This window comes from Phyllostomus discolor, chromosome 1, assembly GCF_004126475.2.
Source record: "Phyllostomus discolor isolate MPI-MPIP mPhyDis1 chromosome 1, mPhyDis1.pri.v3, whole genome shotgun sequence".
NCBI classification, from domain to species: Eukaryota; Metazoa; Chordata; class Mammalia; order Chiroptera; family Phyllostomidae; genus Phyllostomus; species Phyllostomus discolor.
Genome location: NC_040903.2, coordinates 30829577 through 30951472, shown reverse-complemented (window position 1 = coordinate 30951472; position 121896 = coordinate 30829577). Strand labels below are relative to the sequence as shown.

The following is a 121896-nucleotide window of genomic DNA, read 5'->3' as shown; positions in this document are numbered from 1 at the left end:
CCGGCGTCTGTGCCGGGGGCCCGGGAGCCGGCCACGCTGCCCGCTGGCTGCCCGAGGCGCGGCCCTTCCGCCGGGCGGAGCCCCACGCCCGCCGCTGTCCCTGGTTCCCCCGGGGCCCCACGGGCCCCCGAGGAGGCCGCCGCGGTCGCCTCGGGGTCGGCCGGGGGAATCCGGCGGCGCGGTCGCCGCAGCCGCGCGGGCGAGGGCCTCGCCCCGCATTTCGGCCCAAATGTAGTGAAGCAGGAAATGGAAAGAAAAAGGCTGAGCACGCTGGCCCGGGCGCGCGGGCGACGGCGAGGAGGAGCCGCGGGGCCGGAGCCGAGGCCCGGCGCACGGCGGGGGCGCGGGGCGCAGGCAGCACGCGGCGCGCTCGGGCCGCCCTTCCTCTCCGCGCCGCCGGCCGCGGCCCGGGCTCCGCGGCTCCGCCAATCCCCGCCCTCCGCTCTCCCTCCCGCTCTCCCCGCCCTCCCCGCCTCCGCCTCCTCCCTCCCGGCCTCCAATCTCCCAGCCAAACTGAAAGCCGGACCCCAGGCCGCCTCCCGCCGCCTCCCCGCCGCCGCCCGGCCTCCCTGCGAGCGCTCCACCATGGACAGTCCTGTTTTCACCTTATAAAGATGGCGGTGCGGGATCGCTGCAACCTTTAGACTAATGACTGTCCGAAATATCGCCTCCATCTGTAATATGGTGAGTGGCCACCGCGGCCGCCTCGGGGGTCGCGCCCGAGGCGCGGTGAGGCAAAGAAAGGGAAACCCGAGCCGCACCGACGCCGGGCTGCAGGGTGGGGGCGGGGGCGACGGGCGAGGGACGAGGGGCGACGGGGTCCGCGGGGCGCAGCCAGAAGTTCCCGGCCGCAGGCTGGCGGGCCGGCCGCAGCCCCTAGAGCCCCTGGGGGAGGGGCCCCGAACCCTCCGCCCCGCTCTCTGCCCCGGGACCTGGGAGCCCGCCCGCCAGTCCCCCGCCCGCGCCGCGTGCCACCGCCCTCAGGTTGCAGTGCAAGCGTCCTGGGGAGGCCGAACCTGGACGTCCCGGGGGAGGGGGGTTAAGGGAGAAGCTGGAAATGGGGGGCGCCCATACTGTCCTTGCGGTAGAAGAAGCCCTGCGGGTCTCCCTGACCTCCCTCATCTCATTTTGAGTTCGCTCCTTAAACTGTATGTAAAATGCACTTTGCAAAGGCAATCGGTGTATCTGGAGACATATGAAATGTCATAAAGCTGTAAAAAAGTGCAAAATCGTGCTTGGAGAAGTAAACTTCACCTGGTTTGAGAAAGCACAGTAATTTGTTTTAGTTGCCTCAGTTTCCCCAGCTGTGAAGGAAGGACAAGGTTACGTGCAGTAACAGTTGAAGGCCCATGGGTGGTAGAGCTGGCCGTGGGAGTGGAGGAGGTCTCAGGGTTATTCTGTCTGATGCACTGTAGACCCAGTGCTGGGGTCTCAGGGTTATTCCACGCCCACAGCAGGCTGGTGGGCGTGGACACAGTGAGGGGCCATCACTAGGCTCTGGATCTGATGGGGACTGCTGGTTCCATGGTGTGGTGGTGACTTTAATTTGGGTTTCTCCCATTGCTTTCCCTTGCTTTCAGTTCCTGCAGGAGCAGTTTCTACCCTTGGGTCCTCAGGGTGCACCCTGCTGGCACCCCCGCTGGCTTGTCAGAGTCTTGGCATGCACCGTTTGCCCCCTGGAGTAAGACATTGCCCTCCTGTGTAGGGCGAGAGAGTGTGTGCTTTGCCTTGGTTCTCCAGGGTCTTCCCTCCCACTCCCCATCAGAACTCCCCTATCGCTAGTTGGAACACGTGCTCTTTTAGTGCCAGTTTGGGGGAAATCTGCCTTGTAGCTAATAGTACAGGCCCCTAAAGGGAATCTGAGGAGGCTTGATTAAGAAAGCCTGGAAGAAAGGTGATCCGGCTTCCCTTCCCCCATCACACAGCCTTTTAAATCTTCTGTCCCACATTTTGTTGCAAGATTAACACATGGCAAAGGAGCATTGAGGAGTCATGTGTTAGCACAGGAGTGGAATTGAGACCCACTGGTGCTGGCTTCAGTTTTCAGCACTGTCGGATGTGGTCACAAATGCTGGGGCTTCCAAGAGTGATCTGGCACAGGACCATCTAGATGGAGCGGGTGGCTCCTAGAGCCTATCAGTTTCCTCTCTTTTCCTTCCTTCTCCACGCAGAGACTGGTCTCCTGCTCCTTCCTGTCAAGTGGCATTAGTGTTGCTTGGTGCAGTGAAAAGGTGATGCCTTTCTGCTGGGTTTCTCTCTACCTAAGATCAGTTCCTGAAGGGACCTTTGAAACCAGAGCCACTTGAGTACTCTTCTTTCCTGCCTGCTGGGGTGGCCTCAGGCTCATAGGTAGGCCAGTGAGGGGCAGTCCCAGCCTTTGGTGGTATTCCTGTCCTCTTGTGTGTGTGACACCTCTCTACTAAAGCGATTGGAAATTTGAGAGCCAGTGTGTCCCAAGAGGAAGCCAACCTCCAGCTTTTGTTTTGTTCTTTGTTTTCGTGTTTTCCCCTCCGTGCAGCCCCATCTTAGCGTGCCAGGTCAGGATGGCACTACCTGTTTCCAGTGAAACCCAGCCAGGGAGGCCAACTGCAGGGAGGGCAGGAGAGGGGAGCGGGTTGGTGCTGTGTCTGGGGAGTTGACAACCTCATGTGGAGTCTTTAAAAAGGTTCCACATTGAGGATTGTCACCCAGGTGAGTTGAGGAACCAATACTTTGTAAGTAGGGCATTTTATGTTCCTATTTGGACCCTGTGTTTTGAGCAAGTCACGAAGAGTTTGGGCTCTGAAGTTACACTTCCTGAGTTCAAGTCCTGGACCTAATATATATTAGCTTTTTAAAAAAGATTTTATTTATTTATTTTTAGAAAGGGAAGGAAGGGAGAAAGAGAGAGAGAGAAACATCAATGTGCAGTTGCTGAGGGTCATGGCCTGCAACCCAGGCATGTACCCTGACTGGGAATCGAATCTGTAGCACTTTGGTTTGCAGCCCACGCTCAATTAGCTTTTTGTCTTTGAATGGGTTGTGTGCGCTTTGTCTCTCCTTATCTATAAAAATGGGATGATAGTGGTCCCTGTCTCCTAGGACTGTTGCATGAAGTGAGCTACAAGGCCTAGTGCATGGCAGGTACTCAGTGAATGTTAGCTGTTACCAATAGCACCTCCCGTCACCTTCAGTTGTTTAAAGGACAGTGGAGACTAGGATGCCTTCTTGGACCTGATGGCAGCAGCCACTAATACACACAACTCACACGTTCATTTACATAAACCACACCGACAGGCAGCAGACAAAGGCTGGGATGGGAATCCTTCACCCCGCCCCTTATCAAAGGCCACTGAAGTCACCCCTGTCCCTCCCAGTCTCATTTCCCACACGAGAAGGCTCGGTGATGTGGAGAGTGCTGTCATCAGACGTAAATTATCATTGGACTTCTCTTTAGATTCCTCACACAATGATGAATTGTTTCCAGGTAGGTCTTCTGAGGGTCTTTCCTCACTGTCCAGCTTCTCCCGGGGGCTCTTATTGATCCTTCCCTCTCCTGACTCCCGCTGGTCTTACCTGGCTTAAGTAGTTGTCATATGAGCAAGTAGCAACTGCTTTTTTTTTTTAATGCAAGTCATTTGGCATATTTTAAACGTGGATGGGCATGTGTCCAGAAAGGTGTTAAACGACATCCTCCTTCTAGGTAGGACTTGAACAAACCAAGACCTGGTGTTGAACGTGGGCTCGTTTTGTCCACCAGACAAGAAAGGACCCAGCAGAGCAGAACCAAAACTTGTAGCAAATCCTTCATGTGATGGAGAAATAAATACTTTTTTCTTTCCCTCAAACTTCTTGTGCCAATTTTAGATAGAGGGGACTTGGCAAACATTTACGTTCCTCCGCTGGTCCCATTCCCCACTGAAGTTTTGTTGTCTGCTGATAATGTAAGGCTCGTTCCCATTTGTCTTAATTTTACATCGTGTGAATTCCTGCCCTGACTCTTGATCAGTTTGCTCTGGGCTCGTCCGTCAGCTTAGCCCCGCAGCGTGTTCGACTGGATCCCAGATACCAAAGCTCGTTTGGCTGGTGTGTTGTAATTTTTAAAATGCACAGGCTGCCACCAAGAATGAGGAAATGTCCCTGGTTGCTAATCCTCTGATTTTTGTCCAGACCAATGGACTTAACTTGCTTTGTATTTTGATGGCCTTTACAAATGGAAGGTTTTTGTTTTGGGTTAAGTTTCTGTTTGAAGAGCTTGAGTTATTTTCTAAAGAGGAAGGATTTGTTAGGAGAAGCCAAATGTGCCTGCCCTCTGGAAATGTGACTTGGACTGATGCAAATTGGTCTAAGCCATCTAATCTTAATTTTACTTGTTGATAGTTCTGTGAGATGCACCATGGAGGAGGTGCGATGTGTCGTGCAGATTTCATTTTTGTTTGCATAAGTGGCCATTTGTTGAGGATCTGCTGTGTCAGTGCTGTCACATACTATGTGCAGGTGCTAAAGAAATGAATGAGGTGAATCCCTATCTCCAAGGAGTTCAGCAGTTTCTTATCTTGTGGACATAACATTGATAAAGGTGAAAATTTCAGTGTAGTGTGATATCCACACAGATAATGGTTGAACGAGCCTGGCTGGGTGTAGCTCAGTTGGGTAGAGCACTGTCCCCATAGGCCAAGGTTGCAGGGTCCATCCCCAGTCAGGGCACGAGTCAGCCAAAGAACACGTAAATCAGTGGAAACACAAATGGATGTTTCTCTCTCTCCCCCCACTCTCTAAAATCAAGAAATAAAATTAAAAAAAAAACTTTAGGAAAAAACCAAGATTAAACCAAACCTCAGAAGCGATACAGTAGAAATACCGATGAACACAGCAGGATGTTTCTTTAATGCATTTGACCAAAGCTTGACTGTTTTTTACGTGAGGATGCAATGATAGTCAGTGTAACTTCAGACTGAAATCTGTGCTATTGGGTGTCTCTCCAGTTAAGCAGGAGTCTAATGATGCCTTTGAAAAAGTATTTCGCGGAAACTTCGTTTTTCTCAACTTATAAAAGTGATTTTTGTTGTTGTCAAAAGTTCCTTAGCGAGTAGAGTCTTTATATAAATCTACATCTCTTAATTGGTTGGTAACTACTCATGTACCTAACTACCTTATTTTAAACTGTATTGAACTTACCAGATACTAGCATTTTGAAAATATTTTACTATTAATTTTCAGAGAGAGAGGAAAGGAAGGAGAAAGAGAGAAAGAGACACATCAATGTGTGGTTGCCTCTCACATGCCCCCTAATGGGAACCTGGCCTGCAACCCAGGCATGTGCCTTGACTGGAAATCGAACCGGCGACTCTTTGGTTCGCAGGCCTGCACTCAGTCCACTGAACCAGAGCCAGATACCAGCACTTTAGGATCCACTGAACAACCCCAGGATGTTACTGGACACTGTCTCGAGTGTCGGATTTGAATTCTTTAAAAGAAATGAATTCACCTTGATATAGAGGGAAAGTAAAATTAGGAAAAATTTGAAACAAAGCTAGATGATTTTTATAGAGATGATTTTATTTTGATAGTCAGTTACCTGAGGCACATTTTTTTGAGAATTGTTGGAAAAACTTTTTTTAAATGTTAAAAAATACATAATTTGGGAGAAGAGGTAACTTGCCTTTTCCTCTCTTACTCCTGCCTCCCATTCTCAGAGATAATAGGAGACTGTAAGTTTGGTTTAATGTATCAACTGGGAGTTGTTACAATCACATGTGAGGTCTACTCTGATAGTGGTGAGTTTTCAGAAATTGGTGGGTGGGGTGAGTTAATGTTTAAAGAAAAATTCCGTTCTGGCCTCTGGGGTTTGATGTAGGTGTTTGTGTAGGGTCAGGTCCTAACAATCAAGTCTACATATTTTTGTTTTTTCTTGGAATCCTAGGGTGAAAACAAAATCGAATGTCAATATTTAGTTAGAATCAGAGATTGTCATGTCATTTACTGGATCTCAACTTGATGTTTTCCAGTACATCCATACAATAAAACCCTTTTATTTTCTTACTAATCTGTAACTTTGCTATATTGGGGTTGTAATTGAAAGTAATTTTCAATTTTGATTGTCTTAGCAATTAAGAGAAAATTTTCTCATATGTGTCTTTTTTCCCAGCCTGGTCTGTCTAACTAGTTTGAATGAGTTGAGGTTTTAGATGGTGTTTAATTCTGTGATGTCATCAGAAAGGTATCTCTTGGTGGTTTTAGCTCTAGCCTACCAATGGACCAGCCCAAAGCAAACCGACAGAAAGAGCTATAAAAGGTGGTGTCTTTTAATTTCATTAATTCTCCTGGCCTAAATATTTTAATGAAACTTCATATAAAATTTTTCAGTTGTGGCAAAAACAAATGCTTGTCTAAGGGTTTGAAAGGCCTTGCTGATCTTTGAAGAGAAAAGGTCACCCAAAAATGAACCAGCAAAGACTTCCTTGAGGCAAATAAATTCTTTATTAGCAACCAACCTCAGCACTAAACATTTTGGAGTGTTTCTGTTCTGGGATGCGCTGCTTAGGATTTGGGGGGGTGTCGTAAGTCCTCTGCATGGAGTGTTATCATAGTTCTAAGGCTGATTATTTGCTGTGGATGGAGCGTGTGTGGGGGAAACCTTATTGATGTTCCTAAAGCTTCATGTTCTTCTTGTAGGTCCAACCTTCCCCCATCACAATCTGATGTCACTTTTAGAATCTGCAAATGTTTTGTAGTAGCTCACACTTGGGGCTCTTTTCCTGGATGCTGGTAAATATCAGGCATACAGAAAAATATGGAGGGTAATAAAAGTGAGTGCCCATGAACCTCCCTCCACGTGAAGAAATAAAACATTACAAGTACAAATGAACCTTTTTCGTCCTCTTTCCCCTTCTCTTCAGTGACCACTGTTCTGAATTTGGTATTTATTAAGTGTTTTTGTACTTTTACTAGATACGTGTGTATTCATAAACCAGATGTAGTATTGTTTTCTCGTGGTTTCAACATGCTGTGTAATGCTGAACAATTCAGTTTGCTTTTGTGTAAATTACGATTTTAAGGTTTATCCAATAAGATACATGCAACTCTAGATTAACTGCTGTGTAATAGCCCGTTTCATGAATATGCTGCAATATGTTTATTCTTTTTACCGTCGATCAGCCCTTGGGTTTGCAGTTTTTCATGTGTGCCCTTTAGAGTGAGGAACGGTTTTGAACTTGTCCCTCTGCGCGTGCGTTCCAAGTCTCTCTGTGGTGCCTACCCAGAGGGGAAGTGCCAGGTCAAAGGAAGTGGGCGTCTTCGACCCTGGCATCTTGCCGGATGGATCTAGAGCAGTGGTGCCAGGGTGCGCTCCGTCCAGCAGCGCTCGGGAGTTCCGGTTGCTCCGCAGGCTTCCGGGCGGCGGGAGTTCCGGTTGCTCCGCAGGCTTCCGGGCGGCCGACGTCATCAGGGTCGAGGCTTTGCCAGCCTGATGGGTGTGATGTGATATCGTCACGGTGTAAAATTTGCACTTTACTAGTGAGGCTGAACATCTTTTTATGTGTTTATTGTGCTGGGTGGTTTCTAGTTGAGACTTGGGAGCAGCTTTCCAGGGCTTGTACGTCAGGATTACAGTGGTGGTGTTGTGTGAAAATAGGGAAGAGGACAGTGAAGGGGAAAATCAGGGAGACCAAAAAAATAAAATAAAGTCAAGAAAGATAGGGAAGGAACAAAAGATACAGGTTGAGGGAGTGATGATAACATGAAACAAGGGAACTCCTGTAGCAAAAAGACTATAGACTAGAAGATTTCTGGAGTGTCGGGAGTACATTCTGGGAACATTTCTGTGCTGGCCAGGCCCCTCTGGACTTGCGGAGTTTTCCTGTTTTTTACCCAGTTGCTTTTTGAAGTCTTTGTAGAAAAACAATGTGACATTATGTTCTTCTTCCTACGACACACCGTTACATCCTTCAGGTCAGGTACACCTCAGGAAACCAGCTTTTAGCAGGGTCTGCTGACAGGTACTTGTGGAATCACCATCCAGATATTTAGAAAACATTCCCTCCACTTTATTTTGATTATCAGTGTGATATGTGTCATCTTATTGAATACAGACACATATAGTTTTACAAATATGATTGACAGTACCTTTAAAAATACCTCATACTTCAGTGGCTCTTTGGTGTGCCCAAGAACTGTGCCCACACATGCATTCTCTTGTTAAAAATTCCAACCCTGGGTTTCTAGCCGCAGAGGTTTTGAGCCAGTGGGCCTGAGGCAGGGCCCTGGAATCTGCATTCTAAAATAAGTATTTCCTTCTCTCCTCTCCTCATCCTGTTACAGGTGAGCTGACATCCACATTTTGAGAAATAGTGCTTTCCTTGGGTAATATAACCTTGGCCTCCTAAAAAATATTGCTTATAGAAATTATTTGCCATGTGAAAGTTTTTAAAAAAATTATGTAAAAATTTTGAGGTAATAATTTAACTTCAAGAGCTATAGATTATTACTATTCTGTAGATGTATTTCTTGATATTACATAGCCAGGTTTTTATTACTTTGTGCTTCTAACTGTTTATCATGTCACATGAGAAGCTTTTAAAAGAAATTTTTTAAAAAGACTTTATTTATTTTTAGACAGGGGAAAGGAGGAAAAAAGAGAGGGAGAGAAACATCAATGTGTGGTTGTTTCTCATGTGCCCCCTACTGGGGACCTGGCGTACAACCTGGGCATGTGCCCTGACTGGGAATCAAACTGGCGACACTTTGGTTCTCAGGCCAGTGCTCAGTCCACTGAGCCACACTAGCCAGGGCTAAAAGAAATTTTTTTTTAAATTGCAAAATATTAACACCCAAAAGAGTATGGAAAAATGTTTTTTAATATATTTATACCCAAATATCCTTCAGATTTAGCATATATTAAAATTTAGCCATACTTGGTTTAGATTTTTTTTAGAAATAAAACGTTTTAAAAAATCTCTAATCATTTCTTTTTCTTCTCCCTCCCAGAACTAGTCATTTTTCCAAAGCTGGGATGGCATTTACTATGCATGTCTTTATTCTTCATATTCATGAATCCATAAGCAGTATATCAGTGTTTGTGTGTACAAATATGTAGCCTTTTGCCGCTTTTTTTACTCAACAATTATATTTGAGATTATGTTGACATGTAATAATAGTTCTGGTTTATTCATTCTAACTGCTTGATCACTGTATTCTTTACCTTAATGGTGGTTTACTCATTCATTACCTTACTTAGGGATAATTGGACAGTTTCCGTAACATTCTGTTTGGAAACGGTGCCACAGTGAATGTCCCCGTTTCTGTCTTCTTTGCACACATGCCTTCCTTTCTGCAGGACACAGCCCTGGAAGCGGAAGTGCTGTGTTCAGGCTGCGTCCATCTGCAGCTCTGTTAGGCATCATCAAACTGCTCTCTCAGGTGGTCACCCCATTGGCTGCTCTTTTGATAGGAAACTTCTAGAGCACAGGTGGCGAACACAAGCCTGCAGGCTCAAACCAGCCCGGCACCTTGTTTCTACCCGGCGGTAGCACTGAGCTCCTTGCCCCTCATTAAGCAGTAGTTACATTTACACAGTCCTAAAATTACATGCAACCCTTTGAAGGCAACCGTAAGGCTGATGTGGCCCCCGGTGAAAACGAGTTTGACACCCCTGCTCTAGGGCCTCAGTCTCAGAGTTTCCAATTGGACACAAGTGCTGGTGTAGGTTGCTCGGGGGTGGATTTTAGACACGTGCATTGTTTTAAATCGCTGCAGCTTATTCTGATGAGCAGCCAAGGCTGAGAAAGCCCTGCATTAGATCGGCTGCCCCACGAGGGCAGGAGCTGTGTTGACCTTATTTGCTGTCGATTTCCCAGCATTCAGCGCGGTGCCTGGCACACGTGTGGTGGGTGCTCAGGGAAGAATTCTCAGATAAGTGAATGAGGAGGTGCAGCTTGCAGAATGGAAGACTTGCCTTGCAGGGAAGCAGTGCTTCTAAAGTCTTACTGTCACAGCCATGACCTGGAGATCTGGTCAAAATGCAGATCCTGATTCAGTAGGTCTGGAGTGAGATTTTGCATTTCTAGCATCCTCCCTGGTGACCAGATGCTCCTGGGCTTGGGGGGCACATTTGCAGCAGCACAGCCCTAGGAAGAAAAGGAAAATGGTTTCTTTCTTCCACCAGGCCTTAGCGAGGAGGACTTTGGGATTTGGAATTTCAGAGCTTGATAAATCTCAAGTCTGTTTCCTCATCCCTTTACAACACAAAAATGTAGAGGATGAAATACCTTCTTCACAGCTTTTCTGGGGGAGTCAGGAGATCCTGCCTTCTGAAGCGTTTTGTGAGCTGAGATGCCCTCACACATGTTACTTTTCACAATTACTCTCATTCTTTCTGTGAGTGATGTTTTCCTTCAGTTTGCTCAGAGCACAGAGCCATTGATATGGCAGTACCTGGTAGAATTCTGCCTTAGTTTTGACCCACTGTGCGCATTCAGTGGGCGTTTGGGGAGGAGTGGGGTGGGGGAGGATGCTGGGTAAGAGCAGAGGCAACATTCACCAGATGGTGGTGTTCTGACCTGGTGCTGGCATGGGGGGGTCCCTTCTCCCTAAGTCTGGTGTGGGGAGGAGCAGGGCTAGAGAGGGGCCCCCAGCTCTGTCCCAGGGAGCAGGTCACACAGCACAGCAGGAAGATGCTCTGATTTATTCCGCAAGTCAGACCCTTCTTAAAGTGAGAGGGGGGGTGCTCCAGATAATGATTTGGTGCTCACTGATCTGCTATAGGTGTGATCCGAACTATTCTGGGCAAACCAGGGTCGACCCAGGTGAAGCCAGTACAGGACACCGCCTTTTCAACGCGGGGCTTCATTTGGGGTGCTTTGGTGACTGGGACGCTGTCTCACGCATCTGAGAGACGCAGTGTGGTGTGGAGCAAGGAGGGCGGATGAAAACAAAATAAAAATAAAGTGGCATTCAGAGCTAGTGTGCATTGTATGCTGGGGCGGGGGGCACCTTTTATTCCCAAGTCTCCTCGTCTGAAGAAAAACTACAGAAATGGATCTGGTTCCTTAGACCAGCGATTCTCAAGTGTCATTTTGTTATCTTCCTGGTTTTCATTATATCTGTGAACCACCTGAACTTACTTCTTCAGTAATTTTCCTCCATTCTGTTCACTTTTTATTAATTTGACCTCATTGTGTGCTAAGACATCTGCGAGGTAATGGATTGGACAAGCTGGTCCTATGTTTTTGAAATACGTATCAAAAACATAATTATTTGAAAACGTTCATCCTTGTGCTAAGATTATTCACCTGTCCTGCACTCATGGTCTGGAGCTGCGGAGGCACTGGCTCGGACGAGAGGGTCTTCATGGTGGTCTGAAGAGCTGGCCGTTGGAGGAGCCCTGTGAACCCTGTTTGCAGGGGATGGGCTGGTGAGCCTCCTCGGGAGGCAGGTTGGCACATGGGCGAGATCCACTGGGTGGCTGTGAGAGCCACCCTTACTTACCCGTTCAGAGACTCTGCTTCTCGTCCACAGTGTCTGGGCAGTGAGAGAACATCCCTCCCCGGGGCCCAGCAGGACTGAAGTGGAATCGTTTAGGTCTGATGCTCAGCTCAGTCCCCGGCCATTGTACTACAACGTTTTTATTCTAGGGCTCCGCTTTTTCCCGCCGGCAGGAGAGTCCAAATGCTGTAGTTGGAAAGAACTTCATCCGGAGTTCCAGTCCTGACCTTGACCCTTGGTGGCTTTCAGGAGGGCAAGTGACTCAGGTCTCTCTGGGCCTGTCAGATGTTAAGAACTGCTCCTGCTGGTGAGCAGTGCTGAGATGAGCAAGCATGTTGTGATCTGGCTTCCAGTCAAAGGCAGGACCAGGGAGGGAAAGTGCTCAGAGCGGACAAAAGGAGGAAGAAGCTGTGATTTCCAACTGAGCTGTCTCGCAGATGCGGCGCTGATGGTGGGTGGCGGAGCCTTTGTATTCATCCGTCAGGGCGCAGTGTTTTTCCTTTCCCAGAGAACGAGGGCACATCACATAGTGAAAGATTTTTAGTCTTCTAATAAGAGTATAACATATCCTTTTGCTGTATTTGATTTATACAGTTAGGTATTCCTCACTGAGAAATACACAAAGTAGCTAAGCTCTATTTCTTTCTTTCTATTCTTTATTTTTCAATTGTAGTTACATCCACTATTATTTTGTATTAGTTTCAGGTGTGTAGCGTAGTGGTTAGACAATCATGTGCTTTACAAAGAGGTCCCCTTAGTATTCCCAGTATCCACCCGGCACCACACACAGTTCTTACAATGTTATTGACTCTGTTCCCTGTGCTGTGCTTTATATCCCTGGGACCGTTCTGTGACGACCAATTTGTACTACATCCCTTCACCTTTTTCTCCCAGCCCCCCACCCCCTCCCCACATCTGTCAATCTTTTGTGTGTGTGAGTCTGTTTCATTTTCGTTTGCTTGTTTGTTTATATTGTCTTTTAGATTCCACATATAAATTAAATCATATGGTATTTGTCTTTCTCTGACAGACTTATTTTACTTAGCATAATACCCACTAGGTCTATCCACACTGTCACAAATGTTTCATTTTTTAAAAAATAAAAATTTAAAAGTTTTTGAAATGGCCATATGAGTTCATATGATAAATCTAAAATTGTACAAAAGGACGCGTGTTGGAAGTCTGCCCACCATCCAGCTCTCGTCTCCAGCATCAGTCACTATTTGTGGTGCCCTCTGCTTGCATTCAGAGGCCTCCTCCGCCTATACCAGCATATTTGTTTATATTTCTCTTTTGGTTTTGAAAACACAAATACTGCGTACAGCACATGCTGATCTGTCGGGGTCTTGCCCTTGGTTTCGCTGTCCTGGAGGTGGGTGTGTCTGTGCTGGCACGTGAAGAGCCTCCTCATTCTTTGTTTATGGCTGCAGAGCATTCAGTTGCTTTAACGTATTGAGTTCCCTTAACCAGCCCCCAGCTGATGGCACAAGGGGAGTTTCCCAGTCCTTGGTTTTCATAAACAAGGCTGCAGGGAACATCTTCGTCCCTGCGTCACTTCACATATGTGGGAGCATGTCTGTTGGCCGCCTCCCTAGAAATGGATTTCCATTTGTAACTCTAGTGGGTTTTGCCAAACTGCCCTGACTCCTGTTGCCCGTAGCCTTGCCAAAACAGTACGCTGTCCAGAAACCTTTTGCTCTTTGCCAGTTGGGGGGAAAATGGTGTCTCAGTGTATTTTTAGTTTGCGTTTCTCTTCCTAGGAGTGAGTTGGGGCAGCTATTCACACGTGTAAGAAAAGAAGCTCAATTTCATTTAACTGCTTTGCTGTTGGCAATTATTTTCAAAGTCTGTAGGGAAGGGCCCGTTTTATTTTTATTTTCAATCTGTTGTAGCCTGATATTTTTGTAAACTACAATAAAAAGCATTATGAGCAAAGTGGAATAAAAACCCCGAAGATACATAAAACACAAACCCCGATTTTTTTTTTATTACTAAACTTGGCAGATACAGAATTACTCATTCATTGTACATGCTTTTAGATTCTGAACTTCGCCCATGGTGGAGTGTTAACCCCGAGGAAGGTTGCTGTTCCCCAGTGCCACCCTGTTTGGGGACAGGAGCAGAGCACAGCATTCTCTGTTTTATACCTCGCCATCCGTGCACGACAGGATGCTTCCGTTACGTGAGAGCAAACTCGCACTGCTGGTGCAGTACTGATGCACGCACACTCAGGCAGTTCTTCTGCACTGTGCAACAGGGATGCTGGTGTCCTGGGTTTTCACTGATGAAGACCTTGAACTTGAGCGAGAGCGAGAGGGGTTTGGGAGGAACCCTCGAAGTCACCCTATTAGGCTACTCTGCAGAGTTGGCCTCTGGGACCTGGGGCTCTGCCAGGAACCCATGCCATCCATGCTGTGTTTCTGGGAAGTGACAGGAAGGGTACTTCTGGGTGAAGAGACCCAGAGTCAAGGAGGCGCCAGGGTGGCTTTGCAGAACCCTGGTTTGGGAATGAGGTTGGAGGCTTCTTGCCTGGAGCTCACACCAAGTTCAGTGACCAGCCATGAACATTTCCTCTTCCTCCACGTTCAGCTGGAAGGCAGGCACAGGCCCTGTGCTGTTTGTCCTGCTTTTGAGTGGAAGTTTTATCTTTGCACGGGAGCTTTGTTCTGCTGCCTCTGGGCACGTGGAGAGCTGTTGTACAGGCCAGAGTCTGGCTGCTCTGCACTGCCCCTTCCTTGGTGACTCGGGATCCCTGCGTACCCCAGGGTCGTCTTTCTTCAGTAGCAGATGTTTTTGCTTCTGTGTTAGGATCACCAAGGGAAGTCATGTTGAGGCCTTTTTCAGGGTTATTTCTCCCCACCCAATATCATATCAGGCACGGAAATGACATGCTTTTGTGGTGCAGAGTGATAAATTGCTCCTTAACTGCCTTCTCGTGGGTGCCCGGCTCCCTGAGAAAGATGGAAAAGGAGCAGAGGGCCGATGAGCGCCGTGGAAGCAGGAAATGGGCTGCAGTGTGATGGTAGTGAGAGTGCGGCCCACAGCTGACCTCTGCTTCTTACTCACACTTGACCTTGGCAAGTGACTTAACCTGGACTAACCTTTCCCTCACTTGTGAGCCAGAGATAGTGAGTGCCCGTCAGTAACTTACCTGGAGGGAGAGTGTTGCTCAGTGTCGCTCAGTGGGACCCGGTGATGCATCTGCGGTCTCCGCGAGACGGCGTTCACAGACACTCTGAGTGTGGCGCTCCTGGCGGCGAGCTAACAGGCATCAGCCAGCAACCCAGGAGGACATGCTCGAGACAGCCCTGGCTTTGTGCCCAGCCCCTACACCTGCAGCTGAGGAATTACTAAAAATATGAATGGAAAGATCATCTTCCCTGGCTTTTGTTGTCAGGAGCTCAGACTCTGGGACAGAATGGCCTGGGTTTGAGACCTGGCCCTGCCGTCATGGGCCGAGGGGGCTTTGGCAGGTCCCCCTCCATTTCTTCACGAACAGAATGGGGATGATAAGTGTAATCAGCCTCGGGTTTGCGGGCAAGATTAAATGAATATCTAGACAGTGAAGGTCTCTTGAACAAGTAGCACACACTACTTATCCTTCCCATTTCCCAAGTTTGTTCAGTCGACAAATTTATTAAATGCCTTTTATTTGCCAGATGCACTGCTTGGTCCTGGCAGACCGTAGGATGGAGTCCTTGTCCTCGTCAAGCTTTTAGTCTCATGTGGGGGTCGGCAAGCTTTTTACTACATGGCTAGATTGTGACTATTTTAGGCTTTGGAGGCCATAGTATCTCTGTGGCAACCACTCCCACTGTGGTACTGTGAAAGTAGCTACAATAAGTAAGTGGACGATAGTGGTCGTGTTGGAATAAATCTCGATACACAGAGACAGTTGGTGGGCCGCATTCGGCTCCTGGACTGCCATTCGCCAGCCCGTGTTCCAGTGTGAAGACAGGTGTTAAATAATCACAAATAAGTGTGTTGTTACCCATTGTGATAAGTGCCGCGAAGCTGCCTGTGGGATTCTGTGCGAGGGAAGGGTCAAGGAAGGTAGCTTGGAAGAAGTGACATGGAAGCCAATTGATGAGGAGGAGGTGGGAGCCAGAGGAGACTGGAGGGGGTGGGAGTGGGGGCGGGGAGCAGTCTGTGAGGCCAGCGACCCAGCCACACTAGTTCTAAGCCTGGAGGCTCAGCATTGAGGTCAGCATTGGGTCTGTCTTTGACAGGCTCAACAGGTATTTCACAGCTTTCTGTGGACAAAAACATAATGGTAGTTTTTTCCTGATATACAGTGTATTCTGATTATCTCCCGCCCCTGCCCCCCAGTAATCCCCGCACCGAGAGATGAGCTGTATTGATACATGAGCACGTTTGTTCAGCACACTGCGGATGGGCTCTGCTCCTGCCCCACTGGCTCTGCGGTGCTCCCCTGCACACGGCCTCTGGAGTCGGGGCGGTTGGACTGCACTCCATTCCATTCTGGGGTGTAGACTGGCTCTCTCTTCAGAACTCAGCTGTACTTGTTGGTGCTGTTTTTCTCTTTCTGCTTTTTAAAACTTCACGTTATTTTCTTTTTCTACTAAGCTAGACAAAGCTCCGTAGTTCTCAAAACCGTTTTGAAAGAAAAATTCGTTTTCCCTGTGACAAGTCGTGTTTCTCCTGACTTCCAACCTCAGTCTGACATTTCCTTTAAACAGGTTGCGGTATTGCGAGGAGATTCTACAGAAAAGGGCATGTGCGTGTTTCATTCTAGAATGTTTTAAGGGGTGTCTCAGAGGTAGGAGTTCGCCTGTACAGTGGTGAGCCCCTCAATTTCTTTATTTCTTCAGCCCCTGCGATTCCCCCACCGCAAGAGTCAGCATGGTGCAGTGGTTGGGAGCACGCACTCTGGGGGTGGATGGTGTGAGTTCACACCCACGCCCCCCCCCCACTTGCTGTGTGAGTTTGGGTGAAGTTGCTTGCCCTCTCTGTCTCAGTTTTCTTATCTTTAAAATAGGGGGGCAGCACCCACCTCATAGGGTTATTCTGAGGATGAACGTGAGTAAAACACACATCAAGTCTGAGAGCAGAGACTGGACACAGTAAATGCTGTTTATGGATTATCTATTATTATTATTATTATTTTTGTATATATTGTCTTCCCTATTTAGCTTGCCTTCCTTTTAAAAAAAAAGATTCTATTTATTTTTAGAGAGGGAAGGGAGGGAGAGAGAGAGAAACATCAATGTGCGGTTGCTGGGGGTTATGGCCTGCAACCCCAGCATGTACCCTGGCTGGGAATCGAACCTGCGACACTTTGGTTTGCAGCCCGTGCTCAATCCACTGAGCTATGCCAGCCAGGGCTGATTATCTATTATTATTATTATTGCTAATCACATCTCGGAAACCAGAGTCCATCATTCCTCCTCAACCATCCTGAGTTCTGGCACATGGCCCCTGACTTGCCCTGAGTCCATGGCTGACCAATTCCTTTTTGCTTTACCTTCTCGCTAAGGCAGTAGGAATGGCCTTTTGTCTCCAGAAGCCTGGGAATGCTGTTCCTTTTGAAAACTAGTCTTTTAGACAGGAACAAATTTAAAGGACACATGGACAAAAACTAGGGGGAGGGTGGTAATGGGAGGGAAGAGGGGAGGGCGGGGTGGGGTGGGAGTAAAAGGGAGAAAACTGTACTTGAACAATGATTAAAATTTAAAAAAAGAAAACTAGTCTTTTAGGTACTTTTGTGCTTTGAAAACATAAATGATAAGTAGATATCCTTTGGGACATAAATCTAAAAATGTGGTTTTAGCAGCAGTATTCACCTTTCCTATCATATCTTTTAATTAATGGCACTCTTTGTGTACTTAGAAATCCTTACATGTTATTTTTGCCTTTTCCTGTGCCTCTACTTTGTACAAACTTACAGGGGAGGCTGCCCTTGTGGGATGGGGGAAATGGGCTGCCTTGGAGGGATCTTGGGTCAGTAGGCTTACTCCTCTGAGCCTTGGCTTTTTCCCATGTGACGTGGTCTAGCAGGTCCCCAAGGATCCTTCCTGGTCTCTGTGTGTGGTGTGGGGTCCCCATGGGATGCCAGTGTCGTCCCCGGTTTTTACAGGCCTTGCAGCACCCTTGTCCTAATCACATCCTCCCCGTGGGCCAGGGTCTGTCTCCCTTTCTCGCCCCCACGGAAGGTATTCTCACGTGTTTTTCTCATAAATTGCTTTTAAAAGAAAGGCCTTTCTATACCCATCTCATGCATTTGTGATTCATCCTTCCTGAGCTGCTGCTGCTGCTGTTTGTTTGGTGTTTTTGTAGCGCCCCTTGGCAGTTGTGGAATTGCTTTCAGAAGTGCTTTGAAGAGCCAACATTACCGTCTTCTCGTTGGAACTTGTCCCAGCCCAGATTCTATTTTTAATAAACTGCGGTGCATTGTTTTTCAAAGGTTGCCGGATTTTTTACTGATGGAAATAAGAACTCTATATTTCCTATACTGCCAGACCCTGTGATTTACTGCCGTAGATAAGTTTTTTTGTTCAGCATCTGGTCAGAGAACAGCTATTTTCAGTGCCTCCCCATTTGCCTTTTGTGCTACAGTGCTGCTGGGTGCGTGCAGTGGAAGTCCAGGTTCTTGGGTCCATAATGCATCTTACAACTTACATAGTGCTGATAACATTCCCTGCTTTGTCGGAATTGCTCTGCCACACTGAGCAGTAAGTAGGTCGGCTGGATGTCAACAACCTCACCTCTCAGCCAGGAAACTCAGGATGAGAGAGGAAGTGGCTGAAATCAAAGGCAAATTCATGCTGGGGAGAGAAAAAAGTGGCCAGTCCAGCTCTGAGGTGTGCGCTGTGGGCCTCTGATAACTGGTCTGCAGGATATTGCCAACTTTATGAAAATTTTCATGAGAATAATCTACGCTCATAGTAAAAAATGCAAAGAGTTGGAAAAACAGAAAGCCCCTTGGTGACCTCCTCCTCTTGCAGCCCCTCCCCCAGACATGCACCCGGTCTTCGGTGTTCACCTGTGCCCCGCAGACGTGGAGTGGTGCCAGGCCCCAAGCAGGGCTCAGAGTCTGTAGATGGAATGGTGGCACTCCCAGTGTTGTCCTGGGCATGTTGTTACCTGCTAACATGTTTTGACTTATCACTGGGTCTTGGACAAGTGTTCATAGCAGTTATCTATAAAGCAACATTACTTTTTAAATATAGCTACATCGTATTCCATCCTATGGATTACTGTAATTATTTAACCAGTTCAAGATATTGGTAGCTTCTCTTCTGATAACAAACTTTGCTGCAAGGACCTTCTGCGACCTTGACTGTTGGCGGTTCCCTTGATCTCCATTTTCCACTTCTAATTTTAGCTGGTTGTGGCTGCTCAGGTGAAGACCCCCCCAGCTGCAAGGGAGCTAGGTGCAACTAGATTAGATTCTGGCCAATGGACTCACCAGCAGAAGCGATAGGAACAGGCAAGGAGCATCCTTGAAAGGAGAGGAGCAGTGTCTCCAGTACAGCTTCTTGTCTGCCCCACCCCGCCCCCCAGAGGATGTCAGGCGGCGGGAGCTGGAGTGGCCATCTGGGTTCCAGAGATAGAAGCTGACTCTTGAGGATGACGGAGCAACAAGATAAAAAGAGCCCGAGTCCCCAGCACTGCAATGCCACCAAGTCAGGCCTGCACCACTTCCTGTTGAACATTTGCATGAGAGAGAGAAATAAATTTCCATCTTGTGTAAGCCATGCTTACGTGATTCGGCTGTTACAGTCTCTGCCTTTTTGCACCCCGGTGAGTGTGTAGGTAGAATGCATCGCTTAGAGTGGTGTTGCGGGGACGGAGGATGATGTGCACCTTTACAGTGTGGACGCCCTGGCCGGTGTGGTGCAGTCAGTTGGATTGGTGTTCTCTCTGACATCGATGTTTCTCTCTCAGTCCCTCCCTCCCTCCCCCTTCCTCTCTCTCTAAAAGCAGTGGGGAAAATGTCTTTGGCACAGGATTAAAAAATAAAAATAAAATAAAAATGTGACTGGTACCGCCTAATTGGCCTTTAAGCGGTTGCCACCGGCCTCATCTCAGAAACATCCGCCATCGAGCCGCGTCCTTTTGTCACGCAGGGATTTGCATTTACTGTGTTGAATCCCCAAATCTGTTAAAGATGCACAGAAATTCACGTTACCAACGGGAAATGCTAGCATGTGAAGCCTGAGTTTGGTTCCAGCTGTGACTGCCAGTGAGGGTTCTATACCCAGGGGAGGCAGCCGCTTCTAGAGAGTGTTTACAAACGGGAAGGGGGCGTGGGGGAGGGGTGGAGGGCACTATTAGGCCTCCTTGGACAGTTAGGTGGGGAGAGCTCCCAGGTAGAAGCTATTCAGACAGCCGCACTCAACCCCCTTCAGCTAGCCAGCTGGTATTGTGGACCTACTATGTGCTAGCCACTGAGAGTATAGTATTGAATAGGTCAGACACAGTCCTTGCTCCCTTGAGGTATATGCTGTATTTTGCCGTATATAACGTGCACCCACGGTTTGTGTGCATTACACACGGGATCATTATAACCACAGCATGTAATCATTATACCCGTGTATCATGCACACCCTTATTTTTCCCTCAAAAATTTGGGCAAAAAATGTGCATTATACACACCAAAATATGGTAATTCAGGGGCTAGGATGGATGTTAATAATTACATGAACATCATTTGGAATAACTACTATCAGGGAGACACACAGGATGCTACGAGTGGGGACTAGAAGGTGTGTGTGGGGGCTATATTAGTTTCTTATTGATGCAGTAAAAAATTAACCACAAACTTGGTAACTTCAAATAGCACAAGTCAGTTTTCTCTGCTCTGGAGGTCAGCAGGGTTGCACGCCTTCCTGCGGCTCTGCTCGGGGAGAGAAGGTGTTTCCCTGTCTTTCCTGGTTTCTCAAGGCTGCCTGCACTCCTTGGCCCTCAGCCCCTTCCTCCATCCTCAGGGCCGGAGCACAGGGCCCCCAAATCTCTCTGAGCTCTGCTTCTGTCCCCACTTCTCTTGCTGCTGCTCCGCCTCCCTCTCCTGAGGACTCCTGTTATCACATGGGCCCACCCAGATAATCTCCCATCTCAGGATCCTGGAGTCTCAGGGACCTGCAGAGTCCCCCTTGTCATGGAAAGTAGCGCAGTCACAGGTTCCAGGGACTGGGTGGGGGCATTTTGGGCGGGGGCCATGATTCTGTTTGTCACTGGGACTGCCCGAATCCAGGAGTGGTCAGTCAAGAATTCCCATGAAGGATGGTAGGTACCGGCAGGAGAGGGAGCCGGGAAGAGCCTTCAGGTGATGGGTGGGAGGGAACCTGAGGTCTGTGAGGAACAGAATAGAGGCCATTGTGACAGGCCAAGTGTAGCAGCCAATGACAGACGAGTGAGAGACGCTGGAGACAGTGGTGAAAGTCACTGGAGGATTTTAAGGCAGATTGGTATTTCAAAAGAGCACTTTTGCTGCTGTGTTGACTGTGAGGTTAGAGGTGGGTAAAGTGGATGCTGGAGGCTACTTAGGAAGCTGTTGTGATTCAGATGAGAGAGGCTGGTGGCTGGGCCTCAGAGACTGAAAAGAAGGGAATGGATCTGAGAGATTTAAGGAGAGCGAGTCAATAAGACAGTGTGATGGATGGGTGCAGAGTGTAGAGGGGAACGTCGGGCGCGACCCTGAGGTTTTTTGCCGGCAAGAGGTGGCATTGTCATTTACTAAATGGGGAAACCCCAGGAGCAGATTCAGTGTTGGGGGGATGGAAAAGTGCAAGCTCAAGCTTTGGGCAGATTGATTTCGACTGCCTGTGAGACAGACAAGCGTGGATGTCAGTACTCATCCCGTCGGAACACGCTCAGAAGGGAGGTTTCAGGGCGGAGGGAAAGAGTGGGACACGGGTAGCTCCCGGCTGCTGATTGAAGCCCTGGGGACGGTTTTTTCCTGGATCCCAGAGAGAGGCGGGAGGAGAGGGAGGAGGGCCTCAGCTGAAGATGTCCCCTGGGGGTGGCAGTGTTTAGAGCTCATGGGGGCGGAGTTGGGATAGAGTCCAGAAGGGGCTGTTCTCAGGGCAGGTGCGGAGGTGAGGAAGTGCAGACACGTCTTGAAGAACAGCACGGAAATCTTTACGTGCATAGTGTAAGTTTCCTGCTGCTGCCGTAACAAATTACCATTACTTTGTCCCATAAGCAGTACGAAGTTATCGCCTTACAGTTCTGGAGGTCAGAAATCTGAATGGGTGGAGGCAGTGCAGGGCTGTGTTCTTCCTGTCTTCGTGCCTTTTAAATTCCAGAGGCTGCCTGGGTTCCTTGGCTCCTGGCTCCCTTCCTCCATCGTCAAGATCAGCAGAGGCGAATGGAGCCCTTTGCACACTGCATCTCCCTGATCTGTCGTCCTGCCTCTGTACCCCAGTTTTAAGAATGCTTGTGATGACACTGGTAGTCCAGGACAATGCCTGCATTTTAATACCAGCTGGTTAGTAAATGAAGTCTACCCACAACCTGCATTTCCCTTTGCCTTGGAGGGTAATGTGCTCACAAGTTCTGGGCGTGAGGACCTGGGCATCTTTGGGAGACTGTTGTTCTGCTTGTACACATATGTGCAAAAGTAGAGACAGAATAGTGCATTGAGTCCCACCTGCTCACCACTGAGCTTCAACAACACAATTTTATTCCCATTTCACCGTTGGATCATTGGAAACAAATCTTAGAAACCACCTGATTCATTTGTAAATGTTTCAGAACATTTACAAAAAAGATGGTGGCTTAAAGAGGCTTAGCTGTTAAGGAGAGGTGAGAAAGAGGGCGGGAACTGGGGGAGGTGTGTGGGAGAGTATGTGTGTATTTTTAATAGGAGACACATTTACGCACGTTAAATTGTGACGGGAAGGATTTAATAGTAGAGAAGAGGTTGGTCTTAGACAAAAGAGACCAACCTCTTTAGCATTAACAGGGGAGCACAGAGTTTTGGAGGTTTGGGAGCGTGAAATGATGGGAGTTCTTCTCTGCTGGTTAAAAAACATTTTCTTCTTGTTGGGAGGCCAGTGAGAAGGGCAGAGGGAATGCCGAAGTCCTGAGGAGCTTGGGGATCGTTGGGAATGGTTGTTGCGGAGTGGGGGAGGGAGAGCCCTGGAGAAACACTTTTGGAATGTGGGACATGTTCCGTGGACCCTAAGCTGAGTGAGAAAGCAGAGGAGTAAGAGGTGTCACGATGTATGTAGCTGTGGTAGGAGGGCTTTGGAAGGCAGCAGGCAGAGCTGAGCCTGCCTGGGTTTTAGGGGGTCACCAGATGCAGGGACTCGGGGAGTGGGTGGCCGAAGTGGAACAGAAGACAGTTGGGAGAGAGGACCTCAAGCTGCTGAGAGAGCAGAGTGTAAGGCGGCCCCTCCACGCGTTGCTGAAGGGGCAGGAGGCCGGCAGGAGGCGGGGTGTGAAGGTGCCTTCTGTGAAGGGGGGGTCAGCAGAGGCAGGGAGAAAGGAAGCCATTTGTATGGGGCTGGTGGGCACCGGCCACAGAGGGGCAGGGGTTTGGACAGGGTGTTTCTCTTCACACTGCCGCTGGGTCACTGTCCTTCGTATGAGTCGTCATCCCCTTCTCCAACCCCCCCTCCAATGGGAGAATGTCAAGACAGGTAGACAAAAGCAGACTCGATTTAATAATTCCCAAACAGCAGAAAGCACGGATGAGCTTGAATATGTGTGGCTAGCTCGTAAAGAAAGATTTAATGAGACCTGCCTCCATGGGCCCCCCTCTACGATTGGCATTCCTTCTGGGCGCTAAGCCATGTGCACTGATGTGGCTTCAGAAATGGCCGTGGGTGTGTTTAATATGCATTATTTACATCGATCTGTGGTTGCGATGTAGCTTTATGAACATTTTTAGTGATTTTTGTCCATACCATAAAACCCTGCTGTATTGTGATACGTATTTTTAAAAAATTCAGCCTCGTCGATGGGGCTACTTTATTGTGAAGGCGGCGAAAGCCACACGTGTGCACACACACCCCAAAAGGCAGTGAAACCACTGTGCACACAGCTGACCAGGGAAGCAGAGCCTGCAGTGAAGGGGAAAGGAATGTGGATTGGCGGAACGGTATGCGGACCTAGAAAACAAGGGAAAACAAGATGCCGTGATAAGGGATGGAGTGTGCTCTCTCTGCTGTGGTTCTCTTTGCATAGGACTGAGTTGTTTTGCATTTAATGGTGCTTATTGACATGTGACCATTTTGACTAGCTCTCAGCCCACGTTTTTGCCGTTTCTTCCTGTGATAGGAGATGCTAATTATATTAGCCCAGAATAAGTAGCGGCAGCAGATTTTTTTTTTTTAACAGTCTCTTTTTCCTTCTAAAATACCTATCTCCTAAAGCTTTGAGATTCTGTGAGCTGTGAATCTCCTGTGATAGCTGGAGTGCAGGAGAGGCTTGTAGGGCAGAGCCATGGTGCCCAGGAGCTTGGTCCCACCCACCCCACACTCCTTGCCTCTCCAACCCCACTTTGGTCACATTTTCTGATCCCAGCAGACCCATTCAGGCCCTGGGGAGGAGCGATAAGCAGGGTGGTATTGCCAGTGCCCCCTGGCCCTTAGTTGGGCTCGAGAAATGGTTTTATTTGATAGGATTGCTCTGCAGAGCTTTTGGGTAAGGTCTTGGGCTCCCAAGTCTGCCTCCGGGTTCCAGTCCCACCTCTGCCACTGTGGTCCTTGGGCAGATTCTCAACCCTTCTGAGCCTCATGCTTCTGTTCGGGAAACGGGGATCATAGTAGTACTTACCTTGGAGGATTGTAGTGAGAATAAAGAGCACAGCCACTGGCACATGGCAGGCCTTCCCAGTAACTGTTCCTTGTGTCGGAGTGGTTCACGCGGCTTACCAATTTGATGCATTTGGGAACTGTTAGGTTTTCTGTTGTATTTCTCCATTATTTACAATATCCCTTGGACATGGCACTGTCTCAGTAAGGTCTTCTCTGACCACCCTATTTAAAGCTGCATCTACCCACCTTCTTACACCCCTTCCACCGTGTCTCTCCTGTGCCCCATACTCCCTGGAGCACCTGACCTCATTTCCCACATTATTTTTCTCCCCTGTGTGTATTGCCTTCTGTCCAGTGTGCTTGCTCTTTCTGTCTTCATCCACCAAGCTGGACTCGGCAGGAGCAGGCATCGTGTCCTCTCTGTTTGCTGTGCTATCGAGAGAGCCTAGAGTGGTGCCCAGCACATAGCGGGCATGTGTTACATCTCTCTCAGAATGAAGAAATTGACTTTCAAAGTGACAGTATGATTCCGTACACTGCCGAATACTATTAAAGCTGCCTGTTTATATATATACTGTGTAAAACTATCTGAGCTTAGAATGTTCCGGGCTTCGGAAGCTCTCCATGTCAGGTTGCTCATGGGCCTGTGTCAAGCCTCCTGTCCCAGCAGAAGATGAGTGAAGCCAGGGGGGACAGGACAGAGGATGACCGAGTCGGATGAGGAGAGGATTTACGGCTGGGCGACTTCTGACACCTCTCCTGTCAGTACGAACATCACCAACGGTCCCAAACATGGGGCGCCTCGGGGCGGTGCTGTCTCAGGGGGCCTCTCAGTCTCGTTTTACCTCCTTGTCTGCTCTTCATGCCGCAGAGCTTTTGTTATTTTTCTCTTTCAGGGCACCAATGCCTCTGCTCTGGAAAAAGACATTGGTCCAGAGCAGTTCCCAATCAATGAACACTACTTTGGATTGGTCAACGTGAGTATTTAAGAAATGTATTATTCTTATCAAATATTTTAGAGTACTTGAGGCCACTCCACTGCCGTTTTTCATCCACAATTTTTAGGTAATTGTTCATGCTCTTTAGTTACTGGAAGCGGCAAATGTCAGGAGGGATGAAATTAGTCCTGTTTTTGAAAGTGCAAGTTGTCTCAGGAAGAAGGGTTACATTACTGCATCACGGGGTCAGGTTCTTACATTTTTTCCCGCCTGTGTTTTAAAGGATTTCCTTTGTACACATAACTTTCAGAGGGGATTTGATGAACCTCTGTAGCCAAATCTGCTGTTACATGTTCTCCCTTCACCCGCTGCATAAGTGAAGACTCCTCAGTCTTCGTCTCAGCACGCATCCGTGCAGGCAGAGTTTTAGACGTGTTACCGGCTCACCACGAGTAACCGTGTAAGGATAGGACTCGGCGGTGGTGTCTGGAGCAGGGGTGGCGTGTGGGGCCCGGTTCATCTCCGAATTCCCAGGCCTCCTGGTACCTGCGCTCAGCAGTAGCTCCCTTCTGTGTGAGCAGACTCACCAGGCTCTGCTTCCTGGGTGAGTCGGTCATGGCCACGTAGGAAGGCAGTGTCACCCACTGCCTTCGTGAGCTCTCTTCCTCACCCGATCCTTTGTGTCTGAGGTGGAACTGGCAGTGACATCAAACATTAACTCCAAAGTGCTTTGTTTTCTGGAACAAGTGCTCTGAGCTTAATCAGTCAGTGCCCTGGTGTGATAGGTCGCAGTTTCCACTGGGGAGGCCCGAAGTAATCTCTGCAAGCGGATGCTGCCTGTGGTGTAATGGAGATAATATTGGCTCCCAAGTAGTACAGACCTTGGAATATGTCGGAGTGCTGCCTGTGCTGCTCACTAGCTGTGTGCTCTTGGGCAAGTCACTTGACCTCTCTGAGCCTCCTTTCCCCCATCTGCACCTCTTGGCCCACCGAAGACCTTGACATGAGGCTGAGGTCCTGCGTGGGCACTTGGTAAACGTAAGTTTCTTTTTTTCCCTAGGAGTTGCCCCTGGATCAAGACCAAGCGCTGTTGAAGGGTATTTGGGTCAAGGCAAGACATTGTGTAACAGGAAAGAGTGAGAGGAGGAAGGCTGCCGTGCTGGAGGATAGGGCGTTGTGCTGATGAAACACTCACTCCTCATTTTAACACACGTTTTTTTCAGCCGTGGTGCGCAGGCCTCTGCTTAAGCTCCATGAAGATAGTTATCCAGGTTGTGGGGATTCTGCCCTGGCTAAGGAACGTACAAATGCAGACTTTGGGGAAACAAGAAGTAAGGCCTCTTCCTAGTTTGTGGGAGCGTTGTGAGATCTAAGTTTATTCATAATAGCTTTATGTTCACTTCGAATGGTAATTCGTGAAAAAAATCCAACTTTTCTTTAAAAAGAGGTTTGTCTCCTATTACATAATTGTGTCCAACTAGATTAAAACGGGTAGAAAAGCAGGAAGCGTTCTGTCTCAGCCTACCTTAGAGCTGCCTGCCACGGGAAGCGGTGGAGCTCCTGTCTGGCTCCCAGTGAACGGCACACGGGCCACCGCCGATCCCGAGAAGACACGCATGTTCTATTTTAATCTTTCACAGCACTTCGGCAGCAGTGATGCTGGTCTTGTTATTTCCGTGGTGTTCTTTCTTCCCGCCGTGTAGCAGAAACCCTGAAGCGATTGTCTCCGCCCTGTTCCTCCACAGAGCTGGTTTTCTAATCAGTACGGACCAGCGAGGGGGTGACCCCTTCCCTCTTTAATCATCATCGCGGTGTCTCTGGAGGCTGAGAGCACAAAATATTTCTGTGCGGGCCCCGCTCTGATTGTAGGGGGCCCGGCACTGGGTGGCACTGGATTGACGTCCTGGCAGAAGCAAGGTCAAGGGCGACTGGGGAGTTGCGAGGGAGGGAGCCGGGGGCACGACTGAAGGAGGCCTCTCGGTGGCTACGGAGGACGCGGGGAGACTGGTCTGAAGCCCGTGGGCAGGGACGCTGGGACCCTGAAGGAGAGAAACCGAAACAAGCCCCCCATTCCATGAAGGCTGTTTCATCTGAGCAAGGGGTTTTCCTGGTCCTGGATTTCTTTTTGATCTGGGTTTTTATTTCTGCCCTCGGGGAGTTTGGATGTATTGCTGTGTGGTGTCTTTTACTTAGCCAGTTGCTTCTCTGGGTCCCCAGATTATGTCATGTTTTCTTTATTTTTTTTTTAAGCACCAGAAGGTTTCATTAGATTTTTAAAATTTATTTATATTTTATCCAGGCGGAGTACTTATTATCATTTCAGAGATGCTGGTGGGCTAGAGAGGCCCCAGGCTGGTGTAAACTTGTATTCACGCCCCTGTGGACCAGCTCGAGGCCCGTGTTCCAAGCGGTTTGCTAGTTTCCTGACCTGGGGAGCAGGACCCCAGCTCAGGGGCACCCAGGCTGGCTGGTAGAGGCCGGCCTTCTTGCTCCGTCCACCTGGGCCGGCGGTGGCGGCAGCCTGTGCCCGGGCCGTGGTGTGAAGCGTCCCTGTTGTCCTTTGGCAGTTCGGGAACACCTGCTACTGCAACTCCGTGCTGCAGGCCCTGTACTTCTGCCGGCCGTTCCGGGAGAACGTGCTGGCGTACAAGGCCCAGCAGAAAAAGAAGGAAAACCTGTTGACGTGCCTGGCAGACCTTTTCCACAGCATCGCCACGCAGAAGAAGAAGGTCGGTGTGATCCCACCAAAGAAGTTCATCTCGAGGCTGAGGAAGGAGAACGGTGAGTGGCGCGGCGGACCGGTGTGCAAGGGTCTGACATGAGGAGAAGCGACAGTTCGCGTGTCCTCAGAGTGACCCCCCCACCCCCCCGGGGAAAAGGGGATGGCCACCTGCTCACACATACTTTTTTAAAGAAAAGATATTTCTCTTTCTCCACTTAGCATACATAAAACAAAACTGGATAAAATATATGCTTAAAAAATTCAAATTTGTCATCTCAGTTTGGAATGGTCTTTTTATTTGCTTCACAGTTGGAAGGCGTTTTTTTTTTCCTGGATAGACCATTGTAAGAAGGAAAATTGCCCAAGGCAGCCTTCTGAGCAGGACACTCCTGGGAAGAAATAGGTTGATGCAGTAATTGAATAAAATAGTATTATTTTAGGAACTTGTCATAAGTGATTAAAGTAAATGCATATTATCTAATCAGAGCATCTGTTTTAAAAATAATACCTCTGATTTTTATGTGCCTAAGATAATTGAAAGATGTTAAATTGATAACCTTTATATAATAAAATGTCTTGCTGTCACAAATGATTTTTTTTTCTTTTTACATCTTTTTTGGGCGGGGGGGCAGTGGCAGTAGAGACTAGGTTATTCTAGAAGTTTTGCATTGGTAATTTTTGTGACTAGAAAAATATTTGATATTTGTGTTTATCCTAGATTTCAGCCTTACTCTACCAGATTCTCAGTTAATTAGATGTTTGTTTTATAAAGGCTCATTTAATTTGATTGCTGTCTTTTAAAATTGTTGTAATTTATACAGACCAGAATAAAAATAATCTGAGAAGGGGGCAGGGCACTCCCGAGTCTCATTGTGAACATGATTAATAATGAGTCCTCACAGCTGCATTCATCCCGAGACTGTCCGTCCGTATGGCGGGGAACAGCAGTGGGCCTCCGGAAGCATTTGTATTTGGTTTCGGAACGCTATCTGATAGATGCATACTCACAAACAGCCCTCATCTCCCTTACGTGCTTCATTTAAGCTGCTTCCAGGCTGATCCAGGGTTTAATACGATCTCTGGGAAGAGACCCCAGTTGCTCTGGATAAATTACAGAATAAATAAGTGACCATTGGTGGTCACATCATATTAAATATTGATATTTTATCAGGGAATTTATTTCTGCTATTTTTCTTCTCTTTTTGTAGAAAAATAATATTTTGGTGGCTTTTATTTATATAATGACTTTAGGGAAATACAGGACATTTAGTCCTTGGTGGGTGGTAAAAAATGGAAATGACCAAAAATTCTTTTCAAACTCACCTATTGAAGTTGCCAAATGGAGATGAATATATTCCATACCAGCCCATCCTTTCAACATAAACACTGAAGCGTGGCCTGTAAAATTGAGCGTTTCATTTGCTTTTCAAGCATCAGAGATTGAAATAATGACCTTCTCCTTTCCAGATCTCTTTGATAACTACATGCAGCAGGATGCTCACGAGTTTTTAAATTATTTGCTAAACACTATTGCGGACATCCTGCAGGAAGAGAAGAAACAGGAGAAACAAAATGGGAAATTAAAAAATGGCAACATGAACGAACCTGCAGAGAATAATAAGCCAGAACTCACCTGGGTCCATGAGATCTTTCAGGGAACGCTCACCAACGAAACTCGATGCTTGAACTGTGAAACTGTAAGCATTGTGTGGGCTCTCGTGGAGTGTGCTTGTGCCTGTCTGTACAGGCCGTGCTGTGTGTGCGTGTGACGTGGTGTCGTGTTGTAGTATCTGGCCTTGGTCTTCACTGTGTGCATAGAGTTCTACTTGTGTACATAACCTCGGTACAAACATTGGGAAGCATGTCTCCATCTAAGATGTGTCATTCAACTGGCTAAGGTGGAGCGATGAGGGCACATCTCAACGACTGGACTACTTTGCATCCTGGGCAAATTTTAGGGTCCACCAATTGAACTGTTGGACTGGACCTCCAGCCAGTGATCCTGAAAAGATTGTGGTTACAAGGAGGTCATGTGTGACTTAGACCATCCCCCCAACTATAAGGAAACCAGTAGTGCGGTATGGTGAACTTCAAGTCAGAAGTCAGGCTTGACTCCTGATTCTACAGCAGTTAGCTAGGTGTTCAAGTGAGTCCCTTACATCACTATTGTGTGGGCTGGGTGGGCTTATGTGTTTGGATGAGTCTGGCATGTGGTAGACACTTCGTGTTAGTTGAATTTGAAGACATGATCTCCAGAATATGATTCAGGATGTCATGTTTGCTTGGTATATTTGATTTAATTCTATGTGTGGCTATGTGATATGGTAGTTAGAACCCAGCTCTAGCCCTGGCCAGCGTGGCTCTGTTGGTTGAACATCATCCCGCAAAGCCAAAGGTCGCTGGTTCGATTCCCAGTCAGGGCAGGGCACATGCTTGCATTGTGCGAAAGGCACCTGATCCCTCTCATATCAATGTTTCTCTCCCTCTGTTCCTCCCTACCTTCCCCTCTCTCTGAAATAAATAAATGCAATCCTAAAAAAATAAAAAAGAACCCAGCTCTAGAGTTAGGTGGTGAGTTTGTATGTTGGCTCAGCCTCTCAGTGGCTGTGGGACCCTGTACGTATTTCCCACCTCTCCGTCCTCACCTCCTCTGCAAATTGTGATGATGAGAATGCCTGCGGGTTCATCAGGGGTCTCAGAGTTTCCTGACATGGTGGGAAAAATTCTGTAGGAGCGTGCACTTTCTGCTGCAGAGAGAGGTAGTGTCTTCCATCAGACTCTGCAAAGGGGCTGTGGCCTAGTGGTAGTTAAGGCATGTGGGTTTAAGTGGAAGGCTCTTCGTTTTTTGACTGTCTTTCTTCTGTTCTTTTAAACAGTTTTGGAATCAACTTTCCAAGTTCTTCATTCTAGAAAAATTAGAAAACATAGCGAAGCAAAAGAAACTAAGATAATCAGTAATCTCCCCACCCGGAATTGATAAATTTATAACATTTTCTAGAAATTGTGATCACATTAGCCAAGAGATAACCACTTGAATATTTTGAAACATATCCTGCCAAAACATTCTCTTCACATACTTACCTATTGAGACATCTTTCCTTCTCCCCTTTCTCCTGTTCCTTGGCCTTTTTATATTCCAATGAAATTCAGATGAACACACAATTAGAACGGTATAATAAATCCCATGTAATTTGGGTGTGTTACTTGGAATCACTGATTAACACATTGGGCCATCCTGTTTATCTCTTGTTCCATGCACCCTCCCCCATCACCAGACAGGTTTATTTTTAAGCAAATCTCAAATAATGTATCTTTTCACTTGTAGTTTCTATATTACTTTGTTCCAAATCTCTAAAAGGTAAGAAATCTTTTTATTCAAAACATAAATACTATTACTTTGAAAAATAAGTACTTTAAGTCATTATTCGCTCACTGTTCAAGTTTGCCGGAACCTTTCACATTATATATATATATATATATTTTAGCAGTTGCTAATTCAAATCAGGATACATACATGTCCACACAATTGTGCTTGGTCAGTCTGTGTCTTAACCTGTAGGTTACTCCTCTCCCATTTTCTTCCTCGCAGTTTGTCGAAGAAATCAGGTTATTTGTCTTGTAGAGTTTCCCATATTCTGGACACATCTGTGGTGGTGTTTATTATGTGTAGTAAATGGCAGTATGTTTTTACCATCCCACTCTTTGTTTTTATTTAACACACCTATTTTATAGTTCTTTTTCTCTGTTGCCTTTTTTTGGATCAATGAAATGTCTTGTTTTGTTTCAGTCTTTGAAAGAAGCATGTTACTAAATCCATCTTCCAGTACTCCGTGTGGGTTTTCAGGAAGGCTCAGATGAGAGACTCCGTTTTATTTGTAGTTTCTTTTTTTTTTTTTTTTTGTCTGTGAACAGGTCATTTGATCCCAACAAATGCAAACAGTGCATCTCAAACGTTTGCACTGGAAAAGCCATTGCCTAGCCTGTTACTTCCTGCAGGGCTACCGTAGATGGGAAGCCTGAGCCCAAGGGTCTCTCCAAAAATTTTGGATGAAACTCTAGAGTTTGCAGTAGTGGGATTCCAGCCGTGTGTGGTTGGCTTGTGGAAGCACAGGGGAGTATGTGGGTATGTCTTTCTGGAGGATGGGGCAGTCGGATTTATTCTTATAGGTATTCCTCCCTGAAATGATGGCTAGATGACTTGAGGCAAGAGTGTTCTTCCCCCTGGAGTTTCGTGGGTAATCGTCTCCGTTTTCTTAGACCCTTGAACTGAACAGGATCCTAGGAGTCACCTAATCCTCTCTCCCCACGCCCGAGTCCCTTCTGTGTCATCAGAGCCAGCTGGTCACCAGCATCCCCTGGACCCTGTCCAGAGACGAGGAACTCGATCTCCTGAGATGCATTCCATTTTTAGAAAGCTCTAATTGTTAGAAAGCGCTCTACTTTCTAAGAAAATACATAACTTGCAGGCTTTTTTTCCCCTGGACTGTCAAATGTTGAGGACCTAGTGTAAGAGAAAACTTAGCGTTCAAGTTTTCCCTCCCAAGATGAGAAACCAGGCCCCCTTTGAGTAATGTCCTCTGCTCAGGGCGGGCCGCCTTTAGACCGTGCGTCAGTCAGAACTGTGAAATCTCACAGTGGGATTAAACTGCCCCAGATCCCAAGCAGCAAATTAGCCCCCCAGGGAGCCCGGCTATTGTAGTTGCCTGGCTGCTGGTTCCTCTAATTGTGGACAACTCCGTGTGCCAGCTTCCATGCTTTCAGAAAACAATGTGGTGTTTTTTTTTCTTCTTCTGGGTCTCACCCTTGGTAAATGTTGCTTGTGATTGCAGTACAAATGTCAACTGTGAGATTTATGGAGACAAACAGTTTCCTTCTGCAGTAAACTTGGAGAGACCATTTTAAGGGGTAATTCGGTGCTGACTTTCCTAGATGACCTTGAACAAGACGCTTCAGAATGGAGGCGTGGGGGTTTTGCAGAGTAGCCTCAGCGCTCCCTTGGTGGTTCTTCACCCGGTTCATAAGATTTGCAGGGCCAGTGGGAGCTTCATTTTGTTGTTAATGTCCCCCCTTTTCCATTTAAACTGAGTTTTTGCTCTGCAAACCTGTGGTTTTCCATGCTTCTTGGTGGCTTTAAGACACATTTCTGTCTGTTACTAAGCTGAAGATTGTCCGAAGAACTGCTTTATTAAGTTCCAGTGGCGTATATAGCTCCTTCTTGCTTTGTCTGCAGGAGTTAACATTGATCCAGTAGAGCTCTGAGCCCTCATGAAAGCTGATGGGGGCGGGCAGTGTGGCCAGGTGTGATTCTGCATTCCTGGGATTCAGGTGGCCTGTAGTTGCCACTTGTCCTGAGGCCACCTTTTGGCGCCGCCCTTAGCCAGCACATTTTCAGTTCCTGGCCCGATAGCTCGGGGCTCCTTCCTGCCTGGCCACCTTTTTTACTACAGGGAGGGAGTCTCTGAATTTACTTAGAAGCACATTTGGATATAATTTTAATGACTCTGACTTAGCAAAGCTCATGATTTACATGTATGTATGCCCTAGAAATTAATTTGTGCTGGTAATTGATTTGTAATTGTCACTTTAAGAAGAAGAGCGAGTTGGGTCTCTTCCCCCTTTCTTCAACTAGAGTTTTCGGGGAGCTCCATGCCCAGAATGGGGGGAAGAGAAAGGAGAATAAGATGTTAGCCTGGACTCGTGGAGAGTATTAGTCTTGGTGATATATATGTTTCCGTGGAGACAAGCTGTATTTTCAGTTAGACCAGAATGAGATCCTTGTGTGTGGGAAGAAAATGGTTTTATTTTTCTGGCAGCTTTCTGGGGAGAGAGAGAGAAGAAAAAATTGCTTGATCACTCATTGCTTTCAGCTCTGTCGGGGCCGGGAGCGCGAGCCGCTCAGGTGGGAGAGTCAGTGCGTGTTCTGATCTCCCCAGCAGGGCCGATCCACCGAGCCGTGCTTCCCCTCTCACTCTTAATTCCGGAAGCAGTTTGCATTGGGGATTGAGAAGGTTACAGTCGCTTCATTCTGTTCGTTAATTAGATTTGTGCCTCTCCCCCTCTCCTGAAACAACTAAGTAGGGAAAAAGCTTTCCGCGTGACTGGAGAGACAGGGTTTCTTTGTATTTGTGCTCTTCTGGTTACAGGAGCTTTAGCAGAACCTGACTCTCCCTGTCTAAATGATGCATGATTTCAGCTGGCTCTCATACTGTTTTTTCCCTGGAGAAGGGCCCCTTGGGTCTAGGAAAAGTTTTGATAATTAAACAAAAATACCTGTGGATTATTTCAAGAAAGCAGAAAGTATAAAAAGAAAATCATTCAGTTCTGTCACCCAGATGTCTCTGTTGGCATTTAGATGTCTTTCTACTCATTTAGCCTTTTGAGTTGTTATTTATTCATTCAATTAGTAAATATTTATTGGGTACCTACTAAATGCTGAAAATTATCCTAGCTATTAAGCAGTTAGAACAAACAGAAAAGGTAGTCCCTGCGCTATTGTCTATTAGTATGTACATTTAAAGCTACACATTTTCCTTTAAGCACTGCTTTAGCTGCATCCCACAAATTGTGATGTGTCGGCACTGGTTCAAAATATTTTCTGATTTTCTGTTGCGATTTTTTGTCTTTGATTTCTTTGATGCAGTAATTAGAGGTATATTGTTTAATTTTCAGATATTTGGGGTTTTCCTAGATATCTTAATGTTACTGACTCAGAATTTAATTTCACTACGGTTAGGGATTATATGCTGTCTGATTTCAGTCTTTGTAAATTTATTGTGACATGTTTCGAGTGCTAACACATAGTCTGCCCTCCTAAAAGAACTTGAAAACAGGGTCTCTCAACCTTGGAACTTAACGTTTAAGATCATAGAATTCTTACTGTGGGGTGCTGCCCTGTGCATTTTAGGTTGTTTACCAGCATTTCTGACTTCTGCCTGCAAGATGCAAGTAGCATCCCCATGAGACATGACAACAAAAATGTCCCCAGACGTTGCCAGATGTCCCCTGGAAGGCTCTTGTCCTTGCCGAGAACCACTGAGTTGAAAAGAATGTGTATTTTGCAGTTTGTGGACACAGTATTCTGTAACTGTCAGCAGGCCATGGCGGCTGCCTGAGTTATTCAGATGTTCTCTGTTTTTCTTAATTCCCCCTCCAACCCCACCTTTTCTGTTAGTTGCTGAGAAAGGGGTGTTAACCATCTAACTGTGGGATTGTTTTATTTCTCCCTCTAATTCTGTCAGTTTTTGCTGTGTGAATTTTTTTCCTTTTAAAAACAACTTTAAGGTATAATTTGTGTACCATAACGTTATGCATTCAGTGATTTTTTAAAAAAGGAATTGGACGAGTGGTGCGTGTACGGTGAGAGTCCATTTCTGAAACATCCCCACCACACCAGCAGGGTCCCCCGTGTCCAGCAGTTCATCCGTGTCGCGAGCCCCAGGCTGCTGGTCAGCTGCTTTCTGTCTTCAGATAGTTGCCTTTTCTGGACATTTCGTGTAAATGGAATCATGCAGTGTGTGGTTTTTTGTGTCTCATTTCTTTCACTTATGTAACATTTTTGAGGTTCACTTGAATTATAGCATATGGTTGATTTCGTATTTATTGGTGAAGAGTGTTCCAGCCTCGTGCATTTTCGAGGCTCTATTATGAAGGGCTTCCATATTTTTTACTATGGTTTTCTAGGAAATTGATCCAATTATTAAAAGTACCTTCTTTATTTCTCATATTTTTTTCTAAACCTATTTTATCTAATATTAATAGAGCCCATTAAAACTTATGTTAACTGTTTGCATAGTATATCTTTTCCCATCCGTTTACTTTCAACCTATCTGTGGCTTTATATTTAAAGTTTAGCTCTTATATAGGACAGCTTATAGGTGTTCATGCTTTGTTTTAAAAAAGTTCATTCTGCATTTTCTGCCTTTTAGTTCTAATGTTTATTGTATAATTATTGGGTTTGAGGTTCCATTTTATTATTTGTTTTCTATTTATTCCCTTTATGTTTTTTCTTTGTATTGAATTTACTGTGACACTGGTTAACAAAATTACACAGGTTTCAGGTGCACAGTTCTACAGCACATCACCTGTATACACTGTACTGTGTGTTCACCACCCCAAATTAAATCTCTGTCCATCACCATTTATCCCCCTATACCCTTCTCCACTCCCCTCGCCCTCTGTTTTTGTTGTTGTGTTTCTTCTTCTCTACCTTTTAGAAAAGTTATTTGAATATTTATGCTGTTGTTCAATGGTTGCTCTAGAGCAGGGGTGTCAAACTCATTTTCACTGGGGGCCACATCAGCCTCATGGTTGCCTTCAAAGGGCCGAATGTAATTTTAGGACTGTGTACATGTAACTATTCCTTAACAGAGAGCTCAGTGCTGCCACTGGGTAGAAAAAAGGCACTGGCCGGATAAAACAAGGTAGAGAGCCAGATTCAGCCCACGGGCTTTGTGTTTGCCACCTGTGCTCTAGAGGTTACAATATATATTCTTCACTTTTTACAGTGCACTTGGAGTTGATAATACTATTATTCACCTAAAACATAGAAAGCTTTGATTATCTGAGTGCATATTCCTCCTGTCCTCACCCCGCCTTGTCCTTCACCCCATAGCTGTCGCATGTACCACTTTTACGTGTATTACAGACACCACCGAACGATGTCAGAATTTCCATTCTTGCTGCCCTTCAGTCTCTCCTGCAGATCTGGATTTCTGTCTGGTAATCTTTTCACTTTGGCATTCAGAACTTCAACATTTCGTGTAGCGCAGTTCCGTTAATAATGAACTCTCTTCATTTTGATTTTGTTCTTGAAGGATATAGTCATGGGATATGATAATTCTGCATCAGTAGTTTTTTCTTTTAGCACATTAAAGAAGCAGTTCAGCTGTCTTCTGGCCTCCGTGGTTTCTGATGAGAGATCGGCTTCTAACTGAACCCTTCTTATGCAGTGTGTTACTTTTTTCTAGATGTATTTAAGGTTTGCTTCTTACCTTTGGCTCTCAGCAGTTTGAGTGTGCCGCACCTTGGCTGGCCCTCTTTGTGTTTATCCTCCTTGGTGTTTGTTGAGAGTCTTGACATCTGTAAATGTCTGTCTTCCACCAAATTTAGGAGATATTCAGCCATTTTCTGCCCTATATTTTCCCCTCTCCTTCTGGGACTCTAATTACATACATAAAATTACCTAACAGGTCTCTGAGTATCTGTTAATTTTTATTTAAATCTTTTTTACCTTTGTTCTTCTCATGGGGTGATTTCTGTTGACACCTCTTCGAGTCGGCTTGCTCTGTCCTCTGCCATCCCCACTTTGCTGTGAGGTCCATCCAGGGCATGAATTCTTCAGTTTTGGAATTTCCTTTTGGTTCTCTTCTTTTAAAATACTGTTCCTATTTCTCTGCTGAGATTTCTTTTTTGATTCATTGTAAATATATTTTACCTTACTGAAAATAGTTGTCAGAGCTTCTTTAAAATCCGTGTTTGCCAGTTCTGACGTCGGGGTCATCCCAGCATTGGCCTCAGTAGTTTTTCTGTAGACACGCCCCCCACTTCCCAGCTTCTTCACATACTGTACGTTTACACCGTATCTAGGATACCGAGAAGGTTGCATCGGAGACTCTTGACTTGTTTTTCTCCAGCGAGGAGTGAGTTTCTCTGGCTTGGCAGGCAGTTATCTTGGTCGGACTCCAGCTGCAAACTCCGTTTCTCGGGCAGCAGCTTGAATGAGGTCAGGCCTCCTGTCTCACGCTGAGTCGCTGTGATCGTTCCCCGAGTGCGTGCAGCCAGACGTGTGGGCAGGCGGGCAGAGGTAGGATATGCTCTTTGGTTTTTCCCTGTGTTGCCAGTGGACATGGTTTCCCAGATTCGGTTTTCTCTCTCCCAGCCCAGAAAGGCCGCACCCCCCTATCCCCCCAGATCCCGTCCTACAGGCTGTGAAAACGGGAACGAGTTCTGTGCAGCGCTCCTGCTCCAAGTGCAGACCCCCATCTGCCCGTTTGATTCGCTCTCCAAAGCCTTCAGGTAGCTGTGCTTAGTTTAAAACAATGAGAGTTTAACATTTTCTGGAGGCGAGTTGAAATGCCAGGATCTCATTCATTATTGAAGCCAGTCTCTTGAACTTTCATTTTAGTATGGGGGAAACAGACAGTAAACAAGTAAAAATAAAATGTTTATAATGTTAAATACAGTTCATTCTCATTCGACGTCATTTATAGACTGTGTGACTTTAAGTGACACAATGTATAAGGAAACCAGTTTTACCAATAAGCTAATCGATATAAGCAAGAGTTAAGTTCCTGGGGCATCTCATCAATGTCATAAGGAAACAATGTTGAGCAAAACATTATTCAGGGGCCTGCTGTAGTCGTGCTGGTGATCTGTTGCTTTGCTGCAAACCACCCCAAAAGTCTGAGACATAGGTCACTCTGATTTATTACAGTTCATGCAACTGGATTCATGCAACTATGGATGTGGCTGAACTTGTGTGTTTGTATCCTCTGGCTCGCTCGTGTGTCTGCAGGCCAGCTGGGGCTCTGCTCTGGGCTGGGCTTGGCTGGGCACCTCCGTGAGACCAGCTCTGCTCTGTGGGTCTCTCGTCGTCTTCCTGGGTACAGTGGGCTAGCCTGGGCCAGTCCTTGTCATAGTGATGACAGAAGGGCAAGGGAGGGCTTTCACAAGTGCTTATTCAAGCCCCTGCTTATAACATGCCTTCTGACATTCCAGTGGCCAAAGCAAGTTGCACGGCTGAACTCGGAATCAAGGGCTCGTGGGATCCATACGGTCATGTGTCAAAAGAGCCAGCAGAGGCAGTGGTGAAGATTTGGGGCCTTTTGTGCATTATACCAGAGCAGTAAAAAGTGCCACAAAAAATGAAACTAGGATGATAGAGATAAAGGGTAGATGTGTGTGTAAATATACAGGGGTTGGCAAAAATAGGTTCACAGTTGTCCGTATGGAGAATAATACATTAATAAATAATACAAGAATAAACTCTGTTTTGCATAGTCACAGTCATAAACCTACTTTTCCCACCCCTGTATAGAGGCCTTTTTTAATATAAAGTTGGAACTAATTTATATAACTATACAGCTAACTCTTTCATTTACTATAATACCCTAAACTGTTTCCAACTTTTTGACCATTTTAGGCCATTTAAAGTTTTCTACCCTTCCATGATGTATTGAATGCTTACTTCTTGAAGCACTTTATACATATTATTTGTATCGTCCTTAAAACAGCCTTATGAAACAGATACTCTTTGTGTCCTCACTTTACAGATGAGGACACTGAGGTACGGAAAGGCTCTGTAACTGGTCATTCGTCATCTACTTCATACAGGGCAGGGAGAGGGTGTGGGGCTGGACCATCTGCCTCAGTACATATCCTTATGTATACTTATAGTAAGAGATGGTCTTTGTGTCTCTGGATATTTCTTTAGATAATTTCCTAGCAGTGGAGTATTGGGTCGCAGGGTAATTTTCACACTTAAAGAAGGGCGTTATTTTCATCTTGTTGCCAACTGCCTGAGCATCTCAAGGTTGTTGCAGGAACAGTTCACCCCTCCCACTCCCAAGACAGTAAACCGCCAGGCTTGCCGGTGAACTGCTGAAGTGTAAGCATTTAGTCGGTGAGCTTCAGTAAGCAGGAGCCCAGAACCGGTGTCCTGTGAGCTGAGCAAGGCTGAGAAATAGCCCGGGCCAGTGAACTAGCTCGGCTGAGAGAGGTCCATGGCATGGTGGGCCTGTGTGAGCCCGGGCAACGGGCCAGCCCGGGTGCATTCGTCATCACAGGCAGCACAGGGCTCTGCAAACGATGGCCACCTCTTGTATGAAAGGACAGCTGTGTGGGTCGCTAGCACGACTCTCTAGCCCGTGGCACTTGAGGCTCCCTCACGCAGTTTGAGTGACCAGGCACAGGAGGAGGGGAGTGATTCCCAGGGCCTGGCAGAAAGTGCGGACAAGTCAATGAAGGATGAGCACCTGAGTAGTAGGTCGCCTAAGTCTCTTGTCCATTTTCCATTTCCATTTTTATCATTCTGCCAGTCGGAGCTGTATGTATGGGTATCTGTCTGATACTTCCTGCTTCGGAACGGTGGGGGAAATGACTAGAGAGGAGTAGGAATCTGGTTGAGTCTTAACTACTAAAAGTTCTGAATCACGGCTGGGGTAGAGATGATTACATTGAAAATTTGGGATTTTCTGTAGATTGGGTTGCTTTCAAGGTGAGTCTGATGGCCAGTGGACATGCAAAGCCACACACAGCTTTCACCTCAGTCGTGGCTGCCGGTGACCTCTGAGTGTCTAAGGTACCGGGTCTCTTGTTTATTTTGTGCCTAATACTTCTTTTTCTTTTTTCGCTTCAGGTTAGTAGCAAAGATGAAGATTTTCTTGATCTTTCCGTTGATGTGGAGCAGAATACTTCCATTACCCACTGTCTAAGGTAACCTCATGAATTTTGATCGTGGTCGGAGCTTTTGGTCAGGCTAGTAAACAAGTAGGGGGAAAACAGCCTGTATTTCTCAGGAAATAATCTTCCTTTCTGTTCAGCCAGTGTAATCCTATTTTCTACTCCTTCTTTTCCGAGAAAGATTAGAAATAAGTATGCGCGGTCTGGGGAAGAGTCCTGCTAAGAAGAAAGAGGATCAAGTGGAAGCCGTTAGTCATTAAGTTCAAAAATAAGTTTTTAATCTTGAATACAGATGTCATAAAGAGGCTTTCCTCTCTTACACACACACACACACACACACACACACACACACACAGAGTCACAGTCACACAATTAGGTTAACACATTCTGTGGATGCCTGCCATTCCTTTCTTTTCTAAGGTAACCTACTCATGCACTTTTGAGCTGAGAACCACTGGGGAAATTGCCTTTTCCTCAGACTTCCAGCATTGAAGGATATAATTAGTGGGAAAATTTTCTCCTCATTCGGGTTCAGAGTAGGTCAGGAGGCCGGGTGAGCACAATTCATGCCCAGGATAACTGTAGGTATAGCATACGCGAATTGTGCTTGAAATTGATATAAAGACACGGCGTCCTTTTCCCCTCCTCACTCCCTTCTTCTTCTTCTCCTGTTTTCCACATGCTTATGGTTAGCTGGGCCCTGTTCTGGACACCGGGCACGGAGGACTGAGCACCAGAGACCCCTCTCGTAGCACCCGCATTCAGTGGGATCCACAGATGGTGTCGGTGCTTTGAAGGGGGTTGGACAGGTCTGCAGGGTGTGGGTGCCAGGGCAGGGCCGGCAGGCGGGCGGGCCTCCCGTGGCCCAGGGCACTGCAGCCCAGAGACACTTTGTGGTGCCGGAACGAGGCACTGTCGGTTTTCATCAGAGAAGTAGAGTGGCAGCACTGTTCTTTCAGGAGTGTAGGTGACTTGGAACATTTTAGCAGGTGTAGATTAAAGGGACTTGCTGTGGTGGCTGACTGTAAGAAAGTTATCTTTCAGGGCAAAGGGACCAACTCCAATGTGGAGGAGCTCGGTCCATCCGGGTGTAAGGTATCGTGTGAGCTGGGGGCGGATTGCGCTCCCACTTCCCAGGAGTCTGACCCCTCACCCCGCACCCCCTGCTTCCACACTGCGGTGATGGACTGATGGTTACCTCAGCACTTCCTGTTGGTTTGCACATCACCCCTTGTCTCCAAATGCCTTGAGTTCAGGGGTCCAGGACAAGTTTGTTGTCTCTTTGTTTACAAAGTGTTTCATGAGCCAGGGCGGCCTCTTTTTCTTCTGAATGGTTCCCTCTATGGCGGGGGTTTCTAATCTCCCTGTGAGAAGAAGCCATTTTTGATTGGCTTCTCAGGGAACAGAAGATTTTTGTGATCTCAGGGAACAGAAACAGGTGAGGTTGTGCCAGCCGTAGTCGCAGGTGAGGGCACAAGAGGAAGGGTATTTGTCCGTACGCCTTCTTTGGGAAGGGGAGTTAGGAAGCATGTAGTAGGTTAGGGAGGTCGACTGCTTCCCCTCCCTTCGAAGCATTATCTGGGCTGTTCTGCAGGGCAGACGGGGCCGTGGCCTTAGCTATGGGGCCAGCCAGGTAAAGGGTTAATTGTTAGTTAAAATACCAACCTTTGGGAGCCTCGTTACAGAGAAATGTCACCCAGATTTATGGTTTCACTTTTTTCACTGGGGACATGTGTGTGTTGGCCATGCATGTGTGAGGAAGGCAGGCTGGAGGCCCTGGGAGATGGTGAAGCCGGGACGGGTGGGTGAGTGTGAAACAGCCTCGGCGTCCCTCTCAAACAGCGTGAGGTTCTCATCCGCCTGGGCTGTCCAGGTTGGTATTCATGGAGTGCCTGCCCATCCTCATTTTATATCGTCCTTAAACTCGACCTTGACTGGCTTACATGTCCCTGCCCTCACACACACCTAACATCTCTCCTCTCCCTGGAGAGGATGAGCAGGTGAGGCCCGGGGACCACAGGATGCCAGCTTGTCCCTTCAGTCGTTCTGCCCGAGATAGAGGATGAGGAGTGATTGCGACCTCTTGTGACCTTTTTCATGGTCTGATTTGGCTTGTGTTCTTAGAAGTTTGTTTTAAAATTAGGATTCTGAAGTTTCTTCTGTAACATCATGTCTGCATATCTCTTCTGATGTGATATTTTTATCTTTCCGTTGATGATGAAAAAAGTTGAAAAGTCAAGCTAAAATTGCGGAATTTAAATGTCAGATTTCTTCCCGCTCCTTCCAGAATGGTTGTCAGCGATCGGTTCCAGTGTGTGGTCAGTGAACTTCCGTCCCAGGGAGATGACGGGAGAAAAGGCAGGGACGTTCAGAATTCGGGGTCCCCGTGGTCGCTGAGCTAACTCAGGCATTTCAGTTCCTTCAGTGGGGTGAGCCCTCTTTATCATAAGAGGGTCCTGAGTAAGCTTTTTTCTTTTGAAAAGTTAAGGAATGGCCTTAGATAAAAAGGTAAAGTACGTGAAGTTATTCTTACATGGCCTTTTCGGTATATTTGGTCTTCACTTTCGTGCCTGAGTCCCTCCCCTGCGGCTCCTTCGCAGAAGCTCACCCTTGTCCTCCCAGAGCTCCGCTCTGAGACCACCGGCTTCTTCCGTCTCCCTCTTGTTCAAATTCTCATCCCCCCAGCGCCAGTGTCAGGAGGGGAGTAGCCTTGTAATTCTCCTCAAACTCTATTTTAAAAATTAATCTTATTTTTTAAAATTTGTTTTCTACTTATTTCATGGAACTACTTTTGTTCAAAGAGAGAGAGAGAGAGAGAGTGTGTGTGTGTGTATAGATATTTCTCACCACATTTCCATTAGTTTTTCTGTTCCCTTTTTCCAACCTGTGTTTCTTACCTATTACTTTTTCTGTTCTCTTTTTCTGACTTGTGTTTCCGTTTTGGTTGCTGTTACGTCGTGTTTTCTGATATCTGACACATACATGTTCCCTGTGGCTTTCTCTTTTAAGTCTTTTCTGACATGCTAGTCTGTGGCTTTCGGACTGTGGTGTGTGTCGGAATCACCAGGGGACGTTGGTAAGAACCAAGGCCCAGACCCTATTCAGCTGCAGTGATCCTGGGCCTCTGTCCATCTCCTGGCTGACTCTGATAGGGCTGGAGTTTAGGGACCACCGCTCTAGACCTTTGCCCCTCCCACAAGGGCTCTGGGATTAGCACCTTTGACATCACCTGGAGTCTCATTAGAACTGTAGCATCACAGGTCTCCCCCAAGAAGGGATGGAGGAATGAGTCAGAATCGGCATTTTGACAAGGAGATTCAATTGCATGTGAATATTTGCAGAGCAGTGGGAATGGTGGCTCCCGGCCCTGACAGCTGTTGGAACCGCCTTGGAAAAAGCTTCAAGAACAGGAATGAATGCCTGGGTGCTACCTGAAGAGATTCTGATGTACTTGATGGGGGCGGGGGTGGGAGGTGGAGATTGAGATTGTATTTGAAGTTCCCTAGCTGATTCTAACAAACAGCCAGGAGAGCCACCACTGTAGATTCCAGAAGGATGCTTGCCCACTGGCGTGCTGCTGTGGCAGACGGGCCGCAGGCGTGTCGAGCCCCTCAGCCCCTTGGGGGCTGGGCAGAGCCTGGGAGCGGCCACGTCCGTGCACCGTAGCTCCGTGCTGTGCAGTGTCGTTTTCTCTGTGGGTCACGGCGTGGAAATGATCAGGAAGTGTTGCTTGAGAAATCTGTAAAATCCGTTTTTATTAATTAATTAATTTATTTATTTTTAGAAAGAGGGGAAGGAAGGAGAAAGAGGAAGAGAAATATCATGTGTGGGTTGCCTCTCATGTGGCCCCCACTAGGGACCTGGCCTGCAACCCAGGCATGTGCCCTGACTGGGAATCGAACCTGCGACTCTTCGGTTCGCAGCCTGTGCTTAATCTACTGAGCTACACCAGCCAGGGCTGTAAAATCCATTTTTTTAAACTGTTGTGTTGAGTGGAAAAGTTAAGATTTTAATTAAAAATGTACCAAATACAGACATTAACTTGGACTTGAGAGCTCTCTTTACAATATATAACCTTCCCATCCACGAACATAATCTTTTTTCCGTTTTTTTTCCAAGACTTTTTGTATACATTCCCATAAAGTTTTATAGTTTTCTTTCTTTATAAAGGGGTGCATTTTATGTTAGATTTGTTCCCAAAATGTATTTTTTAAAAGTGCTTTATTCCCACTGTGACTCTTCTTGAAAGAAATGCAAGAATTTTGTGCTTTTTCTCTAACCTCTTCTCTGCTTTAGTCATTTATCCTGAGCGTTGGAAAGACATCTTGACTCTCCTTCCCCTTTAACTTTCTATTGGAGAGTTTCCTCAACCTTTGTCGTCTGCTGTGGTTCCAACAGTCATGCAGTGTCAGCTGACAGGCTGGTCAGCCTCGGGGTTTCCTGTGGGGTCACCCCCCTTCCTGCTTTAGTCTTGTTTTCTGCTTCTTGACTCCCAGACCCCTAAAAGTATCACCCTGTGTCTTGGGGCATCAAGCTTGGAGGCAGCAGGGGCTCGGCAGGGTAGTGGTGATTTGTAAGTTTGGTCCTTAAATCAGGTACTACCTCTGCTGTATTTCTACCTATCTGGGTCTATAAATGCTTCAGAAAACTGTCTTTGAGAAATTAAAGTAGAAAGTGTGAATTCCTACCCGCTGTTCTGCTGGCCTTGGTTATTGTGGTTCTGTCGCTGAGCGAAGAGGTTTGTCTGTGCTGTAGACTCCCAAGGGTGTGACTCCCCACCATCACCCGTGCTCACCTCTCCCCCTTCCCAGCCCCCGCCTCATTCCTCCCAGCGATTCTCCACAGGCCAAGGAGTGCTTTCACATCAGCGACTTCCCTCAAGAGTCGTCCCGCATTCATTCAGCTAAATTTGAGACTGTAGGATGCACCAAGCACTTGAATTCCAGGGACTGAGTATAATTGCTTTCTAAGATGTTTCCTTACCTTTTGACCCCCTTTAATTCTCCCCCCCATGGTGCTGCCAGAAGTGGCGTTTTTAAAAAGCGCTGTCTGATTATGTCTTTTCCTTGCCGAGACTGGTTAGTGGGAGTCCCAGGCCGCATGGTCCACGCCAGCTTCTGAGAAATGCGCACCCCACACCTTGCCTCCATCCCTCTGCCCTGTGGTGTTCCCTCCGTCTGCTGTCCTTGCCTCCTGTCCGCCTGACACCCTGTCCCTCTCTGAGCACCTGACTCGGGTATCGTCCCTTGGGAAACGTCCTGAAGTACCCCAGTTCAAGTTCTCATTCCCCTGGGCTTTCCCCGCACTCAATACACATGCCTCTGTCTTCATTCATTCATTCAGCCAGCACATGTTATTGAGTGCGGCCCTGCGTTGGGCCTGTTCTCGGTGCTGGGGCTCTAGGGGAGGCAAGTAGTCAGTGAATAGGAGGCTGGTTTCAGGCAGCGGTGAGTGAGCGCCCGAAGAACACGACAGTGACGGGAGAGGGCCTGGGCGGGTTTGAAGAGAGCGGTCAGGGAAGGCTTCCCTCGAGAGGTGACAGTTACGCTGAGCTCTGAATGAGTGGAGCCAGCACGGAAACTTCTGGGAAGGAGTTACCAGCGCACAGAAGACAGCATCTGCAAGTGCCCAGAGGCAGGGAGCTGGTTGATGGTGAGACGCAGGGAGGACTGGCCTGTGAGGCTGGGGCAGGGTGAAGCAGGGCAGGGAGGGGGGTGAGGTCGGAAGGGCAGCCCGGGGCCTGCAGGGGGCCGGCCTGTCCCCTGTGGCACGGAGTTTGGATTTTATTCACAAGTGCACGGAGCTGTTGGAGGGTTTTCAGCAGGGGGATCGGTTGTGTGCAGTGACTTGTGTTTACCCGGCCCTGAGCACTGCAGTGCCGTGCGCGGCCCCCTTGCCTGTGTCTCTGGCAGTCTGAGCCCTGTGGGCGCGGGTACTGCGCCCTCCGAGAGCCTCCAGCACCTGGTCCCCAGTACTGTTGGTAGATATTTGGGGGTTTAATGAACACACAATCCGTGTTTTCTTTTGGTAAGTTCTGTGTACGTGGTGGCGTTCTCTGATTTAGTAAAAAGTGATCGTTCTGGCGCTGGGACAGTCCCTGTGCGTGAGGAAATGGCACGGACCTTTTCAGGACTCTGGGGCGTCGTTATATTCTGGACGTTCTCTTCAGCCTTTGAAGCTGTACCACAGGCAAGTTCAATAGACTCTCAATGACCAGACAGGAATGAAACACCGTGACATTTAAAAATGAAAACTATAAGTAGACAATAAGGCAAATACAGATATAACATCACAGTGACATTTGTTCTCGAAAGGAGGCAGCTGGAGTTCACATCTGGGGGCGGGGGTAGGGGGGCGGGGGTTGGAGGGGAGCATCCTCTCCTGACCGGGCGGGACTTTCTTAGTTCAAGGTGAAGGCCGTTGTATGTGGCTGACATCCATTGTCTCCAGTGCTGTGCTCTTGGAAAATACAGACCACCCGACACACACCTCTTTTACTAATCGTATAATAATGCCACCTGGTATTTTACAAGACTGACCTTTTTGGAACCAACTTCACAGTGGGCCTTTATGATAGTATTTTTCTGTTATAAATTATGTCTCCAGCTGACAAGTTTTCTCTGTTAAACCCCGAGTTTCTCCTGAGTCCGTTGGAAACCTCTGTCTGTGTCCCATTAAGTAAGGCTGTACTTGAAAACCCTGGGAATATTATGGTCTGGTCCTGCAGTCGCACTCTCAGGGCAACAGAGTGCCAACTCATAAGGAGGAGCTTTTCTCATCACTTCTTTCCCCCACTCTCTCAAAAACGACCCCACAGGTCAGAGAGGGTTCCAGACGCAGTGTCCCGAGCACAACGTGGACTCCTTTTTAAGTCGTAAACATTTTTCTCCACAGAGACTTCAGCAACACAGAAACGCTGTGTAGTGAGCAGAAGTATTACTGTGAAACCTGCTGCAGCAAACAGGAGGCCCAGAAAAGGTGCGTGAAGGATTGAGCTTGAGGGTGGCTTGGTGTGCCGGGGAGGAGCCTGCCCGTGCAGCCTGGCGGATGGGGTTCTGCATCCAGGCTGCACAGACTCACGGCCAGGTCGCTGGGGGAAGTCAGCCACCGTCCGCACTCTAAAAACTGGGATGCGAATGCCAGCCCGCCTCGGAATGTTGTCTGCCTGTCGGAATGTTTGCTCTTCGGTTCCTTTGTGTGTGCGTTCAACAGCTATTTATTGGGTGCTACTGTGTGCCCCACAGTGTGCTGGGTAAGCAGGTGGTGATCAAGTGTAGTAATCACTGTCACCTTGGGGCTCAAGGGAAAGTATAAAAAGGACGTAGCATAGTAATAACACAGTTGTCACCCAGTCACCTTGTTAGTATTGCCTACACGTTGGGACTTCCTTATTTAGCAGATAGAAGAGGTTAAACAATTAGTTATTTACTAAGGAATTGCGAGGAAAGCAGTAACAACGCATCAGTTACATGGGCAGGTGATCAGAAAGTCACCACGTTCTGAACGGATGTGGGATTCAAGGTTGCCCGTGTTCTTCCCAGCACCCAGCAGCCAGTCAGAGCTCTTGGACAAGCTGAGATAACTGGTGATTCCCTGTTATGTCCCCCAGATGCCAAAAATCTTGACACTTTCATTATCCCATGAAGCCTTACTGTGAGTTAAATTTGCCCTGCCCGTGGTTGTGGAATGTTCACGGTAACTCACAGATGCTCATTACTGCCATCTGAACCCTCGGGCCCACAGCGGTGGGCGAAATAACCTCTCTGCCCAGCCTCCTCCAACACGCACGTCTTGCTGCACCTAAACTTACGACAGTTTGGTCATGGTGGCAGGTGGAGTGGATTGGAGGCGGCAGGTAGTTGGCTCTCATTAGCAGTCAGGGGAGCTCGCCTCTGCTCCTGTCTGTGGAATCTGAGTCAGCCTGAGGCCAGCCCAGGCCTCCTTCTGTGGCACAAAGGTGTTTTCCATTCAGCCCGGAAGGTCATTAAAATGTCCTATGTCCCTACAAAATATGGGGTTCCCCATAATTCATGTGTTTCTGCTGAGGTTATTCTGGATATTGTTATGAACAAGGTCTTACCTTAATAGATTCCTAAATAATATTCTCTTAAAATTTGTTCTTTTCAAATAATATGCACTGAAATGTACACAAGTGGAGAATTTCCAGTAGGTCAAGGCTCTCATAGACGGGGGTCCTGGAAGACAACTGGAAGATTCCCTCTTCTGGTAAACTGTATAAACTTGTCATCTTTGTGACTTTTACTAGGGAATGTTAATGGTCACCTTAGTGATAGAAGGGTTCTGTGTTTATGTAAGTTTGAGAAATGCTGCATCAAACAAGAGAAAAAACAGTCCCTTTCCCACAAGGAGGTGCTTCCACACAGAGAGTGGTGTTGTCTAGCTTGGCCACAGAACCCCCTGGCGTCCATAGTGAGCCCAGGGCTAGCATCCCTGGGGCCGTAGTGAGCCCAGTTTGGGAAACGGAGCTCCAAGCCAACCCCTGCCTTTTATGAGTGAGAGAAGTGAGAGCCAGAGAAGGGAAATGACTTGCTCAAGGGCACAAAGGGAGTGAGAGTGAGCCTGGCACATTCGCTTTGCTGATGCCGGTGGTTTGCAGTGTCTGAGCCTCCCCACTGATCCTCGGAACCTGGCAGGCCGGACGCACCCTTCTGCTTGTCCTCGCCTCAACTTCCTGTTCCCAGGAGCTCTCTCCCGTCCTCTCCTTGGTCTCAGGAAGGGGTCTGGGGGGGATTGTCCAGACACTGCTCCCCCCTGGGGGGCCAAGGGCAGTGACAGCAGTTGCGCGTCCTATTTTTATTGATGCAGAGGTTCTGGAATGTCTCCTTTAAACAGACGGACACCTGTTGCAATTTTTCTGTCCCCAGCTGTGCTCCAGTTCACGGAGGTTGTAGGATAAGTCAGTTCTAAATAAGCGAGCCTGCTTTTATTCTTGTGAGTGGCTTGGTGGTTTGCAGTTGGTTCGACCCTCCCGTACTCTGTCTGTGCAGGCGGCAGTGGGTTCTGTTCCCCTAACAGGGTGGGCACAATTGATTTTCTGTTTCCCGGTTTCTTAGGATGAGAGTCAAAAAGCTGCCTATGATTTTGGCCCTGCACCTAAAGCGGTTCAAGTACATGGAGCAGCTGCACAGGTACACCAAGCTCTCCTACCGGGTGGTCTTCCCGCTGGAACTCCGGCTCTTCAACACCTCCAGCGACGCGGTGAACCTGGACCGCATGTACGACCTGGTCGCTGTGGTGGTTCACTGTGGCAGGTAAGGGCGGGCGGGCCGTCACCAAGAGGGCGCACAGTTTCCCGTGGGGAGTGGACCGATGTTCTCGTCACTCCGCCCCGGGGCGGGCGGCATCGGGAACAGTGGCTTCCCAGCAGAAGCACCCGTTCTGTCCTGCACATGTAACTTCACCTCGCGGGGTATTTCATATTCTCAGTAAGTCACATTTGTCAGCCAGTCATAAGCCAGCTTTGTGCTCCCCTTGGAGAATAGTTCTAGCAGTTATTCTTTGAAGGAACCCAGGGGTCCAGTGATCCGGAAGCCAGCCAGGACTACTGGTGGGGTCAGTAGTTGGGAGGAGGAGGTTTTTGGGGAGGCAGAGCCGGTTCCTGGAGGGCACCGTGACTGAGGCGGGCAGTGTGGACCAGTGGTGGGGAAACAGAAGCGCTCAGATGTGGAGGGTATGGACGGGTTTTCAGTGTGGGTCTCTGTGTGTGCCAGCTCCAACCCCTGAGAGCGCTGGTGAGGGCAAGGCAGAGACCCCGCAGATCATGGGGCAAGCGGGATGCTGGGCTCTGGAACAGCCGGCGTCTGTAACGGAGACACAAGGTCAGAGCAGCCCTGGAGGCAAGGACGGAAGGTGCAGAGTCATGCATGCTGCTCGCTGGGATTCTTTAAATTCTTTCCCACCCAAGGCACGGTTTTTCTGGTCCCAGAGCCGGGCTGGCTGAGGGTGCTGGAAAGCTCTGAACTTGGGGAGCTAAGCCTCCATTCCTTCATTCCAGCATCTCCTGGCCCATGTTTGCAGTGGGCGCACTGATTTCTGCTGAGAGTATTTTTTGAAGCCCTGTTTGCTGGGTTCGGGGGCAGGCTCTGAAGGTATAGCAGTGAGCAGGACAGGGGGCCCTGCCCTCATGAAGCTGAGGAACTGATGGGAAAGGCAATTAACAAGTGAACCCCGCAGCCTGCCTCAACCCAAAACAAACCACACCGTCATTTATGACTTTGGTTTGTGCTCTGAGGAATGAACAGGGTGATAAGAGAGCAAGGGGAGGTACCTCCTCTTCAGGGGAGGTGATTGGCACAGATTTATCCACCAAGGTAACATTTTAGCTGAGGCCTTGGGAGAAGATGGTTTCAGGCAGTTACACCCAGTGCAAAAGCCCAGCCTGTGAGGGGCCGTGTGTGTGGAAACCGGGGACCAGTGGGCTGGAGCTCAGAGGGCTGGGGAGGAGTGGCTGGACGCAGTTGGAGAAAGGCAGGAGCCCATCGGGTGGGTCATCCTGTCTTTAAGGAAAGCAAACAAAGGCAAATCCAGCTTTCCAGCTTCAGTGGTGCCTTGAGAAAAACAAAAACAACACAAAACTCCAAATTTAGGATTAACATCCTCTCCCTTCTGCAAACCTAACTACATAGCAACAGCTGTTTAGTTCTTTTCTACTTCTTCCCTTATTGTGTCGTGCGTACCTTTTTCAGTGCTTGTTACTGTACGTTGTGGATTATTAACACCTTTCTGAAACTTAGATCATGTCACTCCTCAGAATTTCCCTGGGTCTTCCTGGCTCACTCACAGCAAGTCCACAGCCTTAACCACAGTCCCCCAGTCCCTCTCTGGCCTCCTCCCTGCCACCCTCCTCCAGCCAACTTGCTCCGGCCTCCCTGCTGATCTGCGAACACAGCAAGAACTACGCCCCCAAGACCTTCGCACTTGCTGCCCTCTGGTCCTGAAACCTCCATCTAATAGAGTGCCTGGCTTATTGGTTCCCACCCCCGCAGTCATTTCCTTCAGGAAACTTCCTTCTCCGATCCCATGTTGTCAGAGAGGCCTGCTTTCGTCACTGTAGACCAAGTAACACCTTCCCTCCACACTCACTACGTAGTTCGTCTGCTCTCTCCTTCATGGCTCTTGCCACCACTGGAAGCACATTTTCATTTCAGTTTGTTTTCTGCCTGTTTCATACCTGCCCCCCAAAGTGGGGCTTGGTTTTATTCACTGCTTTTTTTCCCCCGACAGCCAGAATAGGATCTGGCACATAGTAGGTATACAGTGATTATTTGTTCATTTTAGTTGAATTTGAATGTCTGTTTTCCCACTGGCTTGCGAGCCCTCAGAAGACAGACATTTCTTTCACCTGGGCACTCCTCGTGCCCAGGACAGTGCGGGCGCCTGGCGCTGCTCCGTGAACGGGCCCGACGAACGTGGTGGTGGACTCGCCTCTGCCACGTGCTCTGTCTCGGCGGGAGCTGCTTCTAGTGGGTCACTGCCTGTAGGGAACGACCTGGAGTTTTATGACGAAGTAGATCTTTGTGAGCTTGGTTACTTCCCTTTTTTCCGTTCTTTTCCAGCGGTCCTAATCGTGGGCATTATATTACTATTGTGAAGAGTCACGGCTTCTGGCTTTTGTTCGATGACGACATTGTAGAGGTGGGTGCGCGGGGCATTCTGCAGCAGGGGGAGGGATGGGGCGGTATTCTGCGGAATGCGTAGGTGTGGGCATTTTCTAAAATAGGCCTGTTCTCCCATAATCTGATTTTAAAATAACTTATATGTCTCTCAGAACTCAAATTCTACTGCTTCCCATTCTCTGTGCAGGGAGAATGGGTGTGATCGTGGGCTTGATACTGGGCTTTTGTTAACTGATCAGCCACACATGTGGGATCTTTATGCCACATTAAATCATATTTATTTGTGAGTTCTGTTTCCTAGTGCGATTAAAGCCCTATCTGGTGTGGACCAAATAATAAACTTTGAGGTTTTATTAAAATTCTCTCATTATACCATATTTTTCTTGTATTGGTTATTATTTAAAAAATAATTTTTCAGTCTTTTGGACCTGGAATCTTTATGTAACAAACACCAAAGTATGCCATATGTTGATTTTGTTGTAAAGGAATACTGGCTGGAGAGAAGGCAACACTGAAAGATGTGGTCTGGTTTGGCCCGCTAGGGTAAAACGAAAGGGAAGGAAAGAGTCGGGGTCATTCCCCAAACTCTCCAGTTTTCCGTTGGAAAGACAGAAGTCCTGGCTTCTTCAAAGAGCGCCCACATGTGGCTGCTGGTCCATCGAGGGGCGGCCCTCTTTCCCAGAGAGTTACAATGTCTGTAATCCCGTCTCTCTGCCGAGCCTGTGGGATTACCCATTCGCTGTCGAAAGTTCCCCATTGTAATTGTATAGCCAACAATGTTTCTTATGTTTTTCTTGTGCATTCCATTAGTTTTTCTGTCCTCCTCCCAGTAATCACGCTGACTGGATATATTGTTTTATTTCTCTTTTATTGCAGAAAATAGATGCCCAAGCTATTGAAGAATTCTATGGCCTGACATCAGATATATCAAAAAACTCAGAATCCGGCTATATTTTATTCTATCAGTCCAGAGAATAACTGCGGGACTGCGAGACTAGCGCGCCTGGGGGAAGCGTTCGCGGCACGGTCACCTGGTCTCTCTGCGGACTTCCTCCCTCCCCGGCGGCCACCGGTGGTGTCACTCCAAGTCTCCGTGGTCTGGCTGTGTTAGACTCTCTCTCCCTTCGTTTTTTACACGCAGCACTACTTGTGGTTTCGTTTTAGTCTGAGGTAGAGTTAACCGCAATCAGGTTGTAGTCAGATTTATACGAATAACAGTCGCTAATTTTAGGATTGGGTAAATGCTATGCCACTGGCTGAATGAGAATGACGTTTATTTCCCAGAATGTCTGCAGTCTGTTTGGGGTCTTTGCTGACCTTCCAACGTGGTTTCCGGGGCCTCCTTTCAATGCATTCCTTTCACTGGCCCCTGGGAACACGGCTGCCCGTGGGTAGCTTCCCTGCCTCTCATCCCACAGAAGGCCGGAACAATTGGGTAGATGTTCTCCTCTAGGGCTGCAACTATAGCTTTAAGTTTGTGCAAGTGAAATTGTTTAAAAATGGGTAACCTCAATACTGAACTCGCCCCCCAGGTGGCACGCGGTGTCTAGCATGTGCCCGGGGCTGCGCTCACCCAGCCATTCCCCGGGGGGCGGGGGAGGGGGGCGGAGTGGGCAAAGCAGGTTGGGAGCTCAGGGCAGGCAAAGCCAAGAGGAGGAAGCTTTTGTGGGGGAGTAAACAGTTCCTTTTCTTACCTTTTTACCAAAACCACGTTTCAGGAAAATAACTCTTTGCTGTTTGTTTTTAGTGACACTTGCTTCTGTAAGGTCCTGTGAGTTGTATCAAGCCTCTATGGCACGGCTAAGCTTTCCAGGGTATCCTCCCAGACCTGCTGGCATTATGCAGCCTGTGGTCGCAGGGCGGGGACACCGCAGGGATGGCCTCCGGCACAACCCTCCGTAGCTGGTCAGTGCCGACTAGACACCGTGCTGCTTCGGGAAGGATGCCCGCATGGCACCTTCACTGCAGGCAGCCGCCTCGTACAGCTGTTCACTCGCAAACATCTCGGTCTGTGTGCCGAGGCGCCGGCCAGTCCCCGGCGCGTGTGGGGCCTTGCCTGGGGGAAGGCTGGGGTGAGCTGGGCGGAAGGCGGCTCCGGGGAAGTGTCCATCGGTGGGGGGAGGGGAGGACGGAACAGCGTGGCGGCGTTTCTTTGGCTCAGGCTCCTAGAATGCTTGACAAGACGGAGATTTTTGGAAGAACCTCATCTCACCATAGTTACTTTTACTTTTTCCACTTTTGTTATATATGTATTTATTAGCATTTGAGTATTGGTACCTTTTGTTAAAAGGGTCAACATGGTGTTTTGCTGTCGAGCTGGTTTTTGGTTTCCTATAAATACTATGAGTCGTACACCTTTCTCTGGGAAGTCCGTTGACTTCCACACACTATGATATACTGTGAACACATTATTTTGTTACCTAATAAATCAGTGAATGAACATGCGAACGTTTGGCATAATGTGAACTAAAATGGAAGTTGAAAATGTTAATGGCCATTTTGCAACAATTAAGAGTGTAGCACTTTATCTAGATGAAAACTGGATTTCTTATCTCTGAAATACCTTGAACTGTTTATTGCTCAGAACTGAAGTAAGCATGCCGACACTTCATTTGTTCACGCTGGAAGTGGAATGTCTTACTTGTCACTGGAGAAGACAAAACAGGGTGATCTTCACGTTATTTTATACGAGTGACAGAAATATACCTTGCCTTGTTTAGAGGCCAATTCATATTTATAAATACTTTGTCTCGTTTTTTCCTCCATGACACATGTGCAGTAGCCCCTTACCGGGAAGGTGAGTTTTTATTCTGTCTTGAAGGAGAGACAGTGTCCAAGGGAAGGTGATCGAGATAGGGAACTGCCTGTACCATATATATATAACCCATATATTTGACTGCAGGTTGCAAAGTTTAAAAAAGTGATGGTTGATATCTAATATATTTGGAATTAATTCATAAGAAAAACTATTAAAATTATCTTTGAAATAACTCTTGAAGCTAATTTATTAGAAAAAAAAGTTTCATTTGGTAGCCTGTATCAGTGACACCTGAATGCAGAGTCGTAGGTTCAGTCGGGCGACGCCAGAAACGAAGATCGGAAAACGACCAAAGCGCACTTAGCCTCCGACACTCCATCAGCTTTTTAAACTTGAGAGCTATCTGGTCATTTCTTCCCTCTTCCTCTTCAATTAACGAAACGAACACTAGGCAGCTACATTTCCCCCCAGTGGTTTCACTTTATATGGAGACAGTAGCATGCACACACTTTTTAATTTTGCGTGTCCTTTACTCGCAAAGCCGAGGCCCGTGTGGGCCACGCGAGACCGTTCTGAGGTCGTCACGGCACAGTGCACAGCGCTGTTCCCACAGATGGCCAGCGTTCCTGTGTGTCAGATGCCGGCAGGAGTGAGGTCCACTGTGGTGGTGGCGGCGTTTTTTTTTTCTTAACTGCTGGGTGTTTTAAAATAAGTTATAGTGTTTTACACTTTAAAAAAGAGAAGAAATATTGGGTTGGCCAAAAAGTTTGTTTAGTTTTTTCCGTAAAATAAGTGACACATTTTTTCATTTCACCAGAAGCTTTATTGATTTGGATATTTTCAGTATGTCGGCTGTCTTCTGCATTGTATCATATTGATCTCAATTAATGTCTCGATTTGATCACTATCAACTTCAACTGGTCTACCAACTGTGGAGCACTGTCCAGCGAGAAATCTCCGGCATGAAACTTCACAAGCCACTTTGACACGCTTGATCAGTCACAGCACCTCCCCTGTACCCTGCACTAATCTTTTCTTGCATTTTAGTTGTGTTTTTGCCTTTCTTGAAATAATGAAGCATACTATGCTGAAAACGTTGCTTATTTTCTTCCATCTTCAATATTAAAATGACTACCAGAAATTCACCAATTTTGATAAGCTTCTCTTAAAAATGCACACTGAGACGACAGCTGCCACAATACAATCTAACAAAATTGTTTCAAATGAAGTTAAAGATAAGTGCTACTGGAGCCATCTGATGGGGAAAAAAATAAATGAACTTTTTGGCCCAGCCAATATTTGCTTTATGGGGTATTAGTGGTTTAGCCTCTAGAGTGTGGCACAATGTGCTAACACGCCCTTTGTTTGAAGGTGAGTTTTGGTAAGTGCTAACACCGGTCGGTCCTGGTGTGGGATGCGTGTTCCATTCCGAGGCTGTACGAAGGGGCCTGGTTTGGAGGGAGCCAGGGCACGGCACGAGGGGGTTGGTGTGAATGGGAAGCCGGCTGTGTGTGGTTTTATAGCCTGGTATATTTTGGATTTCAGATGAAATGGGAAAAATGATAGAAACGGTCCCCGTGCGTATATTTCCACGGACACCCATCATTTCATGGGCATGCCTAACAATGAACCGTGTTCTAACTGGAGCTGAGGACTTATTTTAGATATTGGAGTGTAACTTTATTACAGATGGACTTTATCTTTAAACATTGCATTTTGATCAACTTTGTATATTCACATGTATTAAAATATTGTGCACTAAATGTTCTGCCCTCCTTTGCTGTCATACGGTCAAGGCGTTTTCCAGCACTATCGTGAGTCACTCATGGAAATGGCATGGGTCAGGGAAAATGATTCCTACTTTTCCGCCTAATTAAATTTCTGTTTTTCAGTATTACATTAATTTATTTTGGGCTTCCATTTCTGTGTAGTCAAAATAGTTACTATATGTGTGTGGCACTCATGTGACTTTGTTGCTAAAAGAAAATTTAGTTTTTATTTAAAATAATCTGTACCTTAATTTTTAAAAATGTAACCAATTTAAGCACTTTAAGCAATAATGTCAATCTTGTGAAATTTCAATCAGTTTAACACCCTGCCTCTAAAATTGTTTGCTAAATAAATAAATAAATACATAGGAATTCTCTTCCTAGAGAATTATATCCGGGTAATGTTATACACATGGACTTAAAATCCTTCCTATAAAAATGTGAGTCATTGGTCAGTCTCATATGTAGGTAATTATTCCAGACTTAATTTCAAAGCAGTGGAAATGTAAACATTCTGGTCATTGTGATATATAAAGACAGTGCTACTGTCAAGGTTGATAAAGTCAGTGTTCTGGAGATAACTTACTGCTTTTTTGAGCAAAAAGACCAAAAGAATTAATCCAGAAACCTGTATCCAGGGAACAGCCAATTGAGCATATCACTGGAAAAAAGAAATAAGGGTAGGTAGTTTTGCATAACAATGAGTTGCTTAGCTGGGGCTTTGCACATACAGTCTACCAGTTACGAAATAAAAGATTTGCTCCCCAGAGAAGGAGGTGGCCTCCAGCTCTGATCCCGTCAGCCCCTGGTTTCCAGGAAAGAGTGGGAGTGCTGTGCTGGCCCTGCAGTGCCGGCAGCCACGCCCAGGCTGCGGGGTGGGTTTTGAGCTGTGGGGACCCCCACCTGGGTGCATTTCACTTCCTGTGCTGGGCCGCCAAAGGGGGCGCAGGTGTAGGTCCGTGTCTTGTGGTCTCACGGTGTGGCCTCCTGGAGCCGAGACTCAAGCTTTCTGTGAACACGCCCAAAGCTTTTTCCCCCAACCCGGCACTCAAGGGGTCCACGTGTGGGTAGTGGGTTGCCTGTCATCTCATACATTTGTTTGGGCCCAATTATGGAAATATAAACCCATAGACCGAGAGCAGGACAATGAGCCATGACATCTCTCTGTTTCCATCCTTTGTTTCTTGGGACAATCAGTGATGCTGAGGCCCTTTACAGCTGGTCTCCAGTTGGACCCGACTGAGCTGGGACAGAGGCTTGCTGGGGAAGTTACTTGTATCTAGCGTGAAGGCTATGGGAGGGAAGGTCCTCCAGAAAATGTCTAGGCCTCCTTATGTTCCTCTGTCAAATGATGGTGAGGTCTGTCATCACCAGAGGGACACAGTTTCTGGGGAATGAGAAACTTCCTCTATCTGTCTTTAGTGAGACTTAAAATCCCTTTAACAAAGGCTCAAGTCTTCCATTTCCAAAGAAAACATATTTGCTAAGTCTTTTTCTCCCGAGGGAACATTTTGACTGTGGGGATAGTGCTGAAGACTGACCACTGAGACTTGTCCTAGGGATGTCTCCGGTGGATAGATTTTTAAGTGAGGTAGCATCTATTACATGCTCGGCGTTGTGATCAGAGTTAGGGGGTAAAATAGTGAAGCAGATGGGACCCTCTTGGGATTTTTTGTTTCAGGGGGAAAATAGATCTGGGGAAAGAAGTTTACATTGTGGAAATACTGTGTGGGGGTGGGGTGGGGTGGGGAATTCATCACAGTTTGGCAGTTTGGTATTTGGCCTGGGTCTTCCCGGGCAGATGGGCATTGCCTCAGATGGGTACTGTTAGATAAAGTGGGACTGGTTTGTTTTTTTACTCTTGGATCCACTTCCCGGAGCTCCACTGTCCTCCCTGCCTGCTCTCACTGCTGCCCGAGCGTGCCTTGTAGCTCCTTCTAGCGAGGACACAACTTTTCAAACAACACACAAGTCTGCTATGTTGCAGCAAAGGGCTGGAGCACCTTCCCTCTTAATTCTCATGTTAAAACAGCCAGAACATTGAAAGCCTTAACAGTTGATTTTATGAATCAAACATCTAAACAATTTCTTTTACATTATTGCAAATGATTAGAAATAGGCATGAGAGCTTTTAAGCTGTGTGACTAATTATTTTATTGCTTACCAACCTGTGTTTCCTTTCTGGGTTTCCTTATGTTTCATGAGTGCTCTACACAGAGCACAGGAGGAGCTTACAAAGAAATGAAAAACAACGTTGTTGTGGTTATGGGACCCCAGAGTCAGAAATGACATTATATTTGGTGACAAGGATTCCTAATTTTGTGCTCGTCTCCCAGGTGATGACTCATAATAAAGTTTTAACAACCTCGGGCGTCATACTCACGTTATAAGTCACACACGTGTGTTCCTCCCTTTTCCCCTCAGAGTGAGCGCACAGGATGTGTTGAGCAGGGCTGGTTTCTGTGTGGAACTCCACAGAAACCAGCCCTTCACGGGAAGTCGGGCACTTGGGGTGCGGGTTGAGATCCTGTTTTGTTCTTACCTCCTGGTTGAAGTGTTGAGCTTCCAGAAGAAAACTGAGACTTAGATTTGACTCGGCTGGAAGCGAAACAATTTGATGGTCGAAGCCACCATTTCTCTATATTTAACCAAGTCCTTTGATCCAACTCAACTGTATTTGTGTTTCTGAGTCTCTCTCAATTGACCTTACCTGACAAAACGTCCTGCGTTGTGAAAATAAACACAGGAAAAGTGTACGAGTGTGCCTTCCTGCCTTCTGCAGCAAGCCTGGGCTCTTCGCCGGAGAGCTCACCTCCCAGCTGAAAATTGCTTATTTCCCATACAAGAGGATTAATAAAATATTTTGTAGCGACTTAGAAAAAACCAGTGTGAATAAACTCATTCTGTTGGTCCCCCTGTCACCCCCATAATAACTTGTTTGAAAACCCTGAAAAGAAGTTATAACTGCATATTTTCCCATCTCTGCTACCCCAAAGCCCAGAGAACGAAAATAAGTATCCATTGCTAGCCTAACTATGTTGTACGTCCCCCTTGGCCTTATGAGGCTTCAGCGAAGTTGGGGAGAAGGCTGTGGAGTGGGTAAAAACCCTCTTCCTGAATGCCCACTGATAGGCCTGGGTCTTTAAACTTTGTCAGCTGGGGAGTTGTGAGGGTTTATGATGGACAGCCTCACCCAGGATCTGGCCATAGGTGGGAGTTTGTACAGGATGTAGAAGAATGAGGGGGTGGGTCTCAGGCATCAGCGGAGGGGAATAAAGACCTTTCTAACATTACTTCTTGGCAGGATTCTAGCCTTGGTCTCTGCCGTAGTCTATGCAGGATTGCCCCGCAGGATTCGTTGGGACCCGGGGAACCCCACAAATGCCGTTAGTTGATTGATATACAACCTATGGATTCTCTGCTCTTTGCTGTTGCCCTGACCTGGATCTCTGATAGGAGAATTTTAGACACAATCCAATAGTAGCTTGAAAAAGCCCTACTGGACTTAGTCCAGGTTCCAGTGTGGGCCGGCCACTAGCTGGTGCCATTGCCATAGCCTGTGGGGAAAGCAAAGGAGACACAAGAGTTCAAGTCCTGACTGTGGCTTCCTGTTTGATGATGTTGGAGGTCTGTCATCTAAGTCGGGTGTTGGACTTAATTTGTTGAGGAAGGGGCTCTTCTCCACAGTCCCCAAGGGACAGACACACAACTGTCAGAACAGTGAAGAGCAGCGAGTAGCTGGTTCGGTAAATAAGTTCCGGAGTGCTACGCTATACTGTTTCATTTTATTTACTGCCCCCCCAGCCCCACCCCTGCCAACATTTTCCAGGCATGAAAGGTGTGGCTACAGAGTGAGGAAAAGAACAGCAGCCCTGATAGACACAATCTTGCCAGAAATAGCTTCACCTCAGATGTTTGGAGCTGGCTTGCCTGGGTTGGGCCACGGTGTCTGCTGGTTGGACATCATCTCACAGAACACCGAGCTCAGGCAAGGTCATGCTGTGACCACCGTGAAGTGAGACAGAAAATATGACAACTTCATAATTCTATGTAAACACAGACAAAAACAAGGTCAGTGCGAACCATAACATGCCAACCATCCCACTCTCCCACCAGATCTGAGCCACTCTTGCAGCTCTCATCTGTCCTAGATGGGCTTTGCTAAGATGCTGAATACATGGTCAGAGAATTAGCCCGACTTCTTGATCACACCCAACCCAAGCAAACCCCTGTTCCTCGAACCCCCCCTGTTCCCATACGTTCCCTCTGACACCCTCTTACTGAGCAGGCCCCTTACCCACGGTGCGTGGTCTCCCGCCACTATGAGGTTAAACACAGTTTGTTCTACCACGGTTGTGTTCCTGGTGCCCCGGCTGGAGGACATGAACAGAAGAGTGTGCTAAACTGACAAGGGAAGCCACTTCCTGGGGTCAGCCTGGGTCTGCTGCTCTCGTGGCTGGAAGGAAGGAGCCACACACATTCAAGGTCACCATTCATGTCCTGAGTCATCTGATTTATAGTCACTCCCGCCCGGAGGGGATAGTGGTGTTTGGGCTGGATGCCCCGAGGAGCTTCTTACAAGTAATTTTAGATAAATCTAGACTTCCATTTTTCCTAACCCATAAAATGAAGTTGGAACAGGGTTGAGATGTGTAGAAACTGCTGGAAAGCACCATGGGGATACAACATGATGATTATGAGTGGGATATGGTGAGGCTGGCAAGCACCTCCAATACCTACCCTTAGACTCTCTCAGGCTCAGAGAGGCTGGAGCCCTTGAGTTCACTGAGGTGTCAGAACCCATATGTGAGGCAGGATCTGGCATCAGTAAGATGGGGTCTGAGTCCCACCTACAGGGAGAGTACATAGTCTACTTCAAGAATCCCAGTACTCTCCAACAGAGAGGGTTCCTGTTCTGTCTGGATCTTGTTACATATGCCAAAGAGCTTTTTAGAATCAGAGGGCTGGAGTCGGGTGGCGAAGGCAGAGGGTCCTAGGGGTGATTGAGGACACAGCCCAGGGTCTAGTGCCCCCTAGGGGGAATAGCCTAAAAATAGGCCCCGAGTTTCTCCTGCTCACCTCTTGTGTGTGAATGCCAGGTCTGTCCAGAAGGTATCCAGCCATGTAATATGAAAAATAGAGACTTATTGAAGAGGATGTAAGAAAGATTGTGCACAGGATAATGAAACCTGAGTCCTCTTCAAAGTAGACACCTTGGGACCTCACATAGTTCTAACTGCCATCAGCTGCCCCGTCATATTTCCCTGAATCTCACCGACAGTCTGAAATCTCTCCCTTTCTTTTTTTTTTTAAAGATTTTATTTATTTATTTTTAGAGAGGAGAAGGAAGGGAGAAAGAGAGAGAGAAAAACATCAATGTGCAGTTGCTGGGGGTCATGGCCTGCAACCCAGGCATGTACCCTGACTGGGAATCAAACCTGCGACACTTTGGTTCGCAGCCCAAGCTCAATCCACTGAGCTATGCCAGCCAGGGCTTTTTTTTTTTTAAAGAGAGGGGGAGGGAGGGAGGAACAGAGAGAAACATCAATGCGTGGTTGCCTCTAGAAGCATCAGTGTGTGGTTACCTCTCGCGTGGCCCCCACTGGGGACCTCGCCCGCAATCCAGGCATGTGCCCTGACTGGGAATCGAACCTGCAACCCTTGAGTTTGAAGCCCACACTCAATCCACTGAGCTACGCCAGCCAGGGCTAAATCTCTCCCTTTCAAAGAAGATTTTAGTTTGGGGAAAACCCAGAAATCGCAGGGCACCAAATCTGGGCTGTAGAGGGGCAGAGGCATCTGGGTAATTTGATGTTTTGCCAAAAAACTGCACAAGACTTGATACATGAGTGAACACATTGTCATGATGAAGCTGCCAATCACAAGGTGCCCATAGCTGTGGCTCTCTGAGTCATCCCAGTAGTTTCTGTAGAGGAATGTTTAAATTTAATGCAAAATCTGATGCAAAGTCATTTTCCCACTCACTCAGTCATTTTGAATGCTGTGGCCACACAGAACACATGCCCACTCAACAGCATCTACTGCCCCCACTGACTAGTACAGTGAAGTCGTCATTGCTCACACATGCGCATTCCAGTCCACTCTCCTTGGCTGCCAGGTTACATTGATGCCACACAAACTGTTCTCGTTATGTTAACAATGGCTGGACTTTTTCCAAACAGACCTCGTGTATCTTAGTGCATATAGCATTTTTAAATTTAAAACTTTAGTCCATGGCCATACCACCCTGAATGTGCTTGATCTCATCTAAATTTAAAACTGTACCCCTTAGGCAGGAAGGATTTACACTAGGAGGCTCGGAAGGTTTGACCATGTTCGCATGCAAGTGCTGGATTAGTCCCGGGGAAGTACTTGGGGGAAGTTAGAGGGACTCATTCAAGCCTCCAGGCAGGAAAGAGCTAACACAACTTCAGAACTATTTGTTTTTGTGAATGCCAAAGTGATTTTTTATTTTCATGTTTGTGTAACATGCAGACCCTAGAACCACCATCTAAGGACGGTAATTGGAAACATAGCTCTACAACTGCCGGAAGTCAGCGTAATGGACTCCATGTCTCTCCTCATCTGGCCTTTCGGACAAGTACCCCGGAGCCAAGAGAGGCTAGGAAGTTGCTTGCCCGTGTTTTTCCACTGTTCCCCTTTCAGCAGGGTCTAGAATTTCCAAGCGGTTCAATTGTGCAACTTGTCTTCTCTCCCTGAAGTGTTTTTCCTTGTTTTAGGGTTGTTTTGTAATTGTTGCCAAAGGCACATGATTTAAATTGTAAATGCCACAAAATGTATTCTTACTCTGTTATTCTTGAGAGAAAATTTAGAAGCCTGGAAGTTGAAGGGTAGGACTTGGAAAGGGCACTTAGGAAGCTGCCAATGCAAACAAAGTCCTTAATGAAAGTGATGCCATCACCCCCTGCTTTGACCTTAAGTTCTCCCGAGTGATCTTGTTTGTCAGACAGTCCCCGGGATGGTGATGCATAAACCCCGTCTAGCCTGAGCGTGGGGTGTATCCAAACCGCACGATGCCCAGAGCTGTGGCTCTCCAACCTGGCCGTGCCTCTGAACCAGGGGGAGGCTTTCAACAACCACGTTTCCCGGGCCTCACCACACCGCTTTCCCTTGATTTCCCAGGCCCATCCCTTCACCTCCGAGACACATGTCAACCACATACTCATCTCTTCATGTTCATTGCCAGCTGCCTAGTCCAAGCCACCTTTCTGCCTTGCCTACACCAACCTTCTTTATGGCTTCCTCCAAGCTTCGTCACGCACAGGAACCTGAGGGATTTCTTTAACTTTTTGTTTTGGAAAATTACAAACATTCAGAAAAGTTGCAAGATCAGAGTAATAAGCACCTGTACACCCTTTACCTAGAATTACTGATGGTGATATTTTGCCACACCTGCTTTATGAATATATCATTATTATTACTATTATTACTTTTGCTGACCTGTTGGAAAGTATGCTGGAGACATCATGGTCCTTCAGATATTTTGGTCTGTATCTTCTAAAAGCAACAGGGCTGTTTTACAGAATAGCCACAGTACAATGATCAAGACATTGATTAAATACTACTATTTAATATACATCCCATATTTAAATCTTGCCCATTATCCCAAAAATCTCCTTTATAATTTTTTTCCTCCCAGGATCCAATCCCCAACAGACTTCTCTTTGTTCTGTCATGAGCCTTTTTTAATTGGAGACTTTCTTTGCCTTTCATAACATGAGGAGTTCTGAAGAGTACCGGCCGGTCACTCACAGACCGCTTCTGCATTTGGGTTTGCCCAAGGCTTCCTCACGAGCAAACGCAGGTGATTCACCTTTGGCAGGGTCCTTTTCAGGGCAGCAAGTCAGGGGTCAGAGGGAGTGTTTGACCGTGGAACCCAGATAGTACTTCTGCCGAGTTTATCCCCTTCTGTCAGCTCTCGGTGAGCTCATCGCTCCACACCACGCCACGGAGCCGGGCAAATCTGCCCCATTTCTCTCCATCTGCCCCGTTTCTCTCCATCTAACCTCCGGCCGCTTGCTCTTGCACTTCGCTTCAGTGGTACTGACTTGGCTGTTCCACTTGAGCCACTCAAATCCTCTCCCTGGAAAGCGCTTTCCACTCTTTCGCCTCCTCCTCTCCTCCTTCCTTAAGTATAGTTGGCCTGCAATAGCATATTAGTTTCAGTTGCACAGCATAGTTATTCAGCACTTACAGACCTTATGAAGTGATCGCCCTGTTAAGTCTAGTAATCATGTCACTGTGCAACTTTACTATAGTATTTACTATATTGCCTGTGCTGTACATTATGTTCCTGAAACTCTGTTATTTTAAAACTGGAATTTTACTCTCTAATCCCCTTTGCCTTTTTCACCTGTTCCACCTGCCTCCCTCCCCCTGGCAACCGTCAGCTTGTTCTCCGTGTCCTTGAATCTGTTTCTGTTTTGTTTTGATTATTTGTTTTGTTTTGCTTTTAGGTTCCACATATAAGTGAAATCATATGATATTCACCTTCCTCTGCCTGACTTATTTCACTTAGCACAATACCCTCCGGGTCGATCTAGGTTGTTGCGAACAGCAAGGTTTCACTCTTTTTTTTTTTAAGATTTTATTTATTCATATTTTTAGAGAGGGAAGGGAGGGAGATAGAGAGAGAGAGAGAAACATCAATGTGCCATTGCTGGGGGCCGTGGCCTGCAACCCAGGCATGTGCCCTGACTGGGAATCGAACCTGCAATGCTTTGGTTCTCAGCCTGTGCACAATCCACTGAGCTACGCCAGCCAGGGGTTTCACTTTTTTTTATGGCTAATATTCCACTGTAGTTCTAGTGGACGGTCGGTCTGTGTGTTCCGGCAGTGCAGCTGTGGACATGAGAGAGAGGAAGAGCTGCCACTGCCTTGAACAGGAAGTCACCGCAAGGGGATCTTTGTTAGGGACAGCTTCCCTCACGAGGGCTGCCTGCCTTTGGCTCCCTTCCCTTGTGCTGCCTGCCGGGTTACTCAGAACCACGGGGGACAGCTGGCACGCTCCGAAGTACACCCCCTCTACTGGGGGACGGGTTAGGTCTTATTTTCACTTCTCAAGAGTCTCGCTATAAGAGAATCTAAAAGTTAGCATTTAAAAAAATAAACTTTCAGTTTTAGAATAATGTCGATTTACAGGAGAGTTACAAAAATATCACGGAGAGTTCCTGCGTAACCCCTCGCCCTTTCCCCCAATGCTGAGAGGTTACGTTACCTTGGAACGTTTGAGAGCCTGAGAAACCAAGACGGGCACATTATTATTAACCCACTTCAGACTTTATTCCGATCGTCTTGGTTTTTCCATTCCTGTTGTCTTTCTCTCCCCGGATCCAGTCCCGGGGGCCACATTACAGTTAGTTGTCTGCCCCCGTCATCTCCTCTGGTCTGGGACAATGTTGCATTCTCTTCTTGGTTTTTCGTAATGTTTTCCATTCAGCAAACTTTTTTTTTTAAGACGTAGAATGTGATAATATAACGTATGTATACATTGTGAAATGATTACCACAATCAAATCAATTACTGTGTTTTTCATGACCGTGACCGTTTTGAGGAGTACTGGCCAGCTCTTTTATAGAATGCCTCCAATTTCAGTTTGTCTCATGGTTTGCTCATGGTTAAATGGAGCTAATGAACTTCTGGAGAGAACTGCACAGAGCCGAGGTGCCTGCTCGTTGCATCCAGCCAGCGGGCACGTGCTGCCGACAGGACTGACCGCTGTGGCAGTTCATCTCGGTCCCTCGGTCCAGGCGGTGTCTGTGGACTTCACCACTGCAACATTAGTTTCCCCATTCCATGCTTTATTCTTGGGAAAAAAGTCACTAAGTCCAGTCCACATTTGGGAGCAAAAGCCTGCTTTAAAAATGTTAGTAAATATATCAGTTTTGAGATTTAGAGTTTAATGCTATTTTTCTTTTCAGCTGCTTCTGGGGCAGAGGGACTCTTACTTCTTTGAAATGTCTTAGTCAGACCTCTTCTCACTACCTCTCTGACACCAATTGCAAGTGCCTTAATAGGACGTTGCATTTCCTAGCTGGTTCATAGCGGGAAGTAGCTAGGATTTGCTGGGAAGTATTGTGCTGGAAATATTTTGAATTTCATGAAGAATCCCCTGTGTTCACACACTCATTTAATAAATAGATATGTATTGAGTGCACACCCCGTGTCCAGCCGTGCTGGGGTTCCGCGGACACGGGTCGCCACCCCACAGTTTGGCAAGGGGGAATCAACCTGACCACAACTGCTTGAGGACTGTGGGTGATGAGCTGCTCACCGGGCACAGGCTCAGCTTATCGTTAAACCCTCTTGACTGTTCTGCAAGGACGTTTTGACTGCCCTCATTTTATTTTAAAAATTAATTTATTCTTTATCGGGAAAACTCAGCCTTGAAAGATTTACAGTGTCCTATGAGTTCATCACCCACAAGCCAGGTCACTCCCCAGAGTAACCCCCCTCACCTGTTCGAGCCATTTCTCCTGGTGTTCACCTCTGTGTTTCTAAATCATGGGCTTAAATTATTCTTAAATTTAAAAAATATGTCTAAGGTAAAATAAAACACAGGTACAGAGCACCACCCAAAACCAATGAATGGTTTAATGGGATATTTTGAGCCAAGCACCTTGTCACCACCACCTGAGACCGAAAGCAGAAGGCCTTGAGGCACCCAGAAGGCCCTTCACGTACCCCGTCCTGGCCCGCACCCCTCTGTCCCCCGATGTGACCGCTCTGCTGACCCTTAGTGCTGCCATTCTCTTGAGTTGTTAAAAATCGGTTTAATGCCTGGTGTGCATCCTTGGACACTATGGTGTGTGTGGTCTTGATCATTAAAAAAGTTGGTGTTTTAAGTCTCTTTTAATCTACAGGTTTCTTCCCATGCTTCTTCTTTGCTTACAAAATCTACAAACTTGGTTTTTTGGGGTTTAATCTGGGAGGGTGTGTGAGCTTGCCCAGTGCCTGGAGATCCTGATATATTGACTAGATATAGAAGCTGCATGCTTCAAAACATTCTTACATCTATCCCTTTTTGTACAGAAAGTTTAAATACAGTCACATGATCATTTTGGAAGGTAGGAAGATGAAGGCCAACTAGAAGTGTGGGTGCTTGGTAGAGACTGGCAGGATTTTACCATTAGCAGACAGGTAACTGTAATTTTACATATTGTTTTGAAATAAAGAAGGCTTTACAAATAGCCTAGTGATTAAAAGTCAGTGCTCTGATGTCTGCCTGAGAGCAAGTGACTTCACTTCTTGTTGCATCAACATTCTCTTCTGCAGAAGGGGGTGGTGATTATCATCGGGCTGTTGGGAGGGTCGTCTTGTGGGATGGTACGTGCGGAGTGCTTGGAATGGTGGCTGGCAAGCACAGAGTTAAAGCTCAGTATTTCACGCTGTTGTTATTCTTCACAGTGGGGAATAGACTGAAAATGATCAGCTCGAGCCTGATGTACATGGCTAGGATTTCCAATTCATTTATTTGCTTTTCCCACTGGTACATTTCCGGCTCTCGTTCATGTGTGTGGGGACAAAATTAATTCATCCACAGATGTTCTTTAATCTCTGGTTATTTTCTGACTCTTTGGCAAATAAATTATTAACCTTTAAACTAAACAATTAGGCCTAGCTTGAAAGAATTTGTATATATCTCCAAGGACATGTACAGTGAAACAAATCCTTTGTTTCCTCTGTTTATACATAAATTATGGGATGTAACTACCGAAACTTCTGCTCTTTTATTTGGCATTTAGGGAGGGGAAAAAAGGCTATAGCAATTCGTGTTAGGAACAACTGGTGTGTTTCCACCAGAAAACTGGTGTGTTTCTATGTACATTTCTATGTACATTCTTAAAACACAGACATCTCTTTCAATGTTTCCTGCAATCACATTCTCTAAGATAAAGGGTTCTTCATACATGGTAGGTTGAGCTGTGTCTCCCGAAAAGATATGTCCAAGTTCTAACCTTCCAGTACCTGTGAATATGAACTTATTTGGGCCTTAGCAGTTAGTAATTAAGTTAAGGCTCTGGAGACGAGATCATCCTACATATAGGGTGGGCCCTAGATCCAATGACTGGTCCTTTCATCAGACAGAAAAAAAAGTTACTAGGAAAAATCTGGGGAAGGCTGAGGGAGAGATTGGAGTGATGTGTCAATAACATGGGAAACACCAGCATTGGCAGTGACCTCCAGAGACTAGGAGAGGGCCACGCAGGATGGATTCTGTGTTGGAGCCTCCAGAAAGCACCAACCCCGCCAACACCTTGATTTTGGACTTGTGGCTTTGGTAACTGTGAGAGAATAAATTCCTGTTGTTTTAAGTGGCCACGTTTGTGGTAGTCTATTATGGTAGTCCTCAGAAATGAATGTGACCCTTATGATAATAAAGTACGTTCTGAATTTGTTTTTATCAGAAACTGAAGAAATTAGAGGGTAGCCCTAGACATTCTACGTCTGCCAGGACAAATAACGCCTCCTCCTCTCACACACTTTTTATTTATCCCAAACTAAACACAGTTGGGAAAAAGGCAAGTTCTGGTTAACTACCCTGTCCCACACCAGTGTCCGTGTTTTTAAGGAATCCAAATATTTAAACCAGGAGGCACCTAAGGTACTCATCCTTAGACTATTCGGAGGGCACTGTGCATCTTCAGAGATCCTGAAGTTACCTGTGACATCCCCACCCTCACCCTGGCAGCCAGTTAATCACCAAGTGCTACAAGCATCACCTTCCTGTATTTGTCACCCCCCTCACCCCGACCAACTGCAGCAGCCGCCCGCTTGGTCTCCGTAGCCCATTCACGCAGCACTGCAGCAGCCCTGCCTTTCACAAATCAAGTCTGATTGTGTTATCTCCCCCTAAAATCCTTCCATGGGGCCTCAGGGCTCTTTTCAACAAAGATCAAACTCCTTGAGAGATGAGGCATCCTTTCTCCTCTCCTGTATTTCAACGCCTAAAACAATGCACGGCATGCAATAGGTGCTCAATAAATGTCCATGGAATGAATGACTTAAACATCCAATGCTCTGTATAAGCCAGCTTATTGTCTTGTCCGGTCCCCAAGTGTCCTGGCTGTGTGACTTGGGGACAGTCCTTGAACTTCTCAGTTTCATTCCAGGCCCTGTTCTTCCTTGCTCACTGGGCTTTAGCCACACTGGGCCTCTCAGGTCTTTGCTTACGTTCAATTTCTTCCTTTCTCCAGGGTTTTTACCAGGCTGCTTCCTCCTCCTTCTCATACCTCTCCCCTTAATTAGCATCTACTCACCAAATGCCACTTCCTCACTCAGACTTGCCAGGTGAGGTGATGTTCTCATAGGACTCGATATATTTTCTCCCCCTTACATTTGACTCCATAGTTATATATGAGGTCTGTCCAGAAGGTATGCAGCCATGTAATATGAAAAATAGAGACATTTATTGAAAAAGATACAAGATACAAGAAACACTGTACATAGGACAGTGATACCTCAGTCCTCTTCAAAGCAGGCATCTTGGACCTCACACAGGTCTCCCAGTTGCCATCATCTGCCCTGTCGTATTTTCCCGAATCTCATTGATGGTCTGAAATCTCTTCCCTTTCAAAAGTGATTTCATTGCTCTGCTTGCTTAGTCATTTTGAATCTGATGGCCACATAGCACCCATGCTCACTCAACAGCACCTACCACCCCTACTGACTAGTGTAGTGAAGTCATCGTTGCTCACACATGCGCATTCCAGTCCACTCTCCTTGGCTGCCAGGTTACACTGATGTTGTGCCCACTGTTCTCATTATACTAACAATGGCTGGACTTTTTCCGGACAGACCTTCATATAGTTATTCAGTAATCATTGTTTGCTACCTGCCTTCCCCACTAGGCTTCAAGTTCCGTAAGAAGAGAAATAGGCTCTGGCTGATTTGCCACTGTGTCCCCAGAGCTGGGCACCGTGCCTGTTCCCCAACAGTTGCTCAGTAAAGGTCTGTGGACTGAATGAATTGCCTGTGGTGTCTCAGCATCGTCCTTATACTGTCAATGTGCAGAGCACATTATGTTAAAATGGGCTGAGCATTCTGGCTTTGGGTTCATGGTATCCGGGCAATCACAGCAATATTCATGGGGGACCAAAGATGGTTAGAGGAGTCTATCTGTGTGAGCTCTCCCCTGGGCACACTGCGGGATGTGGTGGGGGGTGGGAGAGGAGGGGAGAGAAGCCAGCGTTCTGACTTAGGGTGACGGGCATGGCAGGGGTGGCAGAGACCAGCTAGAGGCTCACCAAGCTCATGCCCTCCTCTCTCTGGGGACGGAGAAGGACTGCATTTCCCAGCCGCCTTGCCATGAGTAGGGATCCCTGCCTTTAAATCCTCCTGTGTGCTCCTCCTTGTTCTCCCTCCCTGTCTTGTCTGTTGGCCAGGTGCAAGGGTCAAATGACAACCCAACCCAAGGCTCAGCAAGAGGACAGAGACGCCATAGACTGGGGTGTCAAACTCATTTTCATGGGGGGCCACATCAGCCTCATGGTTGCCTTCAAAGGGCTGCATGTAATTTTAGGACCGTATAACCATAACTACTCCTTAACTAGGGGCAAGGAGCTCGGCACTGCTGCCGGGTAGAAACAAGGGGCCAGGCTGGATAAAATAAAGTGGAGGGCTGGATTCGGCCCGCAGGCCTTGTGTTTGCCACCTGTGCCCAAGACTGCTTGCCTAGGAGCCAAGTGCACTATGCATGAGCAAGAAATAAAATTGTCTCATGTGAGGTTACTAAAATTGGGGTTACTTGTTGCAACAGTGAGTATACCTTAGTAGAGAAGATGAGACTATTTGCTCAGTTTTCTTCTCTTTGTTTTGTTGGGTTGGCCAAAAAGTTGACTTAGTTTTTCTGTATGATGGCTCTAGTAGTGTTTAGTTGTCTTTAACTTCATTGGAAACAATTTTGTTAGATTGTATTGAGACAGCTGCCATATCAACGTGCATTTTTAAAAAACTTACCAAAATTGCGAAATTTTGAGCAGCCATTTTAATAGTGAAGATGGAAGAAAATATATAACATTTTCAGCATATTATGTTTCATTATTTCAAGAAAGGTAAAAATGCTATTGAAATGCAAAAAAAGAAATTTGTACAGTGTATGGAGAAGGTGCTGTGACTGATCAACTGTGTCAAAAAGTGGTTTGCGAAGTTTCTTGGTACTACTGATATCTTGGCCAAATAATTCTTTGCTATGGGGCTGCCTTATGCATTGGAAGAGATTTAGCAGAACCCCTGGCCTGTACCCACGAGCAGCCAATAGCGGGAGATAGCCGACATACTCAAAATATCCAAATCAATAAAGTTATTTTGTTTTACAGACAAAAACTAACGGACTTTTTGGCCCACCCAATATTTTACTTTTCTGTTCGGGCCAGGTAGAACTCACACCCTGGAATCTGAGATTACGTCAGTGGGCTGAGAATGCTTCGTGCAGGCTGACCGACCGAAGATGGAGTTCTGTCTCACATTGTTTTAATTGGCGAACAAGCCAGCAAGTAACCTACTGTCCCTTTAAGTTCATTCCCTGAAAAATCGAAAAGCAGGAGTAAAGGGTAGTAACTCTTTGAAACTTTGGGGACACATTCTCTGGCATCGATCCTTCCCCAATCTCATTATCCCATGGAGAATCCTGACAGAATTTACAGGAGCTGGAGCTCTCTACTCACAAGCTAAAAAGTGCCCCCTCCCCCGTCCCCCCCACCCCCCCACCCCCCACCCAGCAGAGGTTTCTGCTGCAGGCGTGGGATTTGGGGAATGTGGTTGAAGGGAAGCCTTTGCAGCAGGGGTCTTTCACAAGAATGAAGGTCACGTGACCAGCAGCCAAGGGCAGCGTGTCCTGTGAGAAACCAGGCCCAAACTGGGAATTAAAGGAAAACACACGATGAAACCTGCCCACTCCATGAGAGCAGGGACACGTTGGTTTGGTGCTAGGCCAAAACTGAGGGCCAGGAGTTTCGGCTATCCACATCGCCACGGCAGCCTCTGAAAAGCCAGAAGGGGTTCACTGCAGCAAAGCAGGGAACCTCAGTTGTGCATTCCTGGGTCAGGGGGCCCCCTGACATTCCTGCTCATGCCATCACTTACAGGGGCCCACCCCTCCCTGGCGTCACTGGGAGGACTCACGGTTAGTCACGGTGGGTAGAAAGCACATCCTTACCTCAGTCCGCCTCCCCACCCCATCATCAATGTCTAGTAAAGGGACAGCTGACGGCGAAATCATAGGAGGACACCAACCAACCAAATGGTGACTACCATCTTTCCTAGCTCCCTTTCCCCACTGGGCTTTGAAAACACACAGACAAGGGGAGAGGCTTTATAGCTCTCTCCATCCTAGCTGGATACCAGAGGAGTCCTCCCTGGCAAAACCGATCAGCCCCAGAGAAAAACACCCATGATATCTGGCCTGATTGTATAAAGAATTAGTGATCTCTAGCCTGACATCCTGCCAGCCGACAAGCCCTGGGCACACAGAGCTTTTGTTTTTTATCACTTTGTTTCTAAACTACTGGTAATTTCTGAGGACTTATAAAGTAGTGACATAAATGGCATCAGCAAAGAGGCTGTGCCCAAAATATAAACTCACACTTGCTAAGGACAGGCCACCACATTGGCTCACTCTTAGAATAGCCAACTCCGAAAATGGAGAGTTCTGTGCTTGGCAATATCCACCAGACGAAAGCCAAGAGTGCTCTTAACTCTGCCCTTTCTTACTGCACACCCACTCCCCCTAGCGACAGTTACCACGGAATCCTCACCGGGACTCCACTGTTGTGGATTTAGTGTCTGCCCATGGGGGTGTCCCAGCAGAATCCTAGTAACCTTGGGTTCAACTGAACTGAACTCACCCAGATGTGCTGTCCCTCTTGTGCCCAGAGCACACATTTCCGCTCTCGTCACAGCTGGTGAAGATGCCTCTTGGGATAGTTCAGTCGTGGCTTTGGACTTCTAACCCACCAACTCGTTGGCTTCCTGAAGAAGATTGAAGTGATGATGGAGATTAATTTTTTTTAGAAGAGTGGAAAAAGTCCCATTGTAAGGGTTGGCTTTTATAGCTTTCCCACCCCGGGGGCAAGTATTGGCTTCGAGCCTGTTTCACCGCAGAGGCAGGTGGTTGTGAAGGCTCGAGGGCTGTTTGCTCTTTCTAAGCGACCTGTTTTGGGACTTCCAAGTGCCCTCCATGGAGCAGTCATGAGATGAATGTCGACTCAGGGCACACTCCGTGCTCTGCAAATTTCCTACGTGGAAGCCTAAAGCATATGTCTTTTTTCTCCTGAAAACATGAGAGGACACCCTTCTGCTGTCCCCAAAATATCGGAACAGTACAATATGGGTATAGTCATCTTTCCTGACCCCAAAGCATTCCAGCAAAGCAGAACTTTACCCCTTTATTAAATATGGGCAGGACAAAGAATTCTGTGTACAAATAAGGTGTTTTTAGTTTAGATATTCTATTGCTCTTACTTGCAACATATATGGAATAACTATTATGTGCCAGGTGATGGGCTAGGTGTTGCGATACAGTAACAAATAAAATCCTGCCCTCCTCAGGGGGTTGTGACTGGCGGGGAAATAGGCACATAGAGAAGCTTCGTTGGAACCAACACCCTGTGACCAGCACTTTTAGATAGGTCTGTGCAAAGTCGTGGGTGTACATGAAGGACCAATGAATTCTTCTGCACAGACGTGGGTGGGAATGAGGAAGAGTGACCTTAGGGAAGGCTTTGTGGAGCCATGCATATCTTTTCGTATTTATAAAGTAAAAGAAAAGAAATAGCCAAAATAGTTTAATTTGAACATCTGTTGAAGGCTGGGCAGTGGATAAAAGAAAAATAACATGCAATTCTTGGCCTTGAGAAATGTCATACTGCTTTTGGGTTTGAAATCTACTTGGTTTCCTGTAAACAGCACTCACTAGGAAAATATATACTTCACAAGTATCTCTCCTGATGAATACCTTGATCTGACGTCTAAAGAAGAGATGACGGGCCCAGTGTGGGAAGGGAGGATGTGACTCTGAGCATTCGAGGAGTAATTGATGGGATAGGCACTGTGCTTTTGTAGACTCAGGGCAGGGGGTGCAATTTACTTAAAGGCAGATGGGAGCCCATTTTAAGGAAGGCTTGTTTTTCTGACACCTAGAACTCTCTAAACTTGGAACAAAGTGTCTTGTGGGGGTGGTGAGTGCCTTCTTGTAATCAAGAAAAGCACAGATGATAAAGTGATTTTCAGGCATTATAAACAGTTGGACCAGATTCATTTATTCAGGAATTAGCTGTCACGTGCTCAGCATTCTGCCAGGCGCTACGCCTTTAATAATGAGTAAGACATAGGTCTTGCCCTCTAGGAACAGGTCTATAGGCAAGTACACGTAGCACGATGCATAGCAGTGGAGTTAATACACTGGAGGAGATAATGGAGGGCTTCCCAGAGGAGCTTACTTTTACGCTGAGATCCAAAGGACAAGCATATAGCCAGGCCGAGGTAGGGTCAGGGGAAGAGGGGAGTGCTAGGGGATTTCTTCTAAGTCGAATAGTCCAATATACATATGTCCAGTGGCCAATATACATAAAGACAAAAAAAACTATGCTTCCTCTTTTAACTGGAGCAAGATACAAGCTCGTGTTTACTAGGCATCCTTAAAAATTGTCATCAGCCTAATCATGAGGCTTATAACTATATTCAAATTAAAAATAGAAATTCACAGAGGGTTGGATACACCCTTTTTCTCCCTGCCACCCAGTTACATGACGACTTAACTGTCAAAACCACCCACCTGCCAAACCTCTCCCCTTCCCCGAGCCATTGGGGTGGGCGGGGCTGCTGGCAGCACAGGTGACTGAGGGTGGCTGGGACTGATGTCTAGCACCGACTTGTACCTTATTTGACTTCTCTAAATAGGGTGAAGAACTTTACGCTCCCTGAGTGACTGTTGAAGTTACTGTGTCTGTGTTAACAATCTACCCCAACACGTAGTGATGAAAATAACTGTTTACTACACTCCTGGATTCGGTGGGTCTGGAACTGGAACACACACAGCAGGGACCACTGGTCTCGGCCTCAGCAGGAAGACTTGGAAGCTGGGCTGGGACCCTCTGATGACTTGTTCACTCACTCGGCTGGTGTGGCTTATGCTGGGAAGGGCAACGTCTCGGGGTTGGATAGCTGGGGCTATTTGGGCATCTCTCTCTCTGGGTTTTTGTGGTTTCCCCACATTGTGCCTCCAGCATCAACACTTCAAGGTAGCTGGACCTTTGATGAGGTGGTCCAGGGCTCCAAAGATGCACAGTGGGGGACAGAGAGATGGGGGTAGGCGGGAGGGGGAGAGCGCACCAGGAAGAAAGTGTATCTTTCATGTGATCTGGGCTCAGAATCCACCCAAGTTGAAGGGAAGGGAAAATAGATCCCACCTTTTGATGGGGGGTAGAAGTTTCTGGAAAAGCATGTGGCATTGAAAATACTGTGGTGGTCATTTTTGAACAGTCCAATCTGCTACAGTGCCTTATATTTAGCTTTGTTGTAATATGCACTGTCTTGATAGAACTAGTTTCTTTCATGTCAATCCCTCAGACTAAAATATGAGTGCCTGGAGGTTTCGGACTGAGTTTTATTTACTTTAGTGTCTCTGGCACCTTTATGAATATACATGCAATAAATGGTTTACACAAACCTCTCTGATCCTTGTTTGTTTATTTAAAAAAATGGAAAAAACCTATCAGGGGCATTAAGACTTTTGCCCCAGGAAGCCAAGGTCTTTGCCAACCAGAACATTGTGAGTCGGCCTCTCTTTGGGGACAACAGAATGCCAGGTGGGACCGGTGGGGCTGCCGGCCAGTATGTGCTTTCCCGCCTGCCGAGCTCTGTAGCGGGGCTGCCCTGTGGAGCCGCCTGGGATGACGGACACGTCCAGGATCTGCGTGGTCCCCCATGTCACGTGTGGCTAGTGAGCAGTTACACTGTGCCTAGTGTGACTGAGAAACAGAGTTTTTAATTGTATTTAATTTTGGCTAATTTTAATTTAATTCTAAGTAGCACATGTGGCTAGTGGCCGCATTGACCCTAGTGAACAGCTGAACTCTAGAGGGTCAGGTTTGGGCATTCTGTTCCTGTTCTGCAGGAACAAATACTACTGGACTTTCTTTTTTTAAAAATGTGTTTTTTTTTTAACAATTGAGGTATAATTGGCATACAATAGTATATTATTTTCAGGTGTACAACCAAATGCTTGGATATTTGTATATACTGCAAAATGGTCACCACCGTAAGTCTAGTTAACAGCTGCCACCATACATGGTTGTAGAATTTTTTCCTGTGATGAGAGCTTCTAACATTTTCTCTCTTAGCAACCTTCAAATGTGCAGTGCAGTATGATTAACTATAGTCGCCCTGCTGTTCATGACACCCCCCCGTCTTGTTTATTTTATAACTGGAAGTGTGCACTTTTGACCCCCTTCACACCACCACCCCACCACCCCTCCCTCTGGCAACCGCCATCTGTTCTCTGTATCTGTGAGTTTGGGTTTTTGTTTTTGCTTCCATTTTTTTAAAGATTCCACATCTATGTGAGATTGTACAGTATTTGTCTTTCTCTGTCTAACTTACTTCACTTAGCATAATACCCTTGAGGTACATCCATGTTGTCACGGACAGCATGATTTTTTATGGCTGAGTAGTATTCTATCATGTATGTAGGTCTGCATAGACACACATACACATATAGCTCATTTTCTTGATCCATTTGTCCCTCAATGAACACTTAGTTTGCTGCCATATTTTTGTTATTGTAAGCACTACTGGCCTTTCTTTCTTCAGCAAAGGAAAAAAGCCACAAGGTATTTTTGTGTCCTCCCCCAATCCCTCCCAACAAACAGCCCTTTAAATTCCTGAGACAGCTCGTAGTTGCTGGTTTCCACAACTTTCCCCTTCACTCACATTGTCTCTTTGTTTTTCCAGTCTTTTGCCCTGTTGGTCTCAACGTCATAAATGCTTTTGTTCACATTTTGTTTTCTACCTGGAAAAATACTTCCTGATGTCTGATCTGTATTGCATATACCAATATAATTATCTGTGTTGAAAGGTGGTTGACGTTACTTAAGCCAGTTACCACGTCCGTGCACTTTAATTAAACCCACCTTTAAACATTCTCATTTTGGATTGTGTTCACTAAGAATCCTTAATCTGGCTTCTCCAGCCCTCATCTAATTCAAATTGTCATTTTCTATATGCTTCCTTTCAGCACATTCTGTTTTTTATTAAACTGTCATTGCTTTTATTAAACATGTTCTTGCTTTTATTGTGGTTTTTGCACAGTAATGAGGATTGTCTTTTTCATAGTTTGGAGAGGGGCAGGTGGTAACCTTACTTTTATGGACAGAAGTGTGTAGCTTTGGAACCCTGTTGTGAACAATTTGAGAGTAAAAACAAACATGTTTTCTTCTCTGAGCCCAGACATGACCCAGCTGCAAAGGCGCTCGGGCTGCTGTGGAGAGGAGAAGCCTCAGGGTGCCTGGGCATCTCGGGAAGCAGCTGGGAGGTCAGGATGGTGTGCTGATAGCATTAGAGCTGGCTTCCACTCAGTGATGGCAACTGTAAGCACGGATGGAGATGAGAGAGAGAGAGAGATTTGCAGAAGACAGAGACGTTTGCCTGTTTTATTCACTCTTGTACCACCAGCACTCATTCTGCTTGCTAACCAACAAAACAAAGCCAGGTTCTTACCACGGTGGAGCTGAACTTCGGGCATAAAGTGGGAATGGGGGAGAAAGATACAAATAAAAAGCAATAAAGAATTATAGCACGTTAGTACAGAACATGCTACAAAACGAGAAAGCAGAGGGCAGAGGAAGGATGCGGGAAGACTGCAGTACAAATGGCAATATTAGATATGGTGGTCAGGCTAGGTGACACGAAGTGATATTTGAACAAAGGCCTGAAGGAAGGGCAGATCAGCACCTAGACCAATGCCTGGCTCAGAAAATAGCCGTTAATGCCTACATAACTAAACCCTGTCTATCCTTCCATGGGATTCTTGTGTTCTTCAGGTGATCCTGAGATGGGGTGTGGGAACCCACCATTCCTCACTGAGACTGAGGTGTCCGATGATCTCTCCGCAACCAGAGTGTCCAGTGTTAAGGATGTTCGTGCATGCCAACCCCTAGTTGTAAGCCAGCGGTTGCATCAGGTGTTCAACTGAGATTTAGTGGTGTGTTTCAAAGTCAGAGGAAAAATAGGCCTTATTGAATTTACTGAGATGTGCACTTATATGGTATTATCATCTCCAACTGGTGCTCTCTCAAGGTATGTGAAAGCGAACCCTGCACAATACACAGCTGTCCGCTGAGCTGAATGCTGCCCCCGGCGGGTGACGGTGGTGGGGGAGGGCTGTGGAGGCTGCAGAATCGGACCAGGAAAGCCAAGGTTCCCCAGCTTCGCAGTTTTGCCTGGGGCTGGCCCTGTGTGGGAGTGCTAGTAATGAACATTCTTCCTGGCTCTAAAATTATTTAATTTCACGGTGATTTTACGACTCCCATTTTAAGACTGGAGGCACAAGGAAAGCACATCATTTGTCTGGGCTCCTCCAGAGGGAAAACACTGAAGCCAATAAAAAGTTTCATGCTGCCTGAAGCCACAGCTCTCGTGTTAATACTGCATCCAAATGGACTGAGCGTGGAGGACTTGGAGTTGATTAAATAATTCATTAGTTTATTTGAAAAATATATTTGAACACCGTGTTTGATCTTTCCGGATGGCTGCCAGAGATCTTCACCTCCTCTTATTCACGTTTTCGTGGGGTAGTTCCCTTCCACAATCACTGGGCTGACCCGGGTCACCAACAGGACATAATGGAAATATCCGAATGAGACCTATGAGGCTAGGATATAAAACACACTGTAACTCTCGTCTTGCCATGGGAGGAGCCATCCTATCCTGGGCAGCCCTGCGGAGAGGTCTAAGCGGTGAGGCACCGAGGCCTTTTGTCATCAGCCGGCACCAGCTTGGCCACCATGATAGTGAGCCTTTCTAGAAATGAATCTCCCAGGCCCAGCCAAGCCTTCAGGGGCCTGCAGCCTGGGCTGACATCTTGATTGCAACTTCACAGAGAGGATCCAATCCAGAACATTCCAGATAAGCTGCTCTCAACTTCCTTACTCACAGAAACTAAATGTTTATCATTGACCTGCTTTTTACTCAGCGACACTCTGACATCAAATGTATGGGCGTTCGCCATAGCAACAACCAATTTTCTGATTCTCTGGATGCTATCAGGGCATTTAACAATTCAGTTCAATTCTGACACTAACTACCTGGAGTTAGTGTAGACCCACAGGTCAGCCCCACAAGACTGTCTCCATTTCAAATGCCAGTCACAAGTTCTGACCAATCGGCTATCAGTGAGAGATTCCCACCACACCCTCCTCGGGTTTCATAACTTGCTAGAATGGCTCACAGAGCTCAGGAAACACTTGGCTTATGTTTGCCCACTTACCATAAAGAACACAGCCCAGGAACTGCCCAAGGGAACAGGTGCATGGGGAAAGGTACAGAGGGGGTGGGCGTATGCAGAGCTTCCTCGCCCCCTTTGGGTGCACTTGGCTCCCAGCGCCTTGATATGTTCCCCAACCCAGAAGCTTTCTGAACCCTGTTGTTTAGGTTTTTATGGAGGTTCATTATGTAGGCATGATTGATTAAATCAATGCCACTAGTGATTGAACCCAACCTCCAGCCTCTCCGCCCTCCCCAGGACACAGGGTAGGGACTGAAGAAGGGTGGGGGTGGGAGAGTTTGAAATGTCCAACCCTCTAAATATGCCTAGGTACTTCTGGTGACCAGTCCCCACCCTGAAGCCATCTAGGATCCCCAGCCACCAGCCATCTTATTAGCATATGAAAGACACGGATCACTCTGGAGCTTCCAAGGGTTTTAGGATCCCTGTGCCAGGAACTGGGCACAAAAACTACATATTTCTATTTCCTATTATACCACAATTGCTTTAAGCCAAACTAAACTTAGAGGTGATATTTTACTCAGTAATTGGTAACTAATCCAGATGTTGGTACCCAGAAGAGGGGAGCCACCATGACAAAATCTTAACATATGGGTGTGATTTTGAAATGGGGCAGTGGACAGAGGGCTTTGAGGGTGGTGTTGGGGACACCGAAATACTGTTGGGGACACCTGAAGTCAAGCCTCACTGATGTTGGTTGTAACTTTTACATTTTAACAGAAAATCTTCCACTGAACTCCAGATAGCTGCTCCTTTCTCCATGACCCCCTTGCTTATATGGAAAAAGCTTTCTTAGGTAATTTCCAGAAAGGTTTCCAAAAAGAATGAATCCTAAGCACTAGGAACGGTATGAAGCCATGAGTCACCTTCCTCCTCTTCTGTTCATCCATGCATTCAGCAAATAATTACTGAGCACCTACCACACGCCAGAACCATTTCAGGCACCAGAGATAGAGTTGTGAATGAGACAGTAGGCCCCGCCCTCACGAGACATGCATTCCATGGGTGGGGAAGGAGAATGAAGAAACAAACCAGTGACCATGGAAGTTCCAGGGGGTGATGTAAGTGTTTTGAAGAAATTAAAGCCTATGGTAAGAATGACCCCAATAAACAGTAGTCCTCCTTGATTTCTGATGGCCCATTCATTTCACTGTACCACAACTTCTAGATTCTAAGTCTCCTGCTGACATGTCACTTTTCACCCTACAAGGCCATAATTGCCCAAACTTGGGAGCGACCACAATGTCCTTGGCCATAAGTAAGAACTTTGACCATGCAAGCTGGGAATGAAACTCTTCCATTAGCTGGTTCTGATAGAAGTGGTGCACACCCAAATCCAGAGAGAACAATTTGGCCGTGCAGGGGACGAATGGGAAGGCACCAAGGACAAGTCATCTAAGTGATTTTAAAAGAAGCTTATTATGTTAAACCCAAGGTTATTTCAAAAATTAAAAATTAAATGTACTAATTTTTAAAACAATGTTTTATTTTTTACATCAACATTAGGTTTATAGTAAAAGTGACTGGAAGGTACAGAGATTTCCCATGTGCCACCTGCCCCAACACATGCACAGCCTCCCCATTATCCAGACCCTTCATCAGAGGAATACATTTGTTACAATCGATGAACCTACATAGACATTATAATCATTGTAAATCCACAGTTGTACACTCGATGGGCTTGCACAAATGTCTAATGACATGTATCCACCATTAAGGTATCACACGGAGTAGTTTTACTGCCCTAACAGTCCTGTGCTCTGCCTGTTCATCCTCCCACGCACCTTCCCCCACAACCCCTGGCAACTACTGATCCTTTTGCTATCTCCATAGTTTTGCCTTTTCCAGAATGTTATATATGAGAACTGTCTGGAAAATGTCCAGACATTGTTATATAATGAGAACAGTTTGTGTGACATTGATATGTTAACTGGCAGCCAAAGAGAGTGGACTGGAATGTGCATGTGTGAACAATGATGACTTCACTGTACTAGTCAGTGAGGGCGGTAGATGCCATTGAGTGAGTTTGTGTACTGCGTGGCCATCACATTAAAAAATGATGGCGTGAGTAGAGCAATGAATCTGCATCACATTTTGTGTTAAGCTTGAATATTTCTCCTCAGAAACTATTTGGATGATTCAGAAGTGTTTAGAGGATGATGCAAGAGTGCAGTGCAAATAAAAGCATGACACCAACGCTTCAAAAATGGTCAAAAATCTATTGAAAGTGATGCACGTTCTGGAAAACCTACAACAAGCAGAACACCTGAACATGTCTGGGCTACAATCAACAAGATCGGTGACAGCACAAGAACTCAAAGCTGATCTGGGAATTCTAAAAACTACTGTGTCTGAGATTTTCACACACAATCTTGCCATGAAATGTGTCCTGGCAAAGTTTGTTCTGCAGCTTTTGCTACTAGAAGAAGGAACATTGTGCTGCAGTTGCTAATGACTTGATTCAAACTGCTACCAACGAACCAGATTTCCTCAAGAAGGTCATAACCAGAGACGAATTGTGGGTCCATGACTATGATCCAGAAACGAAGGCCCAGTCATCCCAATGAGAGTTGCCTGGTTCTCCATGCCCAGAGAAGGCACGGCAAAATCACAGCAAGATCAAGACCATGTTCACTGTGTTTTTCGATTGGGAAGGTGTTTCTATCATGAATATGTCCCTCCAGGCCAAAGAGTTAATAAGGAGTACTACTTCTCTGTTCTTCCTCGGTTGAGAGATGTAATACATTGGAAACAGCCATAGCTGTGGGCAACTAACTGGTGATTGGCAGCTTCATTAAGACAACACACCCGCTCGTGCATCACATCTCACACAGAGATTTTTGTGACACATCAAGCCACCCAGGTGACTCAACCTCTCTTTAGCCCAGATTTGGTGCTCTTCAACTTCTGCCTTTTCCCAAAACTAAAATCACCTTTGAAAGGGAAGAGATTTCAGACCACTGATCAGATTCAGGAAAATACAACGGACAGCTGATGGTGATTCCAACACAGGGTTTTGCAGAGTGTTTTGAACAGTGAATAGACTCTGAGAGAACTGTGTGAGGTCCCAAGGTGCCTACATTGAAGGGAACTGAGGCGTCATTGTCCTATGTACAATGTTTCCTGTTTCCTCTTCAGTAAATATGTCTATTTTTCATAGTACATGCCTGGATACTTTCTGGACAGACCTCATCACTGCAATCGTACAGTATAGAGCCTTTTCAGATTAGCTTCTTTCACTTACCAATAAGCATGTAAGGTTCCTCAATGCCTTTTCATGGCTTGATAGCTCATTTCTTCTTAGCACTGAATACTATTCCATTGTCTGGATGCGCCATGGTTTATATTTCTATCCACCTACCAAAGGATATCTTGGTTGCTCCCGAGCTTTGATGATTATGAAAAAACTTGTTTCCACCATTATAGTATCATAGAGTGTGCAGGTTCTTGTATGGACATCAGTTTTCAACTCTTGTGTAAATGCCAAGGAGCACCATTGCTGGATTTTGTGGTAAGAGTAGCTTTAGTGTTACAAGAAACTGCCAAACCATGTTCCAAAAATCCGTACCATTTTGCATTCCTGTAAGCATTGAGTGATTTCTCCATATCTTCTTTAGCATTTGGCGTTGTCGGTGTTCTGGATTTTGGCCATTCTTGTAGATGTGCAGTAGCATCTCATTTTTCACTTGCCTTAACTTTTAAAAATTTTAACATAATTTATTTTTAGTACACCTTAACTTTTAACTCACCACCTACACCTTTGAGCATCTTTAAAGTGCGAACACTCGTGTGTAGCTGATGGGAAGATAAAAGGAGCCCATGGGGCAAAATGGACTTAAACGTTTAGCTGGGAAGTTAAAACTTTCCTCTCTCTGAGCTTCAGGTGCCTTCCTCTATGTACAGGATACATTATCAAAAAACTTGTCTCAGAGAAGACTAAATTTGAAGCCTTTAAAGATTTAACAGAACGAAGAGGGCTCCCTTGCATGCAGGCACAGTGGTTTAATTCATGCTGGTTGATGGTCACTTGCTGGGGTTAGTACATGCACACATGGGTGGAGAGTTGCTTTTTTCTACTTGGAACTCTGTAGGTAACTGAGAGTCCTGCCTTCTGCCTCTCTAACTATTGACAATCTCCAAAATATACGAATAAGTTAAAAAAACCCCAGTAACATGCAGAACAGTATGTACAGCAAGCTACCAGGTATATAAAATGAGAAAAAGCATTTATACATAGCTCTTTGTTCTTTATTGATATCACTGAGCACTACTGTGTGACAGGCAAAGTTGTGCTAGGTGCTCAGAATAAAGGAGTGAACGAACCAGAAGAAATTGTCACATGTGGAACTAAGCCTCTTTCATGGAGTCACAAGAAAAGCACTTCATGGGCCCACGCATGGGAGGATGAGGCGTGGTGGTAAGATTTGTCAGAGCTGGAGCCAACACAAAGGACTGTCCCCATGTGTCCCGTGTCTCACTCATGACCAGATGGCTCAGCTCTGTCCTGCTGTGGCCTTGTCTTTACCAAGCCCAGGAGAAGGGCCAGGGTCCGGAGACTCTGTGCCATTGTTCTGGCACCAGCAGGACATTGGGAGCGTTCACAGTTCAGTTCAGTCCATGCCACAGCGCAGTCCAGCTTAGTCTCTGTCCCTGTCTGGTTAGCTTAGTCTCTGTTCCCAGCTGTGCTCCGCCCAGCGCTGTGCTGCTGCATCCAAGCCGGAGTCGGGAGCTGCACCTGGAGCCTGAGCTTGGGCCCACGCGGCTGCTGGGGGGACGTGTCTGTTGCAGAGAGAGAATGCGTGAACGAATGGGCAAGTGCGTGGACAAATGCATGCTGCGTGCTACCAGGAAGGGCTTTCATTAAGCTTTGATTATATCATCTCGGGCCTAGAAAAGAGTAGGCTCTCTTTCAAACTAACCAGTCTCCTTCCCAGTCCTTCACAGGCTTGTGCTGGATACCAAACCTCCACCCCCACCACCATCCAATGTCTTTCCTAGATCTACTGGGTTTCGTGTCTCATCCAATCTGACCCTTTCCGCAGGCTAGACCACTTCCCTTTGTGGTCTCCTTCCCCTGTGCTACCTTGGCTTCTACTGTGCGTGCACCCAGCAGAGGCGTTTCCCCTTTATTGTTTAATCCTTACCCCCACAGCCCGGGCGAGTGGACTGGTGGTACCTGGGGAGACTGAAAAGCCAGTCCTTCCTATGAGGAGTGGTGGTGGCTGGGATGTGGCTGCCCCCTGGGGTGTCTGAAGCTGTAACTTCCACACTCAGCCAGGTCCAGCCAGTCAGTCCAGCTCCCTTCACTTCTGTTACCTCCTAGCTGCCTGCACTCACACAATGGCTACCCTCAGGGAGCTTTTACACTATTAGTGTAAATAAAATCGATTTACATATTTTAGTGTAAAATATGTAAATCATATTCACATAGGGTGACTATTTTTTAAGGACTAAATAATGGAAACTTCATTTAATTGGGCTAACAGGGGATGATCTTTTAGGATTAATGAAATAAAAACTAGTGACACTACTTTTATGAGTGCACAGGACACAAACTAAGTGTTTTGAAAAAAATAACTCATGATCTCTTTACCGGCAATATCAATGTGTATTAGGGTGGGAGTGGGGCATTCAATGGATTTTTCTCAGAATTCAAGGAGTTGAACCGCCAATCTTGAGGACCCTGTGGACCCAGCTGTGGCATTAACAATGGGATTCCACTCTTAGCTCCCAGTCCCTGCGTCTCTTCATTTAGACTTTCTAGAGAAAAATCATTACACTATGACTCAATGCAAGACTGGCCTGATTGCTCAGGAGCCAGGCTCCCCCCATTCCTCATGAGAGAGTAAGGTGACACCCACTTTCTCCCAGTCACGAAGAAGGGATAAGGTGGGATCTGTTGGCCCTCCTTTAACAGCCAGAATCCTTTCACTCCAGCCCTCTCCCCCCTTTTTAACCACAGCACCCCAGAATGGCCCTGCGCACCCTCTTCCTGGCTCCATGCAGAGCCTGAGGGGGCCAAGGGCAGTGCTGGGTGAGGGCTCAAGTCCCGGCAAACCTCCTAGGTCCCTGCATCTATTCCTGATGCGCACCCGGTTACACTGGTACCGATGACCAGAACCGCCCCCTTCTAAGGGCTAATATGATTTATAATCAACAGCACCAAAAAATTATGTGTTAGAAAGTGTGGAGAGGTAAATTATCCTTTTCTGAATTCTGGGAGGAATTATTTTATTTTAGAGAAGTTGTACAGGTTAGCGGTTAAAGGCTTGGGTGGTGGAGCCAAATAACAGTGGGTTCAAATTCAAGGTCTACCAATGACTAGCTGTGCAGCCCTAGGATTTTGTGACTCCCATGTGCTTTTGTTTCTTCAGGTGTAAGTTCAGTATGGTGATAGCAATACTTGTCTCACAGGGTTGCATCGCAGACCTGCCCTTGGTCTTAGACTCCTAGCCTCCAGAGCTGTGAGGAAATACATTTCTGTTGTGTAATTCACCCAACCTGTGGCATTTTGCTACAGCAGCCTGAGGAAACTGTTATAGTGAGTAAAGCACTTAGAACAGAGTTGGAATTACTATTATTAGAAAGGGCATTAAATGAGTTGCTGTAAGGAGTCAGGGAATGCCAAACATTATTTTTAAAACAAAAGACTCAGAGGCTCCACATGACAAACAGCTTGATTACAGATTCTTTCACACAGTGAGGATCCAGGAATAAAGGGGAGACTTGGCCTCCAGTTAGGGTGGAGGCTGGTTTACTTTAGTGCAGTTACGACGAGGCTGGGCCGAGGTCGGGTTGAGGTCTGCCGGTGGAACAGTGGGAATTGTAGTGGTGGGGAATGTCACCCACCCCACCGTTCTTTCGACACTGGTTCTGTCAGTGCTGACTCTGACTAATATGTAGCTTGTGATGAACGGTATGTTCATATAAGAATCCTAAGAACTAACTTCAAAAGACACAGACTCTGACTGTCAGGCATCCCAGCTCCGGGAGATTTGCTGACTTTCATCCATGGAGCCAGGGTGATGCGGAGCTGGGACGACTGGCCCAGGATGCTGCACGCTGGACCGTCACTGTCCTTATCGGAATGGATTGTGCTAGTTGGTCTGCATGTGGAGGACTTTTCAACCCCCTCCCTCCTTATAAAAACCTCTGCCTCCACTGAGAGGGGGAGATGGCTTTGAGGTGGGAGTCCTTCATCTGCCCAGAAGGGCTTTGAAACATGGGTCCCCCATCTTCCAGATGGCCGACATCTGAAAATAAACCACTTTCCTTTCCATCAGCACCTGCCTCTCAAGCACTGGCTTTCGTGGTGGTAGGCAGCCAGACCTGCTTTTGGCTACATGGGCAGGTCCACTCAGGGGGCAGTGAGAACCCTCCACCTGAGACTGGGTGGCCAGGCAGACCGGGAAGCAGCAGGCCCTGCATGTGGGGTGCTTGGGTGTTGACCCTGTGACTACGTGCGAGCAACAGAGACAAATCTCAAAGGCTGCTGGGGAGAGCAGATGGGGAACACCCACTCCCCCAAAGGGGACACGGACGTGCACCTCCACCTTTACCGGAAGGAGGGGATTGGGGGCACTCCCCACTCCTTGCTGTGCCAGGCTTGCCTTGGCTGTCCTCTACCTTGATGGTGAGTTTGAAACAGCTATCTTTTCCAGATCATTTAAAAGTGACTCCAAATCCCGAAAGCCATTTTGCTCTTTTTGTCTGTTATTCTGAGGAGCCACTTGCCTGACTTGCTTTCTTTGTCCTCAGTTAACACACTGCGAGCACAGCCTCCTTCTCCCGCATCTCCTGTAACAAAGGCGGTGGTGGGTAGGTGGGAATTGTCTGTGGTGTGTTCAGCACCAGAGTAAAAACATCCACTTGTTCTCAGCGGACTTGCTGCTGCTGTCTTAAGAAACCCTCCTGGGTCACGGACGGCGAGGTCCCTCTGGGAGAGAGCAGGACAGCCTTTCCATCAAACTCCCAGTGGCATTGACCTGACCGTGTCCACTTCAGCTCATTGTTGAAGAATAATGATGGGATTATTCTGGAGTTTATGTGAGGACGGAAGGTAAAGTTAAAAACAGGTTATTTTGAAACAGGAAGCTCTTTTGGATCAAATTTTATGAGCCCATTATATTCTGTTTGTACAAAACATGTCTTCAGAGGGCTCTGCGTGAGCATAGGTGTCCGGGCAGCGTACCCTGAAGACCTTGCAAGGTCCGGGATGAACCCGGTGTTCCGTTCCGCGCTGTCCCATGTAGGACCCGCCAGCTGCACGTGACTATGGAGCACCTGGTCACAACTGGGACGTGCTCCAGGAGCAAACCCGCGCCAGGTATCACACTGAGCACAGGAAAAGAATGTGAAAGGTCTCAATCATGATTTTTATAGATACATAGTGAAATGATATTTTCGATATATGGGTTAAATATGAAAGTATTCTTAAAATAAATTTCTCCTGCTTCTTCTCACCTTTAAAAAATTTTCTAGTAACCATTTTTAAGTTATACATTTGGGGCTTTCATTATATATTCTATTGCACAGTGCTTGTTCAAATCATCTGTACAGCATTTCTTATAAAGGTTACTTGGATATTTTTAAAAAAGATTTTATTTCTTTTTTAGAGATGGGGAAGGGAGGGAGAAAGAAGGAGAGAAACAGTAATGTGTGAGAGAAATCTTGATCGAGAGAAATATTGGGGGGGGGTTGCCTCTCACAAACCCCCAAGTAGGTACTTGGCCCACAACCGAGGCATGTGCCCTGACCGGGAATTGAACCAGTGACCTTTGGGTTCCCAGGTCGGTGCTAAACCCACTGATCCACACCAGTCAGGACTACTTGGATAGTTGTGATAAGTTGTTTTCCTATGAAAAGTTTAGTCCTGCTTTCCAGAAATTGATAAACAATAGCTCATTGATACTTTGTCTCTCCTTGATTGCTTTTTATGTTTGGTTCAGATGATTTAGCAATTTGCTACCAAATATTGAAATACATATTTGAGTCTCTTTGCCTATATGGGTCTATTTCTTCATCTTTAAACCAGAGTGTTGGGAGTGACATAATCCCAATGCTTCCTTCTGGTTTTAGGATTTTATGATTCTGTTTTAAAATTTGAGCCTTTAAAAAGGAGGAGGAAAATCTAGATTAATTTTGCAGCATTTTGACATTTGAAGTGTGATAGAGTTTTCCAAAGAGAAAAAGAAATTTTTTTCAATTCTGTCCCTGCTGAGATGGAAGCTTGGAATCACAGCCTGTGGAGAGGCCAAGGCCAAGCAGGCAAAGAGGGACAATGCTGCCTCCTACTGGGCTGGAGGGGTGCCACAGGTCTGCAGTGGGGAGTCCCTGTGCAGTCAGGCTGTGCTGGTCAGAGCTGAGAGTGAGGCCAATAGCTCAGGCAGCAGACCCAGAGCATCTCAACAGCTATTCTCGTGACCTTGGGCAGACTGCAAATAGGAACTGACAGCCCCCGTCTGGTGACAGCACTTGCTCAAATGTCTCTGTGGTCTGGGCTGATGAAGGTGCAAGGATGTGAACTCAAGAGCTGCCTGTTCAGGGTTCCAGCCTCACAGAGGCAGCAAGCCTGTGAGAAGGTGCCTGATGACCCAGGAGAAGTGGACTCTAGGGGTCAGCCCAGACTGGGCTTTAGCTACCCCTTTCCACTGGGAGTCCTGACCGGTACAGTCCCTACAGCAGGCCTTCAGAGGAAGGTGAGCTGACTTTCTGAGTCAGTACAACAATGGGTGAGTAATGTAAGTAGGAAGGACATGCATCCTTTCTCTCCCTCCTCAATAGGTCGAAGAGGAAGGGAATCTGAGTGACACGGGGAGCCACAGCCCTGGTGTCAGACAGAGGTGTGCAGAAGCCCAGCTGAGCGTGTCCATTTCTGTTCCTCCCCTGGCCAGACTCTCCTGCCCTGTCGCCTCCCTGCCCTCCCAGACTCATCACTGCTATGCTGTCCTCACCATCGTATACTCACACAGTGTACAAATACACACATGCACACTGTACACACACATGCATGCACTCCTTGGGAGCAACCACACACCCGTGTATTCTGAGTAATGAGGCTTTTACTAACACACACATAGGAATAAGGAAAATGAGGATCTCAAGCTTATTTCGAGGCCTCTGGGGAATTGGGGGAAACCCACACAAATTCCAAAGAAGAATGAGAGGCATCCCCAAGCCCAGAATGAATTATGCACATGGAAGGTCAATTAGCACCCACACTGTCCTAGAGGCCAGTGACCTTGCTGTCTGTCCCATCTCCTGTCTTCCCCTCTCCCAGAAGCAGAAATGTAGGGATCTTCAGGTGGTCAAGCACATGGGCCACTTCTCCTCCATGTCTGTATCTCTAACACACTCTAAACAGTGACTTCATTCTCTGCTTGGCCTATGTTTTGACTTCTGCCTTCTCGTAGCTTCAGCTTACTTGGGTTTCATCATTTCTGCCTTCTCCTGATCTTTCAATATTTTCCTTCTAATCCTGCCTGTTTTTTCGTTTGTGCCTTTTATTCCTACTTTTCTCTCTTGCAACCAAAAACTGACTCTCCCTTTCTTCATTTATCTCTGTAAGGCAGTGATCACCAAGCCACCTCATAGGCTGCTGCTCAGTCCTAAGTGGGTTACCCTTGGGTTGGATGTCCACCTCTCATTCAGTTAGCTGTGGCCACTGGCGTGGGGTCACATGACACAGAATGTGGTCATTTATGGTCATGGACCAGAAGTTCAGTGAAGTGGATAGCCCTGAGCATAACCCTTTAAGAGGAGCAAGTGTGGGTGGTGAGTTCTGAGACTTCTCCTGGCCCATAAATATCTGCCAACTGCCTCCAGCTCCCACCTACAATGATGTTTGCCTGCCTTTGATCATCTTCTTGGTCTGAGATCATATCTTGTAGACTGCCACCTGCCCTACTTGGACATATGTTTTGTCTTTTTTCGTTGAGAGTAAAATATGGGGCAGAGGAGAGCTGGCATGATTTTGCTTCTTTCATCACAAAAGAGCTTGAGAAAGAAGGACGTGTTTCCCGGTGCTATGCGACAATACACACGGCTCATGCACATGCAGTTCGCTGGGACCCTTCCGTTTAGATGAACGCTTGGGGGAATGAGAAGAGCAGTGGTGTGGGGGGGATTTGGAAAGTAACCTCGGGCATCTGTCCGAACACTGTGCTTGTCCACTTACCACTGCAGGTCCTCTCCCTGCCGGCCCTCACACCCTGGGACACTGCCAGCTCTGGGCCACAGGGCTCCGTCAGGCTTCGCATTTAGTCCTTCGGTGCAAGCCTAAGGCTTCCCCCTCCACCTCTGCAGTCTCAATCCTCTGTTCTCTTTAAATATCTGTCAGTGAGGGTGCAAAGAAATAGATCTTCTCAGAGTGTACCGGCTCTCCTCCTACTTAAATGTTCTGGCTTCTATTGTCTCTGAATGAAACAACTCAGGTCATTCTGGACCTGGGTAATCTGATTTGGAAAATATAAAAAGAATTGAAATTGGGAAGGAATACATTACATTTTCTTCCTGCTAGTACTGTTCTCATGTTTCAGTAAGAGAGACAGCTACAGTCCTCTGCTGAGTTCCAGAGTCTGTCTCCTGCGTGTTACTGAAGACCCTTACTCAGCTGTTTAAACACCAGGCTCTGTTTTCTAGTAGAATCCAGGGTCCTGAGGGCAAAGTTCCCACTCTGCACCAGGCACTGCTAGAGGAACGATAGGCTCCTGATGATGATCAAGACAGATCTTTTGACCCCGGCAAGTGTGGCTCAGTTGGTTGGAGCGTTGTCTCATGAACCGAGAGGTTGCCTGTTCAATTCCCTGTCTGCATTACAGGCCTGGGCCCAGGTCAGGGTGCATGCAAGAGGCAACCAATTGATGTTTCTCTATCACATCGATGTTTCTCTCCCTCTTTCTTTCCCTCCTTTCTCCTCTCTCTAAAATCAATAAACATGTCCTTGGGTAAGGATTAAAAAAAAAGATTGTTTGGTAAGGTAATTCTAGAACGTGTAACAATCAAACTCAAGAATGTGGAATGGCCCAAACGTTAGCAGTTTATTTCTCCCTCACATGAGTTTCCCCACGGGCACTGCTGGCGAGTGGGTGCCTTGTCCAAGTAGAAATTCGAGGACCTGGATTTCCTCATCTTGTGGCTCTGACATCCTTCACAAACAGCTCTCAAGGTCTCCGTGGCGCCTGGGGCAGGACCTGGGGGGGCCTGGAGGGCAGGGCAGCAGTGCTACCCCGGGGGGGGGGGCCGTGGTTTAACCACGTCAAATAGTAAAAACCAGAACCATGTTAAATAATAATCATATTACTAGGTATCTTGTCCGCTTCTTGAATTTACTGTTTATGTGACCAAATTTCACTGTTAAATAGTTGTTAAGATGGTCCCTTTCGCCCACATTTGGAGAGCATTGCTGTCATCCTTGGTTAGTGTTTGAAGATGATGAATGAGATGGCGACTCGAGGATGACAGGCAGCCACTAGGCAGCTGTTTCCTGCACCCAGCATGCAATGGGGAGGACCAGAGCCTAGCTAATGACAGGCAGGGGCTGGGGGGCTGGGGCAGGGCTGGGGCCAGGAGACATGTGAGAATCCCAGAGCTCGGGGGGAAGGATGAGGGCTGGTGGGTGCGCTCACAGCACCTCTTCAGGAGGGTGACTTCTACCCAACCATGTGAGTTCATTGAAAAACTGTCTCGTCATTGTTGTAGGCACTGCCTTGTGGGCTGTTGATTTTTAAAGGCAGTTACAAGAACTTCACAGCAGCTCTTAAGAAGTGCTTTTGCATTGACAGGCACATGCATCTTCAGGGTTTTCAGCATTGCATGATGGTACAGAAGATAAGAACAGAAATAGAGCATGAGAAAGAAGGTTGAGTGTTTGTTTGCTAGGGAGGCCGTAACAAAATACCACGGCCTGGGTGGCTTAAACAACAAACATTCATTTTCTCACGGTTCTAGAGGCTAGAAGTCCAAGATCAAGGGGCTGGCAGGTTTCCTCCGAGACCTCTCTGCTTGGCTAGCAGAGGCCATCTGCTCCCTGTGTCCTCACGTGGTTGTCCCTCTGGGCACTTGCCCCTTCTTCTTATAAGGACACCGGTCGTGTTGGACTAGGGCCCCTCCCTAATGGCCTCCTTTTAACTTAATCACCTCTTTACAGACTCTATCTCCAAAAACAGTTACATTCTGGGAACCTGAGGTTGGGATTTCAATGTATGAATTTTAAAGGGTTACCATTCAGCCCCTGAAAGGTGGTAAAATCTGTCCTGTCAAGGAAGCAACCCTTCTTGACTGCCCTTTCCACTGTTCTGGTGAGTTAGAGTGAAGCAGGGTTGCCAGGCACTGGGGTGGCCCATGCAATGTCAGCACCCAGACTGGGCAGGCAAAGGTCGCTTGACCATTGCGGAATGCCTCCCCCCCAGAGACCATTCCTACAGAAAGCTGCATGGGAAGGCTGCTTGCAATGATTGCTTTCCTGGACAGAGGCACAGCCAATCTAAGATACCATGATTTTAATCTCAAAACCAACGGGGAGGTGGTGGACATAAACATACAAAGCAATGAAGGAACATCGGTCTGGTTTGGACGTCATGGTTGTTGTTTTATGGAGAAAACCTTTTCTGTGGGGCATGGTCAGTGAGCGGGACCAGACAAGGATAATTAACTTCCTGTGCTGAGGCATAGCTTCCCAGAATCCTGGGGCTTTTGCCAGAGTCCAGCTGGTTCTCGGACGGGGTCACTGGACTTCTCAGGGGGAACCGTCAAAGATCCCCTTCTAACTGCTGTGCAGCCTGAGCCAGCTTGTTCCCTGCCAACCTCTGCTTCAGGTTTATGAATGATGAGAAGAAAGAGTTGAGTCCAAAGTAGCTAAAACACAATTCTCTGTTGCCCTGGTGATCCCTCTAGGGCTTCCGGTGACGGACTGTTCTAGCAGGCACTGCTGCCTTCATGTGTCACTCTCCGCTGCCAGGGCAGGGGGGCTGAGAAGAGGGCTGTAAATAAATTGAGGTTTGCAAGGAGCAATGGCCTCAGATCAGAATTAGAATGTCCAATGTACTTATTCATGTATTTACTGAGCACCTACTGCACTGTCAGTTGTACGAGTGGAGGTAGGGTCCAGTTCTCATAGACAAAAATCCCTGCTACCAAGGAGTGTTCACTCTATTGGGCAATAAATAAAAGTACTTAAGTGAAATACCTCTTGTGTCAGATGGTGATATACATTTAGAGAAAAATGAGGCAAGGAAGGGCAGGCGTCCCAGGTGGTTACAAAGAGTGAGCAGGGAAGGCTTCACGGAGACAGTGATGCTTGAGCGGAGTCCTAGAGAAAGTGAGGGAGTGAGCCATGCTGCCACCCGGGGGATGGTGTTGCAGCCAGAGGGGATGACTAGTCCCTGAGCTGCACGCAGGGAAAGCAGGGAGACGGGTGGGGCTGACTCGGGGAGAGCAGCGGGACCCTGGCGGAGGGGACGGGGAATGGGCAGGGCTCTGTAGGCCACAGAGGACAGTCACTTCCGCTCTGAGAGAAATGAGGAGCTGATGAGGGGCTTTTCCCCCTCACCCTTTACTGAGGCATAAGTGACAAATGAAACTATAAAATATTTGAACTCTACACTGTGATGATTTGATATACACACACATTCCCCCCAATAAGTTAATTAACACATGTATCAGTGCCAACTGGGACAGCCACTATAGAAAAGAGTGTGGACGTTCCTCAGGAAATTGGAACTAGAACTACCACGTGGTCCAGCAATCCCACCTCGAGACCTACACCCAAAGGAAATGAAGTCATCATTTTGAAGAGCTGTCTACACCCCCATGTTCCTAGCAGCATTATTCACAACGGCCACTGTCACAATGGCAACAACTGGTGAGGGTTTGGAGCAGCAGTGGCGTGACCTAACGACTTTTCGAAAAGTTGGCAGCGATTCCAACAGAGGCAACATGGAAGCAGCGAGACCAGTGAAGAGGCCACTGCAGCAACTTGGGCAGCAACAATGGTAGCTTGGATGGGGAAAACAGCAACAGATGAATGAGAAGTGGTTGGATTCCAGAGACGTTTTGAAGGTAGACTTGTGAGGGTCTACTGACAGCTTGGATGTGTATTATGAGAGGAAAAGAGGAGACAAGGTTGACCTCAAAGTTTTAAGCTCAGAATCACTAGAAATCTAAGGCTAAAGTAACTAGAAGTATTATCAGGAGGAGTATTATCTAGTCAAATAGATAGACATTGGAGTACCTAGTACTCAGGCATGATTCCCCTATGCTACTGTATGATATTGAAATGTATAAAAAGCTAAAATGCTCCACCCTAGCTTTGCAGTACTCTTACACATATTCACTCACTTACTCCCTCATTTATTTATTCCCTCATTCATTCCATTCATTCCACTGCATTTCAGATGGCAGGCAAGAACTCCCTATTCCTTGAGACCCAGATGAGATTTATCTGAGTACTCGTGTTCCAAAGGTCTCCCAGGGATTTCCATCAAATACCAGGGGAGCCGAGGTTATTCTGGCCAGAGCCCCCTATAGCCCAGACAGAAGCTGCCACCAGCGCCGCCTCAGCTGTGCCCTCGCACCAGGCATCCGTGGGTGTTGGATGCTCTACTGATGCTGTGGGGTGGAGCACCTGTTTCTCCTCATTCTGTTTCTTCCCCCTTTCTCTGCCCTCTCTCTATTCCTTTCTCCCCTCTTTTCGCCTTTGCTTCTTTGGAATAAATATTGACACTTTTTTAGTTCGATGAACAAATATCACCACTTTGTGCATAGGATGTTTACAAGCAATTGTAAAACTTGAAAGGAAACCTGTGCTTGCTTCTGTCAACTGATCACTTTTGGGGGGTGGGTCTAGGCGACGGGGTTTTGGTGACCCTTGCTTTGTTGTGGGGAGAGGGGTGGCAGCAGGTGAGAGAAAAGGAAGGGCGCAAACTAGAGTGGCAAGCACTTTGGCTTCTTAGCTCTGCAGTTAAGCACCAAGCCCTCGGTTGGACTGGCACACGTAACATTTCCAAATGAAGCAGGGCTCTGGCTTCACTGTAAACCTAATTTGTCTTTCTTATCAATGAGGAAACAGGCAGAAACAAGAAGGTCAAAGCAAGAGACCTCCTGTACTGGCATTGCTGAAAGCTATTGTTCCATAATTACTGTAACTAAGACAACAAACGGACTCTGTTCAAGTTGACAGCCACATTAGATCAATGCAGCTGAATTTCTGTAGGCTCTTCCTGCATGTCCCAAGAGAAGCATAGCAAGTTTGCACAGAGCAATCAGAAGAGGATAATAGACGATAATAACTCCAGAAGAGCTATTGTGATATAGTCTGCCAGTGTGAAAAGAAATGCATTTCATTTAGGTTTGCTTTGAAGTGTATTTAGCAAAACATCGCCATATTGGGGAAAGAGTCTATTCTCCATCCAAAATAATGAAAAGTTCTGGAGAATTGAAATGAAATGTACTCTCCATGTTAACCAGGCTAGTCTAGAGCAGTCGAGATGACTGCAACTCTACCCTGACTGGGGACCGTGAGGTAGATGTTCATGTTTTTCTTTCCTTTTTCACGGCACACATTGCACAGTGGCTGCTTCAGAAGTGTTTTCCACATTGCATTGAGTGAAGCTAACTTGAGTTACCCACAAGTCCTTCCTTTTTCACTCGAGAAGAGAATGGGGGAGTTTGTGGCCATATTTCTCACATGGTGACAGATTCATTCTTGAAATCCACTTCATCATGACTGTCTCTGTGCATTAGAACAGTAGACACAGCCCAGCCGGCCGCTGGACGTGGATACAGGAGCTCCTGGAAATACTTTCTCTGTTTGATTGGCTCATGGACTCATGAGTGTATTCATGGAGGCAGGAAGGAATATACAGTATTGCCTACAAAGTCTGAGTAGACTTTCCTAGCTTTCTTATCTTTGGCAAATTTTCTTTTACAAGATAACAGAAAAGTTTTAAAGACTAGAGTTTAAAGAAGCCATCAGTATTTACAAAGATGTTTTCTCTGTAACACAGTAATTTATTTCCCCAGGAGAAATCAATTTAGGAGGAAACGATTATATATACTAAGGCACTGAGAAAGCTGGTTAGTTTCAAGGTATTAATTAACAGGCCACTGATATTTATTGAACACTTACAGCTTGTCAGGCATTGCTTTAGGTGATACAATAATGAATAAAATCTTTTCCTGTGGAGCTTGAATGTTAGTGAAAAAGACAATAGAAAACAAACAGTAAATATATAGTATATGTTAAGTGGTAAACAAAATCTTATGAAAAATAATGCAGAATGAAGGTTAAAGAGCAACAAGAACTGCCAGGAAGATCTTGAAGAAGTGACATTTGTGCTAAGGAGCATGAGCAAAGACAAGGAAAGAGCTTGGCTTCTCTGAGGAATAGTCATGAGGCCAGTGTGGCTATTAGGAAACAAACAAACCAAACCAAACCTAAATGTGGTAGAAAGCACCCACTCCCGGAACTGGCTGAGATTCCTATCGCACATCAGAGTGAGGATGTCGAAGGGACATGTGAGTTGGGTATGTGAGTCTGAAGTGCAAGCTGGTACTGGAGTCACACACTTGAGAGTCATTGTACAATAGATGGTGTTCAAATCCACAAGGCTGAATGAGATCACTGGGGTATGGAAAACAGAGAGACATCTGAGGACCAAGGCTTGAAGAGGCATGCCAACTCTTCAAGGACAGTAAAAGGAAAGCAGCAAAGGGCATTAAAAATAATCAATTAGTGAGATAGGAGCACAGTCAGGAAGACGTAGCAGTCCAATCAGGGAAGCGTTTCAAAGAGGACAGAATGATCACATCAAATTCTACCGAGAGAAACAGTAAGATGAGTGCTAATAACTGCCCATCAGCTTTCCCAAGTTGAAAGTCATTGGAAACTTTAAAAGAGAAGATACATAAGAATGGTAGAATGCAAGTCCGATTAAAGTGGCTTAAGGAGCCTACGTGAGGGGACAGTATGTACAGAAAACTCTTTCCAGGGGTTGGGTTTCTACATTGCTCAGATGACATGACACAGCTGCCTCTTATATCTGAGCAATGACCATAGTCTTGGACACTGTTCTTTAGGGGGAATGCACTAGAGAATGACGATGCTGGAAGGGGAATTAGGAGCCATATCCTTCAGTGATTTTTAAAAGGAGTTTCAACAGAATCCATAGAGCTGCCCCTCAACACAGGATTGGATCGGTTCACACAGTCACTTTGGGCATGCTAGTATTTTAGTTCCTTTTCACAATGATACTTAAAAATTTTTTTGTTCAAATTTACTTGGAGAAGAAACCGAGCCCCGATCTGTGTGTGGGAGGGTGGATGACTAACGGTCATTATCAACCTTTCTATTTTGAAGCGAGCAGTCTAGCACCGACCCGGTGTTCCTCCCTCAGATGCAAAAAGTCTCAATTAGGCATGCTCTTTATTAAGGACCTCACTTCTCGGCGTCACTTATTCCTTCTAAACATGGCATATTATCCTCCCTCAGGAAAATTCTGATAGATTCATACTTTCCATTAGGATATAAATTCAACTCCATGTAGCAGAGACACAAAATAGCAATGGCATATATGACGTAGTAGTTTGTTTCTCACACAAACTCTATCTATTGCCACACATCCAGGTAATGATCTGGCCTTCTAAAAGTCAGCTTAATGTTTTTCTCCAAAGAGTGTTTCCTTGTCTTTCAGGTCATATAACTGATGAAAATGCTCGTTGTTTTACTAAAAGGCATATTCATGTACTGCTTGCTTCTCAAATACAGTCGATCTTGGGTTTCCTATTATTTGAACAATCTCCATAGAAACGGTAAGATAAAATTTCAAGTGAAGACTTTCCTAGGCTAAAATGATGGGAAAATGTGGAAAACGAACATTATTTTGCTATTTTAATAGTGCACCCTGGAACAGAACATCCTTTCAAGTCTGGGCGCTGAATTGATGATTGAATTCCACAAGCAAATGCCAATATCACTAAAGTAAAAACACAAGTGTCAGAGCAACATTCTTCATCGAGGAGATTAGAAGCCCGATTTGGTTTGTCAAAGCTCAAAAATAAATTCAACGCTTGCTGTGGCAGAGCTTATATAAATAATACGATGCCCCATTCTTCCTCTTGTGTGGCCATATGATTTAACTCTTTTGTTAATGTAGTAAATTAAACTTGGCTTCAGCTGTTAATTCTATCTTGCATTCCCAGTATAAAACCCATTTATCATGATGTATATTTATTTTCATAAATTGTTGGATTTCTTTTGTTTTATAATATCTTGGTAATAATTTTTACATATATGTTTATGAGGGATATTGATCCTCACTTTTTATGATAATTATCAGATTTTGATATCAAATTATGCTGGTTATATGATATGGAGTATGAGTGCTCCCTCTTTCTCTCTTTTCTGAGTACAAGGTTGCCCTTAAATGTTAGAATTCACCAGTGTGGCGGGTGGATTCTCCATAAGCAAATGCTGAGATGGAGTTTCAGGGTGACCAACATCTGTGCTGGGAGAGGAATGTGCATTGGTCGAAGGCAGAAGCTGAATTTCAGTGAAGGCCCAGCAAGCCTTGGCTAACCAGGCAGGCAGGGAGCCAGTATTGCTCACTAGAATTCCAGGCCTAACCTTTATACCTTGCCTCACAGTCTGCTTCAAGAAGGCCATGTCAGAGGATGGGTGGTGGGTCGCAGCTCCTGTGGGCCCGTCAATCCTAGTCAGCTCAGCATCTGGATTCGAACCGAGGTCCCTCGGCTCCCTGGGATGGTCATTCTCCATTAGTGTCCTGTCTCCTGCTCCACAGCCCAGAAAGAGCCGGGCTGGTTGCGGGTTCACCTCACTCATGTCCCTTCACTCAAGGATCACAGTTCTGCACTTCCCATAGGCAAAATGATTGGTTGTTTCACATGCTTTTTCAGTTCAATAGTTGTTTTCGATAGAAGGGCTGGTTTAAGATCGATTACACCATCATGCTGGAAGAAAAGAATCTCTTAGTTTAGCCCTTCATGGCCAGTTTCATAGACATTATTTTTATTATCTTCATTAGGAATTAATTTTTAACACAGCATTATCATTTCGAGATTTCTTTTTCTTAGCCGACTACAGTAGCTTAAAAATCTTGGAAATATGAAAGGCAGTAATAAAGCCAGATCACAGCTCTGCATGTTTTGCTAATGTAGGTCTCTTTTCAGATGCCTACCTCTCCCCCTACCATCACAATAGTATCCCTTTTAAAGAACAAAATCAGCCCTGGCCTCTGTGGCTCAGTTGGTTGGAGTGTCATTCCATACACCAAAAGGTTGGGGGTTCCATTCCCGGTCAGGGCACATACCTAGGTTGCTGGTTTGATCCCTGGTTGGGGTGTGTATGGGAGGCAACCAATCAATGTTTCTTTCTCACATTAATGTCTCCCTGTCTCTCTAAACTTAATAAACATAAAAAATAAAATAAAGTCATATAAACAAGTTTTATGGCAGGTTGGTTTCCAGACTTCTCGGCTAAAACAGGAGAGCTCCATCGTACGGTCCCTCACAGTCCAGTTCTACCCCGGGGCCATCTCAGCAAGAGCCCTCTCCAGCCCCAGTGGCATCACCGCATCAGCCACAAGGCCCACAGGGGCCTCCGGGGCCTGCTCCTTTGTGCTACCACGATTTTTTCTGCCTCCACATTCTGGTGGTCTGGAAGGTCAGCCCTGGGAAGCTTTTGAGGTTCATGTTTTTCAAGAAAGAGTATTTGGGATAAAAATTGATTTGTTAGAATGAAATGAGGTGTAAGATGGTATACAGAAGGAAGGAGCTTTCGACGTGTTTCATTTTCATTTTTGTGTGTTGCTCGATATGCAGTAGATATGCATACAGACAATAGGCACTTGGTTCTTGGTGGATGCAGAATTTCAATATTCAGTGTAACTGGTACTTTTCCTTTATTAGCAGTCAACTCATTTTCAGTCCCACATTTCCCTGTGGAAGGAACCATTGCTTTATTTTGGCACTTTTGAAATAATGGCAGACATTGTGAATGCAGGAGCAATAGCAACGGAATGGAAAAGAATTATCAGCAAGTGAGAATTCTAGTGTGGGTGTTGAAAACTAATGAAATGCTGTATTATTGAAAACTAATGAAATGCTGTGTTCTGCTTCAGAGAACTTTCGATATTCTTCTTTTTTAAATTTAACTTGATTACTTACTGTTGCAGAAATGTGAAGAATAAGAAGTCCAGAAGACATTTGTGTTCAAATGGAGTGCAATTAAAAAGTTCCAGGCAAGCATTATAAGCCCATAAACAAGACAGCTAGCAAAAAAAAAAAAATCAAGAAGCAAATGCTGAGGCAAGTTATAACCTGCCAGATAGGAGAGAGGCAGTAGAGAATCAGAAAGAAAAGAAAAAACAGTTATGAGCATTAATTAGCAAATGGAAAAAGATAATTAGAGGCTCCCAAAAGACTGAATTATTAAAAATGCTACTTCAGTTTCAAAAAAGAAATTCCAGGCAGTGATGAGCTTTATAACTTACAATGAGGATTGATGAATAGAAAACAATTAGCGCCAGGATATTTCAGAAAACAAAGAAATAAATGAATCCAGGATACATTTTCTTTAAAAAAAAAAAGCTACTGAGCATGCAAGAGTGCACAGTAATGGAAAGGGGAGAAAATGGCTGCAGTAATTGTTCAGCTACAGCAGTCGAGCTCCTGGAAATTTTTCACAAACAGAATTGCTCCTGCCAGCAGGACCATTATTCCAGCCAATGCAGAGGTAAGTAGCTGCTTCCGGCTGCAGCCTAGTCCTTTGCAGCATTATCCACTTTATTGGAGAAGTGAGACTAAATGTTGTGAGAAGACTCTGCTCACTTAAAGGTACCTGTAGTGTGCTCTCTTGAGGCGCCACAGAGGTTACTGGGGCAGTTTCAGCCTCATTGGACCTTGAGTGGCTCCATGCACAGTGCCTGAAGCCACGAGGTCAGCAGTCCTCAGTCTTTTGCTTGGAGGAACAGAAATTACCCTAGTGTCACCGTGGGTGGCATAACTCTCAGCTCATTCTCTCTCCAAGCACTCCTTCTGTTGAAGCACCTGACCTGACTCTAATCAACAGAAGAGCCGCTAGGTTCCAGGTGGCCATCACCTATTTTCTTTTAATTAAAATTTCTTTGGAAAAAAACAAGGCAATTGGGAGAAGCGAGCGAGATCTGCCTTGAGTAGTCAATGTCCAAGACAGAGACCAAACTTCATGCAGAATATATATTAGAACCAATGAAATGATGAGAGCAAATGCAGGCCATTTTTATGGTCCTCATACAATTCTACTGTAAATCATTGATAAGAATCACTTCAAAAGAAACAGTGGATTAAACTGCTTTCATGCTCTCAAAATAGAATGAGCATTATGCAAAAAATCTCTCTTGCTACATCATTTTCATTAATTTTTTTCTTTTTAAATATATTTTATTGATTATGCTATTACAGTTGTCCCATTTCCCCCCATTATTCCCTACTGCCCTGCACACCCCCTCCCGCCAGCATTCACCCATCTTTGTTCATGTCCATGGGTTGTGCATATAAGTTCTTTGGCTTCTCCATTTCCTATACTGTTGTTAACCTCCCCATCTGTTTTCTACCTACCATTTATGCTACTTATTTCCTGTACCTTTTCCCCCATTCCTCCTCTCCTTCTTGGCTGATAACCCTCCACGTGATCTCCATTTCTGTGATTCTGCTCCTGTTCTAGTTGTTTCCTGTTTCTAGTTAGTTCAGTTTTATTTTGTTTTTAGGTTCAGTTGTTGATAGTTGTGAGTTTGTTGTTGTTTTTACTGTTCATATTATAGATCTTCTTTTTCTTACATAAGTCCCTTTCACATTTCATATAATAAGGGCTTGGTGATGATGAACTCCTTTTTTTTTAAAGTTGACATTTTTTTCTAAAGATTTTATTTATTTTTAGAGAGGGAGGGAGAGAGAGACAGACAGACAGAGAGAGAGAGAGAGAGAGAGAGAGAGAGAGAGAGAGAAACATCAATGTGCGGTTGCTGGGGGTCATGGCCTGCAACCAAGGCATGTGCCCTGACTGGGAATTGAACCTGTGATGCCTGGTTCGCAGCCCAGGCTCAATCCACTGAGCTACGCCAACCAGGGCATGATGAACTCCTTTAACTTGACTTTATCTGGGAAGCACCTCATTTCCCCTTCCATTCTAAAGGATAGCTTTGCTGGATAGAGTCACCTTGGATGTAGGTCCTTGCCTTTCATGACTTTGAATACTTTTTTCCAGCCCCTTCTTGCCTGTAAGGTTTCTTTTGAAAAAGCAGCTGATGGTCTTATGGGAACTCCTTTGTAGGCAACTGTCTCTTTTTTTCTTGCTGCTTTTAAGGTTTCCTTCTTATCTTTAATCTTGGGTAATGTAATTATGATGTGCCTTGGTGTGTACTTCCTTGGGTCCAACTGTTTTAGGACTCTCTGAGCTTCCTGGACTTCCTGGAAGTCTATTTACTTTGCCAGATTGGGGAAGTTCTCCTTCATTATTTTTTTCAAATAAGTTTTCAATTTCTTGCTCTTCTTCTCTTTCTGGCACCCCTGTGATTCAGATGTTGGAATGTTTATAGTTGTCCTGGAGGTTCCTAAGCCTCTCCTCAGTTTTCTGAATTCTTGTTTCTTCATTCTGTTCCAGCTGAATATTTATTTCTTCCTTCTGGTCCAAGCCATTGGTTTGAGTCCTGGTTTCCTTCCTCTCACTGTTGGTTACCTGTACATTTTCCTTTATTTCACTTTTCATAGCCTTCATTTTTTCAACTAATTTGTGACCATATTCCACCAATTCTGTGAGCATCCTGATTATCAATGTTTTGAACTGTGCATCTGATAGGTTGGCTATCTCTTCTTCACTTAGGTATTTTTCTGGAGCTTTCATCTTTTCTTTCATTTGGGCCATTATTTATTTATTTATTTTTGTCTTGGGGCTCCTGTTATGTAGTAAGGGGCAGAGGCTTAGGTGTTAACCAGGGCGGGGCAACCCTTGTCACTGTGTCGTGATGCTATAAATGGGGGAGGGGTCCAAGAGTGAACAATGACGCTTGCTCTGCTCTCTGTTGGCTTTCAGTAACTTCCCCTGCTTCCCACAAGCAAAGTGGGCCTTCTGGTGCCGATTCCCATATGGGTGGGTTTGTGCACATTCTAGGACCCTGTGGATCTCTCCAACAAATTCTCCTATGAGGCTGGGAGTTTCTCCTGCTGTCTCAACCCTCACAGGTGTTTTCAGTCTGAGGTTTTGAGGCTTTATTTCCCTGTGCATGAACCCCGGGTTATGAGGTCTGTCTCACTCCCCAGTTGTTCCTCCCAGTTTATTCACATGTGAATGTGGGACCTGTCCACCAGCCGCTGCCTTGCTGGGACCTCCACTGCTACTTTGCCACTAGTCCTCTCTGCCCGGCTGCCTGTCTCCACCTTTCCTACCAGTCTGGATGAATATTTCTTCTTTAACTCCTTGGTTTTTGGACTGCCATACAGTTCGATTTTCTGTCAGTTCTGGTTGTTTTTTGTGTTTAAATTTGTTGTTGTCCATCTTTTGGTTGTGAGAGGAGGCACAATGTATCTTCCTATGTCTCCTTCTTGACTGGAAGTTCTCATTTTCATTAAATTTTTATGTAATCAAAGGTTGAATCAGCACCATACGTCTCCTTTTCTCAGGATGCACGTGGCAACCCAGGGATACACATGCAACCATATATGTGCATATGTTTTGAATTTGATTCCATCCTCATCTGAAGCAGTTTTCAAACTTCTCTGCTCACTTAATGAAAGGTACAGCGGCCGTGAGCAGTGGTATATTGTTTTAGTGGACTAGCTTTATTTTTGGTTAAATTAATTGAATTACATATTTAAACGGGTATAATTTTCTCTTCGGCAGACAAAATTGTCAAATCTGAATTTACTTTCAATGAACAAAGAAACCTTTTAAAACATGAAGGAGAAAAATGGCTTCTGTTAATTTAGAAATGCATCCATTGTATTTGAGAATCTTGAGCCAAAGAAAACACATTCTTTTATATTTTTAAGAGCCTGTTTATTTTAAACAAAATTTAGACAGTTGAATTAGCGTAATGTCATCTTAAGGAGGGAAATTATTGAGTAATTATATGTTTAACAAAATAGAATTTATTTTGAGGGGTATGTTATCCAGTTTTTTGTGCCTGGGTTTACTTGGAAAGTGTGTGGAGAAATTTTCTTTTATATATCTCAGTTGAACTGAGATTTTTATGAATAGTTAATGTTGAGAGAGGTGGTAAAATGGTTTTAATGATATAAAAAATCAAAGTGATTGAATAGAAAATTTTCATCTTTTATTTCATGGACATGTAATGTTTCAATTTGAATAAAGAAAATTAAAAGGACTATAAATCATAATTGATAGGTGATCTTTTAAGATATTAAAAGCATTTCACATATTAAAAAAGAAATTAATGAAGTCATGTAGGCTATCATGCTATAGACTAGTGTTATTGAAACTATCTTCTTGGAAACTACACTGTTTATTTAATACAAGACTACATAGAATACGAACCCTCACCGCCACAGTAATTCTAGTTTTTAAGATATCACATGATACTATAACTTTGAGGATATTGTTCAAGGTTATGAAATCACCATACACTTTAGCTTTATAAAACATAAGCGTTCTAAATTTCCTTTATTTAAAAAACTAATCGAAATGCCATCTCTTTATTCCATTAAACCAGACACAAATATGCACATCTTTTGGGTTGTGTTATTTGTGCAATTGAACCTGAAGTTGATAATAGTTCAGATGTTTCTCCAGAGGGAATGGTTAGACTCCTGACCAGGGAGTTTGTGAAAGTCTGTTTTATTTTACTTAACATTTTATTATGCAAGTTTAAAAAATACAGAAAATACAGAGTTGCTTTTTATAGCAACTCTTCACCCTTTTTTACAGCATACCCACTGCTTAGATTCTATAATTAACATTTAACTGTATTAGACTTACCACAGTTCTATCCATCTAGCCAACCTCCTATTCACCATTAACCCATCTTATTTTCTGATGCGTTTCAAAGAAGGTTGCAGACATCAGTATACTTCCCCTCAAGCACTTCAGCATATATATAAAGCATTAACTAGAGATGGGATAACCCTTTCACGGCAGAAGAGTTAAAAATATCATTATCTAGAGAGGAAAATAAAATTCTTGTATCCTTAAGAAAAGTGATAATGTTACAATGTGGACACTTGAATGAATTTCAGTGTTTTCTAGCTAAAACTCAAAAAAATAAACATGAATTGGTGACATAGCTTATGATGAGGGTAAAAGTCAAATCTCTAAACCCTTGAACTTTCACCAGCAGAAGGTAGGCTTTCAAGTCATTCATTCCCAAGACAGGTGTTTTCTGTACAGCCCAGCTGTGATACGGCTCAGAGCTCTCCCTCTGTCTCTCTCTCCCTCTGTGTTGCACGTTCTCTCTCTCTCTCTCTCTCTCTCCCTCCCTCCCTCTCTCTCCCTCTGTTAAAATCAGACAAATCCTGATGAAGGCAAAGAAATAGAAATTATAGAAATTCCTACGTGCAAAGGCAGAAGATTACTAGCTGACCTGGCAGTTGTTTCAGATTTTTGGATACTCTACTAACCAGCCACTTAACTCCCAAGTGAGAGGCTGCTACAGGCTAGTTCTAAGATTTTCTAGAGATCCAGTGCCAGAGAAAGCAGAGTTCTTAGCCTTTGCACTACCAAAATGTAATGGGGGAGAACCACGTGATAAGGGATTTGTTGATTTGGCCTCTCTATATTCTAAACACATCAGGACCAGTCTGCACTTAGGAGAAAATATTTAATGAGCCTTGAGAATGTTGAGAGGCAAATCATCTTGATATCCATTTTGCTAATCTGACTGAACTGCATGTATAGAATTTTCTCAGTGGATTGAACATTGAATGAATTTTACAGAAATTGAATTTTTAGTTCTAGACTTCCCTTCAGTAGTGAGCCGTGACCATCTCTGTTCACTGTTGAAGGTGGTGAAATTTTTCCTTTCTGGTTGGTGTTTGATTTTTAAAAATAAAGTCTTGCCTTTTTCGGGCTTGTGATCAGGTAAGACAAAATGGCTCTATTTGACCCTGACGGACACCAGGAACTCCCCTAGAAGCTGAGGATTCAAAACAGTGGTTCCTGCCTCCTGCTGTTCATTGAAGTAACCTCCCACCCCCTCCCATCTTTCCCATCCAGTCCCACTGCCGAGATGAGGATTGTAGCTATTGATGAAGCCCTAGGTAAGAGGAGGTGGGGGCTTGTGCATTGACCTTGCTCTGGGGGGCCTGAGAGAGGGGACTCTCTCTCTGAAGTAATAATCAATAAAGGGAGGCTGGGGCCATTGCCAATCACTGTCTAAGTAGGCAGGGGCTTGAGGAGCAACATCTGAATCAATGGTGGGGAGAAAGGAAGGGCATCCAGGGTTTCCCTCCTCTGCTAGATAGGCCCCAAATATTGGCAGGGCCCAGGTCAAAGTGCAAATGGAAGTTCTGTATACCTTACACCTAAACATTTAGGAGTTAGTAGCATTTAACATTTAACAAAATGTTCAATAAAATGCTATAGTCTTTTCCTCGACAATGATATTTTCATAAAGACCTGGAAGGCCAGGTTTGGATTCAGAACTCCTGGCCTCCTCAGAGATCTGAGCTTGAACACGGCAGCATGGGAGGATCAATTTCCTGACACAGGCTGCAGGCTGCTCCTCTTCCCTCCCGCCCCCAGGCTCGGCCCCCACACCTTCACCTTCCTGCGCAAGCTCCAGCCACACACCCACACACAGCAGCTCCACAGTTGTCCCTCAGGTCTAGAAGTGTAGACATACTGGGTGTAGTGTGTTCTTGGGGACACAGGCTCCTGGGTGGACATTTTCTTGGCCCACGGATCCCTCACCTAGAGGCAGGGAGGTAGCCAGATGATGGCCAGAGTGGGACACTTCACAGGGTAGGATCCTCTTGCCCCATCAAAGGAGCTCCCACGTGTTTTCAGATGAATCTTACTTCTTAAAAGAGTGATGGCAATGGGGGGCAGTATCCTCAACAAGTGTATGTTGGTTGGCTTGGGTGTATACAGAGAGTGAAAGAATAAGTCAGGAGAAGTGCAGGGAAAGAGGGGAGGAAAAAACAGGGAAAGAAGAAAAAACTCTCTTATTAGCTTTTGTGCTCTCTTACACACACACACCTCACGAAAACTTACTGATTCTTCAGATAGGGCCTTGGAAGTGTGGCCTACTATCAGAAACTAACGGGGCAGGGTGCTAGCAGCAGCCCAGTTCAGTACGAATAATGTGGTGGGCGGCATGCATGGGGGTGCATTAGTGCAGCATGGAGCGACTCAAGAAACACGAGGTCTGAAGCCAGACCACCTATTGGAAACCCTACCCCACCACTTGCTGAATGACCTGGGGCAAGGTGTTTCACTGTGCTAAAATTCCTTACCTGTAAAATGAACTTAATAGTAGTACCTCTCGCACAGAACTGTAGTGACGTTTAAATTACATTACACCATCCATGTGGAGTAGATGCACTTGAACATCTACTTGGTACTAGTTCTCCATTTCTCCCTTGCAGATGGATCACAGTTTTGTTTGAGGATCTGCAGACCCACAGGCTCAAGGTAGTGGAGCTCCATCTCTAGGCCTGGGGAGGCCAACCAAAGTGATTTCTCTCATTTTTCCAGAGATAAACAGGAAATGACTTCTTCTACTGCTGCTTCTGTGTTGTGATATTGGGAGCGGTGGCAGCCATTCTGGAACCATGAAGGGACTTGGCTAAGGATGAGCTAACCCCACTGAGAATGGAAGAGTAGAAAGGAGAGAAGAAGCTGAGTGCCCACGACACTGTTTAGCCACTAAATTACCCGAACCCAAAGACGTTTCACCTCTGGTCTTTTGTAATCAGAAATAATAAATGTCCTTGTTGTTTAAGCCAGTTTAAATTGGGTTCTGTACAAATTCAGCCCAAAGCATCCAAAGGCCACACCACCACGGAGAACCTTTTGTACATAGCGAAGGTGCGATTATGAAGCTCAGTCAGTAAAAAGTGCATCAGACTTAGAAGCAGGAGACCCAGTCCTAGGGCCAGTTTCTGGGCCAGAATTTGGTTTCATTGGCTGTTACTCGTTACTGCTGCTAGTGTTGGTTCCCTCATCTTCCAGCCTCTTGAATCTTGCTTTTCTTGGCCCATGGTACTGACCGGAGTTTTCCTACCTGAGCGGATTGACCTAAGCAATCTTTCCTGCTCAGATCTTCCTCGCAGTATTCCCAGCTGCACCTCCGTGCCCCAGAATTGCATCCCTCACCTGCTATACCTTCGTTTCCTTTTGGAGCAGTCCTGCCCTCCTCCCAAGTGCATGCCTCCACACCAGCTGTGCTATTCTATTTCTGTCTGAGTAAAACCAGAGGGCAGCATCACATTCTTGAATCACACTTTGAACTTCTTTCTAAACTAAGCATGAGAATGGGGAGCTAGGAACTGACTCCTACACCTCCCAATACTTATAGGCTTTAGAATAATGGTTTTCATCTGGGACTGGGGGAAGAGGATGGCAATTTTCCCCCCTAAGGGTCATTTGGCTATGTCTGGGGACATTTTTTGCTTGTAAGAACTGGGGGGTGCTGCTGACAGATATGGAAGCTGGGGAGACTGCTGAACATCCTACAATGTGCAGGGCAGCCCCTCAAACAAAGAATTATCTGGTCCAAAATGTCAATAGTGCTGAAACTGAGAAACCTTCCACTATAAGAATGAAAATATTTAGAAATGCATCACATTCAATGTATCCACCGCTCGGTGGCCTCCTCACCACCAGCAATCCCACACCCTTCTGCTGAATTGCTCTTTTATATTCTGTGCTGCTCAGACACAAGAGGAGGCCTCTCGGTGCTCCGGGTATCACTTATCTGCTGTGCTTCCTCTGGACCTGTCTTGGTTTTTAAAAAGGATTGTATGAATAATGAAAGCTTACTTTGGGGACAAGAGCCTTTTGATCTTCCAGGCCTTTTCCTGTTTCCTGGAGGATTTTGCACTCTCCTTCCTGCTCTTCAACCTAATTCTAAAACCATATAACTGAGTCCTTAATCAAACTCTCTTTGTAATTTTAGGAGATTGTAGCCTTAGGAAACAAGACCATAATCTTAGATTGATGCTGCTCCTGTTAAGGTTCAAATTTACAGTCTGCTCTGCTTTTGCAAGAGCCTAACATCTTAGCAGCGAGGGTGGCCTTCATCCATCATTTCAGTGGAACTTTATTTTTGCAGAATTTCCTTTCAAGATGGTAGATTATTGTACATTCTGGGGCAGAAGGCAAGAGAAGAAAGCCCATCGCTGGTAGAAAAAGGAAATAGCAGGCCTGATCTCTCAGGGGTAAAATGAGAGGTTGAATCAGATCACGGAGCGTTTTGCTTCACTGGATTAATTCAGGACACTTTATCAAGTGGCCCCCAAGCCTTGAAACTTTGTAGCTCTAAAAGAGGAGAGGTCACCGCTCCCACACAAGAAGAAACAGCAACCTGTGCCACGAAGGATTATGGGGCTCTGGGGGCCAGAAGGTCAAAACTGGGGGCTTAACCTTTATGTTCCATAAGATGGGAAGCTGCCTCTGTAACTATGGCCTCAGATTTTACAGTGATTTAGGATTTCCCAAAGAGATTTCACCCACATCATGATTCCATTTGCTCCCCTCACAGCAGCCTCGTGTGGGAGGCACGTCAAGTATTACTACCAGCATTGGGCAGAGAGGAACGAGAAGTTATGAAGACTGAGTGACTTACTAACGACAAACAGAACTGAGAGCTTTAATAACTCGCCGAGAGATGCATGACTTTTGGACATAACCAAATGTTTCAGATCTTCCTCAGAATAGTTAAAATTTAAAACAACCTGTTGTTTATCCCCAAAATGTTCCCCATATAACAAGTCTTAATTTTTGATTCAGAATATGCAGTCAGTGGAATGTTTGAGCTGAGGGGGCCAAGTAGAATTTCCTTTATTTCTTCATTTAGCCACCATTGATTATTGTGCACGTGTTGTATCTGTAGTTTTGTACCAGGGGCCAGAGAGGGAGGGAGGCAATGATAAATAAGACGTAAAGTGCGGGTCTTTGCCCTCAAGTTGCTCGCGGTCCTCCGGAGGCTGCAGACGTGCAACCACCAGCAGTCACATGGGCAGGAGGACTCGAAGGGGGAGGAAATCCTAGTTTTGGAACTAGAGTGAAGGGAGCAATTTATTCTGCCTGACAGAGAGTGGGGGGGAAAGGTTTGAGGAGGGTTAGCATGTAAACTGAGTCTTAAAAAAAAACCAGCACCCTGAAAATCAGTGAAGATGAGTATATCACAGGGAAGGAAGAAATATTGAGTTCAAACTTGCAATCTTCCTGGTGAAGATTCACCCAAAGTTCTAAGTGTAATTTAGGTGCTGTCATCTCCTATCATTGTCTGACAACATCTTACACAGTAAATCTGGTGGCTCATTAAGGCCAGGGAAGCGTTTTGTCTCTTTTCCTTCCCAGAAACAAGTGTGCCCTCTACTTAAGGAGTGAGCAGGTTTACAAGGGAGTGTCATGTCCTTTCTCATTTCAGTTTTCAAGGTCAGTGCAACCTTGATCGTTTACCTCTTCTGTATCTTCTTCCTTGCATAACTCAGTCAAATGTATCTAGATCTAGATATACAATACACACATTGTTTCTTTGTACCAGGCACTGCAAACATATCATTCCTTAATCTTCAGATGTCCATGAGGTAGGTGGTATTATTGTTTCAATCTTATAGTGAAGAAAACTAAGGTTCATAGAAGTAAATTAATTTGATCAAAATCACACAGATGTGAAGTGAGAGCACAGGCTTGAAAGGTCTCTGTTTCACTCAAAGCCCTTCTGTGTTTATTACACTGTGGCGGAGGCTGATCCTCGTTCCCCAGAATTCATTCTCTTTTTCTTCCTTCTGGTGCTATAACTGCCTCCCTTCCACCCCACAGTACGTCATTAGAGCCCGTGGCCTCCCAGCTCAGGATTTACATGGGCAATGGAGGTCCCCGGATTGACACTCACTGCTGATCAGGAGACAAAAACCACCCTAAGTGAGAGTCAGACATGTCATTGAAGAGCGACTCGTTCTAAGGAGAGCTGTTGCTTGGTGGATCTACTCTCTAATTGCAACCCATCTTCCAAGTTCTAAGCCCCTGGGACCTGTTGCATTGCTCTGACTGTTGTTTGCAACCACCAGGAAGGTAGCATGAATGGGTTGTCTAGATAATGAGAAACCAAACCACGAATGGAAATTTTGTCATCATTGGGAATTACGCACTCCTTTGATCAGCTGATGAAATTGACAGAAAAATGCACATTTTCACACATAATTTTGCACATTTCAGGGCTGTCCATGGAACTCCATGGAGCCCATCCGTAAATATCCAGGTTCATTACCCATGCATCTGTGGCTGGTTGGTAGTAGTGTATTTGCATAATTGGATATTATCATGCACTAAGTTGGAACTCCCTTGAGGACAAGAGTTATAATATGTTGGCTTGGTGAAATCCTACGTAATAGGTGTTTTATGAGATGTATAGAGAATCAAATATCACAGGCTTGATTTTTCCATTGGGTTTAAAGGTTCCCAGTCAGAATAGTTTATTTTTAGAAATATTTAGAAGACGAGGTGAGAAATCGAAAGGGAGGAACGTGGTAGGGACTCAAGGTCCAGGACTTCTCAGTTCCCTCCATACGTAAATCATTTAGTAGCTTGTAAATGATTTAGCAGCTGGTCACTGGTCCCAGAATTAGTCTTTTTATAGGCAAGAAGCCTGACTCTTTTTCACTGTTTAGAAGATCCAGCCTAAAACTGGGGTAATTCTTTGAGCTGTCTAATTTTCTTACTGGTATACAGTTTCTTAACTTGATCTCAGAAAAACAAAACGCACACACAGAAAACCCCACTGTTTTCTCCCTTCTGTGGCGGAGACTGGGCGTTGTTTCCCCAACACCGCCGGCGGCTCTCTCCTCCTCAGAGGGAATGTTAGGGCGCTGGCTGGCATAGGGCTGCCCAGAGGAGTAAGGACATTTTCCAGCTGCCTTTGCAGCCGGGTGTGGCTACCTGACTAAATTCTGGTGGGTAGGATGTAAGAGATTTATATAACAGGAACTGTAATTAATTACAGTTGGGGGTAATCTGGTGGGGGTGGGGGCTGTTCTTTTCTTCTTCCTTCCCCGCTTCCTGCTGGTTGAAATGTAAACATAAGGAAGAGCCCTTCTGGACCACAAGGTCCAGGTGCAGTTGAAGATGAAACCCGAAGGACGCAGCAGCCTGGGTCCCTGGCAGTGTGGCGCCATCCCACTGGTCCTAAACTGTATTGTGTTCCCCGAGAACACCCCCACATTTGGAGACTTGTTAGAAGGACTCGCAGGACTCGGCAGACAGCTGGTCTCATCGCTAAGATTTATTTCAGCCAGGTAGTGAGAGATGCACAGCTGGACCATAAGGGAAAGGCACTGGTGGAGCCCGGAGGAATCCATGTGCAGGTTTCCCTGCACCCTCTGTCTCCTGGGGGGTCACACAGAACCCCTTCTTCCCTCAGCAACAAAAACACAGCAACATGGGTGATGTGTCTGTTACAGGGTGCAGCCAAGAGGGGGGACCCCAAATGGGCATTTAAAATGGGGTCCAGAACTTAAGGTGTCCAGGAGATTTTTGGATGTCCTCCCTCCCAGCCCCCAGGTGTGGGTTGGGGGAAGGGACAAATGGAGCAGGGCCTTTGAGAGCTGTTTCGAATAGCAACAGCCTTGCAGCTAACCTCTGGTGTGGTCATTTAACATATCTATAGCCTTTGGCTAGTCACTTAGATATGTTAAATAGCTGTGGCCATGCTCTGAGCCAGGGGAATGGAAGTAACTTCCCCACCAAGATGTGACTGGGGGCAGGTCCCCCGAGTTACAGCACCTGCATGGGAGCTTGGAGATGATTGGCTCCAGGACATGGGGCCACACCTGCCCAGACTCATGATGGCAGTCCAGTAAAGCTAGAAGGATATGAGTTCTGGCCTGTGAAGCCGAGTGTGGGAGGAGTCAGAAATGGGGCTGCAGAGGAAGACTGGTGCGGGGATTTAAACCCAGAGGCGGCAGCCATTGAGGGGGAGAACCACTCGGCTGTGGAAGTGCAGAGAAGATCACAGCTATTGAGGGGAGAGAACCACACAGCTGTAGCAGAGTGAAGGCTCCCATGGCCCTGAGGGAGAGAACTACGTGGCCTTGACAGAGTGGAGACTCCCGCAGCCCTGAGAGGGAGAACCACGCGGCTCTGGCAGAGTGGGGACTCCCGTGGCCCAGGGAGAGAGGACCACGTGCCTTTGCCAGAGTGGGGACCCCCGCAGCTTTAGGAGATACAGTACTCTGGACTGGGCAAAGAGGGAAGGAAGGAAGGACTGTGTCTGTTTGTGGGTGTTTCAAGGGACTTTAGGATTTTTGGTGAAGACATTAGGTCACTACTTTAAGTTTGTATAGCATTAAATAAACATTTCCTTTCCTTTTCATGAATCTCTGGCACTGAGAGACGTCTTTCCCTGGGCAGCGGACACAACGGACCTGGGGGCTTCTTTCAGTAATAGTATATCGTCCCGGGGCCCCCTTGTTTGTTCTGTAACATGTATACACAGGGAAGCCCATTAGAGCTCAGTGCCCAGCTGGGAGCTGGTCATGCTAGGCACGCTCTGCCAAAATTCTCACAGGGAAAGCAAGCAAATAGTCCAGGTACTGTGCTCAGTGGGATACGATCCTTGATCTCAGTTTCAGAAAGCAACGCCCCACTGTTCTCCTACCTTCTGTGGCAGAGACTGCTTGCTAGCTGTTCCCTGATGTCAGCTTGTCATTGACTCAGGACACCGCAAGAGCCAAGATCACAGATGCCAGTGCAGGGCTGACCTTGCCGGCAGGCCTTGTGTTAACTCTTCTGCGCATGAATGGTCTGCATTTGCCTGAACGAGAAATCAGCTTTGAAGTTGTTTCTGCCAATGTTTCTGTGTCTCTTTTAGTCAAATCTAATTCTAACACATACTGTTCCTTCTTCATGTATTTGACACCTAGGTAGACCTAAATCTTCGTGCCCAATTTAACAGTGGAGGTAGGCACTGCAGGCTGATTGGCATATGCTCAGCCAAGAAAACATATTTTCACATCTCCAAATTCTGCTTGGATAGCGGGCAGCAGCGATTTACAAAAGAACCTGTGTTTCCAAGGTTCATTTATAAATTCACTGCACAAATCAGCTCATGAAAGAAAGCCAAGGTGAGACTGAGGTGCAGTGGGAAGCACCAGGTTCCTGGGGGGAACCTGCAGCTTGGTCTTCCCGATTCTACCTCTCTAGTCAAACAGTCAACGACCGTGTGCAGAGAATGACATTCCTCTAGATTAGTGTACTTCTGATCAGTCACAACACCCCTTTGCCATTTCAGCTTTACACAGAGTAGTTCACGCTGGCAGTTCACACTGGTAGTTCACATTGAGTAGTTCACACTGGTAGTTCACGCTGGTAGTTCACACTGAGAAACATGGTACTTTACAGATTTTGCACATCAACATTCAAACTCTGGAGTTGGGTGTTTACCATTGTTTGTTTGTTTTGGAACTGGAGGCACTCTAACCCATTTCCTCATTTTAGACAGGTAAAATGTAACACAACTCATAAGACCCAGTAGTCAGCAAAAATGGAAATTGAAATCTGTCATCTTGATCGCCATCCACATACTGCCCCGAATAATCGGTCTCCCATGATCATCTCCTCGCTCCGCGGGACTGGGAAGCCTGGGTCCTCTGTGAGGATGGGTGTGAGCACATGGACGGTCCCTAAACACTGACCCTCTGACCGACGGTGATGTTGCCGCCTCACCCTCAGGGTGCATGGTGCCTTCAGAGGCCAGAAGAACAGTCTTCTTGCAGGGGCGTCTGGATGAACAGAAGGTGCCACACTCTGTGACGTTACATTTGCTTGTTGGGTGTTTTAACTAGTGCCCGTGGAAGAGTAAAGATGGTCCTAGAACGCAGGAGGCAGTCAGGACTTCCGTGCCGATTACAGTCACAGGGCATCTCTTCTACTTGCCATCAGGTGCTTATTTGGCAACCTATTTTCAAATGCTCCTAAGATACTTGTTATTAACATTTAAGCACTAACTAATTTGCACACACAACAGATACTTCAGTCTCCACGTGCTTGTGTGGGCACTTGGTAAATGTTCCTTGAAGATGCTAATATCTATTCATCAAACCTGAAGACATTTCTCAGTTCCTGAATAACAGCCCCCTTGAAAGAAAAGTGTATACACTGAATGTGAAAACCTTAGTCATAAGAATCAAATGACTCTGTGGGATTTCTGGATATTATTTGGAACAAGTGCTGACCATCTGCTTTCCACCCACTTACGTGAGATGTCTTTTGATGACCAAAGTCTAAGGCGGCTTAATAATTGCCTTTCAGAATAACCATCAACATGTGGAAGGCTGCTCTTCGTCACCTAATGATAATGCTGAGCAAAAAATAGAAGTCCTGTGAGCACCATTGAAAAGGAAAAAGAAATCGCCAGATATTGTTTACTTTACCTGGGAGCGGCAGGCATGGTGGCGAAGTATCTATTTGGGATGCATTTCAGATTCACCTCTCATCCTCCATGTCACTTATTTTGCCTCTACGGGCCTCAGATCTCTGTGAGAATGTGGCTAGCGTTGCCTGTGTCTCAGGGCTGTTGGGAGGGGAAAGTGAGAATACTTATGGGAACATCTGTGGAGTGTCAGGAGGACACAGAGGCCTGCCTCACCCCTTCCATCCACACTCCAGAGGAAAAAGAGTTTTCTTCCTGTGGAAGACATGATCGGACTTTTGAAAGAATAAGAAATCAGCTGCATAGAGTGGAAGGCATATGTTGAGATTCTGCTTCTTTTTCCCAGATAGAAAAGAAACATGGGTGTTTATGTTCCTCGGATGATGACACCTCAGTCACGCCATCCCTCCCCAGCGGCCCTTTGTGAGTCTGCCTGCCCCAGTTTGTTCGCCCACAGGCGCTTTCCAAGCTTCTCTCTCTCAGCTCCTTGCCTTCTGGGCCTTGAAGTCCTTACATGATTATTTATGGTTTCTTTCTTGCTAACATTTTTTTTTACCTGCCAGAAAGAATATTCAAATTTATTATTTTTTTCTTTTAAATATATTTTATTGATTACACTATTACGGTTGTCCCAATTTTTCCCCTTTGCCGCCTCCAACTGGTACCCCCATTCCCTCCAGCAATCCCCCCTTAGTTCATGACCATGGGTCATGCATATATGTTATTTGGCTACTCTATTGCCTATGCCGTTCTTAATGCCCTCCTGTCTATTTTGTACCTACCGATTTGTACTTCTTAATCCCTGTACCCTTCCCCCTTCTCTCCTACCCCTCCCAACGGATAACCCTCCAAATGATCTCCACATCAATGATTCTGTTCCTATTCTGGTGTTTGCTTAAGCTGTTATTTGGATTCAATTATTGTAATAGTGAATTTATTGCCATTTTAATACTCATCATTTTGATCTTCTTTTTCTTATATAATTTCCTTTAGCAGTTCATATAGTAATGGTTTGGTAATGATGAACTGTTAGTTTTTACCTTGTGTGGGAAGCACTTTATCTGCCTTTCCATTCTGAATGATAGCTTTGCTGGATAGAGTAATCTTGGTTGTAGGTCCTTGCTTTCCATCACTTTGAATATTTCTTGCCAGTCCCTTCTAGCCTGCGAAGTTTCTTTTGAGAAATCAGGTGACAGTATTATTGGAACCTCCCTGTAGGTAACTGACTTTTTTTTTCTTGCTGCTTTTAAGATTTTCTCTTTATCTTTAACCTTTGGGATTTTATGATGTGTCTTGGTGTGGTCCTCTTTGTGTCCATCTTGATGAGACTCTCTATTCTTCCTGGACTTGTATGTCTATTTCCTTCACCAAATTAGGGAAGTTTTCTTTCACGACTTTTTCAAATAAGCTTTCAATTTCTTGCTCTTCCTCTTCTCCTTCTGGCACCCTTATGATTTGGATGTTGGTATGTTTAAAGATGTCCCAGAGGTTTCTAAGCCTATCCTTGTTTTGTTTTATTTTTGGAATTCTTTTTTCTTCTTGCTGGTCTGATTGAATATTTTTTCCTTCCTTGTGTTCCAAATCATTGATTTGATTCTCAGCTTCATTCATTCTACTGTTGGTTCCCTGTAGATTTTTCTTTATTTCACTTAATGCAGCCTTCATTTATGCCTGGGTCTTTTTTATGCCACTGGAGTACCCAGTCAGTTCCTGCAGCAACCTGATAACCAGTGTTTTGAACTGTGCATCTGATAGATTGCTTATCTCCAATTCATTTAGTTCTTTTTTCTGGAGTTTTGTTGCGTTTTTTTCATTTGGGCTGTATTTCTTTGTTTCCTCATTTTGGCAGTCCCCGTGTGTTTGCTTCTGTGTATTAGCTAGAGCTATTTTGAATCCCTGTCTTAGTAGTGCAGCCTATTACAGAAAAGCACACCTGTTAAGTTGTTTGGAGAGGAGCCTTAGGTAATCACCAGGGTGAGGCAACCCGTGTCACCACTCTGTGGCTTGGTGTAGGGGAGGGCTCACAGAGAAGACAATGCCACTGCCTGTCCTCTGGAGTTTTGCCTGGAAGGAAGCTGTCTCCCAGCACTCACACTTCACTTTCTCCCCATATGCCACTGGTGCCCTTCCAGCTGATGCCCTGGTGCTGAACCCCAGAGGTGGTGAGTCTGCCTGAGTCCTAAGTTCATTGTGGTTCCTTTAAGAGGAGTCCCTTGAGAATCCTGCCGTTTCTTCTGCCACCCCAACCCCCATTGTGTTTTACACCCAGAAGTTAGAGGAACTTATCTTTCTGGCACTGGAACCCTGGGCTGGATGGTCTGGACTGGGGCTGGGATCCCTTGTTCCTGAGGTATCCCTCCCATTTTTTATCTGCCACATGTGGATGTGGGACTGCCTATTCCTGTCTCTGTACTTCTCTGCACCTCTCCATCTCTCCGCTTCCTCTGTGCCTCTTGGTGCCTCACCAAATCTCTGCCCCTCCTACTCATCTGGATGAATATGGCTTCTTTAAATCCTTGGTTGTCGGACTTCAACATGGCTTGATTTTCTGATGATTCTGGGTGATATTTGTTTTGTAGTCTAGTTGTATTTTTTGCTATAGCTGTGTGTAGAGGTACTTACCTACATTTCCATCTTGACCAGAAGTTCTTGGTGTGTTGACAATTTGACTTTAGATTCTGGAGCCATTGCTGATACAAAAGTTTCCTCCCTCACATCTGAGTGCTTCGACTGGTCATCCAGAATGTAGTCATCTCTTGGTGTGTTCTGAAAATGACTGGCTCTGATTCTTGCTAATTTTTTTAAAAGTGAAAACAAAGGTATATCAGGTATGTCCAGAAAAAGTCCAACCATTGTTAGTATAATGAGAAAGGTTTATGTGACATTGATGTAACCTGCCAGCCAGGGAGAGTGGACTGGAATGCGCATATGTGAACAATGATGACTTCACTATACTAGTCAGTGGGGGTGGTAGACGTTGTTCAGTGAGCATGTGTACTGGGTGGCCAGTGCATTCAAAATGAATGAGTGAATAGAGCAATAAATGTGCATCAAATTTTGTGTTAAGCTTGAACATTCCTCCTTGGAAACTATTTGGATGTTTCAGAAGGCTGCAGCTATTGGGCAACTGGTGATCGGCAGCTTCATCACATCATGACAACACACCTGCTTAGGCATCGCATCTCCTGCAGAGTTTTTGGCGAAACATCAAATCACCCAGATGACTCAGCTCTCTTACAGCCCAGGTTTGATGCTCTGTGACTTCTGGCTTTTCCCAAAACTAAAATCACCTTTGAAAGGAAAGAGATTTCAGACTGTCAATGAGATTCAGGAAAATACAATGGGACAGCTGATGGCGATTGGGAGAACTGTGTAATGTCCCAAGGTGCCTACTTTGAAGGAGACTGAGGCATCATCGTCCTATGTACAATGTTTCTTGTATCTTCTTCAATAACTGTCTCTATTTTTCATATTACATGGCTGGATACCTTCTGAACAGACCTCGTATATATGTCTGTATCAACCACCTGACCCCATCTTTCAGTGACTTTGCCACGTTCACAGACTGGAGTGAACAGTGGGGCAGGGCCTTGCTGATCCTGCAAGCTTGCCGCATTGTGGGAGTGTCGGCTGGCTATTCGCTGATCTGGGCTGGCCTCAACTGGGGAAACCTCCAAGCTGCTCTGCTGTCCTTGTTCTCTGACAGGTAGCCTGGGTATGATCTCCTGAGAATGACTGGTCAACACGTTGCTTATATCACATTTATTATCACATTTGTATCACATAAGGAAATCACATGACTGGGTCTAGAGTCGGTTACTTGGCAAAGGGTGTGGATACAGGGAGGGGTGGCAAACTGGGACCGTTTGCAATATATCACAACCTCTAAACACATGTATTTTTGAAAAAGACTTCAGACAATTTTTCAAAAATTCAAAGCCATATTGGAATGCATACATTCTTTAAAAAAAGAACCAGAGATGTGGTGTTAGTCAAACCCATGAAGGGACTGATTAAGGTACATTAACATGTACCAAAGTATGTAAATACTCATTGCTTCTGCTACTTTTTTAATGATCAAAGAATCAATATTAAGAAGTTCCTTATGTTGCTTAATATATAGAAACAGATATTATTTTTAGTTTTTAAGAATTTTTTTATATTTTGAAGATAATTTTTACTAGACATGCTTTTAGATTTATTAATATAATAGGAGTTTTGGTCAGTTAAAAATAACTATTTCAATATTATATAAACTTTAATTATTTTTATTACCCCTTTTCATTTTTATTTTATTTATTTTTAATATATTTTAATTTATTTTTTAAAGACTTTTATTTATTTTTTTTTAGAGAGGGTAAGGGAGAGAGAAAAAGAGGGAGAGAAACATTAATGTGTGGCTCCCTCTCGTGTGCCCCCCTATTGGGGGCCTGGCCTGCAACCCAGGCACGTGCCCTAGACTGGGAATTAAACCAACAACCCTTTGATTTGCGGCCTGGCACTCAACCACTGAGCCACACCAGACAGGGCTCATTTTTATTTTATTTTTAAGAAGTTTCAGTTTGGATGATATATTATATGGACACCACCCATATTCCCATCATTAGATATAGCAACTGTTAACAGTTTGGGGATAGATCCTTTCATTATTATTCCTAATTATGTTTCTTAAACAAAACTGAGGATGACTTTTTTCATTTTAACAGTTAATACGTTTTATTGTGAACATTGTTCTATGCCATTAAGTGTTTCTGTACAAGCACAGTTTTGATAGCTCTGAAGTGTGTAGCTTCGAATGCTCCACGATCTCTTCAGCCAGCCCTGCATTGTTAGATGGTGTAGCTGTTCCCATTGTCTCATCACAATGAACACCGCTGCCATGAAATTTCCTGTAGAGGAACAGGGACTGCACTTTTGATCTCTTTCTTACTTCCTTCATTTGCAGGAAGCTAAACAAACAGTCACTGCTCGAGCAAAGCCTATGGGAAAACAAGGACGTTCCAAAATGTCACTTTAAACAGGGAACTGGAATTGTTGGGAGCGGGGAAACCTTTGGATCTGATGACCTCGTTTCCTTTTCTGAGCGCAGAGCAAAGAAGTAGAACAGCAGCAAGATGACATGGCTTTGCCCTTTCGGAAACCAAAAGAGAGATTCATTTCCCAAATCTCGTGACTGCTGAGATTGTGATTGGACTGTTCTCAGCCTCCTGCAGAACCCCGGTAGCCCCAGGCTGCAGGTCAACTGCTTGATGAAGTGAAGGCCTCCAGCCGCAACTATCTGAGCCCCAGTGGAGATTAGAAACAGGGCCTGGGACTGGCTTGGCAAAGCAACTTATTGTTGTTTGGTGGGAAGCTGGGGCAAGGGT

The 121896-nt window shown here is 46.0% G+C and overlaps 1 protein-coding gene across 2 annotated transcripts; it reads left to right on the top strand.

Annotated features, from left to right (window-relative positions):
- The first annotated feature begins 379 nt into the window (after nt 1-379).
- Nucleotides 380-56776, top strand: USP46 (ubiquitin specific peptidase 46). Of its 2 annotated transcripts, none has more exons than XM_028506771.2 (9): nt 380-684; nt 25085-25165; nt 27694-27907; nt 29316-29545; nt 40204-40280; nt 47142-47225; nt 49322-49519; nt 51824-51902; nt 52760-56776. In XM_028506771.2, exons 1-9 carry the CDS (start codon nt 649-651, stop codon nt 52859-52861), a joined length of 1101 nt encoding a protein of 366 aa, XP_028362572.1. In that variant the 5' UTR covers nt 380-648; the 3' UTR covers nt 52862-56776. The 2 variants fall into 2 exon arrangements, with proteins under 2 accessions (XP_028362572.1, XP_028362573.1); XM_028506772.2 differs by lacking the exon at nt 380-684 and adding an exon at nt 26187-26457 and having other exon boundaries at nt 25084-25165; nt 52760-54803.
- The last annotated feature ends 65120 nt before the right edge of the window (nt 56777-121896 follow it).

Excerpts from the sequence above, each read along its gene's own strand:
- USP46 (XM_028506771.2), top strand. The coding sequence starts at position 649 with ATGACTGTCCGAAATATCGCCTCCATCTGTAATATG. Across the intron at positions 685-25,084 it reads TCGCCTCCATCTGTAATATG|GGCACCAATGCCTCTGCTCT; the intron begins GTGAGTGGCCAC and ends TTTCTCTTTCAG. Across the intron at positions 27,908-29,315 it reads GAGGCTGAGGAAGGAGAACG|ATCTCTTTGATAACTACATG; the intron begins GTGAGTGGCGCG and ends TCTCCTTTCCAG.